The sequence below is a fragment of the Camelus bactrianus genome, chromosome 1 (assembly GCF_048773025.1).
Source record: "Camelus bactrianus isolate YW-2024 breed Bactrian camel chromosome 1, ASM4877302v1, whole genome shotgun sequence".
Taxonomy (NCBI): domain Eukaryota; kingdom Metazoa; phylum Chordata; class Mammalia; order Artiodactyla; family Camelidae; genus Camelus; species Camelus bactrianus.
This window is the reverse complement of record NC_133539.1, coordinates 132,599,033-132,720,928: the sequence shown is the minus strand read 5'-3', so window position 1 is coordinate 132,720,928 and position 121,896 is coordinate 132,599,033. Positions and strand designations below refer to the sequence as shown.

The following is a 121,896-nucleotide window of genomic DNA, read 5'->3' as shown; positions in this document are numbered from 1 at the left end:
TAGAAACACCTACTGCATCTGTCACCCCCATGGGCTGGCATCACAGGGAGCTCGTGCACAGACTTAGCAAAGGAATGACCCCACAGAGGGATGGCGGAGCGCAGAGAAGATGCCACACAGGCCTGGGTCTGCCCTGAGGTCTGGAGAAAGTCACTTTCCTTATTGCTTGCTTCCCAGCTCCCAGTCGTGCGACTAAATTTAAATACAACTCTGACGTCGTCAGCTCTGGCAAACAACCTCCTAGGTCTTTCTGTCATGTTGACATACAGGCCCAGTGTCTGATCTCGGCCTCTGTGGTGGACTGCCCCAGAATGTCTTCATACTTTTTGCCTTCAGTTCCCACGCCCTTTTGTGATCCCCACACCCTCCCCTGGAGGATGGATGGACTTTGAGACCAGGTTCTGACATGCAGACTGACTTGTGAAAATGTGCGTGAGTTCCACTCCTTCCCAGCTCCAGTTTTCCTTCTCTCTGTCTCTGTCTCTCAGTGCCTCTCTCTCTGTCTTTTCTCTCTGTTTCTCTGTCTCCCCTGCTTCTCTGTGTTTCAGTCTGTCTGTCTCTTTTCCGGTATGTATGTGTGTATATATTTATGTGTATATGTGTGTATTTATGTGTGTGTATTGTTCGGGCCCAGGGCAGGTCACTTCTGAAAATCCCTTGATGACATATTGATTATTTTGAATTCATGTTACTAAAGAAAAATTATCTTTGAAAATTGTGCAAGCACTTTGGTGGAATCTTCTCTAAGGACCAGCACTGCTAGGGAAGTGATGTTCCTGTGGCACTTTGGTGTATCCTGTACCTTGTTCTGCCGGAGAGGAGCGTCCATTTGCTCTTCCCTCCAGGGGACCTCCTGGGGCCTCTGCCTGCTCACGTTGTCACCAGGGCTGGTTGTCACCGGGCTAAAGACCTGCCAGTGTGATGGTGGCCAATGCTATCTCTGCAGTCTGTCCATCTGCCTATGTCCTCACCTTACAGGTCGAGCATCTCTAGCACACACTGGCCACCTGCACTGCCTCTCGTTGGAACTGCCTGTGTGTGTTTTGTTTCTTTTCAGAACACTGGGCTTCAAGAGGTTTTTGCACCACAGCGATGTGAAGCTTTTCTCCGACCTTGGGTCATGAGGAAAGCTTTTTCCAGGCTGTGGTTTTTCTTTCCAGCTGTCTTTCTTGGCCTTTGTTTTCTGCTTTAGTTTGGTTTTATTTTGCCACAAGAAGAGCTAAGCATCTCCCTTCTGGCTCTGGTTTCACACTTAGAACAGCAGTGCCTACCACGAGATTATGCACAGAGTTACCAAAAGGGCTTCATTTGGTACGTCTCATCTTTAATCCATCTGGATTTCCCTCTCAAAATACAAAAATGCTAATTCACGTGAAAACAAACAAACAAAAAATTCACCCGTCCCTACTTAAGATATGAGGGCAGCGAGAAAAAAAAGCCACCTTTTATATGATTTCATTGATAGGGAACATCCAGGATAGGTTAAGACAGAGAGAGAAAGGGGATTAGTGCTTCTCATTGGCTGGGGGTGGTAGGATGTGGGGTGCGCTTTGTATACAAGCTTTTAGTTTGAGGAAGGCAATTGTCTAAACCAGTGGTGTTGGTCTCACAACATTTTTAATGCACTTAATGCTCCTTAAAATTGCACAATTTAAAATGGGAAAAGGCTAAACTTTATTCTTGTAAACTTAAAACAAAAATAGAATATACTATAATAGAAAAGAAAAATATCTGACTCCATAGAAGATCTGTCCTTTTGGCTTTAACCCTGTGCCCTATTTTCTAGGCTTAATCTTACTAGCTCTGCACCTTTTGTAAAACAGTGTTGCCTTTAGCCTGAAATATACAGGAAAGCCTATTTTCAAGTCTTTGGTCTTTAAGGATATTAACACTTTTGCACTTATATAAAGACAGCAAGTTGCAGAATAGAAAATAACTTTTGCTTTGTTAGAGGTTTTACAGAGGCCCTATGACCTGGTCTACGTTGACAGCTGCAGACCAAGATAATGGCAGACTAATATCTTGGAGAACCATCTTCCCCAAGTCAGACTTCAGGCTCCTTTTCTAGTAAATAGGGGAGGGGCTGTGGTTGGTTGTTGCAAACTTCTTGGTGTCGGATTTCTTTGTCCTTTGAATCCTTTGCAGCTGTCCACGTGAATCAGATCACCGTGTTCCTGTAACACCTGCAACAAAACAGACTTTTTCTATTCTGCAACTTGTTATCTTTATAAGAGTGCAAAAGTGTTAATATCCTTAAAAGTCAGATTTTGAGAATAGGATCTTCTGTTTATTTCAGCCTAAAGGTAACATTGTTTTACAAAAGTTGCAGAGCTAGCAAGACTAAGCCTAGAAAACACGGCAGAGGGTTAAAGGAAAGGAAAAGATCCAATATGGAGTCAGATTTGTTCTTCTCTATTACAGTGCCTTTGGGTGAGAGCTAAGAGGATGAGTCCTGGGTGGGTCCTCTACAGTCCCAGGCTGCAGTTCAGGCAGGGTCCCTGCCAGATTCACCATGACTTTGGACCTGATCTCCCGCAGAGAAAGTGACAATTATTGGATTAAAATTACCTGTCAAAATCCCTTCAATTGCCTGTAAACTATACCACAGCAGGGGATGTCTCATTGGCCAGTTAACTGCCAGTCTCCCCTGATGCAAGGGACCAGCGTCACGGCGGGATCCATGGTGGCCTGGACAGTGCACATTCCTACTTTTCTCTCCAGCCTTGGCTTCCTAAAATTGATGCTTTGAAAGCTCCCGTCCCTCTTCCTTCTGGCCTGGTGTGAATGAACAAGATACCTGCACCCACCTGGGCTGAGGCCAGGCCACGCACACAGCCCCATGCACACAGCCCACCATCTGCTGTCTACCCCTGGGCTCAAGTGCACCCTCTGAACTCCCCCACCCCAAAGGTCCGCGTGCCTCCGCCCTAGGGGTCCAGATCACCATCAGGACCATCAACCACCCAAGGCCCACAGGCCATTGGCTGGCAGCCTGGGATCACCCTGACCCATCGGGTCAGATGAGACACAGGGTGCGGGGATCAGGGTGCCAGGGCGGGAATTGGAACCTCTTTCAGCCCAGCCTGCCTCACCCTGTAGCCTCAGACACTAACTATGAAGGTGCACACTAGGCTGGATCCCCCGCTGGTGGCAGTAGTCATCATTACTGGAGCTCAGATTTCCCCACCCCAACCACAGGGTTAGGGGTGAGGGAGTGAGCTTAGGGTAGGGGTGCACTCAGAGTGAAGGGGATCCCATGGTGAGGGGGTATAGGTTGAGGAGTGTGGGGCCGCTCAGATTGGAACTGACCTGGCTGAGAGGTGAGGAGTATAGTTTCAGGATTTTGGGGGTCCTTTGGTGAGGCATGAGTTTGTAGGGGCCATAGGTTAGGACCAAGCAGGACGGAGTGTCAGGGCACAGACCTCGGTGTGAGGAGAAGAAGCCCTGTCTTTAAGGTCTGGTGGGAGACTGGGCCTGGCCAGGGGTGGGAGGGTAGTAACAGGGAGGGGAAGGTGAGCAGGGGAAGTGGGGCTGGTGGGGTGTGGCCTGGCCCAGGGAAGTCGTGGTTCTAGTTCAGTGCCAGGACCCAGTCGGTGGCGGGGTGAAGGCTCTGGGGATGGAGACCCGGCGGGACGAGCAGGAGGGGCACCACCTGGCTCCTCCCGGCCCCAGTGGCCAGGTCTGGTAAAGCAGGAGACCCACCCGAGCAGTTTGCGCTGCAGGAGGGAGGAGGAGGAGGGGCGCGCACGCGCTGACGGACAGATGCGCGGACGCCGGAACCCGCCCAGAACGAGTGGAAGCTGGAGGCAGCCGGTTGCTCCTGGACCAGCTCCTGGAAGAGGAACACGGCCTGGGGTCTGGGCCGCCGCTTGCCCTTGGTTTGGCTGCCGCTCCCGGGCAGTTAAGGGGGCGCTGGTGGGGGCGTGCTGCTCGAAGCCGGCGGGTGACGCCTGTGCTGTGCGACTGAGGAGGCGCACAGGGAGGGGTGCGGAGGTGAGGTCACGGCCGCGCATCCGGTTAGGAACCTGAGGCGGTTCCCAGCCGCCGCTGTGGTTAGTGGTAACCCCGCTATTAGTAGTTCCTGAACACCGCGTTTTTGCCGCCGCTTATACCCGGGTTTAGGAGAGCAGGTACTGCCCCGGGAGGTGGGAGGGCACCGGACGGCTCCGAAGCATCTCTGACTGGCCCTCAGACCATGACCTGCTCCCGGGAGGCGGGTGCGGTGCGGTCGCGGGGCCTCGGATGCAATGGGGGCTGCCCCATGAGAGCCCCTGGATTTGCTCCCATCTTCCCCGCGGCCTGACCTTGGGGGCGGCCTCTAAATCCCCAGGTTCTTGTGACTCAGGTTACAGGTCAGGCTGCCCCTGGGAGGTGGGCGCAGTGTGATCAGTGTGCTGGGATGGCTGCAGCAACAGCGGGAAATGGTCGCAAACCCCGCGCTTTCACAGGGCAGCCCCAGTCCCGCCATCGCAGCCGCCGCCATTCCCTGACAGCACAGCACCTGCCTTCCAGGAGCAGGCTGGCCTGTAACCTGAGATCCACGAATCTGGGGCAGCAGAGGCCAATCTCAGGCCATGCGCTGGGGAGTTTGAAGCCAATCCACGGGCTCTCATGGGCAGACCCCATAACCCGCCACTGCCTTCGACCACACCGTGCCCTCCTTCCAGAAGCAGGCTGACCTGCGGACCGTGCCTGGAGCAGCAAAAGCCGAGCCCTGGACAGGCCGTGGGAGAGAAGGGGGCAAGTCGACCAGCCTGCCAGGTCGCTGCCCATCTCCCTGCCGCTGCCCCAGGTTCGTGGATCACTTGTTTTCAAGTCAGTGGGTTCCTGAGAGGCAGGAGCGGTGCAGTAAGGAGGCGGGGTTTGCGGGGAGGGGTGCTGCCCCAAGGGGATCAGGTGGACTTGCTCCCATCTCCCCCAGGGCCAGATCTGTGGACGGCCTCTGCTGCCCCAGGTTCACAGGACGCATGTCATGTCATTCTGTCCCTGGGAGGAGTGCTCAGTGCCCTCGGGGCAGCCTCAGTGGCTGACAATGATTTTGGAAGTGGGCTCTAGCCCAGCATAACTAACTCTCCTTTCTTCTCTTGCTTCCTCAGTTGGTGGCTGTATAGGCTTTTTCATTATAGGTTATTGCTGGATAATGAACATAGGTTTCTCTGCTATACAGAAGAAACTTTATTTAAAATCTATTTTTATATATAGTGGCTAACATCTGTAAATCTCAAACTCCCAAATATATCCCTTGCCATCCCCTTTCCCTGGTAACCTTAAGATTGTTGACTAAGTCTGCAAGTCTGTTTCTGTTTTGTAGATGAGTTCACAGTGTCTTTTTCTCTATTTTTTTAGATTGCACATATGAGTGATATCATTTGGTATTTTTCTGTTTCTGGCTGCTTTCACTTAGAATGACGATCTCTAGCTCCACCCATGTTGCTGCAAATGGTTTTATTTTGTCCTATTCATGGTAGAGTAATATTCCAGTCTATAAATATGCCACAACTTCTTTATCCAGTCATCTGTTGCTACATTTAGCTTGCCTCCATGTCTCGGCTACTGTATACAGTGATGCTATGAACACTGGGGTGCAGGTATCTTTTCACATTGGAGTTCTTTCCAGTTATATACCCAGATGTGGGATTTCTGGGTCATAGGGTAAGTATACTTTTAGTTTTTTGAGGGATTTCCATGCTTTCCATAATGACTACACCAAACTGGATTCCCACCAGCAGTGTAAGAGGGTACCCTTCCCTCTACAGCCTCTCTAGCATTTATCATTCATGAACTTCTGAGCGATGGCCATTCTGACTGGTGTGAGCTGATATCTCATTGTAGTTTTGATATGAATCTCTCTGTTTGTTAGTGATATCGAGCATTTTTTCATGTGCCTATTGGCCATTTGTGTCTTCATTGGAGAAATGCTTGTTTAGGTCTTCTGCCTATGTTTGGATTGAGTTGTTTTTTTTTTTGTTTTTAAGTTGTATGAGCTGTTTATATATTCTGAAAATTAAGGCTTTTTTGTTAGTCGTATCATTTGCAAATATTTTCTCCCATTCGTAGGTTGTTGTTTCCTTTTGTTTTACTTATGGTTGCCTATGCTGTGAAGAAATTTATGAGTTTAATTACGTCCCTTTTGTTTTTTTCTCTTATTTCCATTGCCTGGGTAGATTGCCCTAGGAGAACGTTGCTAAGATTTATGTCAGATAATGTTTTGCGTATGTTTTCTTTTAGGAGATTTATCATGTCTTGTCCATCTGCATCTTAAGCCTGTACTCTAGATCTGTGCTTCAGTTTTGAATTTTGAGCTTCTTAGAGAACACCTACTCTTAGCTCATATGTCAGATTCAACATGTCTAAAGCTGATTTCATAATCATTTTTCTTGCAGCGTATCCATTTATTCAGTGGCATAATCATTCTTCTAGTCTTGAATACCCAAAGGCTTGGAATGGTCTTTGATTTATATTTCTCTCACCACCCTCCACATATTCTTGGCTTCTGGAACTGTATGTTTTTGGTTTCAAATGTCTATTCTGATTGCTGATACTCTGATGAAGAGCGTTCATCCCTGATACAAGAATTTTTCCTTCTGCTGAATTCTTGGATATTCTCTCCCCTCCTTTCAGTCAACCTTCAGTTTTGACCCTCCAACATCTAGAGTCAAGTCAAAGACTTACCACAACCAGATCTCAGCCAGGTAGTCTCGACCCTTAATCACTTTGGCCTTACCTTATTTGTTCCAATCATTATGTGACTTAGCCTCCTAGGGTAACCTGTGCCTTATTAAAATCCAGGAGTCACCAGTCTTTTCCTATCCAGTCCTCAGTTAAAACAGCTTAGAATTGCCCTGAGAACTAGTTGGAGCCCCATCCCCTTCATTGATTCTTCCCTATTTACTCCAAATACTTCTAGCTCCTCTTTGTATTTCTGCACTGTTCATGATCGGTAGCCTGTAATCTAGTCTTTGAGTACTGACTTGGTACCATTGCCGGTTGGTTTCCAATGTGTCTCCTCACTTAGCTGGTAACTGGAGAAGACTCCCTTGTTCAGCCTCCTTTATACCTTCACCCTGCTTAGCATCGGGCAATAGCAGGCATCCAGGCAGTGCTAACCTACTTTATTCGCAGGGGTGGTGGTTTGGAGTATAGCTAATAACTATTAATTCAGTGTTGCAATTAAAAAAGAAAGCCAAGAAAATCCATAAAACTTTATCTCCATGTTCAGTTTAGCGCTTTACCTCAACAGTTTTCTTAACTCTGTGTTTACATTCACATAGTGTTCAGTGCTTTTACTGTTCCCTGAGGCAAGCAGGTGAGTTGACATTATGTTTGACTTTCACGTTACATTTCATATTGGATATATTTGTGCAATGACAAAACCTTCTTTTATAAGTAAACAGCTGGAAGCCCAGAGAGGCTAACAGCCTAAACCAGGGTCACCTGGTTAGTGTTTGGCACAGGCCAGGACCGCGGTTCACATCTTCCAGCTGCTCCTCTTCCAGTGCCTTTTCATTCCAGTGCTGGGAAATGTAGCCCCATCAGCCAAACGGCCAAGTCTCATTGCTGCCCCTTTACCTGCCAGTGATGGCAGTGCTACAAAACGTGGCAAAGGAAAGGTCAGAAATAGGAGTGATAAAAGACATGGAAGTGCTGGAAATGGATCCTCAGCCTCTTCCTCCCTATTTGAGCACCTCACAAGTGTCCCTCTCTGACACTGCTGTTCATTGATTATAACACAGTCTTTAAAATCAGTCTGATCTTTTGTAGGACATGCTTTTATCCTGGTCCCTTTCCTGCTAGTAGTCACCGTCATGGGCAGAAAGTGCCTGACTGTGCTCTGTTTGTCACTTAGGTGGGAGGGGAAGTGGGAGACAAAGCGGGTTGAACTGAAGCCGAGCTTTTTACAGCTCTGTTGTTCTAGGACCAGAGCAGTTCCACTCCTGCTTTCATCACCTCTCCACCTCTGAGTCCCAGCCACCCACTCCTGCCTGCTTCCCCACATGCCACGTCCTGGGGGAGGACAGTGTGGTTGGCAATGCCCCCTCCACCCTCCGCCTTCCGCCCTGGGAGGTGCAGGAGTCTGCTTCAACTTTTGAGCTGTTTTGGTAGTTGGGCTTTTCCAGCCTTTCTAGGCATCTGCTTTCCAGCTCTGGGAAATTGGAGATGTAATTTAACCATACAAGTTCTATACTAATGTATTCAGTGGCATTAATGTGATGTTGTCTTTAAGGTGTTCTGGGACTGGATAGGAGGTTTTTAACACAGGATGCTTCACATCCAATTCTAAAGGCCTACAGGATGCAGGTGTAATTCAAGTTCTTACATGGCTGTAAGGCAGACATGGACATTATTTTATAATATGACCATATGTTCATAGATTACGGTTAGTCCGCCGGCTCTGTATCTAATAAAAGTTTAAATTCCAAACGCTTGAATAAAATTTGTGGACCATGTCTTTTTGCCTGTAACTAGTTGCAAAAACTGAAATCAAGACTCTACCACAAGCCAGTGTTTCCCAGTAGAGAAACCCTCTACTTTTACAACCTCTAAGTAATTCAGTGGTTCTTTGGGTGAGATGAGGGATGCCAGAGTATTTTGTTGGGACACTAGAGTGGCATGACAAGTATTCTGGGACTGGTTACAGTTGAATCTCTGCTTCCTATATCCTGGACTGATTACAGAGTCAATGTTAGTGCGTTAACCAGCTTCTGAATGCAAGGGTAGCTAGGAAGACAACAGAGAAAATAGAAGGATATAAAGTAATGGAGAGACTTCAGAGCAGTACAAATGTTGACTTTGACACCACCAGCTGCTGACGTGAACTTGGCAGGAATTTGTGAGAAATGGTGGGTGTCACTGCAAGAAGGAGAGTCCTGCAGATTTTGGGGTGAACAGGCAAAGGGGAGAGCAGATATGGTGACCACTCGGGGGCTGATTATTTGTGTCCTGAATGTGAAAATGTCTGGTCTCCTGTTCAATTTTGCAGCCACAACTTCACGTGACTCAGGGCATTATTTCCACCAGATACCATAAAAACATAAACAACCTCTGTTTCCCAAAGTGTTTGTTCTCGATCTGAGATGATTGTCCTGTGGTGGGAGGTAAGTGGGCGGTGGGTCCTATTACATCACTCCCTTTCACTAAAAGTCTACCTCGCTGCTTTTCACCCTACTGCTAGGGGTGCTGCCATTCTGTTACACCTAGACCTATAAGACAGGCTTACCTGAATCCTCACGTGAAGAGGGATAGTTATGTGCAGTTTTAAATAATTGCTTGGGTCATGTGGTCCTTTGTTCCCTCCATTGGAAATCACTATTCCAGAGCAAATAGTATGAATCTATATAAACTATATTGTTTGTAAGATGTCTTCGGAAGTTTTGCAGTAGGTTTAAATATTTGCTTGGTGATGGCCTCTTGATTGTTTGAAGGAGGCAACCCTCACTAGGGGCTTTGTTGGCTCCCTTAGATTTCCCTTACTGGCAGTAGAGTGTTCGTAGGCAGAGTTAGAAAGTTAACTGGGCTGAGAAGCCGAATTTGCCCGCAGCTGGGAATTGGTAGAAGAGTCAGTTATGGAAGGAAGGATTTAGGATTATCTGGTAGCAGAGTTGTGGGATCCAAGCCCTGGGAAACCTCAGCTTTTGTAGAGTATATTCTGTAACAATAGGCTATTGGATAATTTTAACACTTGTTATGGGATGTAGAGTTGGGGAAAGACTTAAAAGTGAAAGAACCTTAAAAAAGAATCTCCAAATATTTTAAAGAAAACAGTACTCAGAATGAGAGCTTTCCTGGAAAAGACTAGTTCTTCACTTCACAGGGGAAGCAGGGAGAAAGTGTAACTGCACTTACGGTAACTTAAAAGGTAAACCTTACCCTCCCACTTAGCTGTTTCCTGGTGTAAGTTCATATTCCACATCTGTAGTTTTAGACATGATGTGTCATTTTCTGGTACTCCATTCTGCTTCTGAGTGAGAGACTGACGCAAAGTCACATAGCAATTGAAAAATTGCACAAAAGTCTTTATTGTTAAAAATGTAGATATGTGGCAGAGTGCTGCATTTGCAAATGACTTTCAGTACAGAGAACACTTAAAAGAATGCGGTGTTATTTCTTTTTTTATTCCTTTAAGCCTTTGAATAGAAGGTTTTCTTTGCAGAGTTTCTGGAGTACATCAGAACAAGCAGGAACTAAAAATAGCTTTAAGAAAGCACCAGTATAGATGTTGTTTATAGTATGGTATCTGTCTTAAAGTTAACTCTTTAAAGCAGGAAGTTGTAACTCTCAATTTCTTAAGCAAATAAAAAACATTCTTGACTCTTAATGACATACTTTGTGGGGTGAAGCCGCTTTTGCTTCCATTCTGAGCATTGAAAGGCCTTCAAGGATAATTCTACCAGTCCTCAATATTTTATTTTCCTTCTGTTGAGAACTTGTTATTAAACTTGAAGGAGATATAAATATCATTAACTTGCTACATATGTAGATATTTAGTGTTACATAGTCAGAAAATTTATGTACATCACACGTATCTACATAATTCCCCAGGTTCCAACTGTGTTCCTGATAAAAGAATGGTGGGAAATGGCATTATGGGGATATGTCTTACAGTACACAGTGTTTCCCCTGTTCCCTCTACCAGATCTGGATATTCTTTCATCTTTCGGCTTCTAGAATTTCTACCTCTTTTTCTTAAGACAGGTGTAACTCATCCCCCTGCTCACACAAATATGCGTACACACACACACACACACACACACACAATGTGCCATAGGGAGTAGCGTGCACCATCCCATTCTCTGACTACAGCTCTGATCCCACACACTGGAGGCAGTGTCTTGCACGAATTCATTTGTAAGTTCCTTTTTAAAACTCGGGTGGTCGGGAAATAGGACTGATATCCTCACCTAGTAGGCAAGCCCTCAAGGATAACTTCTATGGTTAATGCCAGGGTATCTTAATGTTTGAGTACCTGGGTTTCATGTCTTCCTGTACCACCTGTGTGACCCATGATTCCCACAGTTCTGTCTCCCGTTAGACTTTTTCTCTCAAACTCTGGACTCTTATAATATTCTGCTGATTTGGCATCTTCACTTGGAACTCTGATATCTTAAAACCAACATGTGTATAAACTGAGCTCTTGGTCCTCCTACCCCCCAAACTGGTTCTTTATGCAGCCTCCCCCATTCAGTTAGTGGAAACTTAATCCTTCCAGCTGCTTGGGTCAAAAATCTTGGAGTTATTCTGACTTTCACTGACATACCACATAAATTCTGTCAATAGATCTGGTTTGACACTGCCTTTAAAACATATCCAGAGCCCAGCCACTTCTCACCATGGCTCCTGCTTCCACTGCTGCTTCCCTGCCCTGAGCCACTGTCCTCTCCTCCTGCATAGCCCTTCTCAGTAGCTTCCCACCTTTCTTCTCTGACCCGTTTGCACTATTCTCACCCCGCAGTCAAGTGAGCCTTGAAAACCTAAGTTAGATTGTGTCGTCCTTCTGCAGTGCCTCCCCATTTCACTCCGGGTAAAAGCCACAGTCCTTACAATGTCCTCCAAGGCCATACAGGATCTGCACTGACCCTTCTCCGCAGCTCCAGCTGTGCCCCCATTCTGGAACATGCGAGGTCACGCTGGCCTTGGTGATGGTTATTCCGTCCTCCTGGGACTTCTCACCTCCTAGTCTTAATTCTAACCTCAGTTCACAGTGTGCCCTGCTCTGGTATTTAATACAACATCACCCTCATCCTATACCCTCAACTCTCTTTACTTTGCCCTTTTTACTTTTTTCCATGGTTCCTCTTTCCTAGCATGCCACCTCCTCTGCTGCTCTGTTGTGTGTATTGTCATCTCCACCCCCCACCCCAGCTAGACTCCAACCAAGCTCCGTGAGGACAGGACTTTTGTTTTGTTTATTGATCTATTCCAAGTGCCTAGAGTAGTCCTGGGTACATTGTAGGCCGTCAAAAATTATTTGCTGAATAAATTAAAAGGCTATTTTAAAAATGAATCATCCTTTCATTAACAGGTGAGGAAAGGAAGCTGCATGAAGGAAAATGGTGCAGTAAATAATGATATTTGCCTGTTGTACTATGTATGATATATATATATGTGTTTTAGTCTTAATTTGGTATCTCAGTTTCTTAATTTAATAGCTGTATTAAGGTGTAATTTACAGGCCATACAATTCACATATTATAATTGTACAAGTCAGCCATTTTAACTATTTCTAGAGTTGTGCAACTGTGTCCTCATAAAGTCCCATTGTGTCCATCCTTATGCAGTTCGCCCTCCCCTCAGTGGCACCCTGATTTTATTTGTTTTTGTTTTTTTGGCAATCACATCTGAAAAGAATAATTTACACAGCAGTACTAATATAGCTTTGCACTTTTAGAAATGACACACTTAAATATGAAATCAGGAGTCATTGCTGAATGTAGGCAGCAGTATCAGACATTGGTGAGAAGAATGGACTTGAGTGTCAGACTGGCTGCGATATTACCCAGCTCCACCATTTACCAAGTTACCCAAATTATTTTCTGTCTCAAGCTCTATGTCTGTTATATGGGTGTAATAATAGGAGCTTACAGAGTTGTGAGGATTAAGCAAACAGGGAAACAAAATTTAGTATAGTGGCCAGCTTATGTTATTACCTAAGAAATAGCCTTGCAGGTAGAGAGCAAAATTCAAATCAGTTTCTAAAGTATGTGTAAAATATGATCCAGTTCCTGCCTGGTTTGTAAACACGTATGCCTACTGCAGAATATAAAAGCAGGCTAATTTCCAACAGAAAAGATCATTTCTCAGCATTTCTTTCAAAGGTAGTTGCAAAATAATTTTTACTAAATTTTCTGTGCCCATCTCTGACAGAGCTTTGACACCAGGGAAGTAATTATCTACATTTTTGTTAAAATGATGCTGACCATCAGGAAGTGTTCCGAATTATATTTTAGCCTTTATGTTGGGAAATATTGTGAAACTTCTTCTAAATTAATGGGGGAGGGGCATTCATTGTAGCTCTTGTAGCCTGATAAGGCTTCTCTAAATTATCTTTTTTTAAATTTTAATTAAAGTAATTAATTAATTTTTTGCAGGGGGTGGTAATTATGTTTTTATTTATTTTATTTTTATAAGAAGTTCTGGGGATTGAACCCAGGCCCTTGTGCATGCTAAGAATATGATCTTTCACTTGAGCTATACCCCCCTAAATTATCTTTAATAAGGTCTTTTTCTCTGTTTTGTTATTTTCTTTTATGTACAGATGCACAAAGCAGGGTCATCAGAAGCCTCTCAATTCCAAAGATGATTATAGTGAAAAACATTGCACAGTGACAGTGAATCCTTGGAATATGAAGAAAGATTGTAAAGTCCTGAATGAATTAAGAAGGAATTGTTACATTAACTTACATGTAACCATGGCTCTCTTACCTTTATTTTTCACTTTATAATGAAGATATTCCTCACCCGTCAAGGTTGCTTTGTTAGATATAGGGAATATCTAAAGCCTTTTCTGGAAGTTTTTTAAATAAATAAGAGCAGGTAATTTATCAGAAGTGTGAATGGTGTAATCTGCTCTGTCTAGTATGGTAGCCACCAGCCACATGTGACTATTGTGAATTGAGATGTTCTATAAGTGGAAAATACATAATAGATTTTCAAGACTTCGTACAACAATAATAATGTAAAATATTTATTAAAAGTTTTCAAAGTGTTAATCACTTTTGAAATGATAGTATATTGGATATTTTGGGATAAATATAATTATTCCTGGAATTAAGTACACTTGTTCCTTTTTATTGTCTAAATGGGATTACTGGAAAATTGTGACTTGCACTATGTTTCTATTGACAGTGCTGGCTTCTAACTTATTGCAAATAATATGAAAAAAACTTTGATTAAGTATTTTATAATTGAGTAGTTGATTTCCATCATATTATTTTCAGGTGTACAACACAGAGGCTCAACATCTTTATATATTATATTCCATTTAATGTCACCATAAAATAATGGCTATATTTCCCTGTGCTGTATGATACAGCCCTATAACCTATCCATTTTATACATAGTACTTTTTACCTCTCAATCCCTTACCCCCTTCCTGCCTCCCTCTCCTCCTTCTCCCCATTGGTAACCACCAGTCTGTTCTGTGTACCTGTGAGTCTATTTCTGTTTTATTATAGTAATTAATTTGTTTTATTTTTTAGATATACATATAAGTTAATAAATAGAATATTTGTTTTTCTTTCTCTGACATATTTCACTTAGCATAATACCCTGTAGGTCCATCCATGTTATTGCAAAAGACATTATTTAATTTTTTAATGGCTGAGCAGTATTCCATTGTGTGTGTGTGTTCATGTGTATATATGTGTGTGTATATGCGTGTATATATGTAAATATACATATATATATAATATACCACAACTTCTTTATCCAGTCATCTGCCAGTGAACATTTGGGTTGTTTCAGTGTGTTGGCTATTGTAAATAGTGCTGCTGTGAACACTGGGGTGCATGTGTCTTTTTGAATTATATTTTTCTCCAGACATATACCCATGAATGGGATTGCTGGATCACACGGAAGTATATTTTCAGTTTTTTAAGGAAACTCTATACTGTCCTCCATGGTGGCTGCAACATTTACATTCCCACCAACCGAGTAGGAGGGTTCCTTTTTCTCTTAAAAGGTCAAAAATTCTCTACATTTATATACTTTCCTTACAGTTTAGGACACAATTTGGCAAAAGCCAGATAGAATTTAATAGGAGTAAATACAGTATTTTTTCAAATGTCCATGCATTATTGATAGATATGTTATTGATGAGTTGGTTCCCTATTTTTGTAGATGCAGAAGTTTTTATAGCTTCACAGACATTTCAGTCTTGCAGAAAGAAAAATGTCTTTGCATTTTGCTGAACTTGTCCGGGTGGCTTTATGGAATTTGGTCCAGGCCTGCAGAGGTGAATACACATCCAAACCTGAACCATTTGAATGTCTGCAAGATTTTAAGAGTCTAGAATGTCAGATCTGGACTATAACTCTGGTGAATGACATCAGTGAGTGGACTCAAGAAAACTCCATTTGAGTGCAAAGCCTTTCATAAGCCAAAAAAGGCTTTGAAATTGTGGCAAAGCCAGAGACTTTTGTGCACCACATATGGCCACAAACCCATGGGGACAACCACAGGCCTTCTGGAGTGCCAAGGGAATTCCATGTGAGGAGTCCAGCACTCACAGGAATCCAACAAGTCCCTGCCAGCCAGAGCACCTTCATTGCTACTGTGGTATTTTGAGCAAATGTCTTTTCTTCAGGTTCAAATTGGTTTGTTGTTTTTTTTTTAATAAAAGAAAATCAAACAACTTCTTGTTCCCGTGGTGAAAGTAAAAGTCTAACATTTTCTGATTTCTTTTGACAGAGAAAACTTGAGCCTATGAATCTAAACTCATCTGTGATGGTCTGCAGCTGGGAGCAAGCAGATCAGTGTCAGTCCCTTTGCAGCCGTTGGCTGGGAGCCTGCATGTTCCCTGGAATGATATTTGAAACATGTCACCCTAGCCGTGCCTTCGCTCTGGACTGGGAGGCGAGTCAGTCAGAATCTGCATTATGGAATGTATGTTTCAGATCCAAAGCTAGGAGATCTTTTTTAATAGCAAGAGAATGTAGTCATAAATATATCTATTAGTGTATTTATGCAAGAACAATTTTAAAGTTTTTTTATTATAAAAATTTCCCCCAAAATTGAAAATGAAAGAACATTGGAATTAAAATCCAATGGAATTAAAAACAGTGGAATTAAAAATCATCTGTACCTTAGTTATACATAAAGAATCTTAAAATCCTTCTAAACATTTTTTTGTTCAAATGTAGATATTTTTCCCTTCCAAAAATGAAAATTATTATTTCACATTTTTTTCTTTTTCCTTTTATTATATATTCCATATTAATAAATATAATTCTTTTAAATCCCTTTTAATGGCTGTTTAACATTATATTGAACAGATATGTAAATAGTCCTAGGTTTAAGAAATTTAAAAAATTGTCATTACAATGCCCCTGCAAAGAATTTTTTCGTGTTTCTATTTTTAGTTACTAATTTGGACTAAAAGTTAACAAGTTTACTTTTCTTCATCTAAAACATTGGTTATTTTATGAATGAATTGTAAGGATTTTAAATAACTTTTCAGTAATTTCAACAAAGAAATTAACTTTAAGGCAAAAATGTATGATGGTTTGCAAATCTATTTTCATTATATCTTCACTTTTACCAGTGTCATATCTGTGTGTGTTTGCACAAGTGCTTTAACTACCAGGAATGTAAGAAAAATCTGTGTACTAAAAATGTGAAAATAGTTTCCTGGTTTGTGTTTTCATTCTCCCAATATAGGTTTTGGATGACAAGCTTGTATTTGCAAATGTACACACCCTGTGGGAGGTGCTCTGTACATACGCTGAGATACTGTACATAAAATTGCCTCTGAATCCCAATCATCTGAAAACCGTGTCCTCAGCCTTTGATACCTTCAGCTGTTTTATGAAAGTCCTCCAAGTGGATGAAAGTATCAACAACCGGAACAAGAGTTTTTCATTGCCCTATTTGAGAAGAGCTGCGTGAACGACTTTTATATTCAGGATAGAGATACATTCATCAATCCAACCACCAGGAGCCTCACTGTAAGTCTAAACCGAGTTTAGCTGCTGTCTTGGGGGTGATTTAGAACCTGCTGTTGAATTATAAGTGATTTGGTTTTGTTGGTTTGGTTTGGTTTTTAAAAGCTGCCCATAAAAATGAAAAAAGAGAAAGAAAAGAAATATGCCTACAGATTCCTGTTAGGATAGTAAACAGTGGCTGGTTATTTACCCTGTATAAACCACACGCTTTCTTAGAATCTATTTAGGTTTACTTCATCCTTTCTCAGATCAAGTATCAAGTAAGGGACAGTTTTAAAAAAAAATTCAGGATTAACTGGCTTGTGAGCTCCGGGATCTGCAAGGCAGCTTTCCCTTCCCATGGTGTAAGTCAAATGGCAGAAATGAAATAAAGCACTTCATGTATCCTCCGGTGTTAACAGGAAAAGGTGAGTCTTCTTGACCTTGTTACTTCCTGGGTAAAATGAAGATAATATGTCAGGAGTCGACAAGCCCATTTAGGGCAGGAACCATGTTGTCTTGTTCACTGCTGAATCCCAGGCACCAGGAAGGCTGAGTTTAACAAGTGGGTGAATGAATGAACTGTAGTTCCCCCAGAGTTACCATGTGGGGCAGTGTGGATTAGCAGCTAAGAGCATAGACTCGAGAGGTGAGGGTACAGCTCAAGTGATGGGGCGCATGCTTAGCACGCATAAAGTCCTGGGTTCAGCCCCCAACACCTCCTCTAAAATAGACAAATAACCCTAATTACCTCCCCACCCCCCACCAGAATTACCTTATTATCTCCCTGCCACCAAAAAAAAAAAAAAAAAGGTAGAAGTGGCCAAGAGCATAGACTCAGGCTGGAACACTTGTGCTGGTTTCTCGCTGTCTACCTTGTAAAAGTCATTTAGCCTCTGTGTTTATCAAGTTCCTCATCAATAAAATGGGGATAATAATAGTACCCACCTCGTAGAGATGCTATGGGGATTAATGAATCTGTTTGAATTTTAGAACAGCCCTGGCTAATAGTAAGTACTATGCATTTGCCAGCTCTTTTCATAATTACTGACAGATGTTATTATCAACCAAAGAAGTATTAGTTCTTTGTAAGGGAAATGCATGTTAGACCATTTCATTTATCATTTTCTGTAATTCAGGCTTTTTCCCTCTGAAATACCATTTTCTGTCTGTGCACTAGTAAATCACAGGGCTTTCCAAATTTCATCTGTCTGAGTTCTTGTCATGATGACAATACTGCAGAGTTTTGACATTTTTTAGGGACTCCATCTGAGATGACAGCAACCCCTCAAATTCAGAAGCACTTCTCTAACTGACAACATCTCGCATGAAATGAAGTTTGTAAAATGTAAGAGCTTCAGACGCTAAATGATGCCATAAATGCAAAGATGTTATATCTAAGCTCTTTAAATAAATCCTGTCATTGAAATAAAGGAAATACTATATTATAGCGCTCTATGACTTTGTTACGTTGCTATCCGTTTATCTGACTCTCTAAGACAAAAGAAAGCAAAGACTGAGATTGATCATTACTACTGTGTGGTACACGTATTTGTGGATGAAGACCATACTGAAATGCACTGTCTAAGATACTAAAATGGACACTAAACAGCTGCTTGATGCACATGCATGAACAGAACAGGGAGCTGGTTGCAGGGAGCAGACACTGAGCTTCCTGGATCAGAGACTCAGCATAGCAGTCCAGCCCAGCAGTCCACATGTTTTATATTTATATCCCAGCAAAATTAGCAGTGAGAGTCTGAAATGAACTTTGGGGACACTTGCAAACAGCTGTCATGATTACTAATGTGGGACACCAGGATTCTACAGTGTTTAGTTGGCATCTGCACACAACCATTTCTTTTCCACTAAAGCCTGTTGTAATTGCTGGTTCCACATCCAGGCTGAGGAATCATCTCATGTGGTGTTTGGGAGGGAGGTAAGTGGAGTCAGGACCCATGCTAAGGCTGGGTGGGTAATAATCTGGTTCTAGTACAGGAGAAAGGAAAGTAGGTCAGGTGGGAAGGAGAATGACTGGATTTAAATTTTGTTTCTTGAGTAAGCTAAATATATAACATCATGTCAAGTTTCTTTATTGTTTATATTCCATGTGCTGTCACCGAATAACTACTGAATTGTGGGGACAAAAAAGCCTGGGTTTTAGAATTGACCCTGCCCCTAAACAGCCAGAGTCCAGGTTCCTCTGGGTGTCCAAGGAGGGGGCTGCTGCCTCCACTGAAGCAGTTTGGGCACTTGGGTGGCGTAGTTTTTTTTGCTGTGGAAGACTGGCCCGGTTGTAGGACATTAAGCATCTGCAAGGCCCTCACCAGGTACCCACGGTGGTCCCAGGACTGTAACATCCAAGTGTTCCTTTCCAGCCACGTTTGCAAATGACCCTCAAGGGGTTAGTATTAATCCTCGGTGAGAATTATGAAAAATTATATGGTACCTCCATCCCTTCTGGCAAAGGAGGGCCCCTTATTTACAAATGACCACAAAGTGTTAGCACCACATTTTATTAGCAGAACATGTGAACACGTGGTGACAGTGACGCTCACCTGTTTGCTTCTGCTTCCCAGTGCAACTTCAGCCTCCATCAGAGGACCTCAGCTGCCCCAGCGAACAGGGCCTTCTGTACAGGGAATGTGCTCCTCCTCGAAGCATAGACAAGAAGCAGCCCTTAGATCTCATCAGGTGAGCTGTTGTGGAGAGCACTCCAGTGGGAAGGGCTCAGGGTTGCCCTCATGGCTTCTGAGTGTGACAGTCCTCCAAGAGTGTTACCAACCAGGAAGCTCACAGGAGCTCTGAGCTTTGTTGCCCCAAGTTTTTACTGGAGACTTTATTACAAAGACATGATTTATTGGGTCACTACTGACATGGCTACCCCAAACACTAACTGTAAGTCAAAGCCCTAACATTTGAGCCCCTACCTCTCCTGATGGTCAGTCACTTGTCACAAAGCTCAAAGCCCCACTCCTCTAATCACATGGTTGGTGTCTCTGGCTGGCCAGTCCCCATCCTGAGTTATCTCATGAACACAAGCCATCCAAGGGTCCACCATGAATAGTAAAGACACTCCTATCTTGGGAAATTCAAGGCTTTAGGGGTTGCCGTCCAGGAACTGGGAACAAAGACCTACCAAATTCTTCATTAAACAGGAGTAAATGTTAGGTTTCACTTAAATTATAAAATAAGAGAAGTATTCTCACTGCTTAGCTCTATCTGCTGTTCGACACCGTTTCACTACACCACGTGACTGTAATGTCGCGCTCAGCATGTGTATTCTCAGAGCATCAGCGCCGGCTGCTCCCCGGGAGCTTATGCTGTTTTTGCAAGGCTGCTGGGAGGAGGGAGGCCAAGGACAACTGAGCAAACAAAAATAATCGGGCTAATAAGGAAACAATTTCAGATTGAAATGAAGGAAATAATACAGTGTTGAGATGGGAGACTTGGGGGAAATGGAGTCAAGAAAGCTATCTTTGAGAAGGTTACATGTGAGCTGAGATGGTGATAAGGAGGCTGGTCTTTGAGGATCTGGGATAAGTCACCCCAGGAATAGAGGCAGCTTGTCCATTGCCCCGAGGCACAAATGTGCTCAGCAGGTTTGAGGAGATACTGGAGCCAACGCTGGTGAGAGTGATGAGACGCGAGGTTTAGAAGGGCATCAGGAGCACGGAAAGTAGTGTAGACTCTAAGTGCAGTGAGAAGCAGTCATGATAGTTTAAGCACTAAGGTAATTTTCTCTCACAATTTGCAAAGATAATGTGGAGAATGAATTGCAGGGACCCAGGAAGCAGGGAGGCCTGGTCGGAGGCTCTTGGAGTGGGCCAGATGAGAGATGGTGGGAGCCAGGGAGAATGCGTTTGGGGAGTGGAGCTGACAGGATGCAGTTATGGGCTGGCTGTGGATGGTGAGGAGAAGAGAAGGGTCAAGGTAGCCCCAGGTCGGCCTGGAGCCAGGTGCCTGATCTTCCTAATCTCAGTGCCCCATTCAGATGCCCACCTACTTGGGCAAACCTCTTAACCTTCCAAGTGAGGGTTTTAAATCACTGAAGTCTTTTTGTTTGTTTCACATTTTATGGAAAGATTCAAACACGTACAGAAGTAGAGAGAACAGCACAGCCAGCCTGTCTGTATCAGTCACCCATCTCCAGAATTATCAACTCAGAGTCACTGTTGTTGCAACTTTCATCTCCACCTCTTCCCCTCCCCCACTTCGGGATCATTTTGAAGGCAATCCTACGTAGCTTAACCTTTCATTAGTGAAATGACAAGGTCTCTTTCAAATACAATTGGAATATTCATTTTTTTTAGGGTTACAAAATAATTCCCTGATTGTCACAAAAATACACTTTTAAGCAGTTTTGGGGTTGAAATCAGGATCCAGACTAAGTTCACACATTGCAGCTAGCATATCTCTCAAGTGGGTTCTAATCTATAATTTTCCTGTTTCTCATTTTCCTTGAAATTGCTGAGGGATTTCTCTATTTCCTGTTTGGTTGATTTCATTCTCCCCTGTGGTTAGACTTATTTCTCCATCCTATGTATTGGCTTTAGCTAAGTGATTTGATCCTCCCCTAAAAGCTTGATCTGAACGAGGTTCAAATTTGTGCAAGAATATTTGTTATATGAAGTTTTGTACTCCTGTCATAAGGTACATAATGTCCAGTTGACTCTCTTTTTTGTGATGACAGCAGCCAATAATGATTGTCACCCGGGATCATTATTTCATAAGGGATTTTATTTCATGTGGTCATACTCTAATTTCCTCCCACAATTATCAGCAGGATCACAGTCATGAAGAGGCACTTTCTCATTAACCCGGATTATCCTGTAGAACAGTTTTAAAAGAGGAAGTTTATATATTTGTAAATATTTAAAGTTGATACATTTTTCTATTGTTTCTAATGTTTTTTTTCTAATAGAGGTACTGAAGATTGAATCTAGGACCTTATGCTTGCTGAGCACACACTCTGCCACTGAGTGTACCCCATCCCCCTTGAGATTCATATTTATATGATATATTCCTTCTGTTATTTTTGTTTTATGTTATACAGAATTTGATGGCAGGGCAATGGGTTTGATGGCTATTTAATTATTCTTTATGGGATTTTGGGGTTGGTGTGTGTGTTTGTGTTTGTAAAGAAAACAATTTTCCCACTATTTTAAGTATGTTTTGTGAAGGAAATTATGTTGATCTGTTCCCTTCTCCTGGTCCATGTATTCCCTTGTTGCTTCCCACTAGTGGCCCCTTGAGCTCTGTGACAAGACTAGCATGTCGTTAATCCAGGTTGAAGGAGATCTGAAGAGATTTATTCAAGGAGATGAAATTTGTAGACAATGAATTGGAAAGTATTGAGAAAGTTATTCATTAGGAGAAGGTATGGGGTTGAATTGTTAAGCGCAGAGAAATCTAAGCTATGAACCACCAAGACAATTATTAACTCCAGGAAAAACAAAGTAGGGAATAAAAAAGTAAGCCTAGCAGACAACTTGCTACAGCTGTGAACAGTCTGTACAGAGTCCTAATAATGTAAAGCAAGGATACTGAGCTGATCAAAATTATAATGTATTTGTATCAAAAGGTTGGAAGAATGAAGGTTTGGATGTGTAGAGGAGATGTGGTTTGAAAGAGAGCTTAATATTCATTTTCCAAAATAGAAAGTTAAATAGGTGATACATAAAGCTGAAAAAGTCAGTAGGCTGTGTTACAAGGATATTAGTCAGAAATAGGGAGTTTTTATTCCAAGAGTCAGCAGTAGGAGCTGAACATTGTTGCTTCTGACCAGGAAATGGGGTGGTTGTTGGGAACTGCTCCTTTTTACAATCGGTGTTCGAGAACTGTTTGACTCTTTAATGAATGTATGGTATAAGTTTGATAAAAAGAAATCAAAGCTGAATTTTGAAAAATTGATGTTAAGAATTGGGGTGTTTTTGACAGAGAGAGATAACAATCAGACAAAACTACATTTGAAGGGATCCTCATTATTTCTAGCCTTTCAGCAAGGACTAGGGGGCAGACATCTGTTTAAGGTTCAAAAATTCTTTCTGACATTCTTGCCGACATGTAACCTTTGGAAGTAATGAACTCTCCGTCATTGTAAATATGCAGGCAGAGGCTGCCTGACCAGCTCTCTAACTGTAGCAGGGTGTGTTTACCATTGGCCAGTTGGAGCAAGCAACTTCTAACATTCTTTCAGTTTTGAATGTGGCATTTTCAGGATGGATAGTTGATAAGAATGTATTACAAAAAGCTTAACAAGAAAGAGTCCAAAACATCTCAAACCCATTGCCAGGGTTTTCTCTGCCAGACACCATCCTGAGCCTGCCATCTGTGAGCCAGGCCACAAAGACCAGTCACATGAGAATGAACACACTTTGTCCCTCCTATCTGATTTGGCATCGGGCTCAGCCATTTTCCCCATGGAATAGTCCACGCCCAGGTCTCTGACGATGGAGCTGGTCTCACAGCAGCCCTGTGAGCGCTGGTCCAGCCCTAGGGGTTCCTGCGTGAAGTTTCTCAGGACTCCAGGCTGTTCTCAGAGCTGAGTCCCCCCTAGGCTAAGCCCTCGGAGCTCATCTCAGCTCCAGACTGAGCCGGAAGCTTCCGAGAGAACTCAGAGCTGAGGAAAGTCACAGGTCTTACCCAGCACTGCCGCGTCAGCAGTGCTCCAGCTGAGGGAAGTAGCAGCAGCAGCAAACACACCTGAGCCGCCGCCTCACTTTTCCGCCTCATCCCTAAGCCCTCTGTGTCTGCCTGTCTGTGTCTGTCTCCCTTTCAGGACCAGCCTGGCACCGCTTCGTGCCCTGCCTCCTTTCTTCTAATCTTGCCTCCCTGGCCTGTTCCGTCTACTCCAGCTTAACTGAGTAACATTGAAGTGTTTTTGAAACCTAGGAACAGCCGACGTGCTAGATACAAAGAATACAGGGCAGTTCCTTACTCAGCCACATCCCTCCTGCCCTCTCCCATTCCTACATGAGTTTTATAAATATTTTGTCAGAGAGACATTGCACTCCCAGTTGTTATCATTATCAGCCATTTCCTCATTATCTGTGGTTTACGATGCATTTGTTCCAGGGAAGTTCCCGAGATAAGGCAGACTCAGATGACTGAGCCAGTAGTTGAAGTCCACTTGTGTCAAGCCTGTTAAGAATGATCTTTGGTGGGATTTGTTGAATGTGCCAGACTGTCCAGTGAGTGGTGATGATCCCCTGCATCTGCTCCGGAGTCGGCCTCGTCCCCTCCTTTGCTCTGTTCTCATTTATCTCTCTTCAGCAGGTGAACCAGTGATCTGTATTTCTATGATACGTAAAATACTTCTTATTTCACGGTAGAATTTGGGGGCTGCTGTGAAAACGCATATGTTTTAAGTGTGAATTGAGTCAGAGGTTTAAACTTAAAGCCCCCTTGATTTAGAATCAGAAATTAGTATGATGGAAGGAGGGTATAACTCAGTGGTAGAGTGAATGCCTAGCATGCATGAGGTACTGGGTTAAATCCCCAATGCCTCCATTTAAAAAACAAATAAATAAACCTATTTATGCCCCACCTTAAAAACAAAGAAAAAAGAAATTAACATGAGGATGAAGCTACAGAGTGAATATGTGTGTCTTCTGAAACTACCTTCTGTCTTTCTACAGGAAATTCTACGGAGAGAAGGTCGGAATCTACTTTGCTTGGGCTGGGCTATTACATTCAGATGCTCCTCCTGGCAGCAGTCGTGGGGGTGACTTGCTTTCTGTATGTATATTTTAATCAAAATAACTGTACTTAGAGGTAACTTCTCTTTATTCCTTGCTACGGTGCTTACTTAACTTAGAATGACATTCTCCAGGAGCATCCACGTTGCTGCAAATGGCCCTATATTGTCAGTTTTTATAGCCGAGTGGTTTTCCATTGTATAAATATACCACTTCTTTAGCCAGTCATCCGTTGATGGACATTTAGGCTATCTCCATGTCTTGGCTATTGTAAATAGTGCTGCTATGTATATTGGGGTGCAGCTGTCATCCTGAAGTAGGGTTCCTTCAGGATATATGCACAGGAGTGGGATTCCTGTGTCATATGGCAATTCTATTCCTAGTCTTTTGAGGAAACTCAATACTGTTTCCAAAGTGGCTGCACCAAACTGCATTCCCACCAGAAGTGTCGGAGGTTTCCCTTTGTCCACAGCCTCTCTAGCATATGTCATTTGTGGATTTTTGAATGATGGCCATTCTGACTGGTTTGAGGTGATACCTCATTGTACTTTTGATTTGCATTTCTCTGATAATTAGTGATATTGAGCATTTTTTCATGTGCCCATTGATCATTTGTATATCTTCCTTGGAGAATTGCTTGTTTTGGTCTTCTGCCCATGTTTGGATTGGGTTATTTGGTTGTTTCTTAGTAAGTCATATGAGCTGCTTATATATTCTGGAGATCAAGCCTTTGTTAGTTTCATTTGCAAAAATGTTCTCCCATTCTGTAGGTTGTCTTTTTGTTTTACTTAAGGTGTCCTTTGCTGTGCAGAAGCTTGTAAGTTTCATTAGGTCCCATTTGTTTATTCTTGCTTTTATTTCTATTGCTTGGGTAGACTGCCCTAGGGGAAGATTTCTGAGATGTATGTCAGATATTTTGCCTGTATTTTCTCCTAGGAGGTTTATTGTATCTTGTCTTATGTTTATCTTGCTGAAGAGACTATCTTTATTGCATTGTATATTCTTGCCTCCTTTGTTGAATATTAGTTGACCAAAAGTATTTGGGCTCATTTCTGGGCTCTCTATTCTGTTCCATTTGGCTGTATGTCTGTTTTTGTACTAATACCATGCTGTCTTGACGACTGTAACTCTATAGAATTGTCTCAAGTCTGGGACAGTTATTTTTCCAGCCTCTTTCTTTTTTTCTTAAGTTATTCCCTGGAAATTCTATGTCTTTGATGGTTCCATATAAATTTTATTGTGATTTGTTCTAGTTCTATGTAATATGTCCAGGATAATTTGGTAGGGATTGCATTAAATCTGTAGATTGCCTTGAGCAGTGTGACCATTTTAACAATATTGATTCTTGCAATCCAAGAGCTTGGGATACCTTTCCATTTTTTAAAGTCTTCTTTAATTTCCTTCACCAATGGTTTATAGTTTTCTGTGTATAATTCTGTCACGTCTGTGGTTAGATTTATTCCTAGATATTTTATTACTTTGGGTGCTATTTTAAAGGGGATTGTTTCTTTACTTTCTTTTTCTGTTGACTCATCATTTGTGTAAAGAAATGCAACTGATTTTTGAACATTAATCTTGTAACCTGCTACTTTGCTAAATTCTTCGATCAGCTCTAGTAGTTTTTGTGTGGACCTTTTATGGTTTTCTATATATATTGTCGTGTCATCTGCATATAGTGACACTTTTACCTCTTCTTTTCCAATTTAGACCCCTTTTACTTCTGTTACTTGCCTGATTGCTGTGGCCAGGACTTCCAAGACTATGTTGAATAGGAGTGGTGATAGTGGGCATCCTTGAGTTGTCCCAGATTTTAGTGGGAATCTTTTGAGGTTTTCATCGTTGAGTGCTATGCTGGCTGTAGGTTTGTCATCTATAGCTTTTATGATGTTGAGATATGTTCCCTCAATACCCACTTTGGTGAGAATTTTTATCATAAATGGGTGTTGAATTTTATCAAAAGTTTTCTGCATCTATTGAGATGATCATGTGGTTTTTGTCCTTTCTCTTGTTGATGTGAATTATTACATTGATTGATTTTCATATGTTGAGCCACCCTTGTGTCCCTTAGATGAACCCCACTTGAGCATGATGTATTATCTTTTTTATGTGCTGTTGGAATTTATTTACTAGTATTTTGGTAAGGACTTTTTTCATCTGTGTTCATCAGTGATATTGGTCTGTAATTCTCTTTTTTGGTGGTGTCTTTGCCTGGTTTTGGTATCAGGGTAATGGTGGCCTCATAGAATGAGTTTGGGAATATTCCTTCTTTTCAATCTTCTGGAAGAGTTTGAGAAGGACTGGTATGAGTTCTTCTTTGTATGTGTGGTAGAACTCCCCGGTGAAGCTGTCCAGTCCTGGACTTTTATTTGTAGGGAGGTTTTTTATTGTTAATTCAATTTCATTCCTAGTGATCCATTTGTTGAAGTGGATAGTTTCTTCTTGATTCAGTCTTAGTGGACTGTATGTTTCCAGAAACTTGTCCATCTCCACTAGGTTATCCATTTTTTTCCATGTAGTTTGTCATGATATTCTCATATGATATTCTGTATTTCTATGTTATTTGTTGTAATTTCTCCATTTTCCTTTCTTATTTTGCAAATTTGTTCTCTCTCTTTCTTCTTCTTTGTGAGTTTGGACAGAGGATTTTCGATTTTATTTATTCTTTCAAAAAACTAGCTTTTGGTTTGATTGATTATTTTCTCTATTTTTTTAATCTTTATTTTATTTATTTCCTCCATGATCTTTATTATTTCCTTTCTTCTGCTGACTTTTATGTGTTTTTGCTCTTCTGTTTCTAGTTCTTTCAGCTGGTGGGTTAGATTGTTTATTTGGTATTGTTCTTCTTTTTTGAGGAAGGCCTGCATTACCCTAAACTTTCCTCTTAGCACTGCTTTTGCTGTGTCCCATATGTTTTGTGTGGTTGTGTTTTCATTTTCATTTGTCTCAAGGTATTCTTTAATTTCAACTTTGATTACATCATTGACCCATTGGTTTTCTAATAGCATGTTGTTTAATCTCAATGCTTTCCTTTCTTTCTCCTTTGTTTCTCTGAAGTTGATTTCTAGTTTCCATGGCATTGTGGTCAGTAAAGATGCTTGAGATAATTTCTATCTTCTTAAAATTGTTGAGGCTTCTTTTGTGACTAAGTACATGATCAATCCTAGAAAATGTTCCACACACATTTTAAGAGATTATTTATTCTGTTATGGGGGATTGTAATGCTCTGAAAATATCCACTAAATCCAATTATTCTCTTGTATCATTTAATTTCTCTGTTGCCTTATTTATTTCCTGTCTGGAAGATCTGTCTAGTGATGTTAATGTGGTGTTAAAATTTCTGACAATGATTGTATTCCCATCAATTTCCCCCTTTATCTCTGTTAGTAGTTGTTTAATGTACTTAGGTGCTCATGTTGGGTGCATATATATTAATGATTGTAATATCTTCATCTTGTATTGATCCTTTAAGCATTATAAAATGTCTTTATTTATCTTTCTTTATGACCCTTGTTTTAAAGTCTATTTTGTCTGAAATCAATACTGCTACACCTGCTTTTATGGCATTTCCATTTGCATGGAATATCATTTTCCGTCCATTCACTCTCAATCTATATGTGTCCTTCTCCCTAAAGTGTGTCTCTTGTATGCAGTGTATTGAAGGTTCTTGCTTTATTATCCAGTCTGCTATTCTGTCTTTTGACTGGAGCATTTAGACCATTAACATTTACAGTAATTAATGATAGATGAGAGTTTATTGCTATTTTGAACTTATTTTTGCAGTTGATTTGGTATTTCTTCTTGGTTCCTTTCTTCTTCCTTTTGTGGTATGGTAATTTTCCTTTGTATTGTATTTAGTTTTTGTGACTCACTTGTAAGATTTTGGCTTGTGATTACACTTTTTTGTAAGTCTGTTAACCAATTACTGTAACTGTGTGTACTAAACAGATATTAATGTAATCTCAAACCCATCCTACTGAGAACAAGATTTAAAAAAAAAGAAGAAGAAAGGAATAATACTCTCACAGTCATGAATTCTCATTTCTGTAGCATCCTGCTTCTTTTCTATTTAGAGTAGACCTTTCAATATTTCTTTTAGCATGGGTTTAGTGTTGCTAAATTCTTTTAGTATTTGCTTCTCTGTGAAATTCTTTATCTCTCCTTCTATTCTAAAGGATAGCCTTGCTGGAGCAAGTATCCTAGGCTGCATCTTTTTTTTTTCATTCAGGACTTTGAATATATCTTGCCACTCCCTTCTGGCCTGTAGTGTTTCTGTAGAGAAATCAGCTGAGAGCCTTCTCTTGTAACTCACTCTTTGTTTTTCTCTTGCTGCCTTTAGGATCATTTCTTTATCCTTCAGTCTGGCCATCTTGATTTATGATATATCTTGGCGTGTTTCTCTTTGGGCTCTTCCTGTTTGGGACCCTCTGAGCCTCCTGTGCTTGGGTGTCTGATTCCTTCTTTAGGTTTGGGAAGTTTTCAGTCATGATTTCTTTAATTACCTTTTCCATCCCCTTTGTTCTTTCTTCCCCTTCTGGAACCCCTATTATGCATAGATTGGCATGCTTTATATTATCCCATAGGTTCCTTATATTGTTTTCATTGTTTTATATTTGTTTTTCTCTCAGCTGTTCTGATTGGGTTCTTTCTGTTGTCCTGTCTTCTAGGTCACTTATTCGTTCTGCTGCATTATCTAGCCTGCTTTGTACAGCCTTTAGGTCAGATCTCATTTCAGCCAATGAATTTACCAATTCTACTTGGCTCTTCTTTATAGCTTCTATTTTGTTTTTGATATATTTTATGTCTCTAAAGACTATCTCTTTTAGTTCCTTCAGTAATTTGATCACTTCTTTTTTGAAATCTTGATCTAGTAGGCCATCAATGTCTATTTTATTGATCGTTCTTTGAGGGGATTTCTCTTGCTATTTTAATTGGCAGGACTTCCTCTGCTTCTTCATTCTGCTCATATCTCTCTGGCCCTGTGGCTTTTGGAGTATCAGTTATCTATTGAGGTCCTTAAAGGAGTTTATTTATTTATCTATCTAAAGCCTATGTGGGAATAAAACTTAAAAGAGAGAGAGAGAGAATTTTAAAAGAATGGAGGAAAAGAAGGTTTGAAAACAGTGTATAATCAATAATAGAAGAGCAAGTTGAAGCAGAATAGGAATCGAGTTGAGATATCTTTTAAGAATCTTAATAAAAAGGAGAGAAAATTCAAAATACAATATTTGAAACCTGTGACTAATAAATAACAGATCAAAACCAAGAGAATATAAATGAAATGAGAATTGTAAACATATAGGACTGTTTAAAAATAAAGATTAAAAATGTAATAGGAATAAAACAGATATAAAAAGATTTTAAAAACAAAGATGTGTTCTCCTAGAGACTGTGTGCTCTTAATGGTTTTATTGAGAGGCCTTTGTGTCTTCGCCCTGTTTCACAAACTCACCTTGCTCTGTTTGCCCCCTTGTCTGTGCTGCTCACAGTGCCTTTCGGCAAGAAGATTGCACCCCTCCAACACTGGGTCAGGTGATCCTTTCCTTTGTGGTGGGTGGGTGGGTCACTCCCCCTCCAGATGCTGCAGTCAGTGCTGGGCCAGTTGCTCCATATGTGGGCTCAGCTTCAAAAGTAACAGCTTTATGGAGATATAATTCACATACCATAAAATGCAGCCTTTGAAATTGTGCATTAGGATTTTAAGTACATTTCAGGGTTTTGTAGCCATCACTCCCAAAAAGAACCAGTACCCTTTAGTAAGTCACTCCCTAAACTTCCTTTCCCTTAGACCCCAGCAGCCACCACTCTACTTTCTGTCTCTACGGATTTGCCTGTTCTGGGCATTTCATATAAGTAGAACCATACAGTATGCTGCCTTTTTTGATTGTCGTCTTTCATTTAGTGTGACGTTGTCAAGGCTCATCCATGGTGTAGCATATATCAGTACCCAAAGTCCTTTTTGTGTTCAAATAATATGCCATTGTTATAAATACACCACTTTGCTTATCCATCCATCAGTTGATGATGAATAATTCTGCTGTAAATGCTCATGGACAAGTTTTTGTGTGAACACATATTTTCAGTTCTTCTCAGGATATATCAAAAAATGGAATTGCTGGGATGTATTCTACTTTTAACATTTTGAGGAATTGCTAAAGTAGTTTTTAAAGTGACTGCACCATTTTATATTTCCAGTAGTAATGTATGAGGAGTCCAGTTTCTCCACATCCTCATCAACACTTTTTATTACCGAGTTTATAGATACATATTTATATATCATATATCATATATATTTGTCATCCTATTTGGTATGAAGTGGCATGTCATTGTGCTTTTGATTTCTGTTTCCCTAATGCCTACTGATGTTGAACATCTTTTTATGTGCTTATTTCCCATTCGTATGTCTTCTTTGGAGAAACATCTATTCAAATTCTTTGCCCATTTTAATTGTATTTGTCTTTGTATTTTCATGTTTTAAGTCTCCTTTGTCTATTCTGGATAAAAAGTCCCTTATCAGGGAAAATATTGGAAATATTTTCACCCATTCTGTGGATTGTCTTCTTACTTTCTTGATGAAGTCCTTTGAAGCACAGAAGTGTTTAATTTTACTGAAGTCCAGTTCACTTGATATATTTTCTTTTGTTGTTTGTGCTTTTGCTGTCATATCTTAGAAGTATTTGTACTTCAAAATCCTGAAGATTTTCTCATTGTTCATTTTCTAAAAGTTTTATAATTTCAGGTCTGTGATTTATTTTGAGTTAATTTTCATAAATGGTGTTAAGATAAAAGTTCAGTTTTCTTTCTTTCCAGGTGTATGTTCAGGTGTCCCAGCATCATTTTTGTAAAAATTACTTTTTCCCGTTGGATTGTCATGGAACCTTTACGAAAAATTAACTGGCTACATGTAAGAGTTTGTTTATGGACTCTCAGTTCTTTTCTCTCAATCTATTTGTGTGTCCTTTATGCAAGTACCACACTGTATGGATTACCATTTTGTTACTGAGTTTTGAATTTGGAAACTTCAAAACTTTGTTCTTTTTCAAGATTGTTTTGACTATTCTGGGTATCTTGCATTTCCATAGTTTTAGGAACAGTTTGCTCATTTCTCACAAAAAGCCAGATTTGCATTGAATCTATAGGTCATTTTGAGGACAAATGCCATCCTAACAATGATAAGGCTTCTGATCCATGAACACAGAAGAGCTTTCCATTTATTTTAGGTCATTTTTAACTTCTATCAGTAGTATTTTAGTTTTCAATATACAAGTTTCAGACATTTTCCTCAGTATTCCACATATTTTTCTTAATATTCCTAAGTATTTTATTCTTTTTGATGCTATTGTAAATGAAAATGTTTCCTACATTTTATTTTTAGATTATTCACTGCTGTTGTATAGAAATATAATTACTTTTTTATATATCGATTTGTGTCTTACAATTTTGGTCAAACTATGTTGTTAATTCTAATAGTTTTTTTTTTCTCTCTCTCTCTCTCTTTTTTCTTTGTGGATTCCTTGTGATTTCAATGTATAATATCATGTCATCTGGAATTGAAATAGTTTTATTTCTTTCTTTCTAATCTAGAGGCTTTATTTTCTTTGTCTGTTTGCTTTGACTAGAACCTCTAGTACAATGTTGATTTTGGGAGGAAATAATTCAGTCTTTCACCATTATGCATGATCTTTGCTCCAGGTTTTTCATAGATGTTCTCTGTCAAGTTGAGGAAGTTCTCTTCTATTCCTAGTTTTTATCTATTATTCTATTAATATTGCATATTACATGAATTGACTTGTATGTTGAAGTGCCTTTGCATACCTGGATACATCCCACTGAATTGTGGTCTATTTTATATGTTAATGGATTGGATTTGCTTTTATTCTGTTGAGGACTTTTGCATTTATATCCATAAGAGATAGTCTTTAGTTTTCTTGTGATGCCTTTGTCTGGTTTTGGTATCAGTGTGATACTCGTGTCATTGAATGAATTGGGAAGTGTGCCCACCTCTTTATTTTTAGAAGAGTTTGTGAAGCATTTTTTGTTTGTTTGTTTTTTGTTTTTGTTTTTTCTTTAAGTAGTTGATGGAATTCACCAGCAAAGCCATACTGGCCTAGCATTTCCTTGTGGGAATGTTTTGGATTACTGTTTCAGTCACTACTTATTGTAGGATTATTTGAGTTTTCTATCTCTCCTTGAATTAGATTTAGTCACATATCCTTCTAGGAATTTATCCATTTCATCTAGATTATCTCATTTATTGGCTATACAAGTATTCATGGTATTCCCTTATATTCCTTGTTATTTTTGTTAGGGCAGTAGTGACATCCTTCCTTTCATTTCTCATCTTAGTAATTTGAACCTTCTCCCTTTTTTTCTTCAGTACTAGCTAAAAATTTGTCAATTTTCTTGATCTTTTCAAAGAACCAACTTTTCTTTTTGTTGATTTTTCTCTGTTATTCATCTATTCTCTATTCCATTTATTTCTGCCTTTACTATTTTGATTAGAATATTTAATTCATTTACATTAATGTAATTTCTTATCAGGTTGAAGTTACATCTGCTATCTGCTTTCTATATGACTTTTTATTTCCCCAATGCTCTATTACTACACTTTTTTGTACAAAGTAGGCATTTTCAAGTGTGCCATTTTAATTTGTTGTTTATTTTATCTTTTTCTTCTCCTCCTCCTCCTCCTCCTCTTCCTCCTCCTCCTTCTCCTCCATTGCCCTGGAGATTATTATTAACATACTGTTTTAAAGCAATCTAGTTCACATGAATGCCAACTTAATTTCAATAGTACACAAAAACTTTGCTTTGATATCAATCTTTTCCCTCCCCCTCCTCATGCTGTCACTGTCATACAAGTTACACCTTTATGCATTTATAAGTGCATCTACACTGTTTCATAAGTATTGTTTTATGTAGTTGTCTTTTACATCAAATAGAAGAAAACACGTACATGTAATACTGTATTTATACTGTTTTATTTTCTTACTCATGTAGTAGTGCTCTTTATTTTTCAGGTGAGTGTCTTTTCATTTACACCTGCTGGACTATCCTTAGTATTTCTTGTAGGGCAGGCCTGCTAGCAATTGATCCTTTCAGATTTTGTAGGAGTGTGTTAATTTCTTCTTTTTTTTTTTTTGAAGAATCATTTTGTTGGCTATAAAATACTTGGTGACAGTATTTTCCTTTTATCACTTTGACGATACCATCCCACTGCCTTCTGGTCTCCATGGTTTTTGATGAGAAATCAACTGTCTTACTGAGGAGCCTTTGAATATGTTGAGCCTCTTTTCTCTTTCTGCTGTCAAGATTCTTTGTTCTTCTCTTTTGACACACTTAGTCTGATGTGCCTATTTTCGATGTCTCTACGTTCATACCACGTGGAGTTTGTTGAGCTGCTGGGATGTACAAATTAATGTTTTCATCAAATTTGGGAAGTTTTCAGCCATTATTTCTTTATATACTTTTTCTACCGCTTTTTTTCTCTCCTTCCTTCTGGCGCTCACATTATATGTGTATTGGTATTGTTGATGGTGTCCAACCTATCTCTGACACAGTGTTCATTTTTTTTCATTCCTTTTTCTTTCTGTTCCACAGACTGGATAATCTCAGTAGTTTTAAATTAACTGACTTTTTCTTCAACAAGTTCATATCTACAGAGAAATCTCTTATTGAATTTTTCATTTTAGTCAATATATTTGTATCTCTAGAATGTCCAGTTGGTTTTTAATGTAAATTTTATCTATTGACATTCTCTGTACAATGAGATGTTCACATACTTAAATTCTTTAGGCATGGTTTCGGTTAGCTCTTTGATCATATGTGTAATTCCTTATTTATGTCTTTGTCTAGTAAGTCCAGTGTCTGGGTTTCCTCAGGGAGTTTCTATTGACTACTTTCTCCCCTGTGTTATGGCCAAACTTTTCTGTTTCTTTGTACATCTTGTAAATTTCTGTTGAAAACTGGACATTTAAAATATTACAATATGGCAGATCTGAAAGCCAGATTTTCCTCATCTCCAGGGTTTATCATTGTTTCCATTGTCATTGCTGCTGCAGATATTTATTTAGTTACTTTCCTGAACAAATTCTGTAAAGTCTGTATTCTTTATCATGCATGGCCATGAGATCTGTATGTGTGCAGAAAGCCTAGTTGTCATCACTGTAATAATGATTGGACAGTGAATTCTTTCAATGCCTGGAGCCAATCGTTTGAGCTGTTGCCAGGTGGCTGTGTGCCTGCGTGCTGAGGGATGCCCTCAGCACCGGCAGGCAGTCTGCAGCTATTCTGTAGCCTTTAGTTCTTGCTTATGCAGAACCTCAAGTTCAGCCAGAGTTGAAGGCTTAAGATTTTCTCAGATCTTTCCTTGCCATATGCCACACATGTGTACGGACTTCTACAATTCTAAGAATTTTTTGGAGCTATTTAACCCTACCTCCACCCCCAGAAAGTCTCAATACTCAATTTTGCCTTCTAAGTTTCCTAGTCAGCATCTAATTAGCCTGTACTGGTACCACTGCCTCATGCAGTTGTAAAGTTACTCACTGCTGATTGTTTTCCACAAACACTCTGGGGACAGGCTGTTTGCACAGCATGAGTTTGAGATAGGTGAATAAGTGACAGCTCTCTGGGGGCGGATTTTTTGGGTAACTTCAAATCACTTCTGCCCCTTCCTTGATTGTGAGACTGTTGCTTTTAAAGGCCACCATTTAGGTGAGGATACGGGGATGGGGGTAGTTCAAGTTACGATATGACAAAACTGACTATCTTTATGGAGATTTAGCTGTTATTTTTTCTCAAATAAACATTCCCCTTATTGCTGGAAGCCTTGGTTAAATTTCCAGAGTTCTGCAGAGGTTAATTTTAACAAATTTTCCCATTGTCATTGCTTAACAGAGGAGTAAGTTTTCCAAGATTTTTACTCAGATATTGTAGAAGTGTATCCCATTTGCATTTGTTTTTAACTGAGTTACTTGCAAGAGTAACTAATTCTACAGCTCCAGCCCCATTCAAATAAGAGTCCATCTGCATGGCTTCTCCTACAGGGAGAAGTGTGCAACCTGTTGTCCGTTTGTTGTTTTACTTATTAAAGTGTAGGGGTTTTTAAGAATATGCTCATGAATAGCCCTTTGTCATTTTTACACGTTACAAATCTTCCACTAGACTGTGGCTATTTTTTTCCCTTTCTTTTAGTTGTTTTAATGAAGTTCTCAGTTTTAAGGATTTTCAGTATAGCAATATGTGGATGCTGATTACACGGGTGAGGCATTTAACTACTGTCTAAACCTCAGTCTTTGCTCTGATTCACTGTCTAGAACATCTGAACATATCTACTGAACCCCATATACCAATGGACAGTGACAGTCCTAATTAAAAAAATGCTTTTTAAGTAAAGCAAAAAATATTATCTTTGACACTGGAAAAGACAAATTTCAAATTTACTAGCTGATCTTGTTTTCTGTGATCATTAGCTACATCATGTTTATAGAGCCGAGAGGCATATTGAGCTACTGATTTTATTTCATCGGATTTTAGAATGTAGAACACATTTCAGGCCCACTTATAGCACCATATGTGTATCTTTAAGGATATGTACATATGATGATGTCTTTATTAAAGTACCTTATTTTATTTTAAGTACCAACTGCTGTGAACCTCATTAAGGAAACCTTGGAACTGCGGGACTAAAATTTTTCACACCACCACCATCCCGTAGCATCTCTTTTGCACTTAGATGTTGTGTGGCAGATTATTTTTCTGCTCCCTAGGAATGATCAATGTTGAAGGGGGAAAAAAATCCCTCCTCTAATTAATAAAGTCCAAGTCACATATTTATCTGAACAATGGCCACCATTTTAGTCCACACCAATCCATCTACTCATACTGACTCAGAGTCCTTAACACAGACAATCCACAACTGTAGTCAGGGTCCTCAGCCCACGTTGTATCCCCTCCCCATTCTTTGTTGATTCTGACCTACTTTTGTCCAACACGTCCTGCCAGCCTCTTCGCTACCTTACTGCAGTTTTTAATTTTTACCTTTGAGTCCCAGGCTGTGCCTAGTGATTTCCAGAGAAACGCCAGACACCTGGCTCATCAGGAGGGGTGGGGAGGATTTCAGGAAGCTATTACCAAAACTCACTTGCAGATCAGTAAGTGGCTGTTGTGAGCATTCCTTCTAGATCTCTGCCAGGCCCGCTGCATCCACCCCAGCAAAATAACGTAGCTCCTCCACCCACCTTTGCCTCCAATCATCTGGGTTTCTGCTTTAAGTGACACTCAGAAGCTGCTGATGGGCATTATATATATATATATATTTTTTTTTATTTGAAGTATAGTCAGTTACAATGTGTCAATTTCTGATGTACAGCACAATGTTCCAGTCATTCATATACACATATATATGTATGAATTCCTTTCCATATTATTTTTCATTAAAAGTTATTACAAGATATTAAATATAGTTCCCTGTGCTATACAGAAGAAATTTAGTTTTTTTAGCTATTTTTATATATAGTAGTTAATATTTGTAAATCTCAATCTCTGATGGGCATTTTTAAAGCCACATCTGGAACCCTTGCTGCAGAAGAGTCTGAGAAATATATTTTCAACCTCATAGCATTTTGGTTAGGAAGTTGGAATAAAGGCTGAGCTGGCTCACCTAACTTTTCTGCCTTTGTGAGTAAAGAGGTCTGGAGATTCAAGGCCCAATGGAATGTCCCAGCCCTTCAGTAGCAAACTCTTAAAGCAACCAAAATGCTCCCATTTGCCAGAGCATGACTTGTCCTTAGATACTGCTGGCCATAACCACCAACGCTGTCTAATGCATCGTCTTCATCTGGTGCACACTTTCTTTAGATGTCTAATATCCTGATTAAGAGGACAAGCTGGTTTGGATTCCCAAGGTCACAGGCAGCCTTCTGCCTGACTTTGATGTATATATGTTCATTGAAGAGTCCTCTCTCAGATCAGCTAGAGCTGCCTGGTGTGTGGTTTGCCAGAGAATGTGGGTATATTGCTCCCCACCAGAGTCCTACCAGTTGTTTTATTGCAGGAAGAGAGAGAGCAAAAGAGACAGAACAGAAAGTTCTTGTCCAGCCTCAAGCACAGTCACCCCTGCCCAGGACTCTTGCTCTGGGACACGAAGAAGTACAGGTCAGCATCGACGTGGCCCTGGTGTACTCCAAAACATGGTGTGGTTTTACTGGGCTATCTGTGTCTTTCATGGACCCTGCAAAATTCTCCCCATTTGTGAAATGGGGTACTAAGGAACTCCCACCCATGCCTGTAGCTCCCAGGGTTTCCACCCTTATGGGTTTTGAGGATTTGCTGGCAATTCATTCTTTTACACCAGGTCATTTCTCAGTTACACGGCAGTCCTGTGACTTCCTCATCAGAACTACTCCTTAAGTTCGGGATTCAGTGAAAGATGCCATTCATGTTCAGGGAGGAGGAGGAAGACAGCACAGATCAGAATTTCTGTTTTGCTTTTTTTGTTGTTGTTGTTTTCATAAGCCGTCTCCAGTTGTCGAATAGACCCTGAGCAAATGAATGACTGTTACACTCCCATTTGAAGGATGAGGAAAATGACACTCAGGAAGAGGAGGCAAATATCCTGAGGTTCCAAAGACAAAAAGGGATGAGCACAGAATAAGATCCCTGCAAATTTCTTGGCTGTCATCAGCCTTTAGGTCAGTGACAGAGTGCCGTGTGTAGTAGTAAAGTTGTAGCGTGCATTTAGAAGGGTGCAGATATTCTTGTTTTAGTTGATACAATCACACTGTTTTGTCTGGGACTCTGAAAAAGAGTAATGGGTTAGAAAATGTTGGTTTCTCATCCTTGGTCCTTCCTCACCCTCACCCGTCTCATGAGATCAGTACTCATTCATTTCATCCCTGCCCACCTGTAGGTGATAAAGCATAGCATGATTTTCATGTCCTGCTTCACTGATTCTTGTGAAATTAGGTGTTTGAAGATAGGAAGTCATGAAAGGAAGCTGCTTTTTTTAAATAAAGTGCAGTAATTTTCTTAGCAGTGTAGGAAATTGAGGATTTTCTTCATTGAAAATCAATAGAGATTTCAAGAATATCTGTATTTCTGATGTGTAGATTAAAATGACAAAATCTAGAGGGATTACAGAAACACAAGGATGATACAAAAAGTATCTTTAAAGAGCTTTCCTAAGACTGGGCTTGTAAAGAGACTGTTAGTTGACAGAGACCCTCTTCTCACCCATAGTCCCTCTCCTTAGGTTGCAAAGGGCCAGCGTTTCCCCTGTGTGCAGTCCTGGTGCTTCAAGTGAGTTGTGGGGTAGGGCGGTGCACATGGTGCTGCCTTCAGTTGGTCCACCCTAAGTAACATCTAACAGTCAAGGGGCGAGTGTGTTGTAACGGCATGAACCATGCGCCATGCTCTCCGGGGTGTGTGCCCATCTCAGCTCATCCCAGCTCAGGTGATGGCAGAGCAGAGAGTGGTGGCAAGAGGTCAGCCATGAGTAGCATGGAGCACCTGTAGTCAGCTGGGACCCAAGAGGCTAGGAGTTCCAGGTGGAAATCCCAGGACTTCCCACAGCTCATTCATTCAGCTAATACTTCTCCAGCACCTGTGATGTGCTGGTGCTTCCTTTGTGAACAGAACCAAATCCTTGTCCTCCTGAAGTTGATGTTCTAGTGGAAATAAGAAATGATACACACAGGAGCAGATCCTGGTCAGGACACATGAGTGCTGTCTATTTTGGAGTGCACAAGGTGAGATCCTTTGGGAAGGAATGTATGATACAGGAAAATGTGGGGGAGAGGATGGCCATATCCCAGGTCGTATTTGGGTCCCTGGGATGCACCTCACCAAGTGTGGGTCCTTGGTTTGCCCAGCAACGAATTCGAGAGCCACAGTTCAGTAAAAGTAGATTTATTCAGAGAGATATATACACCATAGACAGAGTGGGCTGTTTCAGAAGGCAACAGAAAGGCCATGAGGCATGGGGGTTGGGTGCTCCAGTTTAAAGTAAAAGTAGATACACACTCCACAGACAGTGTGTGGGCTGTCTATCTCAGCAGAGAGAGCAACCACGAGGTGTGGGATTGTTAGATTTTATGCACTCAGTATCTTCATATGCTAATAAGTGGGAGGAATATTCCAACTGCTTTGGGAAAGGTGTTGGGATTCCCAGAAATTGGGCCACCACTCACCCTTAGACATTTTATGGTCAGCCTTGAACCTGTCCTGGGACCTGTGGGAGTGCCATTTAACATCCTGCTGTATTTCGGTGAGTGTGTATTGAAGCTCAAGATCTACTGGGAGTTGACTTTTCCACCATCTTGGTGCTAAAGGCTGTGCCATTCCTTTATTGGATTTGCCCGGCCCCTTCCTTCCTTTCTCATGAGGGAGCTCTGGACTGATTGCACAATTGCAGAGCAGGGGACACAGTGGAAAGAACTTCATAAGTGGAAGGTGGAAGGCAGTGTTTTCAGTAGAATTCTCAAGTCAATTACAAAGTAACGGTCTTCTTTTTGCTGGGGGTACATGGTGTCACATGAGGGAACTGTGAGCCTTGGATACTGTAGTGAGTGGGTGGCTCACTGTGTATACTGTGTTGCTTCTTAGGTGGCCCGAGGACAGTTGGCTTATAGGTGACCCATTCCCTCAAGCAGGGGTCTCTTTGGGGATTTTCTGCATGTGAGGGTAACATGGGTCACTTGGGGGGCAGGACCAGCCAGTCACAGCTTGGTCCACAGTCACCTAGTGCCCTCAAGGCTTTCACCCCATGGATGCGTCACCTCCCCCTGGATGGGGACAAGGGCACAAGTGGTGGGGCAGCTTCTCAGTGGTGGAGGCATTGCTCTCCAGACCCAACACTCAACAGCGTGGACCCCTGGTGTTGGCCACAGTCTTGGCTAGATGAGGCTGTTCGGTAGCTGAGCTCATGAGACGTGGGTGCCATGCTTCCATTCTCACCAAGAGCTCTAGTTTCGAAGGTTCTCGTCAGACAGCCACAAATACTCCATAGCCCATAAACAAAGAACAGTCTCCTTCAATCGGGGAAGGGCACACAGAAGGAGAACGGAAGATCCCGAGAGCAGGAGAGGACAAATCCGTCCTGCCATCAGGGATCTGACAGACGAGCCAGCTCAGTTCCTCTTACTAGTTGTTTACTTGGAGGATCTGGGGTATTTGGGTGACCTGCAAGTGTCAGGAAATAGTACACGAGGGCTTTGTAGATTTTCTGGTCCGGTATTTACTCACCCCATTGTAGCTGTCGTGTAAGGAAACAAAACTTGTTGGACAACAGGCCATGGCCTCTGCTCCCTGGTGGAGCCAGGAGATTACAATATTAAGTACGACTGCGGGGGCATCATTTCTATGTTGAGAGGCCAGATGGCCTTACATAACTCTCATGCTGGATGTCTAAGTTGCAGAGGGAAACTGGATTCCATCCAGCTCTCCAGCCAAGGAGGATACCAGAAGTGGCCTCCGCCACCAACTGTGAGCTATTTGCCTCCACTGACAGCAGCATCTATAGCAAAAAGCTGGGCTGCCACCTGCGTTTCCGTGTAAACATCCGAGTACCCACAGCAATGGCCTCGTGAGGGTTGGTGTGCCCAAGGAAGCGGTGTGTGAGATGGAGGGAGCAGTGCCGGGGTCAGACACCGGGCGGGCAGGCAGGCAGTGACGATATCTGTGCAGCGCAGGGCCCATGGAACTGAGCCAAAGGGAGGCGGGTTTTGGAGCAGGGAACCTGGGCAGTGCCGTGTTATTCATAAGAAGATCCTGGGCTCTGGATCCACGAAGTCATTGGCTTGATTCCAGACACTAACCTTCATCTTGGGCAAATGTTTGAAGCTTTCTGTGACTCTGTTTCTTGGTGTCCCAAATGGGGACAATAGTAGCAATTACCTCTGAGAGTCAGGAGTGCCTTTATAGTTGTCATTTCATTACGCTCACAGCAGCCCACGAGCACGGTTCTAGGTCCCCCAGTTTACACGTGGCAGACCAGTAACCTTTTAATCAGTAATCACGCAGCTAAGAATGGTCAGAACGAGCATTTGAATTTGATCCCTTTGTCCAGATTATTTCTATTCTCACCCAGTATTACTGGAAAATTAGTAAACTCAGAAGAAACACTGCTGGGAAGTGGGTGCTTGAAACATGTTTGTCATTGGGGAGTGTTGAGTTCACGTTCCTCACAGCCCATCCGAGGCTCCCTGCATCTCCGGCTGCCCTTGCTGGGGTCTGCAGGGCTCTGGGAAGCTTCTCCTTGATCTCTACCCCAAGGCTCTCTGCTCTCTACAGGTTGATTCTCAACCCTGACTGCTCAGTAGAGCTAATGTCTAAAAACAAAAAAATGGTGGGGAGGGTATGGCTCAGTGGCTGAGCACTTGCTTAGCATGCAAGAGGTCCTGGGTTCAATTCCAAGTACCTCCATTAAAATAAATAAATCTAACTACCCCCCCAAAAAAGGAAAGTATTTAAAAAACAATAAACAGTACAAAGGCCCCACACCAGGCTGGGGCGCACTATGTTTTAAAGGCTCCCAGATGATTCCCATGTGCAGGACGGTGAGAGCTACCCCTCTACATCTCTTCTCGTGAGCTTGTCCACTCACAACCATTAGCCTCTTGAAGCAGGAAAACTACTTGGCTCAGCCTAGAACTTTCTCCCGATTTCTAGACTTTTATTTGCCTATTGGACATCTCTCCTGGAGCCCACAGGCACCCAGCCAGAACTGAATCAGTTGTCTCCTCTCACGACTTGCTCCTCTTCCTGCCCTTCTTGTTTTAGGAAATGGCACTATAATTTAGGACACTGCCAAAGCCAGAAAGCTGGCCGGCATCTTTGACCTCTTCCTGCCCTTCCATCACATCTGTGGCCAATCCGTCCACCTGCTGAAATGTTTTCTTCTCTCTCCTCCTAGCGGGGCTTCAGCAGGCCTTCACATGAACCTGCCAATAGGTCTCCCTGCCTCTATCTTTTTTCTTTCTAGATCACTTTGCATGTCTCCTTTACCTTGGAGGCACACAGAGTCCTGTGTGATGTGCACCTGTGATCTCTCCACCTGGTTGCCTCACCTGCCTCCCACACCCTGTTCTCACTTCTAGACTATTTGCAGTTCCTGGAAGTGACCTGGCTCTCTTTGGCCTCCCTCCTTTGCATGTGCAGCTCCCCAGGGAGAAATGGCCTTAACATTATAACTTCACCTGATCACTTCTAGGGCATCTCAGAACTCACCACAGTGGTTTCCTCCTCTGGGAGAGCGTTGGCTACAGTTCCGGCTCTCTGCCCCGAGCACCCACTGCTGACTGTTATCCAAGACGTCTTAACACGCCTCCTCAGCCATCATTTCATGATGAGTCCTGTGCACCTAGGAGCTCCCGGAAGCAGGGACTGTGTCTTTTTTCTCTTTATTCTCAGAGCATGGTAGAGACTCAGGTATAATGGTGGAGGGAACAGTGGTTATTCTGGAATTTCTCTAGAGTTAGGGCCTAGGGGTAACAGTCTGGTTGGAAGAAGGGCTTAGGGGATTTAACCTGAAGCCACATTTTTCAATAAACATTTCATGTTGTTTTTGTCTACTATTTGAAGTTACGAGTCTTAAAACAGATTGACGATTTCTAAAAATTACTTTACCGAAGATTGAGGAAAATGGCAGTTTTCCATATTTAAGAATATTATTTTAATTTTGTGTGACTGGGGTGGTGGAAAATAGAAATGCAAGGGTTACTAAAGCATTGTTATCCCCTTCCCCACCCTCAGGTCCTTTGGACAGAAGAGACAGGGATGTGAGGAGAAGGCTTGGAGGGTGGACCGTGCACTGCTTTTAAATTGTGACAGTTAATTTTACTTTTTTTTAATTTTCTTTTTTAATGGAGGTACTAGGGTTGAACCCAGGACCTTGTACATGCTTAGCACGTGCTCTACCACTGAGCTATACCCATCCCTCTGATATTTGTGTTTTTAGTGGGCATAATGTGCTGGTAGCAGGTACTTTAGCATCAGACACAGTCACCTGCGTCTGACCATCACGTTAATAACTTTTTCTTGAGCTAGAGAGCTAGTCTGTTTCCAAAAGTTCAATAAATAATCTACATTTTCTTTTTTCTTAAAAAAAGGCATTAACTCATGTTTCTCTTTAGTATCGCCTATAAATAAATGTGATTTTATTAACCGTTTACCAAAGTGTTAACGGTAATAAATATTAAGTACTGGTTTCTGAAGCATCAGTCATCACTGAAGATCCACATTCTGCTGTTCTCTCTCTCTGTTAGTCACCTTACTTCTGGAGTTCTGGAAGCGGCGCCAGGCAGAACTTGAGTAAAAATGGGACACGTTTGAACAGGAAGAACAAGTCCAGCCAGAATAGGAGGCGCGGTGTCCCCACGTGGAGACAGATGAGATTACCCAGGAAAAGCGGGCGCTGTTTAGATGCACTTTAGTCTGTTTACTTCTGGGCTTGTCAGCCTTGGCTGCATGTTGGAATCACCAGGGGACCTTAAAAAATGTTGGTGCCTGGATTCCATCACTGCTAACTCGGATGGTACTTAGTGGCCTTTGGTGCATTCTGGCATAGGGAAGTTTTTAAAGCTCCTCTGGTTATTCTAATGTGCAGCCAAGTTGAAGGAGCACTGACTGGAATGGTGTACACAGAAGAGAAGTGTGGTCCTTCATTCATAGTAACAGTAAAAAGGGGGAAAAGAAAAAGTCTTGTATAAGTGTATAAGAAAAGAGGCATTGACTTTTATCCTTTCATAACACCAATAAATAAATGCAAAATATAAATTAGCTGCTATGACATAGATGTAGGAGGAAAGACACATTGGTTTTTATAGTTGACTCCCATTTTTTCACATGTGCCTTCATTATTGCCGCCTCCTTTTCATCGTAGACTAGGTGCCCATTTGTCTTTAACTAAGTCCCGGTCACTGCTCCCACTTCCGGTTGGGATGTGCACAAAGCAGCATGACTCTCATCCTAAAGTCAGAGAAAGGTTAGGAGAAGCAGGGAAACATTTGTTGAGATGCCATCAGTGTTTGAGCAGTGTTTGAGCTAGGCATTTTATATAATTGGAAATGTAAATTTATTGCTGCCACTCCTGCTGCAAAATTAAAAAATAATAATATATATCTTTGTATCAACGTTCCAGAGCTATGAAAAGATGATTTTTTGAGTCATCTGTATTATTGCTTCTTTCCATCAGCTGAGATAATTTAGAGCTGATGGTACTTGCAGTCAGCAGCAGCAGGACAGTATGTTGTGAACATGAATAACACTTGGAAAGAAAATGCTTTTACTAGGAGCATTTCAAAATGTCTCCAACTATAGATTTAATAAATTGAATCACAGATCTACAGAATGTTGGCACTGAAAAGTTCTGGAGGGAGCAGGTAAAACTCCTCTTTTTATAAATGGAAAAAAATGAGGTTCAGCTACCAATAGAAAGTGACATTTGTCTTTTACAATGTAATAAGCTTCTAATAATCCCCATTATGAATATTTCCCATTGTTTACAACTGAAGATGGGGGTCAAAGCATATGTTGGTAAAAGACTGTACATTCAGAGTTGAAAGCTGAAACTTAGACAAAATTAGATGTTCATAATGCTTTTTAGTCCTGAAAAACAAAAACGTATCATATTGGCAGCATACAAAAAATACTGAAGAAAAGTTTTTTGGTCATTTAAACTGCCAATTTTAAATTTAAAATTGCCAGCTAATAAGTTTAAATTTTCATTAGAACATGCTTGTTGAAAAATTGAAGATGAAAACTCATTTCACTTTATCGTACTTCCTTTTTTAAAAAATTGCCTAATATTTTTTTGTTTAGTTTTTTAATTGAAGCATTTTACTTTACTTGCGAAAGTATGCTCCATTGTTTAGAGAGGCCAGCGTTGTGGTAGTGAGAGCTTGGGAATGAAGTTGCCTAAATTCATATTTGAACACAGCAGCTTGCTTCCTGAGTGATCTTGGACAACTTAACTTCTCTGTGCCATAGTTTCCTATAAAATAAGAATAAGAGGGTTGCTTCTTCATGACTGTGGCAATGACGGGTCGAAGTAATGTACAGAATCTACTTGGAAGACTTCCTGGCACAGAGGAAGGGCCATGTACTTAGGGACAGCTATTATTATACTATATCTGTTTTTATAATCCAGGTAAACCTTGATTCTTACTGATTTCATCTCTTAAAAATATTCGAAATATAAACTCTAAAATGTAAACTCTAAAACTTCATAGTTGTAGCTAATTAACACATAAAGCTCAACCAAGAAACACACAGTGGAGACCAGTTAGCTGCCGACACCTGTGAAACATTCTGTCCTGCACGGACTCTATGCTGTCACTACCGTCACTTCTGAAATCTAAGGCAAGCTCAGGCCTCGTCAGGTACCCAGACCCCCAAGCTCAGACCATGGCAGGGAAATAGTTTACTGTTCACATATGCATTTTCAAAAAATAGTATTAAAATGAACACTGTACGTATTTTGTTGTTTGTTTGACATCGTTAACGGAAAAGAAAAGAACAAAAAAAAGGAAAAAACCAATGCAATTACAAATAATGAGGCTATGTCTGAAAATTATTTTTTTTAAATTATGTTTAGGATTTATTGACCAATTAGGAGAAAAGTCATTTCATTGGTGTAATCCCTTGATTGACTTAACTTGTTTTTTTAATTAGGAAGAAGAGAGTTTTCCATTTACCACCTGGGGAAAGTTTATACATATAACCCTTTGTGCAAGTGCTCTTTTTCTGGGTAAGAACCTGCCACAGACTTTTTAAAATCTAATGTGAAATCCTGAGAAAACTGAAAATCAAGCTGGGAACTATGAAGTCTCATAGAGGAAACTTTTTCCAGAGAACATCTGAGCCAATGCAGGGCGCCACTCTGGAGGTTCCACAGTCTCTTCTGCTCACAGTGCTTCCCCCTATTCTTTTCACCTCATTTGTTCAAATCAGATCAGTGGTTTAGGATTCTCCAGGGTCTGATTAAGAGACCAGATGGAGGCATTAAGATTTCTAAAATTTTCCAAGAGTAACAACCAAGGTAAAATGTCTAAGAATAACCTAAGAAAAGGATAGTAGGAACTATCAAAAAATAAAAGTAAAAACTACTGAAAGATATAAAAGATGCTTTAATCACATGATTCTAGATTAAAAGATCATATCTCCAAAATATCAGAAGTTATAAAATTGATTTGGGGTTTATTGTGAATAAAATCATATTAGTAATATAATAATTAATAAGATAATGAGACTTTTAGTAGTTCAAGAATAGCCAGATTAGAAAATAGGACAGGAAGTCCAGATATGGGCTCTGATATCAATAATAATTTAATATAAGAGATGGAAGGCATTACAAATCAGGGAGATAAATAAAGGTTATTCAGTGAATGGAACACTCGTTAGCTACTTGGGGGGAAAAGAAAAGATTGAAATCATACAGTGAACCATATATTGTGATAAATTCCAGAAACATTTAAAAAGTAACACAATTAGAAAAAAACTAGAAATAAATATGGATGTTTACACAAACTCTAGATGAACAGTAAGTTTCTGAGGAAAGTATACAAAGATTTCCATGCATCAGAAGCATCCTAATTTTAAACAAAACACCAGAGGATGTTATTTGTTTACAAATCCAACAAGGGGCTAATTCCTTCAATACATAGAGAGTTCAGATCACTTCAAAGGTAACATCAAAAAATCTCAGGAGCATAGAAGGCAGAGAAAAGGAACACACATTCACAAAGAAAAATAGATGTCACACTCCAATGGTAATTCACTCAGTTCACATCAAAATGAAGTAGTTTTCCACCTCTCAAGTGACACAGCTCTGTTTATGAGGATGAAATGCCAGTGATCACCAATCCCTTGCCTAGGTTACTGGATATTTTTTGTGAAGTATGGTTGATTTACAATGCTGTGTTAATTTCTAGTGTACTCCTCAAGCTTTCTTAGAAAGCAGTCTGGCAGTTGATATCAAGAGTCAAAAATATTCCTATGTTTTAATCAACTAATTTAGCTTTGAAAAACTTTTAATCAGGAAGTATTTCAAAATGGCAGGGAAAAGTCAGTACGGATGAAAGTCACAGACATATTTTTATATGTATATATATATAAAATCTCAGCCAAAATATTCTTCCAAACGTTCACAAAGTAGAATAGTTTGCAGCCATGAAAAAGTGTGTCCATGAAAATATTTTATGACATGTCAAAGTGTTACACTTACGATAGGCTTGAGAATAAAATTAATATATAAAATGATTTGTAATATACAAACAATGTACCCTTCTGAAGGAATTATGTCTATAGGTAGAAGCATTTTCCTTATTTTATTTTTTATTCATTTTCAGAGTTGGAGTCCTTTCATTGTAGGTGACAAAATCAATTTCCAATGTGTTTAAACAACACCCAAAATTGGGGATGCATGGGATTTATTGGTTCCTGTAAATGAAAACCTCAGATCTGAGGTCTGGCTTCAGTCAAGGAGAGATACTGTAGCCCAGATGATGTCAAGGGCTGGTCTTGTCCTGTCTTCATTCTGTGTCCAATGATGTCTCAGCATGCTGCTTCTAGGCACTCAGCATCCCAGATCATCCATCCAAACCAAGAGAGGTCTCTTTGGCAGCTTCCTCTCTTGATAGAGGAAGCTTATCATTCACATGGGCACAAGCACGTATCTCCTCACATAATAGTGGCTCTTACTGGGTTATTTGCCAATTCTCCAATCATGTGTGAGGCCAATAAAATGAGGGGTATTATTTGTCTTAAACCAACTGAGATCTACCTCTGGTGCTTCAGAATGAGTTGGTTAATTGAGCTTAAATCACAGGACTAAAAACAAAAGGGAGGTTATTTATCCTAAAGCAAATTCTGGGCCCTCTTCTAAGACTGGGGACAGATCCAGGACAACAGTTCTGTCCAGTACTGAGTACTTTCAAATTATCTTTAATGAGCAAATGTTAAAATTATGATCAGAAAAGATGATAAATAAGAAGAAACTTGAGGAAGGGGAATGGAAAGCTTTCCTGTTTCATAAGAAATATTGAACCCATTAAGTGCTTGGAAGAAAAATGGAAATGTGTCAAGTTTGTAAAAGTTCTGAAATGAATTACAATTGATTTCACAGACCATGTAGTAGACAGTGCTCTACAGTTAGTGTGTCTTTGGGCTCTTTGAGTATTTCAGTTCTTTCACTTAATAGTTGCTTCATTTGGGGCAAATTGCATCATCTCCATGTGGCTCTATTTCCTCATCTGTAAAAGAGATATAATATTACCTTCCCAACAGGGTGATTGTGAGGATTTAGAAAAATAGATGTGTGCTGAAGCAATAGTAAGCATTTAAAGAATCTTAACTATTAAGTTTACTTAATACATAATTAAAAAATTATTATGCAGACTTTTTAAAAATGCATAGTATTTAAATAGCCTATATGTGCTGTACAAGAGAGGAAGGCTTAATATACCTTGTATAATACATTTTTCACAGCCTTAACTAATTTTCACATTTAATCACACACACACCAAAAAGTTATTCCTTTCACAATCATGAAGACTTACTGTGAAGAAAAGGATGATGAAAGAGAGTAGAGGAGAAAATAAAATGCTTTCTCTACAAAGTGATGGCTTAAAAACTAAGAAAAACACCTTTTTAAGACTTTGGTCACCATATTCATAGCTAATACTTAGGTATAGTTTTTCACATGCCTGTGGTTAATGTTCTAATTGTTTTCACAATTAGTAAATCATTGACTCATCACAATAGTCCTATAAATTGCTATTATTATCCCCCCATTATATGGGTGAGGAGATTGAAGCCCCTAGAAGTTAAGAAATTTGCACAAGGCCCCACAGGTAGCATCGGAGCTGGGATCCAGATGCAGGAGTGTGGCTCCAGGAGGGGCTTGTAAACACTCCATCTGCTCTCCCCTGCAGGTGCAAGCCAGCCTCCCGCTGTTACTGTAAATAACATGATGTGGTTCACCTAGTCTTGAAATTCACATTCTTTGTAGCTTTCTCTCTGGGGCAGCCATCAGGAGCAGCCAGGGACCCTGAGTACATGCTTCTGGACTATGACCAAGAAGGTAGATGGAAGGAAAACAGTTTAAAAATGGTACCTTTAATGTGCATTCTTCAGTGGGCAGAAAAATACCTGCCTAGTGAGGAACTGAAGCCTTACCAGCCACGTGCAAATTATGCTTCAGACACTCCCGTTGCCCTTGAGTCCACACAGTCAGAACTACAATGGATCAGGGACATGAATCTTGTGCAAATGCAGGGAGTAGGAGTACCTGCCATTTTAAGATCTCAAGGAGTATGAAAAGCATGTGAAGCTTTCATCAGCAGAGACCTGCAGTCACTTCCACTATTTCCCTCAGGGCATGTCCACAGCTTCACTGGTCCTATTCAGAATGAAGATGACAGCTAGCACCTGCTGACCCCTGAATCAGTGATAGGTTCTCCCTTGAAAGGAAGCATATCCCCTTCATGGGTTACAACTAGTTCATAACCTAAATAATTCTATAGATGTAGAAGGGATACTTTCATTGGTTCTGCTATCACAGACTTGTCTCCAAAAGAACATGCCACCAGTTACTCCATTTTCAGCCATTTAAAGATATACTTAACAGGCTTCCTTCTTTAGTGCAGTTTTAGGTTTACAGAAAAATTCACAGAAAGTGGAGTTCCCATATATTCCTTATGCCCTGCACACAGCTGCTCCTGCTGTCAGCATGTTACATTAGTGGATGTACTCATTCTTTTTGACATCCTTCATTCCTCCTCCCCTAAAATTTAACATGCCGGATATTCACGTCTCTTGTGGCATTTACATGCGATTTACATCACTTCTCAGGTTTATGTGAGGTTTACAGCACGTGCATGTTGTCTGTTTAAGCGTAGATTGGGGGCAAGTTTTCTGTGTAAAAATATGATCATTAGTGAGCCTTATGCTGCTGGGCTTTTGGGTTGTCAGGTCCTGTTGACCATTGCTTCAGTTATTGGGATCATTGTCTACGGACTTTCAGTGTTCATTGTATTTTCAGCAGAACTTCCCAAGAACCTGAATGGAAGAGACCCAATCCAGAAGTACCTGACTGTGCAGGTGGGCCACGCCCATCACTGCTTCCCTCATCAGTTTTAACATCATCGTGACCCTGAACGCCATATATGAGAAAGTGGCAATCAAGATGACTGAGTCTGTTAAGCTCCTTCTGCAGCTGAGGTCATTTCTACACCAGTTTTAGAACCAGGTCAAAACAGAGACTTTATCTTTTAGGCACTTCAATTCCAGTACATTACAGTCTTTAGAAAACTTCAAGTGTAAACGTATTTTCTCTAGCCTATATGAGAAGTGAATTAGCTGCAGCTATGCATTAGTAAAAGGGACAAAGAAAGCTTTAGAATGTCCAAGCTCTGTGTAAATATGTCAGTGCTTAATAATAATTTCAATTACATTAGATCATGTACCCTATTGTTGAAAGTAAATAGTCTCTCTATTGCAAATAAGTGGAAGAGGGTCGTGGTTCCAGTGGCAGATTTGCTTGTGCGTTACGGAGAGGACAAGTAATCACACTGTTATGTGTCCTCCCCCCATGCTGTTCCTGTTAGTGTAGCTCCATTCTAATCAGCTGTGGCTTCTATAACAAATGTTTCTTCTCTCTGGCTTGTATCCCAGCCAGCGGCTTAGCGGCCCTAGTTAACTGCTTCCCACACACTGCATGTGGCTGGGTCGTTCTCCCAGTTGTCTGCTCAGTGGTCATCTTCTGAAAACACTAAGACCAATTCAAATTTTGAACTAGCAGGATGTTTTATGTTCCCCAAATGCTTCTAGCAAGTTGCCCCGTGTTTTGTTTGTTTTCTTCAATAGTCCTACCTTCCTGCCGTTCAGGGAGACAAGAGAATTTCACTTAGCAGGATGTGTAGAAGTAGCTTTCTTTCAACTTACACCTGACAGAGGACAGTTCTTGCCCATTGGATACTGTTGTGCTTATAAATTTTAAGGAACGGGTGACTTTGTTTTTTTTTGCCTTGTGTGATATTGCATTCATAGTGGGAGAAACTCTTACAACAGTGTGTACAGTTGGAATTAACATAGTAGTTATTTTAAGGAATTCAAAACAGCTTATATGAAAAAAGTGTGAATTGTGTATATATATATATATATATATACATATTTAGCTTGTTAACTCATGTGTCCGTGGCTTTGATTATGGTCTCAAAGCTGTTCACAGTTTTACAGACTTAACTTTTCTTTATTCTAGCTGCAGAGATCCCAAGGACCAGACTGACTGTGGGAACAACCTAGCCATGAAGGTGTTCTTCTTCCAGTTTGTCAAATACTACTCCTCGTGTTTCTACATCACATTCTTTAATGGCAGATTTGTGACTTATCCTGGAGATCTGGTGTATTGGCTGTGAAAATACAGAAATGAAGACGTGTGAATACAGCTTTGTTTTCGGACAGTCTAACCTGATTCATGTTTTCTCTTAGTTGCCCAATGAAGAGTGTCTTTACTCTCTGTTCCTTAGATTTTTTTAGGCATAAAATAATGACTTTATTTCATGTTAGAGCTATCTAAAATTTAAATGAGATTTTCTTTCTAATATTCCAGTGTGACCCAGGTGGCTGTCTCCTTGAACTGATGATGCAGCTGACAATAATCATGGGAGGACAGTCCATCTGGAATAACATACAAGAGGTGTTACTTCCGTGAGTACTAAGTCATGTGATCTTGGGGTGAGAACGGCCCACCCATCCAAGTAATTTTCCTGCATGCCCATCTCTAAAACAGGGGAGACTCTCTGCTTATTAAAGCTCTCCAGATAAGATGATCCAGCCAACAGTGTAAACATACCTCCTGTTTAATAATTATGTTTAAATTCCTTCCTTTTTATGTTTAAATTAAATCCTCAAGTGCTATAGTTTCTGCTTATTAGCCCATCACTGGGGACTGACTGATCAGAGCCCGTTGAGAGATGGCCCTTTTTGGGGCCATGAACTAAGTTTTCCCACAACTTCCCGCAACTTTCTCCTCCTTTTATACATGCATTTAAAAATCCATAACAGGAATTTGTTGAGTGCCTAGTATGTGTTAGTCACTGTATTAAATGTTGTACATATATGTGTGTGTGTGTGTACAATTTAATCACCCAAACAATCCTTATTCTTATCTTCCTTTTCAAATGAAGATCCTGTGGCTTAAAGAGGGTAAATGATTTGCCCAAGTTCTCATTGCCAATAAGAGACCACTGTGGGACTCAGATGTAAGACCCTATCTCATGGAATTCATGTTCTTCTAAGAACAGAGACTCTCTTGGTGTCCTGAGGCACAGGGCTACATAATGTTTTAAGAGACACTTGTCTAAAATAATAACTACAGAGGTTTTGACTTACTGTTCTCTTCCTAAAAATGAGAAAAGCAGATGTTAGCAAAGGTCACACTGTCCTTTGGATTTTCACATAAGCCCTATCCCATATCAAAGTGGACATTCCAGTGTTATCTGCAATTTCTGAACATTTCAAGGAGCTTAGTGTATTCACTTTCTTTTGTAACAAGTATCCCCAAATGACATGGTAGTAGGAAGAAAAAAGAAATAGTCTCCACTAAACAACACAAATTTAACCTCGTAGGGTTCTTGAACGCAGGAGCCTGCTGAAGTCAAAATATTGGCACGGCTGTTTCTGAAGGCCTCAGGGGAAACTGTATCTTTGACTTTTCTGGCTTCCAGAGGCCACCTACGTCTCTTGGCCTGTGACCACTTTTCCTTCTCTCAAGGTCAGCATGGTTGTGTGCCTCTGACTCTGATCCTGTGGTCAAATCTCCTCTCCTCTCTCCCCTCTTCTGTCTCCCTCTTCCTACTTTAATGACCCTGGTGATTACAATGGGCTCACCTCTATAATCCAGCTCGTCTCTCTTAGAGAATGCTGGTTAGCAACGTTAACCGCATCTGAAATCATAGACCCCCTTTGCAAGGGAAACTGACCTCTTCCTATTTTCTGGTGATAAGGGCATAGACATATTGGGGGGGAACATTTTTCTGCCCACCACACTAAGCTTTTTAAGATAATTTCTGGCTTTGAGTTTCTGTCCTCATGAAACTGTTGATCTCTCTTCTGTCTTGCCTTCAACAAAATCATTCTGCTCCTGGCCAACCTAACTGCATTGCTCACCACTCTCTGTGGTGTCCCCCAAAACCAATTACACAAGCAATTCTTACTGTTGTTTGGAGCATGGAGGAGAAACTCAAACAACTTGAATTTTGAAATAAAAACCTCCATCATTTTAAAATCTTCCATGCCACTATAAAAAAATTATTTTTTAACTTCATTTTTTAATTTTTAAACTATTTTAAACTTTGTAACTTTTTTAAACTTTACTTTTTTTCTTATCATCCTTCATTGTAAGCTCCAGAAACCTGCTACTCTGCCCACCGCATCCAAGTTCCCTTTCACTGTTTCTCCTCCCTTCCCTAACTTTCCTTCACTCTCCCTTATTACCAATTTTCTGTCCATTCTCTTTATAGGGCAGTTAAATTATTTTTTCTTTCCTTCTTTCTGTTTTTGCAGAGTGAACACATTTGTGTGTCAGTGTGTCCTTCCACATTTCTTCACAAGGTCTTCATCTTTCAGCTTCAGGATGGATTACTGTGGTCTGTCTCTAAACAAAGGCATTTCCCTTGTCCCCCAGCTCACCATGCCCCTCAAAAAAAAGATTCTGATCTTTGCTGTGAAATGAATCTTTTTTTTCCCTACTGTGCAGTAGACAACTCTTACCCTGAGCTCACAGTCAGATTTCTCCAGAGGAGTAAAAGTAGCTCATGTGCAAATAATACTACTTTTCTCTGTGAAAAGAAATAGATCAGATAGAGGAAATACTTAACTCAGATTACTCAAAAGCATTTCCTGAAGGAAATAGGTTAATTATTTAACACTAAATTTTGTTGAATCTGGTTATCAGTGAGCTATTTTTACCAATCAAGAAGGATATATTTCCTAAATTGGTACTGAGCAATTCATGTGAAATGAAACTTGCTCACATTAACTAGTTTAAAGTAAAGGATGCATTATAGTATCTGTGGTCTGTTTATACCTTCGCTTAAGTAAGCACATTGTTGTAGGTTCCAGTGAGCTGAACTTTGCCTACATGTATTTCTAATCTGGGCTAAAATATTTAGGGAAAATATTTTGAATTATGTTTCCCTTTTTTGAATACCAGAAATTCTGAATGGTAGCCAAGTTTGAGGGTGGCTTGTGTTTTCCTCACTGCCTCTTCTCTTTGTATAAGGTGCCAGTTTCCTTCTTAATTTTTCATATAAAATCCTAACATACTATAGATCTATCAATTACTCTTGCTGCCCCAAAACTATACCCATCCTCAAAAATACATAGGAAGGGAAAAGAAAACTTATCAAAGTTAGTGACTATTTTCATGCTATTTAAATATGTCTAAAGGAACATAATGAAATGAATTTTACCATATCTCACCTGCCTCCACCCCCCAATCCCATGTGGGTTTGTTGAGTAGGATTCTGGGAGCAAATGAAGAAGGACAGTGATGCCGTGATCCAGGCTCTCTCTGGGGTCTCCCCAGCACTTGGATCGGCATTTGGTATAAAGTAGGTCTCAGTCCGAGCCAGCTGAGTGAGTGAGTGACTCACAGGCATCGAATGAGTAACATCAGTGAATTAACAGCATTCTTTGTAGGACTCAGAGAATAAGCTGAGTGCCCTATGGCCTTCCCAGCCTCACGTACTATTTTGATGTTGGGGTCATTTCTGGGAATGTTATTCTGTACTTGACAAAAGTCTAGTACAATTCCAGGGTTAAGTAACTTGCCCTAGGGAAATTTTATGATAAAATATTATGAAAAATGGGTAAATGCCCAACATGACATAGCACTGTCCTTTGGTGTTTAGATAATGTATGGCTGTAATTTTCTTACTTTATATGCTTTCTACATTTTCCACCGTGTGTACGCACTACTATATAGTAAGAAAATGCAAATATTTAAAAGAGAAAATCTCTCTTCTCCAGATATGATTTGGTTAGAGGATGAGTCAGATAGATATATTAAGAGAATCTTAAATACATGTGTCCATAATTCACTCTTTAAATCCAGGAACAGGAAACTCAGGAATGAAATAGATTAAGAGAATCAAAGATACTTGTATTCAAGATTAGCAAGTAGGAGTGTCCTCAAAAGAAAAGGTGATTATCTATAATTCAGGGATTAAATGTGATAATGAACGTACAAAGACAACATGAAGTAGAAAATGCCACGTGGGAAGCACTGAGTAAAGGGCAATTTACCATGATTATGCCAATATGTGTGGTCAATTCACAAGCAAATTATTGTGTAACCCCTGCTAGAGGGAGAAAGCTTCCAGCCTTGGCTGAAGAGTGGGGAGGATCCAGTGTCTGTATTTTTTAAAATGTCTACAGGTGTTTCTCATGTGCAAATTGGTATCCCTGCATGAGAACCATAAACCAACAGAAAACCCAAAAGACCGAGGACAATGATGGGTTGCCGACAGCCCAAGCTTTTCTGCCACAGAAGAGTGGTTCCAGTCAGGAAGACTGAGCAAGAGGCTCAGAGTCTTAGCTAAGGACAAGCAAGTCGGGACTTCTAATACGACCTAATGTCATCGACGGGGTAGGGCAGTTCAGCACAAGAAGCGAGCACCAGGTGAGTTAACATGGAAGTTACATCCTGGATCCAAACCGTGATGGATTTGGGTCCCGGAGGGTTAAAGCCCTGCTTCCGTTGGGCATGGACCGCATTCCACAAGAGGCTGAGACAGGAATTATGAGGCAGAGAAAAATTCCCCCAGGGGACTCCCGAGTCTGGGTGCCTGGAAGGGTGATGGACGAGCGCGGTCCCAGCTCCACCCGCACCGCAGGGCTCCGAGTGGCTGTGGAGCTGTGCGCTCCCGGCCGGACCTCAGACCTGACTGCAGTGCTCCGGGCTGCGGCCTGGGGAGCGGCGTCAGGAGCAGGCTGTCCCCGTCATTCTCGTAGGTGCTGCAGTGACCCCCACCCCGGTGGCCACGGCGTTCCCAAGCCAAGGGTCTAAGTGACTTCAACCTTATTTACAGGTGACCACAGCTGGTTAGCCTGTGCTGCTCAAAAAGAAGATCCCATATGGGGTTTTGATGTGTTAGGGGGTTTGCTAATACCTGGCCTGCTTTGAATCGTTTCATCTTGACAGCAGCCTGGGCAGTCGAAGTTTCACCTCCCAATTTTATTTCAACATTTTTTGTTGAAAGTATAGTTGGTGTAAAATATTGTGTTAATTCTTGGTATACAGCATAGTGATTCACATATACATACATATATATATATATATATATATTCCTTGTCATATACTTTTCCACTATAGGCTATTAAAAGTTATTGAATGTAGTTCCCTGTGCTATACAGTAGGATCTTGTTTGAAACAAAAATTACTAAACAAAGTAACAAAGGAAGCAGACTAAACCTATCCATGTATACGGCACAGTTGAGTTTATCTCAGGATTTAAATGTGGTTTTGAGCTCCAGGATCTCTTTATCAACTTATCATATGTAAAGTGCCTGTGGAACACTTCTCAGAAAAATGTTTAAAAATCATAAGATTTAGAGAATAAAGAAGGAAGATAATTATACTGAAAAGCAGGTATCAAAATATAGAAATGGGCATTTGTGATACAGTAATATCTGAATTATTGGAAGGACGTGTTGAATAAGAGGATCCAGTGGTGGGTCTACTGACAGCAACATTCTGCCACAGCAGTGAGTGTAAATCAACTTCTGAGATCTGCAACAATTGCATTTTGAATGTAAATAAAGTTAAATAACAAATAAGCCATGAAGTGTGGATTCAGATTCAGGGGTATCTCGAGTCCATATCCCCACCCCCTCACAGAGCTCCCTGCTCTTCCCCTAATGTCATTGAAAGAATTGGGGAAAGTTTGTGAAGCGAAGGGCATGTTCCATTGCAAAGAATTCTCGTAGCAACCCTGGGAGCATGGCCAGGGAAAGGTTAACGCTGAGATCAGAGGCAGTGGGAAACCTAGCAGGGGCAGCTCTTTACAAGTCACATCATATACTCTGTGTGTGTCCACGTGTGTGTGCATACAGACGTGTGGGCATGTATGATGTATACACCTGCCTTTCGTGTGAAGCCGCCTCACTGTCCAAATTTGAAATCCATCCAAACGTGCAGTGCAGTCAGCCGAAGCTCCGCCAGATGCTAAGTTGTCTGTTGTTGCTCTGTCTCTTCTGCTGAACTCCACGAGTAAACCACGCGCCAGCTGTTGCTTTCAGGAAAAACAGCTCTGTAGTCTACAGGTCCATGCCTTGTTTCACTGCCAACTCCGAATTCCTTTCATGACAAATTGCCATTTGAAAAAGGGGGAAGCATTCAGTTGTCCCACAAGCCTCTGAGTGAGGAAAAAATTTAACCTTAGAGACATCTCTGTGGGACAACATCCAGAAGGGTGCAGAGCACTGGGCTGCGAGTCGAGGCTGTTTCTTTCAAGCTCTGCACTGAATTTGAGGTGGCATGTCACTTCTTTGGCCCTTGATTTGTTCAGCTTAAATTAGGGTCTTGGACCTGTTCGATCCAACGTTAGAGTATCACTTTTCTGCTCAGTGATCCTCCATTGTTCCACAATTCCTTCAGAGGGAAAAATGCCCACATCCTCACGGCAGCCTCTAAGGCTCCACCCCCCAAAACCACCACTTATTTCCTATTCACTCTGGCCCAAACCAGCCTCCATGCTGTCTGTCCAGCGTGAGGGACCTCAAGGACTGTGATCACTGTTCCCTCTGCCCACCCCTTTGCCTCCGTCTTTGCCTTATTCAAAGGTCACTTGCCCCATCCACACTCCTCCCTACCACACATTCCTCGCCCTCCTTTATTTTCCTCTGCAGCACTTATCACCAGCTCACCGACCCTTTATTTCTTTTTTACTTATTTTCTCTGACAATTTACAGACTGAAAATGCCATGGTGGATAATAGCAGAGAAATGGGGGAAAAAACAAATGAGGGTAGGTATCTTCTAAAAGCTAAAGTGCCCACCTGAAAAGGAGGTAGGAGATAAAGTAGTAGTAGTCGTTACAATTTTGGTAAACCCAAGGTACGTAGTCAGGACTAGTTTTCACAATACTTGAGGGTAGGGAGGCAGCAATAAAAAGAAATTTATCTTGAGAACAAGAAATTAAATTCTTGGGAAGATGATGTGTTCAGCTTGAAATGTCAGTAATACTTTTATGACCTTGGTCTGATAATATCTTGCCTTATAATTTGATCTGTTTGACAGCTGGGTCATGAATCTAATGATGCCACAGTTTCGGGAGCAGAACAGACCACCCCACGATGGGAATGGGACAACCATCTGTATCCAACGGGCAAACTGGGGTTATTTTATGAATACCCTGAAATGAGTAAGTCATCAGTGGGGATTTCTGTGCTGTCGGTTATACTAGAATATGCTTTGGGTCTCAGAAGCATCGGTTACCGAGCCAAACAAAGACCTAGCATACCGAAACGGAGCCCGCTTTTCTCAATTAGATGCAATTATGCAGTCAGGCTTTCAAATAGGTTGCCTGTGTATATCTTTGTCAATATTTATGTTGTACAAAGCTGAAGGTTTACTGCCATGGAATAAAATGGAATACTCATTCAGGTAATTCTCCATCATTGATTCTCAGATCCTTCTGGTCATGTCGTCTAAGGATGAACTCAGAACCGTTACTAGATGTGACTCAGCACGGGCTGCAGCCCGTGTGGCACAGCTGTTGGCTGATATCCTTCTAAACAGAGTCATGTGAGCCTGCCAGCCTGTGCAGAAAGCCCGCAAGAGCATCCTGCCTCATGGCAGCAAGGGTCACAGGGTCACCCCTTCCACACCTCACACCTGCCTTTGACATTTTTCCTATTACTTCTGGCCGATGGTTTCAGCCTGGTTCCTTGAGTGACCTCATGGCACATCACTGGCTTGAATTCAGGATGAATTTGCTGATCTGGAGTATTGGTAGAACACAGATCCCCTCCTTCTCCAATGTCTTTGTCCATTTCTGTACATTTGCTTGGCCTTTGTTTCTCTTTGTTTGAACTTGGTTTTGAGCTCTCGGTTGCCTTTAAATTGTTGCATCTCAAAATAGATTTCCATAGGAAACTTCATCTTTTCTATTATGCATGGCGCACTTTTATCTACTAGAAGGCTGATGATGTGCACGTTTTGTATCTGAGACCTTTGAGCTCACCACTGCCTTGAATTACTTTTTTTTTTTTAAGCTTAGGAGACAGGAAAGTATTTTTGTCAATAGGCTTTGCATTTATGCATGCGGGTTCATGTCTGCAAGACACCCCATTGGGCTTCCTGTTTATAAGTCTACAGAAAGAGGGAGTTTTCTTTTTCCTAAATTACATGCTATATATATAATAATTGCTTTTAAAATATATAATATACATAGAAACGCATCTGATTCCCTAGGTGAATGAAAGGTCATTTTGTGGCACCTTCAGTCAGCTATGCTTTGTGGCCTGGTGTCTGATTTGAGTTTCATCTTTGCTTTTGTTGTGCTTAGTGACCAGGTTCGATTAAGGGTGCAGCTCCTGTCCCTGGTGTAGAAATTATGTTCGTTTTTTTTTGCTTATTTTCAAAAGGACTTTAATCCAATGACCTGTTATTCCAAAATGAGTCATAATTGTAAATATTTCTTATTGGGGCTATTATCAGCATTAATAATAACAACAACATTCTGAGGGCAGCATATCATTTGGTATTTTAACACACACGAAAAAAGCCTTGGAAAATAGTTATTGTTCTAGTTAAGTCAAATAAAGGTCATTGAAAGGAAAAGTTGTACGCTTTTGGGAGAAATTGATAGGACTTTTACAACTTTATAGTCTCATTAAAATACTAATTAAATAATTCAGCCTAACTCTACCCTACATAACAGGATGGAGTAACAGCTATTCTAGAGAGATTGTTCAGATTTATTCGTTTTCCTATTCTCTAAATAATCCCTAACGAATTAGAAATTTCAATCCATTTTTGAGAGTAGGCAGTCTGTTATTCTGTATTCAACGCTGGAGTGAAACTTATTTTGTGTTCTTTTCGTTCATGGGAGATAGGATTTTCAAGTGCTTTTTGAATTATTTTTGTTCCTCTCAAATAAAGTGCCTTTGGTGGTGATCTCCTGACCTCAGTTTTCTCCTCCCAGTTTTCCCCATGATCATTAATGACACCCCACCTGCCTTTTTAGTTAGGCCTCTTAGCTGCTGAAGGGGAACAGCTCCTGACAGATGACCCTGGAGCCCTCCACCCTTGCTTCTTTAGGCCTCGCACCCTGCCACCATCCCTAGACTCCTTCGCCAGAAGTATCTTTCTCTGCTTTTCTGCCTGGAAGGGCTCTTGCCAAGCCTTGGCAGCAAACCCTCAACTTTTTAGAGATTTTCTGCTCTCCTCTCTAAGCATGAATTGCAGTTGATTCTTGTCTTGATGGTGCTTGATCATGTCTGTGTCCATTGCTCTCCCCGGCTGGACTGATCCTGTCGGAGGCAATAGTCAGGCTTTTCATCTTCCCGTGCATGTCTGAAGCACCACAGCCTGGACCCTGGTTCTCATATGTGTTTAAGTGACTTGAGCTTGGAGTTTTAATGCGCTCACATACAACTGTTAGATGAGTTGGCGGTAACATTGCCCCCAAGGCCCCCACAAGGTTCTATAGGGCATATGTTTTTTTCTGAGTGAAATTTCTCTTTTATTTGTTCTAGTGATTTCCCCACTGTCCTTTGAGATTATTGGAGTAACCCTTAGTTATTAACCACAATAACTCACCCCCAGAAGCAAAAGATCATGCTGTTTGAGAACTCAGACACGGGACATAAGAGAAATAATCTATCAGTCTTAAAATCTGGAAGCCATAAGATACCGTTTTGTACTTAGAGCACCCACAGCACAAACACCAGTCTCTCAAGAACTTGGCGCTGCCTTCCCAGAGGGCGGGTGCCGTAAGTGAAATGCAGTGAGTGATGAAGTGAGAGCTCTTCGTCTCTGGTACTGCCTTTTCCACCCTTGCTGTGTTAACTTGATCTTCCCTTCATATATTATGTTCTCCATTTAATTTACTGCAGTTAATATCAGTTGTTCTTCAACATCTCCTTGCATGCGCCCACTCCATTCCCTCTCTCTCCATTGTTATCCCACCCACGCCTCTCCTGCGCTCTCCAGGACCAGGCCTTTCTCCCCCACGCCCTCACCTCTGTTCTGTCTGCCCACCACCTGCACTGACATTTCCTTAACTCCAGAGAATGAACTTTCCAAAATGGCAGCTGAGTAACTGGGGGGGATTGTAGACCTCTCATCTCTTTACTGATTCATTCATTTATCTATCCAACAAACACTGAGCACCTGCTATGCTAAACACTGTATCAACTGCTGGGGAGAACAAGACAGGTAAGATTTGGTGTCTGCACTCGGCAGGGCAGGCGAGACTTGGCGAGTAGTTGATGGATTGCTAAGCAGGTGAACACACATTGGACTTCATAGAGCTGGGAATATTTGAACTGAATTTTGAAAGGTGAAAGGAAGTTAGCTCTCTAATTTGTGGTAGAGGGAGTGGACACTTCATGCAGAGAGGTAGAGACATATAAGAGTACACGGCATGAAGCGGCTTGGCCAGACTGAAGAACAACAAGTAGGGTTAGAACAAAGTATCCACAGGTGGAAATATCAGGTGCACAAGGCCACTGTCACAATGGGTCTTGTGTGATTAGACTTGAATGTATCCTTAAAGAAACAGGGCTATATTGGAATATATGTAAGCAAGAGAATTGCATAATGATTATGTTAAAGTAGATCTGGTTATACTGGCAGCAGAATGGATAATAACATTTTTGGGGGGAGGCCCATATTTTGGGGGGAAAGGATATTTCGGGGGCCACCCCAGGTAATCCAGACAAGTGGCACACGCCTGCAGAGAGGCCCTGGGCAGAGGGAGAGAGTCGTGGGTGGCAGAAGTGGTGACTGCTGCAGAGGGGACTACAGGGCCGGGGCGGCGGGCTGCAGAGCTGCTGAGGTGACTTTCCAGTGACCCATCTGGAGAGTGGATCTGCAGTGGGAGTGTAAGGGGAGGAGATGCTTTCGAGGAGATGGTTCTGTGTGTGGCATTTTGATTGCAAAGTGTCTATGGGACATCTGAGGAGTGATGCCCGTTGTTAAGCTGGATTCAACAGTCAGGAGCTCAGAGGAGCTGTGGGTGAGGCCGTGGGGGCGATTCATTCCTGCCAAGTGGAGGATTGAGGACGAGGCCCTGGGGAAAATGGCCATGTACATGGCACATGGGAGAAAAGAAATCCACCAAGAGAAAGAAGAATAGCAGAGCTGTTGGGAGAAACTAGTTGAGGCAACACAGAGAAGGCTGTAACCTGGCTTAAGAGGGATTTGAACACTGACTAAAAGGAGCATAGTGAGAAGGGGGGGTGTGGGGCAATAAAGCAAGAGCTAAAGCCCACCTTTAATTGCCAAGCCTGGGGAAAAGGAGGAGGAGGTCTATACTTAGGTAGACTTTAAAAAACAGATCTGTGTGTATCTGTGTGTGTGCATATGTGCACACAAACTTTTCTGTCTGGGCTTTTTAAGTTTATTTAATAAAACAAAAATTAAGGGGGGAAAACATCCCCCTGAGAGGAAAATATTTGTCCACAGCAAAAGCTAACTGGTAATCAAATAAACACGAGCTGAAAATGCTGACTAGTTTGAAACACGCAGCCACCGGCAGTACAACTCCTGTCTAAGTGCTGCGATGAGGGCCGTGGGGGATGCAGGGCTCTGAGCACTGAGGAGTCTTCAGCGCAGGTACTTCTCCAAGAAACTGGACTTTAAAGGGAAGAAGAAAGTGTAGAACATATCAGAGAGCAATACAGGGCCGTGAGAGAGGGTTGGGCTAGGGTTCGTTTTGTTTTACAGTGGGCGTTTCTGGCCTTGCTGAGTTGCTAGGCCTTTGCTCTTTTTGGTCTTTGTTCCAAAAGCTTTTTAGAAAGTTCTTCTCGCTTGAAAATCTGAACAGATTTAATCATGTTGGGTTATTTCTGGTGTTTTATTTTTTAATTAAAAAATTATCTGGAATTTATTTTAATGTCATAAATGAGGACAGTCTACCAGGCCTTCCAATGATTTAGCTAATTACTGCAGAACTTGAATCCACTGATTTGAAGTGTCAGTTTTATAATATTACTAAAATCTCATAAATATCCACGTCTATTCTTGAAATGTAATGTATTTCATTCATACTCTCAGTGCACTATTTCTATACTGTTTCCATGAACATAGATTAATACCTCCTAGAGTTGGTCCTGTTTTATCCTTTTCCAGAATATCCCTAATACTACAAATTCAAACATCCCTCCTCATTACTTTATTTGTATATATAGGTATATTTCTGGAATACATTTAGGATCACCTTTCAGAATTTTTTCTTAAATCCATTTGGGAATATTAACTAAATTTGCATTCAGATACTAAATTTATTTTGGAGAAAAAATGTTCTATGTCCCCCAAATTTGAGTCTGCCCACTGAAGAGGGCGGTGCATTGTACTGTTCATTCAATCATCTTTTTTTTTTCTTTTTTAAAATCATTTATCAGAATCTTCTTAATATTTTTCATTAATTTATTTCTGAATAGTCTGTGCCTGCTTTGTCATTATAAAATGATATCTTTTCTGGGTTTTGATCTGGGTTGATTGCTAATAAACTCTTAATTTCTGGCTTCTCTTGAATAAGAAGGAGATCTGACACTGTGAGGCCCTATTTCCAATATGGTGATGGTGAGCATTGCGTTTCCTTAGGATGTCCACTTGCCAATTTGCCAGTGGCTGCACCCACTCCAAGCATTTCTGCTACTTACCTGCCCCCGTAGGCAGATGAGCTCATGTAGGGTTAGGTGGGTTATGGACACAGATACTGACATCAATGCTGCCACGCTGCTGACCCTGTGGCGTCACTAACTCTGGTTCTTGCTCTCTGACCTCCCTGAATATGACAGCTCCTTTTGGGCTGTGGACCTACTGCATCTTTCCAGCACTGTCGGCTTTTCTGCAACACACGCCTGCCTCTCAGGTCAGAAGCAAATGTCAGCTCCTCCTACCCATCCACCCCATTCACGGTCTTGCCGTTCCTGGCCAGAGTGGTCCCTACCCCTTGACTGAGCAGTAACACTAAAGGGACTATAAATTTGCCTCTCATCCACTGTCTTAGTTACATACCTGTGCTAGTTTACTTTAAAAGTCTGCCAGTTAGGAGGGGAGGGTCTAAAAGTCTTTTAGATCTCTGACCTTATCATTTCTAACCGCTCCCCCACCCTATGGAACAGCTTACCACAGATCTCTGCTGCCCCATCTGTAGCATTGCCCTGTAAATTACACACAGAGAGAAAAAAACTTCTAAGCCACCACCATAACTTTGATTTCCTGTGACCACACAGACCATAGAAATATCAAGATAAAAATTCCTGAAGAAGAATATTTTGCTTAGGAAGACACTTTAATTGCATACCTTTCTGTGACTTGTAATAACTTCATAGACTCTCTGAATATGCTGCACTCACTTTCCCAGACTCAAGGGAGCTTGCTCACTTGCCTATATTCAGTGTATTTCCTCCAACATTCTCTATGCATAGCTTTCCCAAAGGTACATTTCTTATTTCTATTTAAATTGTTAGATACATCCACAATATTCTTTTTTTAATCCTCAAATACAAATCATCTTCCAAGATTGTATTATTTCAACACTGAGAGTGAATAATATGCTTCAAGATTCCCAAGTTTATTATGAGCAAATAATTATGGTTGGTTGAAGATTTTTAAGTATGTTATTCCTACTAAGGGTATATATGTGAAAGAAACAGGTTGTAATGAGTCTTCTTCCCAGAGATTTTATATTTGCCTTTTGTTTGGATTCTTTCACTGTTGAACATTATTATTACCATGAACGTCTTTTCTCTTTGGGATTTAGTTCACCATTTTCCCCTCTCTCTTTACAGGAGTAAAAGAATTTATGTTGTCCTTCCATCCATCCACCACTCCATGTTTTGTGTCCATTCCTTCAACAGGTATTCAGTTTGGGTTCACCACAGTATATGTGGCCTCTTTCCAGTGGCCCCTCTGTTGGCTCTGGAGAACAATATATTGGAAATCAGAGTGGGTACGTGGAACCTTGACTACCCAGTATAGACGCATTGTGCCAGAAAAAGCCCAGAACATCGCAGCATGGCAGCCCACCATGCAAGGAACAGCAATTCTGGCTTTGGTGGACCAATGTGAATAAAAAGGCTTCATTGGGTGAAGACTTAGAAAAGTCCAAAAATGCATTGGCGTTGTTTCCTAAGGAATCTAGTGTTGAGTACTGTTTAATATGAGAGGGAGATGCTAACACTATCATCGTTATAAACAACATAGTTGTTGTAACTGTAATTGTTATTATTTTTAATATATTTTCTTTATAATTATTATTTGTGACTTACAAGACCCTTACAGAGGCAGTTGTTAAGGAGCGTGGCCGTTATAGTGTTGCTGAAGTGTTAATTCAGTAGAAGCATGGTAATAGCATTAATAAGTACTCACTCTTTTGATCCTCACATTGACTATAAAGGTCACCCAGCAGTGCTTGTATAATGGAGATAGAAATCTATCCGTTTAAGTGTTTGTAGAACTTAAAATAAGAGCAGACATTCCACCGCATTTGACCATATATTCCAGACTATCAGTTTAAAATAGGAACTACCTGATGAGGCCATAGAAACCCTTTGTGCATCCCCAATCATTCACTACCTTCCTGGTCCCCTGGGGCAGCGGTTCTTCAAGAAGGTGGCCCCATCTCTCCTCCCCACCCCACTCTTGGCCTTTGATACCAACTGTTGGTCATTAGCTAAGCATCCTCATGTCCTGCATGTGTCTGAGCTGTGAGGGAACAGAACTCAGCTGTTTACAAACTGTATTGACTATGACAAGTATGAACAGCCTCTCTCCTTCCCTGCCCACAACCCCACAGTGCAACACGGGGCTCACAACCACAGCGATTCCCATGCCAGCCCATCAGGGAACCTTCTTCCCTAGAAATATTCTTACAACCAGAGATGTTTCCTCCCTTACTTCACTGCCAGTTTCACTCCCAGGTTACAGTCCCCATCAAAAGGCTATCCCAGTTTGAATTTCTTAATCAAGTCGCATTGACCCTGAGTACCTGGCTTTTTCCTATGAGCACTCATAGAAATAGAACAGGGCCAGGCAGTGGCTGTGGGCCAGGTTCCCGGGTGAGGGGACTTGCTGGGAGCTTCAGGTTCTGTAGCCTGGCCCGAGCTTAGCTCCCAACACGGCGTCTTCCCATCTGCATTATTTCGGGCCAGGCTTCAACAGTTCAGAGTTTCATTTTATCATCTGCAAACAGAATAATCCCCTGCTGCATATTTTAAGACTGTTATGTACCACAAAGGGTGCTTAGGGAATTCAGTGAGTCAATGCATGGAAGTCACACAACCTGGTCCTCAGGGAATGTTAGTTATCTTCATTATGCACCATCGATAAAATTGGCTCACAGACTTGGCCAGGTATCAAAGCTACAGGCACAAGAATTTGACAGTGTGTTACTGTCTGGATCATAGTCACAATTTTACACAGTAAAACAAGCTACCTGGGACCACCCAGCTGTCAGCCGACCTGACTCCCCACCCCAGGATCCCTCAATTTATCAGATTTGCTTGCTACCCCTACTTTTTGGAGAAAGTTGGCAAATCACACACAGTCAATGACTGCTAGGTTATGTCCATTCCCATTCACTCAAATTGCCCCATTTTCAGTATCCACTGTGCTGCAAAACATAGACTAATGTTCAGAAATATGACAGCAAGGCCTTTCCCGTTCCACAGTCAGAGAACTAAGAATCTTTCATGTTTAATATGCCATGTGACACTAAGCAAAGCAGGAAAACAGGCTTCTGTGCTTTAAGAAAGTTTTTAACAATGACGTTTGAAACTAAAAGTGTTTTTGTTTGGCCTTCAGCTAACCAGAAAATTCAATTGACTCCTATTACCCATTACTCAGGTGTCCTGGTTTGATTGTATTAGGCACTTTTTCCTCATCTCCCCAGCATGGCTTTGCTCCATCAGCACAGATGGAGTGTCTCCAAGGCTGCTCCGTGTGCATAGGCGTGTGTATGCACACATGTGCACCCACTGATTGGTGCCACTGATTCATATCCAGGAGATGTTCTGTCTTATAACTCAAGCACTGCTTTATTATATCCTAGAAAACTGCTTTTAGATCATTGATTGAACTATAGACCATCCTTTTGCCCACATTAGAAAGTGACATCTTCCAAGACACAGGTCCTGTGTGCTTGTATTTATGTATAAGTAAGAATTAAATATGTATGTCATCCCCTCACATATTTAATTTGTGCCTTCCCAATTGAATGTGCACAGTAAAGGCTAACTTCCCATAACAGGAGAACTTTTAGGAAGTAAGAAGAAGGAATTAGCCACCATGGAGAAGACAGGATATCAAGCAGGAGTTTGGTATAAAGTCATTTATTCTAAAGTTGCTCTGGCTCAATAAATAAGTGGAATTGACATTGTTGTATCATGCCAGAGCATCTGCTATTGAAGACTGATTTTAATTTACTTTGATATAAGTGGAAAATTGTGTCAGAACAGCATGGGAAATGAAGAACACTGCATCTATCTGTACTCCTGAAGTGTGTTTCAGAGCTGCTCAATTTTGAGGAAAATTATCTTGTCTGGAGACAATAGAATTATTTTCATTGTTGGAATTTTTGTAGCTCCCAGAAGCACATCTGCAGGTGATTCTGTAAAAGTCTAGAGTTGACTTAAATAGCAGTAAATTTTAGCCTATTGAAATCAGGAGATGTGAAATATTTTTGCCTACCACCACCACCGCCACCACCACCACCAGGCAAGCACTTGTACACCCAGAGAGATTTCACATCAGAGGGAATGACAAAGCTGGTTCTGTTACTGAGGCCAAACTTGTTCTGCTCACTGCACAACAGTGATAAATAAATAAATCAGGAGACAAGGTTTTGGGGCAAGGAATAGTAACTTTATTCAGAAAGCTGGCAGACCAAGAAGATGGGGGACTAATGTCCTGGAGAATCATCTTTCCCAAGTCAGAATTAAGGCTCCTTTTGAACTAAAAAGGGGAGGGGGTGTGGTTGGTTGTGCAAACTTCTTGCTGCCGGGATTCTTTGTTCTTGCAGCCATCCATGTGGCTCAGGCTATTGTGTCCCTGTAAGCCTCCAACAAAACAAAGGTTATTCTCTATTTTGCAACATGCCATCTCTGCATAAGTGCAGAAGTGCTAACATCCTTAAAGGTCAGAGCCCCGAGAATAGGCTTTCCTGTAGGTTTTAGGCTAAAGGCAACGTTGTTTTACAAAAGGTGCAAAGCCAGCAAGATTAAGCCTGGAAAACAGGGCACAGTGCTTCAAACTGAAGGAACAGATCCAATATGGCGTCAGATTTGTTCTCAATTACAGTTTTAGTTAGGGGAAATTTTGCAGCAGAAAATCCCCTCAGTTGTTTTTCTTGCTTTGCCTGAGATCTTGTTTGCTGGCTTGTGGTCTCATGGTGTCAAAACCGTATGTTCAGATGAATACTATTAAAATCATATGGTGCACAAAACATACCTATTCTGCTTCAAAAAAATGACTGAAACATTTAGCTTTGTTTATTCCCATAGAATTTGGATTGAATCTATTCTCGACTTTCTTCTTCTTCAAACCAGTTTTTTACTGGAGGATTTAAAGCCCAAATTAAAGAATTTTGGAGAAGACTCATGTAATTTATAAGACGTTTACATCCGAATTTAAGACTGACTCATATTTGTACTTTTAATCAAGGAACACAATAAACTTTGTTAGTCAATCATTTATGACGTTTTAAACTTTGTCCATGTAATCTTTTGGAAGTTGAGAGGCTTAGACAATTGATATAACAAAACAGGTATCATTGCTTAACTGTGTGAATGAAAGAATCCCAGTATAGTTTCCTGAAAGTATATTTTATTAAAAATAATAATGAATTCTTGCTCTCTAATAAAGCAACAGACAGAAGCACATACTGAGTGTTTAAAATAAATAATACTGCGGGAAAAATTATCTAAGCAACTCAAGATAGTATAGAGAAAAAAGGATGAACTTGAAGGAAAATACATATTGTGCAATTAATATCTTATTTTTAAGAAGCAAATGATAAAAAAAACCAATTTTTAAATGAGTTATCGAAAAAGGATTTATATAAAGCCAACTTATTTTCATAAGTATTACATAAAACAGGGCTATCTAAATCTATAATATTAAAGAATAAAATATATGAAATATATCTCCAAGGTTAATTGATTTTCATAATATTATAATTTTTGAAAATATAACTTACATATACATATTCAAGAAGCTCTTCAGATAAACACAGTAACCTAGTATACAGTTATACCTATTCCACATAAAAAATGAAAAGGCAAGGATAATGCCCTTGCTTACGAACTGCCACTGGACTTCTGGATATTCCTTTAGGTTAAAGACCAAAAGCAAAGTAACTAGTCTACTTTGAAGCGGTCGCTCAAGATTTTAAGATATTCACTATCTATATCCAGTTACAGGAAAGACTTAAGTTTTCTGAAGTTTAAAAAAAAGAAATCAACTGCTGAAAACGAAATTCTGTAATGTCTCATGGCCATAACTATAAAGGCTCTAAATTAATGCTCCCTTAACTGTTTTTTTACAAGCACAGGTCATGATCATCACTTTCAAATTCCATTTATGCTAGATGAACGAACGTCTCCCCACATGCTCAATTCTGAGAGTTAAGTCTGTGTGAAAGCCGTCAGTCACCTACCTTATTGAGAAAACACAGTTTCATTTAAGTGGGAAACAACACTACATACATACATATGAGGAGGAACAAGTTCCAACTGGGAATTAAAGTGAAAACTGCAGGAACTTAAAATCGGCAGAGGAAACATACTGAGAATCCAGAGTAAGTGTTTTAACTGCAAACCATTTCCCTTAAGCTAGATGAACGAATGTCTTTCCACATGATCAATTCTGAGATATAAGTGTGAGTGAAAAAGTCAATCACGTAGCTTGTTGGGAACACAGCTTCTTTTCAGTGGGAAACTACACTACATACATATATATGGGGAGGTTCTAGCTCCAAATCTGTTTTACAGTAAAAACTGCATGAACTTTCAATACGCACTAGGAAACATACTGAAACCAGAGTAAGTGATTCTACTGAAACTCACTACATTTGAGCTAGATGAACGAATATCTCTCCACATGCTATGGTCTGAGATATAAGTGTGAGTGAAAGAAGACATTCACTTAGCTCGTTAGGAAAACAAATTTCTTTTCAGTTGGATTCTACACTACATAAATATATATTTATTGTTACTACCTCGAACTCGGGTTTACAGTGAAAACTGCATGAATTAAAACCCGGCATTTCGAAACAGAATGAGAAACCAGAGTATGTGATCCTACAGCATCCAATTCCGTTTGTGCTACATGAAAGAACATCTCTCCAAATGCTCAGTTCTCAGGTATACGTGTGTGTGTGGCCGTCAATCATCTAGCTTGTTGGGAACATAAAGTTTCTCTAATTTGGAAGCAACACGACATACATATATATGGGGAGGTATAAGCTCCAACTCGGTTTTACACTGAAAATTGCATGAACTTCAAAACGGTACTAGGAAAAATACTGAGAAACCAGAGTAAGTGTTTTTACAGCAACCCATTTCCTTTGTGCTAGATGAACGAACGTCTCGCCACATGATCAGTTCTCAGAGATAAATGTGTGTGAAAGACGACATTCACATAGTTGGATGGAAAAAAAGGTTATTTTCAGTTGGAAAAAACAGAAAATATATATATGTGGGGAGGTACAAGCTCCAACAGGGTTTTAAGGTGAAAACTGAATTAATTCCAAACCAGCACTAGGAAACATACTGAGAAACCACAGTAAGTGTTTCTACGGCAACCCCTTCCGTTTCTGCTAAATTATAGAACGTCTCTCCACAGGCTCAGTTCCGTAAGATAAATTTGTGTGAAAGCCTAACTTCACCTAGACTATAGGGAACATACAGCACCTTTTATGTTGGAAATTACACTCCATACATATATATGGGGAGTTTCTAGCTCCAACACGGTATTACAGTGAAAAATTTAAAGTTCAAACCGGAAATAGGAAAAAGACTGACTAACCAGAGTAAGTGTCTCACCTTCAAGCCGTTCCCTCTGTGCTAGATGAACGAACGTCTCTAAACAAGCTCAGTTCTGAGAGATAAGTGTGTGTGAAAGCCGAACTTCACATAGATTGTTGGGAACACAAAGTTTCCTTTCACTTAGAAACAACACAGCATGGATATATATAGGGAGGTACTAGCTCCAAGTAGGTTTTACAGTGAAAAATACAGGAATATCAAACCGGCACTAGGAAAGAGACAGAAAAACAGAGTAATTGTTTCACCTGCAACCCGTTCCCATTGTGCTAGATGAAAGAAAGTCTCTCAACATACTCAGTTCTGAGAGATAATTGTGTGGGGAAGCCGACTATCACCTAGCTTGTTGAGAACACAAAGTTTCTTTTTAGTTGGAAATTACACTGCATAAATATATACGGGGAGGTACAAACTCCAACTCGGTTTTTCATTGAAAACTGCAGGAATTTCTTACCAGCACTAGGAAACAGACGGAGAAAAGAGAGTAATTGTTTACTTTTCAAACAGTTCCCTTTCTACTACATGAGCGAACATCTCTCCACATGCTCAGTTCTGAGAGATAAGTGTCTGTGAAAGCTATGCTTCACCTAGCTTGTTGGGAACACAAAGTTTCTTATCAGTTGGAAACAACACGACATACATATTTATGGGGAGATACTAACTCCTAGTCGATTTTACAGTGAAAACGGCATGAATTTGAAAACGGCACTACGAAAAAGACTGAGAAACCAGAGTTAGTGTTCTACATCAACAAATTCCTTTTGCGCTAGATGAACGAACGTCTCTCCACATGCTCAGTTCTGAGAGATAATTGTGTGTGAAAGCCTTCCTTCAACTATCTTGTTGGGAACATAAAGTTTATTTCAGGAAGAAACTACATAATATACATATATATGTTGCGGTATTAGCTCCAACACGGGTTTACAGTGAAAATTGCAGGAACATCAAACCGGCAGTAGGAAACAGACTGAGAAACCAGTATAAGAGTTTCCCCTGCAACCCGTTCCTTTTGTGCTGGATGAACGAACGTCTCTACACATGCTCAGTTCTGAGAGATAATTGTGTGTGAAAGCCGTACTTCACCTAGCTTGTTGGGAACATAAAGTTTCTTTTCACTTAGAAATTACACTATATACATATATCTGGGGTGTTACTATCTCCCGCTTGCTTTTACAGTGAAATCGGCAGGAATTTGAAACAGGAACTAAGAAGCAGAGTGAGAAAAAAGAGTAAGTGTTTCTCCTGAAAACTTAATTTTTGTGCTAGATGAACAAACGTCTCTCAACATGCTCAGATCTGAGATATATGTGTGTGTGAAAGCCGTCCTTCACCTAGCGTGCTGGGTACACAAAGTTTCTTTTAATTTGGAAACTGCAATATATACATATATATGGGGAGGTACAAGCGCCAATACGGTTTTTCAGTGAAAACAGCAGGGACTTCAAACAGAACCTAGGAAACAGACTGAGAAAACAGAGAAAAATATTTTCCCTTCAACCCGTTCCCTTTCTAATAGGTGAACGAACGACTCTCAACATGCTGAATACTGAGGGATACTTTTGTGTGGAAACCGTCCTTCAACAAGCTTGTTGGGAACACAAGATTCTTTTCAGTTGGAAACTACACTACATACATATATATGGGGAGTCACTAGCTCCAACTCGTCTTTACAGTGAAAACGGCAGGAATATGAAACCGGTACTAGGAAAAAGCATGAGAAACCAGAGTAAGTGTTCTCCTGCAAACCGTTCCTTTTGTGCTAAATAAACGAACGTCTCTCCACACGCTCACTTCTGAGAGTTAAGTGTGTGTGAAAGCCGTCCTTCACCTAGCTTGTTGGGAACACTAAGTTTCTTTTAATTTGGTATATACACTTCATACATATATATGGCTAGGTACTAAATCCAACTCAGGTTTACTGTGAAAAGGGCAGGAATTTAAAACTGGCACTAGGAAACAGAATGAGAAACCAGACTATGTGTTTCTCCTGCAAACTTTTCCCTTCGTGGTAGATGAACGAACGTCTCTCCACATGGTCTTTTCGGAGAGAGAAGTGCGTGTGAAAGCAGCCCTTCACATATCTTGTTGGCAACACAAATTTTCTTTTCATTTTGAAACTACACTACTTACACATATATGGGGAGGTACAAGTTCCAGCTCGGTTTTACACTGAAAACTGTAGGAACTTCAAACCGACAGAAAGAAAAACACTTTGAAAGCAAAATGTTTCTCCTTTATCACGTTCCCTTCGTGCTAGAGGAACGAATATCTCTCAAAATGCCCAGTCTGAGAGATACGTATGTGTGAAATGCGTACTTTACCTTAATTGTTGGGAAGACAAAGATTCTTTACAGTTAGAAATTTTACTACATACATATATATTTGGGGAGGTTCTAGCTCCAACTCTGTTTTCAGTGAAAATTGCAGGAACTTGAAACGGGAACTGGGAAACTGACTGAAAATCCAGTGTAACTGTTTCTACTATTACACGTTCCCTTAGAGCTTGATGAACGAAATTCCTCCACTTGCTCAGTTCTGAGAGCTACGTGTGTGGGAAAGCCACCCTTCACCTAGCTGTTTGGGAACACAAGGTTTATATTTAGTTCAAATTACACTGCATAAATGTATAAAGGGAGGTAGAAACTCCCAATCATTTTTTCATTGAAAACTGCAGGAATTTCTAACCGGAACTAGGAAACAGACTGAGAAAACAAAGTAAATGTTTCTCCTACAACCAGTTCCCTTTGGACTACATGAAGGAACGTCTCTCCACATGCTCAGTTGAGAGAAAATTTTTTGTGAAAGCCGTCCTTCAACTAGCTTGCTGGGAACATAAAATTTTTTATCAGTTAGAAAGTACACTATATGGATATATATATTGAGGTACTAGCTCCAATAAAGTTTTACAGTGAAAACTGCTGGAACATCAAACGGGCACTAGGAAACAACCTGAGAAAGCAGAAAAAAGTTTCCACTGCAAACCGTTTCCTTTGTGCTAGATGAACGAACGTCTGTCAACATGCTGTGTTCTAAGAGATGTTTCTTAGAAAGCCTTCTTTCATATATATTGTTGAGAACACAAATTTTTTTCAGATGAAAACACATTATCTAGATATATATGGGGAGGTAGAAGTTCCAACACGTTTTAAGTTTGAAAACTTCATAAACTTCACACAGGCACAAGGAAACAGACTAAGAAACAAGAGAAAGTATTTTCCCTGCAACCCGTTCCCTTTGTGCTGGATGAACGAACGTCTATCCACATGCTCAGTTCTGAGAGATAATTTTTGTGGAAGCCGCCTTCACCAAGCTTGTTGGGAACGCAAAGATTCATTTACTTTGGAAACTACACTATATACATGTATATGTAGATGTACTAGTTCCAAGTATTCATTACTGTGACAACTGCAGGAGCTTCAAATCGGCACTAGCAAACAGACTGAGAAAACAGAGTAAGTGTTTCTCCTGCAACCCGTTCTCTTTGTGCAAGTTGAACGAACTTCTCTCCACTTACTCAGTTCTGAGGGCTATCTGTGTGTGAATCCGTCCTTCAGCAAACTTTTTGTGAAAGCAAAGTTTGTTTTCATTTGGAAACTACACTTCATACATATATATGGGGTGGTACTAGCTCCAACTCTGTTATAGAGGGAAAACTGCATGAACTTTAAACAAGCCCTAGGAAACAGAGTGATAGAACAGAGTAAATGTTTCCCCTGAAAACCGTTCCCTTTTTGCTAGATGAACGAACGTCTATCCACATGCTCATTTCGGAGTAATAAGTGTGTGTGAATGCCGTCCTGCAGCTAGCTTGATGGGAACACAAAGTTTCTTTTCAGTTGGAATCTACACTACAAACATATATATGAGGAGATACTAGCTCCAACTCGATTTTACAGTGAAAACTGCAGGCACTTCAAACAGACACAAGGAAACAGACTGAGAAATCACTGTAATTGTTTCCCAGCAACCCGTTCCCTTTGTTCTAGATGAACGAAAGTAGATCCACATGCTCATTTCTGAGAGATAATTGTGTGTGGAATCAGTCCTTCAACAAACTTTCGGGAACACAAATTTCTTTCCCTTTGGAAACTACCAAACATAAATATATACAGGGAGGCACAAGTTCCAACGCAGTTTGACAAGGAAAAAGGCAGGATATTGAAACCTGCACTAGGAAACAGACTGAGAAACGAGAGTAATTGTTTATCCTGCAAAAACTTCCCCTTGTGCTAGATGAACGAATGTCTCTCCACATGCTCTGTTATGACAGATTAGTGTGTGTGAAAGCCGTCCTTCAGATTGCATGTTGGGAACGCAAATATCTTTTCAGTTGGAATCTACTCTTCATACATATATATTGGTGGGTTCAAGCTCCAACTCGGTTTTACAGGGAAAACTGCAGCCATTTCAAACAGGCACTAGGAACACTATGAGAAAACAGAGTAAGTGATTTCCCTGCAACCCGTTCCCTTTGTGCTAAATGAACGAACGTCTCTCCACGTGCTTTTTTCGGAGAGATAAGTATGTGTAAAAACCTTCCTTCACCTAGCTTGTTAGGAACATAAAGTTTCTTTACATTTGGATACTGCACTTCTTACATATATTTGGGGAGATAATAGCTCCATTACGGTTTTAAAGTGAAAACTGCAGGAACTTCAAACCGGCACTAGGGAACAGACTGAGAACCCAGATTAAGTGTTTTCCCTGCGGCCTTTCCCTTTGTGCTAGTTGAACGACCGTCTCTCCACAAGCTCAGTTCTGAGAGATAATTGTGTGTGAAAACCGAACTTCACAAGGTTTGTTGGGACCACAAATAATCTGTTCAGTTTGAAACTACAGTACATACGTATATATAGGGAGGTACTATCTTCAACTCGGTTTTAGATTGAATACTGCAGGCACTTCAAGCAGACACAAGGAAACAGAGTGCGAAAACTGAGTAAGTGATCTTCTTGCAAACGTTCCCTGTGTGCTAAATGAACGAACGTCTCTCCACATGCTCAGATCTGAGAGATAAGTGTGTGTGAAAGCCGTTCTTCACCTAGCTTGTCGGTAACACAAAGGTTCTTTTCAGTTGGAAACTACACTACATACCTCTATAAGGGTATTTAATAGCTCAAACTCGGATTTACAGTGAAATCTGCAGGAACTTCAATCCGGCACTAGGAACAGTCTGAGAAACCAGAGTAGGTGTTTCTCCTGCAATTCGTCCCCTTTTTTCTAGATGAAAAACCTCTCTCCACATGCTCACTTCTCAGATAATGGTGTATGAAAGCAGTCCTTCCCCTAGCTTGTTGGAAACACAAAGATTGTTTTCAGTTGGAAAGTATACTCGATACATATATATGGGGAGGTACTAGCCCGAACTCGATTTTACATTGAACACCGCATGAACTTCAAACAGGCACTAGGAGACAGACTGAGAAACCAGAATATTTCTTTTACTAGAAACCACTCCCTTTAAGCTAAATGAACGAACGTCTGTCTATATGTTTAATCCTGAGTGTTAAGTGTGTGGGAATTCTTCTATCTTCTATCTTGTTTGGAACACATTTTCTTTTCAGTGGGTAACTACACTGCATACATATATATGTGGAATTACTAGCTCCAACTCGACTTTACAGAGTAAACTTCATGAATGTCTAAAGGGCACTAGGCAAAGATTCTGAGAAACCAGTGAAATTTTTTCTACCTCAATCAGTTCCATTTTTGCTAGATGAAACATCGTCTCACCACATGCTCTATTCTGAGAGATAAATGATTTTGCAAGCCATCCTAAACCTTACTTGTTTGAAACACATTTTGTTTTCAGTGGGTAACTACACTACATGAATACATGTGTGGAGGTATAGCTCCAACTCCGTTTTACAGTGAAAACTGCATTAATTTCCAAGCGGCACTAGGAAACATACTGTGTGTCCAGGGTAAGTGTTTCTATTTCAACCCTTTACCTTTGTGTAGATGAACGAATGTCTCTCCACTTGCTCAATTCTGAGAGTTAAGTGTGTGGGAAACCTTCAATCACCTAGCTTGTTGGGATCACACAGCTTCGTTAGAGCCGGGAAATTAACTGCTTACATATATAATGGGAAGTACTATCTCCAATTCGGTGTTACAGTGAAAACTTCATGAACTTCAATCTGGCACGATGAAAACATACTGAAAACCCAGTAGAAGTCTTTCTAGTAGAAACCATTCCATTTAAGCTAGATGAACGAACTTCTCTCCACATGCTCATTTATGAGATTTAATTGTGAAACCATCAATCTCCTTGCTTGTTGGGAACACACAGTTTCTTTTATGTGGGGACTACACTTCTTATATATGTATATGGATGTACTAGCTCAAACTCGGTTTTATCGTGAAAACATCATGAACATCAAACCGGCAGTAGAAAACATACTGAGAAACCCGAGTACGTGTTTCTACAAACCCGAGTACGTGTTTCTACAAACCCATTCCCTTTAAGCTAGATTATCGAACGTCTCTTCACATTTTCGATTCTGACTTTTAAATGAGTATGAAAGCCGTCAATCACGTAGCTTGTTGGGAACACACAGTTTCTTTTGTGTGGAAAATTAAGCTAAATAAATATATTTTGGGAGGTACAAGCTCCAACTCGGTTTTTCAGTGAGAACTGCATGAATCTCCAACCGGCACTAGGAAAACATACTGAGAAACCAGAGCAAGTGTTTCGACTGCAACCCATTATTTCATGCTAGATGAATGAACGTCTCTCCACTTGCACAATTCTGAGAGTTAAGTTGTGTGAAAGTCTTCAATCAGCTAGCTTGTTGGGAACACACAGTTTCTTATGAGTGGGTAAATTCACTACAGTTGTGTAAATGTGAAGGTACTAGTTCCAACTGGGATTTACAATGAAAACTGCATGAAATTCAAACCAGCACTAGGAAGCTTACTGAGAATCCAGTGTAGGTGTTTCTACTGCAAACCATTCCCTTTATTATAGACAAACGAATGTCTCTCCACATTCTCAATATTCAGAACTGAATGAGTGTTGAAGCCATCCTTCACCTACCTTGTTGGAAACCCAGAGTTTCAGTCCAATGGAAACTACCCTTCTTTCATATATATGGGGACTTTCTAGCACGGACTCGGTTTTACACTGCAAACCGCTTTTATTTGAAACCGGCTTTGAGAAACATGCTGACAACTCAGAAAATGTGTTTCTGTATATCACTTAACCTTCAATGCTGGATGAAAAAACGCCTCTCCACAGGCTTACGTCTGACATCTGAATTTGTTTTGGAGACGTCCTACACCTATCTTTTTGGAAAACCAGATTTTCTGGTATAGGGGAACTACGCAACTTACATATCTAAGGGGAGGCACTTGCTCCAACGTGGTTTTCCACACTAAATCGCTTTTACATTGAAAACGGTGTTAGGAAACATGCTGAAATTTTAGAGAATGTGTGTCTATAATACCTCTGCATTTTATGCTGCATGAAGGAACTCCTTTCAACATGCTCAATTTTCATAACTGTATGAGTGTGGAAACCGTATTTCACCCAGCTTGTTGGAAGCCCAGAGTTCCAGTCCAAAGTAAACTACGTTCCTTCCATATATATCGGGACGTACTAGTACGAACTCGATTTTACAGTGCAAACCGCCTTTACTTGAAACCGGCTATGAGAAACATGCATAGAAATCAGAGTATTTCTTTCTGTATGTCCCTTAACCTTCAATGCTGGAGGAAGGAACGCCACTCCACAAGCTCATCTCGGATATCTGAATGTGTCTTGGAGCCATTCTTCAACTAACTTGTTGGAAACGCAGAGTTTGTGGTATAGAGGAATTAAGCTGCTTACATATCTAAGGGGAGGCACATGCTCCAACTTGGTTTTCCACAGCAAACCGGTTTTACATTGAAAACGGAGGTAGGAAACCTGCTGAGATAACAGTGTGTGTGAAGAATACCTCTGCATTTTATGCTGCATAAAAGAACGTCTCTCCACATGCTCAATTTTCAGAGCTGTATGAGTATGGAAGCCGTACTTCACCTAGCTTGTTGGAAACCCAGAGTTTCAGTCCAAGGTAAACTACGCTGCTTTAATATATATGGGGACGTACTGGCACCAACAAGGTTTTTCACAGTAAACCACTTTTATTTCAAACCGACTTTGAGGAACATGCTGAGAAATCAGAGTAATTATTTCTGTCACATAACCTTCCATGCTGGATGAAAGAAAGCCTCCCCACAAGCTCACTTCTGACATCTGAGTTTGTGTTGGAGCCGTCCTTCAGCTAACTTGTTGGAAACCCAGAGTTTCTGGTATAGGGGAACTACGCCACTTACATATCTAAGGGGAGGCACTCGCTCCTAAGTGGTTTTCCACAGCAAACTGGATTTACATTGAAAAAGGCGTTAGGAATCATGTTTAGAAATCAGAGAATTTGTGTCTCGAATGCCTCTGCCTTTTATGCTGCATGAAGGAACGCGTCTCAACATAATCAATTATCAGATCTGTATGAGTGTGAAAGCCGTTCTTCACCTAGCTTTTTGGAAACTCAGTGTTTCAGTCCAAGGTAAACTACGCTGCTTTCCAATATATGGGGATGTACTAGCACGAACTCGATTTTTTTCACTGCAAACCGCTTTTACTTGAAAACGGCTTTGAGAAACATGCTGAGAAATCAGAGTACTTGTTTCTGCATGTAACTTAACCTTCAAGGCTGGATGAAAGAAACCTCTCCACAAGCTCACTTTTGACATCTGAATTTCTCTTCGAGCCGTCCTTCACCTAACTTGTTGGAACCCCAGAGTTTCTTGTATAGAGGGACTATGCAACTTACATATGTAAGGGGGGGCTCTCGCTCCAACTTCGTTTTCCAGATCAAACCACTTTTACATTGAAACCGGCGTAAGAAACACGGTCAGAAATCAGAGAATGTGTGTCTAGAAGTCCCTCTGCCTTTTATGCTGAAGGAACGCCTCTCCACATGCTCAATTTTCAGGAATGTAGGAGTGAGGAAGCCGCATTTCACCTAGCTTGTTGGAAACCCAGACTTTCAGTCCAATGTAAACTTCGCTGCTTTCATATATATGGGGATGTACTAGCACGAACTCAGCTTTTCACTGCAAACCGCTTTTACTTGAAACCGGGTTTAAGAAACATACTGAGAAATCAGAGAACGTGTTTGTACATCTCACTCTGACTTTTATGTTTACTGTGAAATGCTGGTTTCAAAAAAATTACTTTGCTTTGGTAAACTGTTTTGAATCGTGTTCCTCTGCTTTGATATGTAAATTGGGTAGTTCCCGTATTCTAGAAAATCTGGTTTTCCAACATGTTAGAAGGACGTCTCCAACACAAATTCAAATGTCAGAAGTGATCTTGTGGAGAGGCGTACTTTCATCCAGCATTGAAGGTTAAGTGACATACAGAAATACTTATTCTGAATTCTCAGCATGTTTCCTAATGCCAGTTTCTAAGGAAGAGTGGTTTGCTGTGGAAAACCGCTTTGGAGCGAGAGCCTCTGCTTAGATATGTAAGCAGCGTAGTTCCCCTAGACCAGAAACCCTTGTTCTCGAAGAAGTAATGTGAAGAATGGCTTCAACTCACATTTAGATGTCAGAAGTGAGCATGTTGGGAGGCGTTCCTTCTTCCACCATTGAAGGTTAAGTGACATACTGAAACACTCACTCTGATTTCTTAACATGTTTCTGAAATCCGTTTCAAGTAAAAACGTTTTGCAGTGGAAATGCGAGTTGGTGCTAGGACGTCCCCAAATATAAGAAAGCAGCGTAGTTCCCCTAGTCCTGAAACTATGGTTCCCAAAAAGTTAGGTGAAAGAAGGCTTCCGTACATATACAGATTTGAAAATAGAGCATGTGGAGTGGCGTTCTTTCATCCATCATAAAAGGCAGAGTGACATGTAGAAACACATTCTCTGATTTCTCAGCGTGTTTACTAACGCTGGTTTCAAAGTAAAAGTGGTTTGCTTAGGAAAACCGCGTTGGAGCGAGTGCCTCCGGTTAGGTATGTAAGTAGCGTAGTTCCCCTAGACCAGAAACTCTGGGTTTCCAACAAGTTAGGTGAAGGACAGCTCCAACACACATTCAAATGTCAGAAGTTATCATGTGGAGAGGCGTTCTTTCATCCAGCATTGAAGGTTAAGTGACATACTGAAACACTTACACTGATTTCTCAGTATGTTTTTCAGAGCCGGTTGCAAGTAAACGCGGTTTGCAGTGTAAAACCTTTTTGGTACTAGTGCATCCCCATAGATATGTATGTAGCGTAGTTTCCCTATCCCAGAAACTGTGGGTTCCCAATTAGCTAGTTGAAGGATGGCTTCCAAACTCATACATATCTAAAAATTGAGCATGTTTTGTGGAGTTCTTTCATACAGCATAAAAGATGGAGTGACATATAGAAACACTAACTCTGATTTCTCAGCATGATTCTGAAAGCCGGTTTCAAGTGAAAGCTCTTTGGAATGGAAAAGCCTCCTGGAGATTGTGCCTCCCCTTATATATGTAAGTACCGTAATTCCCCGAGGCCAGAAACTCTGGGTTCTCAAAAACCTAGGTGAAGGTTGGCTTCTACTCACATATGTTTCCAAAATGGAACAAGTGTAGAAGCATTCCTTTATCTTACCTAAACAGCAAGTCTTCATCTCAAGCACTTACCATGATTTCTCTGCATGTTTACTTGAGTAGATTTAAAGCTAAAAGCATTTTTCGCTCAGAAACCTAGTTAGAGCTTATTCCTGCTGTTATATATATCGGTCGGGCAGTGCCCCAACACCACAGTTCTGTGCTTCCAGCAGTGTTGGTGAAGGATGGCTTCCACACACTTTCGGTTTTCTCTCCTCCTCACTCTTCTGCTTAGACATCAATGCAGGTTGTGTATTGTGGAAGCCAAGGATTTTTTTTTCATTTAGGATCAGCCTCGGAGAAAACTGAGACCTGCTTCTGCTTCTTTTCCCTGCTAGATTTCCCCTTGGTGCATTTCAAATCCTCAAGAGTGAGTTCCTTTAACCAAGTAATTATTTCAAAAAAATGAGCAGGTTTCCATAGGGCCATTTCTTCTTTTATATTCTTGCTTTTTAGTACCTCTCTTCCATCTCTTTATCTCCAGTTGTCTTATTTCTATGTCCTTTGGTTTGGGCTGATGGCTAATCAGCATTAGTGTAGAAATTGTTGCTTGATATTACTGATCTATATTCTTTCCATGGATATTTGATTTATCATTGGATTTTAGGGAAGATAGTTTCTTTAAAAAAATTCTGGTAAGTAACTTGTGGGGGATACTGATTCTCTTGGCCTAGAATTATAATGCTTAATTTCTGAATAAGTGATACTTTCATAGAGCTCAAAATTCCAAAGGTTTGAGTGCCACCACTGTCCCAAAGCCTTTTATACTTTTCTTTGGGGGCACTCAGAACTGAGTGTGTGTGTGTGTGTGTGAGTGTGTCCTTCTGAACTTAGTTTAGCCTGAAATGAGCAAAGACAAGTACCCCCCATTTTACACAGATGACTTTCACAAATTGATACCTTTTAAAAATATATGAACTGTAATGTTGTAGAATTTTACAAGAGGCAGTGACCTTCAGGGCTGTCAGCAATGGAGGCAGAACAGTTGGAGGGACAGCAGGTGCTCGTGCTCAGTGGCTGAAGTCACACAACATCCACGGCCACCTCTGGTTAATCTTATAGAGTTGGTGCTGTCTGCAGGCATTCAGGGCTGTGCCCCCCTCCCCACCAAACATATATATTAGGAAAAGTGTTGAGACTCAGTATAAGAAACAATAAAGAATTAGTAAGGGGAATTGAGTTTATTGTTTTTAAAAAGAAAAATTAGCATCCAGGTAGTTTAATTTCAGCTCCTAATAGACTGATGTGTTGACATTCACAAGGATGCATAAACACCTGCAAGATCTTGGGTCAGCACCGGAGACTCTGAAGCAGCAATCACCACACACAAAGTTCACTGCTGCCCTTGACAGCCTTATAGAATTACTTGATTAAGAAAAGGCCATAGATGTTAAATATCATCATTTTGAGAAACCAGTTCTTTTGAAATCTTATATACAAATGTAACTGAATTGGATAAAGAAATGCTAAATGTATAATAAAGTATCCAAAGAGGTAATGATTACTGAAAACACCACAAATTGAAGAGGACCACAGCATAATGTGCATATATATTTTAAAGATCTGGAAGAATCAGCTCAGCAGTATATTCAAGACATCTAGAGATGATGTCAAAAGGGGGTGTCTTTGGATAGCTTTTTGTGAATGTTAGAGTGAAGTCAGGGTCAGGTACACAAATTAGGTTTAAAAGCAAAAGGTGAAACAGATTTCTTTTCAAAAATCTATTGTGTCTGTTTAGAAATCATCAAATCCATGGGTCAAGGTAAGAAAAGGAAAAAATATCTAGTGACCACGTGACTGTTTCAGGAGCTGGTAATAAAATGACAGTTGACAATTGTGTAAATTAGATATGTTCTTGGTGCTCAACTGACCCAAAGATTTTTAGTCCATGTGCCAAAAATATATCAAGGAATAAATAGTGATCTATGTTTTGTCAGATCTTTTATCCCCCCTTCAAGCCTGCATTGTGATTGGGAAACTAAGAACTTCTACTGCAGGGAGGGGGATTTTCAGAAATGGAATGTCCCCCAACTGAGAAAATAAAGAAAATGTAGCCGTACACTGTAGAGACACAGGGAGATCTGTTGAGCCAGATGACACTTGCTTTACTGTCAACTAGTAGGAGGTGCAGGTTTTGATGAATTGGGTACCATGTTGCTGCCTTTCTCAAGGTATTGCCCAAGGCTCTTGAGAAGCGATGAATTGGGGCCAAGGAATTAGCCTCCGATTGCCCTTTGCCATGGATGTTGTCTGTATTCTCCAATTTTAAGCTTTAGCTTAGACAAGTTGTAGCATCTTGCCAAGTGAGCTACAGACAGGAAGTGAGTCTTGAAGCATACGGCTCTTTCTTCCTCACTGCAGCAGAGAACCACTGCATTGGAGCATCCTGAGATGTCATCGATGGTCATTTTTCATGTTAGGAATCAGTAAGGATGCTATGTCCACATGGATGAGGAGGGTAAGATTTCAGTCTCTAAAGTGGTAATGATGGGTTGACCTTTTCACTTAAAGAGTCTCACATCAACAATTGCGTGTCTGTTCTGGATGAAGAAGAAGCAAGTGTTTGAAAAAGAATAGCTTGAAAGGTCAGTGGGACATGTCAGGCATCTTCTTCATGTCTTCAAGTTCGGGTATCAAAAATGCTTTTCCTATCCTGAGTGATACTGACAATTTGCCGTGTTCTGTGCCTCATGAATACCAAAGGCTTTCCTAAATAATATATCTAGAAATGGTAACATTCTTGATATGTGTTAAACCGGGGGAGATGAAGGAATTAAAATTAGTTCCAAATACTGATTTTTTTAAGGACATCAATTTTATAGAAACTTTTGAAGAATTAAAGTGACAGAAAATTTCAAAGCACTTTTCCTTCTGGTAAGAAAGGGTTCTGTATTCCTTTACTGATGAATGTAACATAGAATCAGTACTAATATTGTTTGTATTGTACTTAGTGTTTACAGAGTGATTCACAGATATTCTCCTATTTCATCTGTGCAATGACCTCTGGAAGGTAAGATTTCCTAGTTATGCTTTTTAATGTCTATTTTTAGCTCTGTCTAAAAGCAGATTGATTGAGCTCCATTTGCTCAGTTTAGAAGGCTGGACTGATTAATTGTGTCAGAACATTCCAGGAGGCAGAGGAAAGGAAGATACATGGGTTCTACATGATGGAAACTGCTCCTGAAATGATTTGACCAGCAGCCTTATCCATTTTTCCCAAGGCTGGAAACAGAACACAACCCAAGACATGGAAAACAGGGAGCCCATGTGACCACAGCCTTGGCATGTATAGTCACGGCTGTACTCCTGTGCCTTAGAGAGGAGGATGCTTTTGGTCTCTGTTCTACAAACTCTGTTTTGCTTCATCTCCACAGTGTCTTGTTTTATTGGCATATGCTGAAACTTGATTTACATTTCATAGCATTAAAACAAAAATCAAGATCTCTTTATCATTTATTAACTATTTGGTAAATAGTTTTTGGTGAATATTGAACTTTATTATTAGGTCTTACCATGGCAATGTACAACACCTAGTTCCCCAGATAACAGCAGTGGCTTAAACATGCTAAAATTGTATTTCCCTCTTACATAAAGAAGTCAAGCAATCGGTAGCCCAGGGCTGGTTTGCATGATGGCCACTGGGTCAGAGAACAAGATGCCTGTTATCTTCAGCCCATCAACATGATGGCCCAAATTGGCTGCCTGAGGGTCAACCATCAGGTCCACATTCCAGGAGCAGAAAGGAGGGAAGAAATATGCTTCAGTTCCCTTTTGGGATGGTTCTGTAAAGTCCCTTGTAGCTTTCCTGCTTTTATTTTGCTTTAGACAGAGGGCTGAGAGACAGCTTTCTATGAGGTAAGCTCAATTCAGGACCAGCCATCTCCCTGGAGGGGAGGGGAGGGAGTGGGCTGGAAGGAACCGATCATCCTGCACATGGTGTAATACACCACGATGAGCCGCCGGGGTCATCTGCAGTCCGTCCATTGCTTCGGGCTGCACTGAGCAGTTGGTAACGGTTGAGATTTTCACATAGAGGTGCGAGTATGCTGGACCAATTGCTCGGTTCATTTAAACTAGTGGCGACCAGAGCACGTTGGAAAACACATTTGTTCTCACCTTCTAGCCAGTGACCCTCCCGCCAGGTTTCTGTCCTGCTGTTCATTTCCACGTTATTTTCCAAGACTTCCAAAGGAAATGTAAGCAGCCTGATGCTCAAATGCTTTTCTGTGTGATTCCCCCCTTGTTCTTTGCAGGAACAATAAATTGCCTAGAGAAGAGTGGACGAAATTCCAACCCTCCATTTCTCTAAAGCTCTGAGATTTGGTGTTAGGAAATAGAAGAAAATTCCAGAAACACCCTTAAGAAACATTATTATTTCAAATGTGATTTGGAACAGCAAAGGACAATATATTTTATAGAACAATTTTTAAGACAACTGAATTGGCAGTAAGTTGACATAATGAAACTTCCAACAATTCTTTATATTTCTCCTGGAAATTCCTTGGTTCTTGGTGTAAATTATTAGTAATTAATATCAGCTTTCTATTCTTTCTCTTCCTGTAGTTGTAGAGTTCACATGAAAATAGCACCTTGTGTCACTGAGAAAGCCTCCTGGTCAGCCTTCTAGTTAAACAGCTTGTGTGCGTTTCGGTGGCAGGTGTGCCAAATAGTAGTTTTCAGGCACTTGGGGGATGCCCATCACACCAGCACTGTGGGAGCCTATTTCTCACCCACGACCAGGTGAGACCCTCCTTTCCTCCGCTGCCTCGCCCAGCCCCCCGCATTCTGGTTCTTTCTCACCACCCATTTTCATCAGGTTCAGCCCTGCACAAGCAGAGCAAGTCTTGGTTTCTCAAAGACCAGGATCTTAGTTCTAGTCTTTCTGTTAAAGGGCAGTGTATAAAATCAGGCAAATTTATGTGTCTTTTGAGGCCTCGGGATCTCTGCAATTAAAACAAGAACTTGAGTTACAATACTATTCTTTTCCACTTCTGAATTTCTATAACTCCACACAATAGCTTTTTTATGAATTAGCTAAAAATGTTTCCAGAATATATTTTCCTAAGATTCACAAATATCTGTTACTTTATATTTAAAGGTGCTATATTTAAGAAATGGAATAATTATTTACTTTTAAAAAGTAATTTAAGTCAAGAAATGTTTGATAGTGAATGTTTACTATGAGTTCAAGTATGTAAGCTTAATTTTTGTGGTACTGTCGATAAACCACACAACGTGAGAGTTGTGGGTTAAGTTTTATCTGGGGCAAAATGAGGACCAGAGCCCAGGTGTCAGCATCTCAGAGAGCTCGGAGGAACTGCTCTGAATTTGAGGGGGAGTTCAGCATTATATGAGATTTCATTGAATGGGGACGTGCAGTCAAGTATACGTTAAGTCAGAGGCTGCTGCTAGTCGAGGAACAGGTGTCTCTGTTAATGATTTTAGTGCTTTTCTAGATAGGAGGAGATGCAAGAACTTGGGCTCATAAAATTTCCTGAAAATGTCTATCTGAAAGATTTTCTGCCCATTTTCCCAGAACACAGAGCACCCCATTCCTGATCTCCACCCTGAACTACTTTCAGAGGGTGTTCAAGGACAGCAGCTGCAGCGGCTCATGACTTAATCAAATCAGAGGCAGATGACAAGTGCCAATTTTTAGTTGACAATATGTATATATTGTAGGAAAAATGTTACTTTCCAACCCTACCCCTGTTTTACTTTTAGTTAGAGCTCAAATGATAGCTGTTAGATGACTTAAGTCAGATGAGGGGTGAAGGAGTCATCTCGTGAGCTGGCCAGTGCTCTATGTCAGCCTCCTTGATCACATTCAATTTTCTTTCTGTTCAAACAGCATGCATCTGATTTTATGAAGTTTGGAGCCTGTCCTGAGCACATGGGGTCTGGAGGTGGCCCTGTTCCTGTGGTCTTTGTTTATTCTGTGAATTATGGTGTGAATCTTTATGTGCCCAAGATTCATCATAATTTCAAACTTTAAAGATTTAAATATGGGAGCTGGATGCCAAGTTCTGGGAATAGATTTTCAGGATAACAGCCAGGATTGGTAAAAAGTAGGGAGAATGGATACAGCCTTTAAAAAAGAAAAGTTATTTTACAATTTCTGGCAGATAAATTAAAGTCCTTGTTGGGATTCTATCAGGAATGTTTAATTGGGAGACCTACGTCCCATTTTCATGAAATAAGATAATTTTATTATTTGTTTAGTGCCTACTGTCTAACAAATAATTATCCCCTTTGCATATAGTTTTATCGTTTAATCTCTACAAAGATTCCCTGGAGAACACACGTGTCACAGGTGAGGGAACCAAGATCATCCAGGGTAAGTGGCTGGAAGGCAGATGGGTTGGAGGGCTTACTCTCCTTCAGGCTGAGACAGAGACACCAAGGTTTATTGACAAGCATGTAGCTGAAGTGGTTTATTTAATACTTTGCTTCCTTGATGAATTGGATCTCTTGAAATTGTTTATGTCTGGCTTATCTTCCCCTCTCTCCTCTGCCTCAGGACTTCTCCTCGTAAGTAGTATGAATTCAGCCTGAGCTGATTCAGGAAAATCAGAAAATAAAAAATTAGCCCACACAAAGGACTGCTTAGTCCTTGTAATTCAGTACTTCCTAAAACTCTCAGAAACGCAAGGAAGGTGTGTTACCTCGGGGACTGAGTGCATTTGAAGAGTGAGAAATGTTAAGTGTGATCTGGTAAAGGTGCAGGATCTATAGACAAAGATCCGGGTTTGGATCCTGGCTCCATCAAGTACTGGAAACATGACCACCTAGAGCCTCAGTTTCTTCATGTGTTAAATGGGCTGATGGGGCTCACCTCCAAGTGGTCAGGTCAAAATTAGATGGTACGAGTGACTCTCAGGCAGAATGCTTGGCAAAGTGCTAGTTGCTCTTGCTGCTTTATAGTGTCCTCTTAGGTAATTCCGTTGTCCATTGGCTTGAGAATACCTCCTCATTTGATTTAAGAAAAATAGCATGCCTTAAGAATTTTAAAAATAAGGAATGAAGATTTACTGATTAATGCTGGGTATATTTTTATAGGTCATTTATTAAAAAAAAGTAGGAGTTCTCTAAACAGAATGTATTCAGTGTGCCTAGAATATGATTCAGTTAAAAATGATTTTCCTTTAAATACTTTCCAGAATTTTTCTGTGGTATTTTTCTTGAAAAGTACTTGAAGATTTCTGAGGATGTTTTACATTTAGAAAAGTTTATTCTTGTAACAATTGACACATTAAATAAATGATTCAAACCCTGGACATCATAAAGCCCTGGCTTTTTTTTTTTTTAATATATATAATTTTGGTGGTTAGTTCTATGACATTTTATTGGGTAGAATTATCTCCCATTTCCATTTTACAGGCAGAGAAGATGAGTCATACGATACTCACTATACAAGAGAAGCAGTGGCTGATTAATTTGGGCAGAAGAGTAAAACGGTGTGGAGAAAAAAATCCTTGACTCGCAAACTGGACGCATTCTGTGGTGCTGTGCAGCTGAAACGGATTTGATTTTGCTTCTGGGTTGTCCTACGTTTCGGCGCATGTGCCTGGAAATGTCTCTCGGGCAAAGATGCTTATTTAAGAAGGTTGTCATTGTAAATGTTCTTAAGAGGATTAAACAAATTCCACAGCAAATAAATGAACATGTTTGGAAGGTTTTCCACCCTCATGTAATTTCCAGAAAACAGACATGATTCACTTGCTAAACCAAACACACAGGTACAATAATGAGCCTGGTTCACATGACTGGACAGCACGGAGGGAGCCTCATCTATTGCCGTGGGTTACGCTGCAGTAACTGCACCTGAAATTTAATTAGAATTTATTTACAGCGAGTGCTGCTTCCGCGTTTTTCTCCCCAAAGTAAGGAAGCGCCCTCCTTGCCCGGCCATTAGTCTGCAGATCCCCGCGGCTCACACACTCCCCTGCTCATCAGGAGGCTGATGGAGCCAGTTTGCTTAGACACACTTAGCTACACTCGCAGCGGGGATCATCAGTCTCTTCTGTGTGTTGATCTCCACGTGCAGGGGAGAAAATCGACTTTTGCTGCCGACAAACGCTAATTGACTACCAGTTGTTTCAGAGGGACTGTGATGTTGAAAACTGGTGTCCCATTCATTTTTATATGTTGGATGCTGACAAATTTCACGGCAACAACTGCACGGTAAGTACACCCACCAGGGAGGGTGTCGGAGTTTGAATCTGTGTGTTTTAGTATTCAGATCCTGGCACTGGTCAGTTTACAGTGTTCTCGCTGGGTTTGGGAGACTGTTTCTGGAGCGATTTCTTTGGCTTCCAATAAATTTGCAAAGCCGTCTCCTTCAGTCGATTTCTGATGAGTTGAGTTGGGAGGGGCATGTGAAATTGGGGCGGGCAGAGAGGTGCAATGAAAACTAGCCACCATCTGGTTACCTTTCATTTTTTGTGGGCCAAAAATGCTTGTCTTCTTTTCTTTCCTCCTCCATCCATCCCTTCAGGTCAGGGAGTCGTCTTCAAGAATTTCTTCCTAAAATGTAAAGTAATGATGAAGGCAGTGTGTTTCTGTGGTTGATTTCATTTGATTTGCTTTCATTGTTAAAGATTTTCTGGTGAGGTTCTTATGAGCTCTTAAAAGCTGGAAGAGCAGCAATACCAAGGAGAGAAAGTCAGAGAAACGAGTCAGCGGCCCCTGTGAGGTCTGCAGGATGAAGGCAGGAGGTGGGGCGGAGGCAGCATCGTGGCCTCCCCTGCAGCCATGAGGGCAACGTGCGCATGTAAAGCCAGCGTCTCTTGTCACCATGTGTTCTAACAGGACTCCCACTAAAGGAATGCTAGGAGATTTGGGGAGGCCTTACCTTTTACCCTCTTGCCAAACATCTTTAATGCTGACTGTATTTATTCAAGATGACACAGAGATCACCTGCAGAGTGTGAGGAAGCGGTGCTTGCTTCCTGACTTGCCCGCCCCAGGCTCACTCATCAGACACCTGATTCTTGCAGGCACTGCAGTGCCCGTGGGGGGCGCTCTGCTCCTGGGGGTCTCTGCTCCTGTGGGGGGAGCTCTGCTCCTCGGGGAGCTGGGCACGGGAGTGCGCACATTGGAGCCGGTCGCACCATCGCTGATCCCACTCCAAATGGTGAGATGAGCCCTTTGTGTAAGTAGTAGAGGTGGGATCCAGAGTCTTCCTGTGTCTAAGGAGTTCTGCAGTAAAGCCAACTTGGAGGAAAGAAAGAAAATGCCTACTGTCCCATGACTGTGTCCTAAGGGTTTAAAGCTCACTGTGGAGCACACGTGAGATCTCCTTCAGTAAATACTCTGGGGTCTTGATTCTGACTTGTCTTGAATTTGGCATTCTCATGTTATTTCTCTTAAAATATGTCTAAGCAATCATTTTTGTGTGATTTTTATGTGTGCGTAAGGGTCCTGAAGAAACTGTTGTGGATGGAAGTGTGGGCATCAGTGGTACCAGAAGGCCTGGTGGCCCTGGGGGCTGCCCGAGCTCCACACCATTTGTTACCAGCAGTCTTTCAGATTGCATCTTATTCCAGAGCTCATCGGGGCTCCCATCTCTCACTACGTGTCTTGAGAGAATATTTGTTCAGAGGGGAGGGGATGGGGTGCTTCCAAGTTTGGGTTCTGGGATTCCCTGTCTAAAGGTGGCACTGGCACAAATCATTTATTCATGGAGTAATGAAGCCCCCCAGTCTCGTGGCTAATTGGGACTCCCTGTCCTTCTTCATGTTAGGAGCTGGAGGGCATGGGTTAGGCCCCCAAAGCTGTTTTTTGGTGAGATTTCAGCCCTATCACACCACCTGGGTTGTCCCGTTTCAGTCACATGACTTTGATTTTTGCAGGTAGGTGTGAATCCTGTATAGTGCCTGGGACTTCCAGGTTTCCCCTACAGTAGGGACACTGAAGAAAGTTCACCCCATAAGGTGTGTTCGGGGGCCTCGAGGACAAGTAGGGACCCACAGACAGATGTCTGGATGGGTGGCGATCAGGCCCGAGTCTTGGAAGAACAGAGATTCCATTACTGTTTTAACAGTGAAATTAAAGGAGTAATTCTGGAAGGTCTGATGCAACTGAGATTAAAATTATTATATGGTTTTTATTGTTAGCAGGAGTGGTTTTTAACCCTTAGACCCACTCCCCCCTATTTATAATAAATATTTTGTAACCTTTCTTTTCTGGTGCCCGGAAGTGAACGTCATAGAAAATGTAACCTAACTATAAATATGATAAACAAATAGACAGGTTGATGGAAAGATGTGGTGTCTAAATTCTTATATTATGGGGTATTTTATATTCTATGCTAATTAGTGACCTCTCAGGACAAAAGGAACAAACAAAGGGAGTCACTTCTAATAAACTATTTTTCCAAGCCTTACCTAACTGGGAAACAAGTGGCTTCAGAATGTTAGAGCACCTCCCATGTCCCCGGGGATATCTCCTTGTCAGAGTTACACTTGCTGATGGTGTCCTGTGCTAAGTGCAAGCAAATGCGGTTCGGAAGCTGCCCAGGGGCTGACTCCGGGGATTCCTTCTCCGTCGCAGCTGTGAGGGAGCCTTGTCTTTCCTGACCACAACCACAGAGGCGATTTTGAATCTCTTAAAACTGCCATACCAGTGTATATCACAACCCTCACAAGATACGTTGAATAAAGTAGAAAACTTTAAGTGTCTCCTTTAGGACAGAAATAGGGTATAAAAGAAATAAATTAAAAAATTCTAGTGCCCGAAAAAGTGCTACATTACACTGGCTGCATTATAAGGTTAGAAAACTTCATTACCGTTTTACACACCACATCTTGTAGTTAGATTTTATTTATCTTTTTTTCCCTAAAGAAAAAACAATCATTTGATGAGTTCTTGTGTCAGAGGTGACGAGCAGAGAGCGAGTGTAAAACCGGGAATCGTGGTGCTGGTTAGTCTAAGACCATCTCTGTCACTGCGCAGATCATCTTTACTCATTTTACTGCACTTTTTGGAATCACCTTCTCACTTGGAAAAACCCCTGTGACAGTTGGATTTGCTAGTAAAACAATTATTTTCTTACCTAGAACATCAGTGATGTTTTCAAGATGATAAAAAAAATTTGCCCATGGCATTTAAACAGTTGCTTGTTGTCGTAACTCATGGCTCACGGTCTCGTATTTGTCACAATTGGAGAACTGTGTTTTCTTTGTGCAAATTCTCATTGCTTTGGTGACGCAGGGACACTTGTCCTTACTGGATGGAGTATGATAGTAGTTTTTTGCATTCTCTCCCTAAATCTGGAGTCCTGTGTTATGTTTCCTGTTAACTTAAAAAATAGGAATATTGTTATTTACCTAAATATCTAACCTCACACCAGTGGTGCATATCAAATTGGTCCAAATAGGAATTCCAATGTTAAATGAAACAGTAATTTCACAACCCACTTTTCCAAAAATTTGGATTGATGGTTCAATTATACCAGGGACATTAGCTGTTTTAATTGAATCAATCATTGCTTTCTTCAATAAAATTTTCCATTCTATCTGCTCTTTTGGTTTATTGTTCTTCAGTGTTTCATTTGCTTTCTTTCCCAAAAATATATGATTTTGGCTTTTGTCATTGAAAACCCTTACTGGTTTTGCTACCTCATGCTGGAGAGGAAGGCTTGTGACTGTTTTATTGTCACTGGTTTCATGGTTGTATGAGTGCTTAATGCCACGTTGCAGGGGTGTGGAGACCTAATGAATTGTGTACATAAAAGGCTTAGTCTACACTGAGTGCAGGGTTAGTGTTCGCAGTCCATGTCATCAGTATCATAATTAATCCATTACAATCATCGTCTATTAATCAGTGTTTTCCTTCTAACGTCTCCAGGAGAGGAAATGTAGTAGTCTAAATGCAAATCTTTGCCAAACTTTCAGTCAATTCAACACCTTTAAAGCTTTGCTGTAATAGGACTGTGTGCCTTCTATCCCTAATTCTGCACCTCCTGACCCAGGACGCGGTCTCAAAGGCTGATCATCCACGAGACAATGGATTCTTGATCCCATGGCTCTGTATGTTCTGGGACATCTGGGGACTTCAGCACTGTTTTAGGGGCTTTGGGTCCCACCTCTTCATAGCATTGCTGAGATGAGATCTGTGGGTTCACCCTCATTCTTGAGTGTATTGTGCATTTTTTCTAGAACCAACACACGCCACCGTGGCAGCACTGCTTTGACCACGTGCTGGGGCAGCGTGTGCTTGTCAGTTCTTGGGTTTAAATTTTCTGTTCAAATTTCTAAAATGGGGTATATTGACAGATACACTCCATGTAAACAGAAGCTCTGTGGGGTTTTCAGCAACTTCTAAGAGCATAAATATTCCTGAAGCAGCTAATCTTCCTCCCAACAAGTGAGGAGCAAGCCGGCAAGTCCTGGGCGCCTGTGGCGGCCAAGCTGTGCAGCCCAGGCTGCTCACCGAGGAGCAAGGAGAAAATCTTAAAAACCTACTTCCATGCCGTCTTTCACAGAATCTCAGAAATGAACGTTTTAATATCTAAAGAGGGGTGATTTTTTAAAATAAATTTTTTATTTTTTTCCTTTTTCAGTTTTATCAGGTAGAATTTTTACAGTTCAACGTCACATACACATATTGCATGTAAATACATGTATAGAGCATACTGCATTTTTTAGTTTACATATATGTACTAATTATTGTTTCTAAGAACAGATTAGAGCTTTAGATTTTTAAAATTAGTTACCAGAGGAATAAGGACATCTACAAAAGAATAAACAGAATATGGTAATCCAATCACAAAGGACAGTCAGATGTGCTTGCATATATTCAAGAAATCAAAATAGTATTTAGTTCATTTGTGGTCTTATTATTATTGCTCTTAATTTTAGATTCCCCATAAATGAAGTCATATGGCATTTTTCTTTCTCTTTCCACCCCACTTCACTTAGAATGATAGTCTTCAGGTCCATCCATGTTGCTGCAAATGGCATCTTTTATGGCTGAGTAGTATTCCATTGTATATATGTATCACCTCGTCTTTATCCAGTCATGTGCTGATGGACATTTGTGCTGTTTACATGTTCTTTGTTCTATGTCCCTTCTGGCAACAATTACGGATTTTAAATATTTTCCACCTTAAAATCCTTCCTGAAGGAGATGTGGTAACTGGAATCAAAAACAGTTACAGCACAGGGTTGTTTGTGATGGGCCCTGGGGGCTTGGTAGAAAGGTTGGCAGAAAGGATTTCAGATTCTGATCAAATGAGTCCTCCTCTTGTAGCCCTGCTGACCGCCTCTCTCACGGCCTGCCCTGCAAGTCTGACCAGTCCCTTTTGTGAATCCTACTGTATTGTGCACAAATTTTGTCCAACTGGTGTCATCCACTAGGGACATTAAGTGAGGCACCCAAACTCCTGTGTTGGTTTCTTCCATCAGCCCTTAACTTCCTTGGGAGCCAGGACTGTCTCATTGCCCCAAGGATCCCTAATGCCTAGTGAGATGCCTGATAAAGCTGGTACTTAACGAGCACATGGGTCAAATGGAAAAACCTGATCAAAAAAAGGCCCTCATTTTTTAGACATGCCTACTTGAGCACATAGGGTAAAATGACATGTCTTCTTGGATTTGCTGTCAAATACTTCAACAAAGGACAAATAAAGGAACAAAGGTCTGAATAAAGGAAATATGGAAAAGTTTGTGAATTCCTTTATCTGGGTGATGGGCTGATTGTACTATACTTACTGATGTATACTTAAGTTAGTTTATAATTTTACTGTCATTAGCTGAATAGCAAGTATTAAAACGTATTAATTGAAAACCTTAGAACTGAACAAACTTACCCCACACAAAATCCTTAATATCCTAGTAGTTTGTCTTTCAGAAATCTTTTCCCACAAAGACAAGAAAAAAGGGAAAGGCAGATCCGTGCAGTATTTCCACGTTGTCAAAGACCAAAGGCCGATACAAAAGAAGAGATTGTAAAAAAGATAAAGAGGCTGAAATCAATGTCCGGGAAACCTAGCTAACAATCCTAAATGGCCCAACTTAACTAACCTCAGCACTGCTGCATCAAGAATGGGGCAAATAGCACCTAGTGGATTTTTTTTTTTAATAAATAAATAATAATCCAGTTCCTACCACAGGCAATTATGAGAAGACTGATTATAATTTCTAACACCAACTATTGTACAAATCATAATTTCTACTTGATTCAAACTGCTTCTTCTATAAAATTTGAATCTTTTTATTCTTAAGACAAATTTGTGGCCTATGACCTAGTGATAAAATTTTCAACTCGCTTGTATTCAAAAAGTTCACCATAGTGAGAGTTTATTACATCAAGTATTCCTTTTTGGGAAACCCATGTGCCTTGTCACTCTCTTTCATAAGATTTCCTGTGGAAAATTCAATCCTTCATTCAGGAAAAGTCTGAGCAATATATCTCATGGAAAACCTTCATAAAATGCAACACAAGAAAATGAAAATGACAGTGAGCAGCCCGTGAAGCCGGCAGACACACAGTGCATGGCTGTGTTCCCGCCTCGACTTTCTGTAACCAGCAGGGAAAATGTGCATTTCAAGAAATAGACATAAACACTTTTCAGGACCTGAGCACACAATTTCCCTTTCAGGGTTTAGTGGGCTTCCATTTAATTCTATGAGAAATGTTTAAAACAACAGAACAACAGCTGAGATAGGGTTTAAAGTAACTTTCATGTCTTAGTGAAAATAAAGCCAACTGATAGTTATTATTTTTACTTTATTTGATCTCACTCTCTTACTTTACCTCCCCAACCTCCTCCAGAAAATGATTGTGAACATCCCCTCCTGTGTCAGAAGGCTAAGTAGAAAGTACCAATGAAATGGAGGTTTGCTTTGTTGTTTTATTTTTCAAAACAAACATGTTTCATTCATGTGATTTAATAATTAACATCAGAAACAAAGTCTACTCAATAAATGGTAGCCAAAATATGTCATCATAGCTGCTCATCAGGTTTAGCCCCACGTTACACACTTTTACATGGACATGTGCCATGTGCTGTCATGGGAAACGGTGAGTGGGGACAGGGCCTCAGTTCTCACAGGGAACACGGCCTGGTGGGGGAGGTGTTGTTCAATCATTGCCCTTTTTTTTTAATGTACTTAGAAATTATGGGAAATGCTATTTAAAAAGAACAAAATGAGTCAATGAAAGTGAAAAATACAAGGACAGCTTTTAGGCTGAGGGAAGACAGGAAACCTCTTTGAAGAGCTGACACTCCACTGAGACCCAAAGGACAACTCCGGTGCTGCAGGTGAAGGGCAGGGACACATTGATAAAGGGCTGATATCCAGAATATACCAAAATCTCTTTAAACTCAAAAAGAAGGATGAACAACCTGATTAAAAAATGAGCAAAATGCCTGAACACAGACCTCATCGAAGAAGAAATCTAGATGCCAAAGAAGTCTATGGAAAGATGCTCCACAGCATCTGTCATCAAGGGGCTGCAGACTGAAACAGCGAGGTACCACTGCACACCTGTCAGAACTGCCAAAACGCAGAACACTGACAGCACCGAATGCTGGTGAGGATGTGGAGCGTCAGGAAGTCTCATGCATTGCTGGTGGGAATGTAAAAGGGCCCAGATACTTTGGAAGACGGTCTGGCAATTTTTTACAAAACTAAACGTACTCCTAACATATGATCCGGCTACTGTGCTCCTTGGTGTTTACTCGACGAAATCGAAACTTAAGTCCACACACAAAACTGCATACAGATGTTAATAGCAGCTTTATTCATAATCACCAGAACTCAGAAGCAACTAAGCTGTTCTTCAGTAGGTGAATGGATAAACTGTGATCCAGCCAGAAAATGGACTATTATTTGGTGCTAAAATGAAATGAGTTATCAAGGCATGGAAAGACATGGAGGAACCTTAAATGCTTATTACTAAGTGAAAGAAGCCAATCTGGGAAGGTTCCGCAACTGTCTGATTCCAACTATATGGTGTTCTGGGAAAGGGAAAACCACAGAGACTAAAAGATCAGTTGCTCTCAGAGGCTAGAGGGGAAGGAGCAATGAATGAGGTGCAGCACGGAGCATTTTAAGGTCACTAAGACAGACTACTCTGTATGATGCTGTGACGGTGGATACATGTCATTGCACATCTGTCCAAACCCACAGAGTGCACACCACCAAGTGTAAATCCTAGTGTCAAGTCTGGGCTCTGGGTGATGATGACGTGTCAGTGCAGGTTCACCCATTGTCACAAATGCACGCTCTGGTGCAGGCGTCAATAGTGAGGAGGCTGTGGGGACAAACTGCAGTTCATACACCGAATCCAGCCCCAGCCACCACTGTTAATAATGCTCTGTGGGTGTGTGGAATGTCCGGCTGCTCTGGCGTCTGAACAGCAGAGCTGAGCAGCTGCACCAGAGATCAGGAGGTTTGCAGACCCTGAAATACTTACTCCCAAGCCCTTGACAGAAAAAGTCTGCTGAGCCCTGTTCTAAACGAATCAGAATTCACCCTGATGAGACAGGAAAGCAGGGCCCAAACCAGGCATGGTTAATGGGACTGAAGCAATGTTTTAGTTCCAACACCTTTGCTGAAGTCCTGCAGATCCAGCGACAGACTGTAGCCAGGAAGCATCTGCAGAAGGAGTCGGTAGCAGGCCTTCCCACCAGGCTCTGGGATGCCGGGGGCCGCGCGCTGAATGGGGGCCACCTGCTTGAAGAAGGCGGACTTGCGTTGGAAGCCGATCAAATCATAGAGCTCGGAGAGGATGCTGCACTGCTGAATTCTCTCCTAGGAATGCTGAAGCACAGGGAGAAAAGCAACAAGCATCTGAACGAAACATGTAATTGAAAAAAGACCCGTAAAAAATTTTCCCTTATAACAGAGACCCAACGACACAGGAAGGAAGAGGAAGGCTGACTTCATGCACTGATGGGACCGGATGCAGAAATGCAGGGACGCAGCGCTGTGCAGACGCTCCAGACCCACTCTGGGCCCCACCTTTCCGAGTTCCGCCTCTCCTTTTACTAGAAAGATCCGTATTCCCTGAAACAGAGGAATCTGCTACCTAAACATGGGACACAGAGATGGGAAAGAGGAAAAGGAAGGGAAAGTAAAGGAACAACAGTTCATCTAGACCCTAGGGTTTGGGCGGGACTTTTACCAAACACACAACCTCTCAAAGCACAGAGCACACAGTGAGAGGCTGACAGAGTGTCTGCGACTTCTGCTCCTTAAACACCAGCTACCTGCCAGCACACGCTGTGCCCGTTACTGAATCATTACAATCATTTCAGAAACTATTACTACCCCGGCTCACAGGCAAGGAAATCTGAAATTCGGGGAGGAATTATTATCATCCTGGACAAATTCCCACGGCCCAGAAGTGTCAGAGCCTCCGGCAGACCCTGGACTAAAATGCTCCTCATCACCACGGGCCCTGAGCCTCAGGCTGAGGCCACGTCATGTCTGCACGGGCCCAGAGCACGAGTCTGTGTGACAGGGAGTGGTCCCATTTGAAGTGCCAGGCCAAGGCCCTCAGGAACATATGTAATGAAACCAAATACCCAAACTCATTTCCAACGCACTTCCCTGTCCGGTAGGACTGCTCGGTACATCTGGCTTATCACCTGTGCACAGGCTTTGAAGGGGCCCAGACAGTGACGTGACGACCCAATGGAAGTGGCTCGGAGACCGCTTCATCACAGGACAGACTCTCCCGGCTTCCAACGTTAACTCTCCATTCCATTTCCAACTGGAAAGTAACTTTAGACTTGTTTTCCTCTCCAGAAACAAAGACAGTGGTAACATCAGCGGGAAACTCAAGACTGAGGAAGAGTCTCCTGGCCATTTGGAAGGATAGGCTGGGGAGGGAACAGAGACAGGGATCAGAAAGACCCGTGTTCCAGTCCAAAGTCTGCACATCACTCGCTTTGACAGTTTCCTTATTAATACAGGTGATAAAATCTAATTATGATTGTTGGGAAAACTAAATGAAATAACGTATGCCACTAGCATAGGTGTAAAATCCTCCATGAGTGTTCCAGAAATGGACGTGACCATGGTTAGATACTGTCTGCCAAGTCTTGTGTGCTAAGTTCACATCAGCCAGCCAGAGATGTGCCAGAGAATGCCTCAACAGCCAGCAGCCTTCTCCAACTTGGAAACTCACAGTGTCCGAAGTACAGGCAGCGGTGGATGCTTTGGGACACTCTGGAGGTAACACTCCAGTGATGACTTTAAAAAGCTGGGGAGAATTTAGGGGACCATACAGTTCAAATACAGAAAACTCATTCCATGTCTACAAATATTCATCTCGAGCCATGATGATTCAGAGAGGAAATACATATTCAAACGTTCATCATTTTCCCACATAAGTGCATCAAAACAATTTGGAAAGAATGTAACTTTCTTTTCTAGATCACACAGTGGTTATTACAAGGTTTGTACTGAAAGCCCTCCGTGTAAATCATCTGCAAACATAACTGGGTCCATTATCAGTCATCATCATTTGAAGGGAAGGATGGAAAAGAACAAAGCCAAGCTAATACGCTCCGGTATTTTGTTGCGTTATGATGTCACAGAGGAGACGGACAGGTCATCAAGGAACCACTCTGCCGTGATCACGGAGCCGGAGAGCGGGATGGGCGGCAAGATGTATGGCGCAGCCATAGCTGTGCCCGTGCTTCTAGGCAGGTACCCCGTCACTTCGACAAGGTGTCAAAAGTGTATGCCCACGTCCTCATCACCTGTCATGCATTAAAGAGAAATGGAAACCTATAAACGGCCAATAACCTCGGTGGGTACACCGTCCAAAGAGCAAAGTCACAGTTTGACAACTGGTCATCCCGGTTCCCTGGGATTCATTATTGGAGAACCTTAAAAACCACTCCTCTGTCCTCAAGAAGTGCTGCCTACTTGTCCTATCTTTGGCTCAGGGATACAGCACGTTCACGTGGACTTTAATGTCTGCACAGATTTGAGTGTCTTTCTCCAGGTTCACTTGTCCATTCTGAAGAGGTCTGAGTTAAGTCCAAATTCCATAAGATCAATTCCCTCCAGTGACAACTCAACGAGTCTGCAATTACAAACCAACTGAACAGGACTGTCCTCAGCTAAAAATGTCACCCACCCTTCACTGATTTCTTAATCTCCTCTCCTGGCTAATTGCAACAGACTAACACCACCCTCCACCAAGTTCCCCAACTATGTCAAATAGAAAGTAAGGTCCATAAAAGATGAGACAACTCCATAGTCACATCTGAATTCCTAGCATATATTAATGTCAATAAATAGAACTATGATTATGGCTTCTTTCCTTTAAAACCTTTCTGGTTATTTAAATGAGACCATGGAAGGGAGGTGTTTGGGTCCAGTATCTTGATCCAGAAGACTCTGGAGACCTTTTTCGGAATGGCTGCCCACTGATTCATTCAAAACACAACTTCTCTTTCCGGGAGGAGCTGTGATTTTCTGCCAGGAGTTTGTTGTCACTCTCATGCCAGAACAGATTTAAACTAAATACTTACATTGGATATGTTATTTTCCCCCGCTTCCAAAAAAATTGACTTTCCTTACTTCCTTGCCTTGAGGAATGCTTTTTTACTTTTCTTTCTAATTCACCCTTTTATACAGCAGGATTTAGTATGTGCTTGGCCTTACATAAGAACAGCCATCCAACTCCCAGTGTGAGAGGCCTGGGGCTCACCTCCTGCCCTCCTGTCAAGGCAATTGAAACTCAGTTCAGGAGCCAACTGGCCCCCCAGGGCTTCTAAGGCTCGCGTATCTCCCAGAATCCTTGCTTTCTGGTTTGACTTGGCTTCTGAGGATTTCCCCTCAGTTTCTTGACAATTAGTTGTGCAGCTTGAAAGATGAGGAAGGAAGGTCTTATTTCTTAATCAGCATTTTAAGGAACTTATGTAATGAAGGTTTTCAAGAGTTTTTGAACCCTCCATTGCAGAGACAGAAAACACACTAGATATTTTCTAAATCTAGCTATCATGTGCATTTTTTTCTTTGCTTTTGTTTTCTTAACTGCTAACAGACATTTTTAATTAAAAAATAAAATAAGGCCCCAAATAGGATAGAACATTGAAGAGGAAACAAAATTAAAGGGCAAAGACAGAAAAATTATAATTACTCTACAAAGTTAATAGAAAACATACACTATGGATCAGATCAGCAATTCTCAGTAACAGCTAATTGAAACCTGACCATGAGGTAAAATGTCTCTCCTGTCAGGAGACGGCCAACAGAAAACAGAATTAAATCAACAAACTAAAATTCTAAGTCTGGCGAGGTAGAGAAGTCTACCAGCTAAATGTGTTTTCTTCTGGAAAAGAGGGAGACACACAAGATCTTTTCTGTGGAGCCTGAGCCCAGGTGAGGACGGTGAAGTGAGCTCTGTACGTACCCAATTAGCAAAGTGAGTGATGAATAAAGAGACGTGAGCTTTGATGACAGAGATGATGCTACTATTCACTTGTCCTGTAAGTATGTCTTCACGTTCAATGATCAATACCTCGGCATCCTCAGGGATTGAGATTATAGGAAAATGCACAGCTCGGGCCTAGAACTCCTCTATGATTGGGGCACTGCACTTAGATGATTCAAGGGCGCCTCCAACTCCACCTGCAAATAGCTGATTTCACGGTGCTCCTCCCATAGCCGTCCTGCCCAGGGCCCCTTGTCGGGGTCAAGGTCTCTCTGCCTCTCCCAGCTCAGTCCCATCACTCATAGATGTGACTGGGCCCCTCCTTCAGGGCCCAATTTCCTCAGTCAACGAGTCCCACCACCAGCACCTCACCTACCAGACTCTCACTGGCACTCCCTCAGCACTAACTCTGTGCTGGGGACCACACTGCACATTGCGCACACGTTATCTCACTGGATCTCCACAGAAGTCCTGGGAAGTCGGTATATCACTGCTTCAAGTAATAAGATAAATTGTTTCACTTCCTTGAGTGTGTCATCCAAAGTGACACGGCTACTGAGCCACAAACCTGGGACTGAAAATCACTTGAAAATTGAACACTGCTACACCTCGCAGCCACCCTACTCTGACTTATCACATCACCTCCTGCCGAGCCTTCTAAATGTTTCTAAGCATTCTACAAGACAAAAGTGATCTACGAGAGCACCCCTCTCCCCTAATTAAAATCTGACAATGACGTTCCACTTCCCTTAGGAGAAAGCCACACCGGGCCTGAGCACAGCCCAATGGCCCGGCATCCGCGTACCCTGCGCGGCCGCGCTGCCTCACCCATCACGCAGCGCTACATGTGCCGTGTCCAGGACAGGGATGCTGACTCCGTACAACCCGGGGCTCGTCTCACTCAAACAATGATCACCCTCTTCAGTGCTGACTCTCAGAAAATTGTTTTCTCTGGATGAATCAATATCTTTTTCCTTACAACTTCCCATCATTGATAATGAGCTCCCCCCAAAAGAGAGAAGAGCTAATCCTCAGACTCCTTATCTGTAAAGTGTGAATAACAAGGAAATATGAGAGGTGTTAAGCGAAATAATATTCATGTGAAGCTAAAGGACAATTCCCAACATACAGTAAGCAGTCAATATGTGCTTACTTAATATTAATAAGTATATAATGCATTCCAGCAACCTTAAATCAATGCTTTATGGCTTTGTCCAAAAGACTACTGACAAACTATTGGACGAACACCTTTGAGCAGATCCGCCCAGCGTACTGGGATAGGTAAGCCTTGACTCCAATTACAGCTGCAGCCAACCAGCACTACGGGGCGGGGGCAGTTTGCTCAAACTCGTACATGTTGCTTGAGCATTTAATTGTCACTAATGAATAAAGACAGGTGTTCTTTAGTCAAAACTCCTGAAACATAAATCTTCAAAGATTGATGCAAATTAGTTTCAAGTACAACACTCTCACTAGAAATTATTTGAAAATTATAGTCTTAGCTCCTCCACACATCGAAAGGGCATTTTCTTAATGTATCTGACTATATACACTGAGAGGATTGTTTAAAAGAAATTAAGATGAAGCCATAATGAATAAGCTTTCAGTATAATCTGCACAAAGCCCCACCCAAGGGTCTCACTTCTCACTTCCACATAGGTGTTCAGGTAGCTTAACCTGGGTCTTGATTTCTTATGACACGGGGGTGGGAAGAATTGTGGATAGATTTATGAAGCAAATATAAATCTAGGGTATTTGATGTGTAGGAATGCTAGAAATAAATAAATTGATATATAGTCCCACCCTTAGGAAGCTCAGCCTTTCCAATTACAACAGCACTAAAAATAAAATGAGAGATACATTTATCAAAATTTTACAAGATTTGCACATTGAACATTTTGAAGTATCACCAAAAAAAATTAAAAGATCTACATATATGGAAGGCATCCCATGTTCATGGAATGGTAGACAATATTGTTAAAAATGTTAAGACTCCCCAAAATGATCTACAAATTTAATGGAATCCCTATCAAAATTCCAGCTGACTTCTTTGCAATAATTGAAAAACTGATGCCAAAATTCATATGGAAGTACAAGGGAACCAGGTCAGCCAAAACAATCTTGAAAAAGAAGAGCAAAGTTGGAGGACTCACTCAAATGTTACTACAAATCTATAGTACTCAAGTCATTATGGTACTGACATAAGTTTGGATGCATAAATCTATGAGACACAATAAAAAATCCAGGGGGGAAAGTTACATTTACAGTCATTTTTCCAGAAATGTGCCAACAACACTCCATTGAAAGAATAGTCTATTCAACAAATGGTGCAGAGACACCTGGGTATCTGAAGGCAAAAGAATGAATCTGGAATCTGGACCCCCGTATTTTATTTAACAAATAAAATATTAATTCAAAATGGATCACAGAAGGAAATGTAAAAACTAAATGTATAAACTTTCTAAAAGAAGACATAGTTTAAATCTTTGTGGTCCTAGGATAGGCTATGGCTTCCTAGATACAATACCAAGAGCACAAGTGAAAAAAAAGAAAGATAAAATGGACTTCATCAAAATTAAAACCATTTGTTACAAAGGACATCATCAAGAAAGTGAAATGAAAGGGGAAGGGATAGCTCAAGTGATAGAGTGCGTACTTAGCAAGAAAAATAAAATGAATAAATCTAATTACCTCCCCTAGAAAGAAATTGTTTTAATGTTTTAAAAAAGTAAAGTGAAACGACAATCTGCAGAATAGGAGAAAAATTTTGCAAAGCATATATCTAATAAGAGACTAGTATCCAGGATATAAAACAAATGCTTACAACTGACCAATACAAAGAAAATCGACCCAATTTTTAAATATGCCAAGTATTTAAATAGATACACAATTGGCCAATAAGCATATGAAAAGATGCTCAGCATCACTAGCGAAATCAACATCAAAATGAGATCTGATTTTACACTCACTAGGATGGTTATAATCAAAACATGGACAATAACAAGTGTCGGTCAGGAGGCAGAGAAATGGGAACCCTCAATACGCAGCCGTTGGAAAGGGGCAATGGTAGAGCTTCTTTGGAAAAGCCTGGTGTTTCCTCAAAAGGTTAGAATTATATGGCACAGCAATTCAACTCCTACATATAGAGTCATACCTCAGTATCCTCGGGATTTCGTTTCAGGAAACCCCCACCCTGGATACCATAATCCAAGGATGTTCGAGTCCCTTTACAATCAGACATCTGGATCCATGAAGTGGAAACTACAGATATGGTGGGCCAACTGTACAGCCAACAGAATGAAAATATATTCTCACAAAACTTGCACATCAATATTCATGGCAGTATCATTCAGAGTAGACAAAGGTTACAAACAATATCCATCCATCAATGAACGGATAAACAAAATTACCAAGAATAGTCCCACAAACTTTTGGTCATTGAATCTTTGACAAAGGAGGTGAGAACATACAATGGAGTAAAGACAGCCTCTTCAGAAAATGGTGTAGGGAAAACTGGACAGCTGCATGTAAATCAATGAAGTTAGGCTACTCCCTCACAGCATACACAAAAATAAATTCAAAATGGCTTAAAGACTTAAACATGTAGACAAGACACTATAAACCTCTTAGAAGAAAACATAGGCAAAACATCTGACATACATCTCAACAATGTTTTCCTAGAGCAGTCTACTCAAGCAATAGAAATACAAGCAAAATAATACAAGTGGGATCTAATTAAACTTACAAGCTTTTGCACAGAAAAGGAAACAAAAAGCAAAACAAAAAGACAATATATGGAATGGGAGAAAACAGTTGCAATAAATGAAACTGACAAGGGCTTAATTCCCAGAATATGTAAACAGCTTTTACACTTAATAAGAAAGAAAAACAAACAATTCAATTCAAAAATGGGCAGAAGTCCTAAAGAAACATTTCTCCAATGAAGACATACAAATGGCCAATAGGCACATGAAAAAAATGCTCAATATCATTATCAGAGAAATGCAAATCAAAACTGCAATCAAGTCTCACCTCTCACCAGTCCGAATAGCCATCATTCAGAAGTTCACAGATAAATGCTGGAGAGGCTGCGGAGAATTGGGAAGCCTCCTACACTGTGGTGGGAATGCAGTTTGGTGGAGCCATTGTGGAATACTGTATAGAGGTTCCTCAAAAGACAAAAAATGGACCTCCTATATGACCCAGCAATCCCAATCCTGGACATATATCCAGAAGGAACCCTAACTCAAAAAGACACTTTCACCCCAATGTTCACAGCAGCACTATTTACAATAGCAAGACATGGAAGCAACCTAAATATCCACTGAAAGATGACTGGATAAAGAGACTGTAGTATATTTCTCCAATAGACTACTGTTCAGCCCTAAAATAATAACAAAATAATGCCATTTGCAGCAACATGAATGGACCTGGAGAATGTCATTCTAAGAAAAGTAAGCCAGAAAGAGAAAGAAAAATACCATATGAGATCGCACACATGAGGAATCTTAAAAAAAAAAAAAATCAATAAACAAAGACACAAAAAGATAAACTTATCTACAGAACAGAAACAGACACAGAGACATAGAAACCAAACTATGGTTACCAGAGGGGAGAGGGTGTGGGAAGGAATATATTGGGAGTTCAAGATCTTCAGATACTGAGTATGTATAGAATAAACCGCAAGTTTATACTGTATAGCACAGGAGAATATATTTAATATCTTATAGTAACTTATGTTTAAAAAGAATATGAAAATGAATACAGTTATGTTCCTATTTAACTGAATTGTTGTGCTGTACACAAGAAACTGACACAACATTATAAACTGACTAGACTTCAATGAAAATATTTTTAAATAGACCAAAAACGAAAAAAAAGAAAAAGGATATTATGAAACCAAAAGAATAATGTACTGACTCAGGCTACAATATGGATGAACCTTGAAACTTTAAGCTAAATTAAGCCAGACACAAAAGGACAAATAGTGCCCATTAAGGTGAACTGTTTCTAAGCGTTTACTGTACTACTTCTGTAAATTTTCCGGAGATTTGAAGTCTATCAATATCAAAATAAAATGTACTATTCATTAAAATCATAAAACGCTTCCTCACAGGAGGGCTTTAATTATTAAATGCAGAAATGCATGTAAAGCTCCTGGAAAAACACTTTGCACGTCCACACACAGACACTGCTGTCACTGCCTCTCAGAGGGTGGTGCCAGCGCTGATGAAGGCTGCCTCCACTCGCTGCCCTGCAGACAGGAGTGAGGGCCTGGGCTCTGACAGGCAGGGTGAGCGTGACCCTGGGTCAGACACAGCCATGCCCCAGACTCTGCGTTACCCAACTTTCTTATACAAACTGCAACATGTAATGTAAACACGCTACAGGGATGTATCTTACAACACAGGGAATACAGCCAATGTTTACAGTAACTATAAAAGGAGCATCTATTGTACACCTGAAAAATATCATTTTAAATCAGCTATATCTTTGTAAAAAATTAAAAAATAATTTAAAAATGTTATCACTTTAATATTCAATTCGGTTTTTAAGTAACTACTAAACAGCTTAGAATGTATAAAAGCATTTAAGTGTGCTGTTTGTTTACATATTTATTTACTTTCAGCCTCCTGCTAAAAGAGAAATTAAACAATTTTTTTAAACACACCTAAACAACCATAACAACAAAAAGGCAAAATTGAGAGTGAAGAGAAATTGGAGATTCAATACTTAAATGAAACCAGGAGGAGGTAAAGTCATAAAAATGGATTCCCTGGAGTCAGGGCAAGTGTTAAAGCCCGACTAGAAATTCAGCTCTAAGATTCTTGGCAGCTACAGCAAAAAGAAAAGATCATGGGGGGGTGGTAGAGTGTGTGCTTAGCGTGCACGGGGTCCCAGGTTCAAGCCCCAGGGCCTCCACTAACAGATAAATACACCTAATTACCTACCCCCCCAAAAGAGTCCCAAAGAAAAGAAAAAGAGAGATTTCTTTCCAAAAAAACCTGATATTAAATTTGGATTAAATACTTAAAAAAAAAAAAAAATATAGAAAAGATGAGTGACACTGTGAAGGAAAAGCCCAGCTGGGCTAACGAGCTAAGTCACAAATCTAAGTGTGATAAGTGTCGGTTTACTGATCTAACTATTGCTGGGCTAACTCGTAAATCTGAAGTTTAGTGTCACTTTACTGGGCTAATAACCTAACTCGTAAATCCAAGGTCAACAATTGTCAGTAACGTGATCTGTTCCAAAATCATAAGCTTCAGTGTACTGATTCCTTGCTTTTTGTTGTTTGAGCCTTATTGGCTAATACACCCTTACTTGTAATTAACCCTATAGAACCTCATGTGCAGGTCTTGGAGGTGCTCAGAGCTTCGGAACAGGAGCCCCTCTGAGCCCGCCAGCATAATAAATCTCAGTGCTTGTTTCTTGGCTGGCCTGTTTTTTCCGTAACAACACAAGCGATAATGCCCTTGAGATAAATATGTGATGGCTGCTGGCAGGTCCCCATGTCTCAAGTGGCAAAATCTGAAACATCCTTCTCACCACTCAGAGTCATCATAAGCTCACTCCACACTTCCCGCTGTTAAATGCAGGAGCACAGGCAGGGCCCGGCCTTTGCTCTCTCTGTGTCATCACAGTGAGACAGGATGGAAGGGGACAGAGCACAGCCATTCAAGGAAGGCCACAGCAATTAACATCAAAATGGTGAAGGATTCAAACCCCAGTAGGCCTTGAGGCTCAGGATGAAGAGATTTAACTTCTAGCAGAGCTTGAGCTTCATTATACACCCATTGTAATAGTAACATGGTGAATAACATGCCCCAAGGTACCATGGCATTCCCAAGGCTAGCCACAAAATGTCAAAGGGTGGGAAATGGCCAACTCCCCGGGAATCCCAGCCCCTTGCCCTTAGGCTGTTCCTTCTACATATTAGCAAATGAAACCACCAAGCCCAAGAAAACGAGCAACACAGCGCCACCTCGCGGTCACCCCTCTCTCTCCCTCTTCAGAGAAAGCCCACACTCTGTGGAGTGTGTACCTACTTTTAATCTGAGCACCCAAATCCCACACCTCGTGGACTTTCTGTTGCCTTTCAATGTGTCTCTGTGAATAAATCTACATTTTCTCAACACTGGCTTGCTCTTGAATACTTTACTGCACGAAGCCAAGGAACAAAATCTGGTGGGACACATCCCAGGGGCTCAACCAAAGACTGGGACACAGCCCTTCTCATGCCCCACATCTGTTTTCTTGTATCAACAGGACTGGGTTGTGAAGGGAGCTCTGAGGCCCCAGCTAAGGGACAGAAGCCACCCCCACGGCTCGAATTGGCTGGCAGCCTCTTCCCCAGCAGGGGCCTTGGGGTCTGCCCGGTTCTCTGTGTTTCTCTGTTGTGCTGACTCCCCAGCCACAGAGCGTTCTCCCTAGGCCTGTCCCCACAAAACCCTTCTCTCCAAAATACAAGCACATCATGTCACAATCCTCTTGTTCAACCAGGAAATGCTTAACCCACTTTTTCCCTCCACAGTAAAGTACCTAACTGTCCTCCCTCCCATCCCAACACTTCTTTCTTTGTGAGAACTCTGCACTCCCCACACACCATCCTGAACGCAGGTGCCTTGCTGGCTGGGACCGAGATGTTTCAGTCTCACACAGCGGGCATCCTTTCACTTTCCCCTTGTTACCATAAAAAAGCCTTTCCTGAGTCACCCACAAATCTGATTCTGAACTTCATAAAGTGCTGAGATTGCAGTCACTGTGTGCATACCTCCCAGGTTTTGACTAAGTTTCCTTCACGAGATCTTCATTAAGGAGCTGCATCAAGAAGTCGAAAGAGGATATTCTTACATCTGAGCGGAGGAGCCTGCAAGAAATTTAAATGGCTTTCAAGAGAGAGTTAACCAGGGACAGACAGGTCGCAGGTCCTAGTCAACAGTGTCATGAGGCAAAATGTTCTTCAAAGACTCAGAGTGGCTTCTGAACATGGAGTCGGCAGGGAGGAGGTGACACGCAGTGAGTGGGGTGAGTGACAAAGGGTACGCTCCCCCAGCTGGGGAAGAATTGGATTTTGTTCTAGTTTTCCAAACAATTTCTTAATACCTTTTTCTCCTATTGTCACATACCATTTCCTATGATTTAAGAATATCAATGTCAGTCATTTGGGCCGCTTGGGAGAGGCAACATGATGCCATTCACAGGGCTGGGACATGACAGCCACACCAGTCTAGGTTGAAAGACCAGTGGGGGTATTTCCATGGTGATCACGGGCATGCAGCAAACTCCCCAGCTTCAATGACTTCATCTCAAAGGTGGGGCAATAAAACTACCAAGAAAAGTGCGTGATGATTATGGAAGACATCTGTTTACTAGGTAAGTGCCCGTGACAGCTGCAGCTTAATGGGGAATGAGTATGATTAACAAGGCCCTGTCTACCTGGCCACACGCTCCCTGCCTTCCTGCCTTGGTGCAGCAGCAGAGATTGTTTAGCTGAGATGAACGCCCCCAGAGCAGCCCCGACGGGAAAGCTCGCAGCTCTGCATTGTGAGGCGTGTTCCTTTCCTTCTCAGTGCTGATCACAGTTTGCTGTCATCTGTTTTTATGTTTATCCCTTTTGTAACTTCCTCTCCTCCAGAGTTTTTGCTCAAGCAGCGCAGAGCCAGGTGTGTCTTGCGGCCTGCCCGATATTCTGGGCTGGGAAACAGCCGACCACACATCTGGCTCTGGTGCTGAACGGAGAGGGCAGAAGGCCCTGGGGCCCATGCTGAACCGAGGCCCATGCACCCAAAATTATGGTCTGACTTTGGGCAAATTACACAGTCTTCTTTACCCTGAGATTCCTCATCTGTCCATGAAAATAACTGGCCATGGCACACAGAGTTACCAAGATTAAAGGAAATCACCAAATTCACAACATATTCAAGGGGCTACCAGTGCATCCTCAACAGAAAAATGCTGCCTTTACGGCTCTGACACATGCCAAGCGGGGCGGCCACACACAGTGAACACTGCTAAGTGCTTCATGTGTGCTACAATACTCTTTAGAACTTACAACAATCCCAGGAAGAAACGAATATTATCATGCCCATTTCACAGATTCACCAACAGGTTAAGAGAGGTTACATTCTACTCCAAGGCCGTATGGTGAGGAAATGGCGATTTATACTGGAATCTGGGCCCAGGCTTAGGCTCCATCTCTCTCCCATCCACCTGACCACTTGCCTATGAATTCCACCTGTCCAATACACAAGTTTGCAGCCGGCCAGCTCTTAAATGCAATGTGTGCCACCATTTGTCAATGTTGGTTAATTACCATAAACTGTTCCCAGAAACCACTACAGAAAAGAAACGTGGACTTAAGGAATTCTGCATTGCGTTCTCCTGTAATGTGCAGAAACCCTTCACTACACGACCAAATCCAAATGTATGCTTCCTCCATGTTTATGTTTGCACACGGCTTATTAAAGTAGAATGTACCTGCAGTAATTTCATCTCGGTTGCTTTCCAAGGTTGCAGATTATCCATAATCAGTCCGTGAATGAAAATACTACAATGTGAATGAAAATACTGCAACCATATTCAGTAAACAAAGAATGCTGAAACCAAGTCATCAGCGGCTGCTGCCACCCCCCAGGGAGGGCATGCCTGCAGCCCAGCCTCTCAGCCACTCACAGTGGTGCCCTCTGAGTGGACTCAGAGTAAGAAAGGACAGGATACTGGCCCTAGATACCTAGGTACCTGCCAAAGGGATGAATTCAATGACACAAATATTTGCTTCCTCCCATACATAGAAAAGCACTAAATACTTGATCTTGAGATATCTGGTTTTCTTTAGATAACAAGCAATATTTTATTGTTCCAACTACTTGGTCTTTCTTGTAAAACTTCTATATATCCTAGCTCCTCCCCTACCTCTTGGGAGCAGTCCCTCAGAGTGATCTGAGAGGTTGCCATCCCGGATCGAGTCCTCCAGCCAAATAAAACATAACTCTTAACATTTAGGCTGAACGTTTATTTCAATGAAGTCCCGGAATAGACAGAACTCATCAATTCTGTAATGGAACACACTGGATCAGGAAACAAAAGCGTGTTTTAGTCTGGAAAAACTACGGTTTCCTCTTTCTTCCAGTCATTATACAATCCCACCAGAACTCATTAATTTGCTGTCTGCTCATCTGGCAACCAAACTCAGAGAAGAGTCAACTCAGCAGAGTGCTCTACTCGGGAGAACACCCCGCAGCAGCACTGCAGGCTACCTGTCCTCCCGCACGCTCTGCTGACCCTTGGTGCCCTCCGTGACGACCAGGACAACGGAGCTGTTCCCAACAGCTGCGAAGTCCCACACGTTAAATAAATCATTTTATTTTATACGATATTTTACGTATATACCCATCTCTGAAAACAGCTTTGCTAGAAGCCCAAATCTTCAGCATCAATCTGCAAAGGCAAATCCGGTCCGCAAGGGAAAACAAGACTTAAGACGAAGCTAAGGCGTCCAAAGTACTCTCAACAACCTAAGGCCTCCAAAGTCCCCTGCAGGACCTTCAACCAAACTGCCTGCAGGCCTGCAGCTGCAGGCGGCAACATGTCTGCTTTTAAAGCAACCCCTTCCTGCCCTCGGGCACTACAATGTCCCTCTACGCCCTCCCATCTCAGGGTAACAGCAGCCGCTGCAGAACCTCACAGGGCAGCACTGACAGGACTGGACAAAGAGGATCAGAGCTAAACTAAGCCTTCTGATGACACGAGCTTGTCACTCTGTCACTTTACAGATGAAGATATATATAGAGAGAGGTGGGGTGATCTTGCTCAAAGTCACACAGCTAATAAGTGGCAAAGTCTATAACTCTGCTCCTCCCTCCGGTGTGACGCCCCAGCTGGGACGCCCACAGGGTTCTCTCCTGCCTGCCGGACCAGTCCTTTACTGTCACTCATAAAACACCACAGGGTCTGACCCTAGCCTAATTTTCAGCATCTTTTCCCTGCAGTCTCGCAGGAACAAGGCGGTTCGGGCCATTGTATGACTTCTGGCTCCCAGAAGCCTCCGTGCTCAGGCTGGTCTTGCCTGTGCATCCAGCACCCTGCTCAGAGGCTCTTCCTCCCCGGCAGGAGGACGTTTCCACTCTCCACATGACACCCCCTCAGGAAAGCCCTCTTCTCGCCCTCAGCTCAGCAGGTGTCCCAGGCCACATCCCGAGCTGCCCCATTAGGACTGCGGGTGCCCAGGTTTGCTAGTCAGACCAGCAGCCTCAGAGCCAGGGTTTATGCCCGGGTCACCCTGCAAACCTACTGCCCTCCTCACATCCCCCAGCCAGCAGGTCACCTGAAAGTCGCAGCAAGTGCCCCACCCAATCCCGAAGTCTCTTCATTTGCCAGCACCGCTGATGACTGGTCTCCAAACTTTGGTCAGTTTTGCACAAAACAGCAGCTTCCACTGTGAAGCAGGGGGTTTTCTCTTCTGCTCCCCATCCTTACTGGAAACGTCTAGGGAAATGAAAAGGCCTTTTCTCAACCCTTTTCTGATGACACCCACCCACCCACAATACTCACATGCTCAAGAGCTTTGGGTAAACCTGATTTTGTTTCACTTACGCTAAGGGGCTCAAAACACTGAGGGATTCTTTCTCTTTTGAGGGTATTTTTACTCAGTATATCGGCTTTAATCTGTTTTTGTCTCTCTCTTCAATATCCCTAGAAGTTGCCACTTCTTATTCCCTTCAGCAGCCTCCCTCCCAACATCTAGTCTAGGAAATCAGCTGTGATGAGGGGCCCGGGGTCAGTCACAGAAGACGCAACTAAGGCACAGAGAGGTGACATAATTTGCCCGAGAAGATCAGCTTCAAGCCCCAACACTGTGTGTCACGTCCCTCTGTTTAACACTTATGGTAAGCAAGCGAACTTTTTGTAGATTATGGTTATAAACAGATGAGGTATGAAAATACATACATGGACACACATCAACTCTAAGATGTTCATTAACTCCACTATTTTGTTTCTATTTATTTTATTTCTATTAAAAAAAATTAAGAACCTCTGCAGTCAATATAGCAAAATGTTACTGGGCTTTAAATACAGAATATAGAGGTTTTAAGTGTGTCATTACTCATCCTTATTTGTATGTTCACAACACAAACTGATTTGAAAGTCTCTCTCCCCTCCCCCTACTCTACTGGCTCTCACCTGAGCTCCAAAACCACACATCTAACAGCCTTTCATTTTACACACAGCTGAACTTATCAGTTATCCCCCAGAACTCCCTCAACAGATTTCCCTCCTCAGAGCACAGCAGGACCATCATTTACCTCATTAATCCACCCAGAAACCTGTTGCTTACTCCATCCTACCTTCACAGACATCATTCATCCTTTCCTTTTTACCATCTAAACATGCCTTCAATCTGTTCGCTTTTACCCGCTGACCATCCAACCGCTCAAGTGGAAGCCACCAACACTGCCCACCTGGACTCACGAGTCTCCCAAGTGGCCCCAAAGCCACTCTCCCCTACTTGAGACAAATGGGATTGTGTCACTCCCACGCTTTTAGGACTGTTTTCAAACCCACTGTTCTTAGAAGAAACTCCAAGTTCTTCACCTGATGAATGTCTTTGCCATCAAATTGTCAGCTCAGGGAGGGGAGGACACGCCCTCTCCCCTAGGACCTGCCCTCTGCCAGAGCATCAGCTTGGGAGGACCTGCTGAGCTACACCAGCCTGTATTCTAACCCTGGTCTTGAGTTCTTAGCAAACTGCTTCAACTATCCATACAAATCCAAGGTAGATTAGAAAGATTTTAGTTGTTGAGCTAGACTATTGATTTGGGGATTTTGCACTAGCAACCTGCAAGTACATGTTCTAATGATTCTGTCTTCTTAAAACCACACCCAGAGTTAAGTAGTATTTGTGGAATGTCTTCGGAGTAAAAGGGACTGTACTTTTGCAGACTTTATGTTTTATACCATGAACAACCCGGACAGGGTCACAAATGGAACCCCCTCACAAGTGACAGAAGACAGGTGACAGGCATATAGCAACAGGTCACAAAGATGGTAAGAGCAAAGTTGTTTCTCCAACCCCCCAAAAAATTTTTGAAAGAACTGAAAACTCTGAATTTTGAAAGTAAAATACTATCATATAAAGAAATAAAATAATCCTCTTCATCAGTGTTTCAAGATCTGACTCCAGAAATTTTAGCATGCCATATTGAATCCTAGCACAGAAAAATCAGATGGACTAGTGGTGAGTAAGTTCCAGGAAAACTGCAGTAATTCCTCCACTTGTAAAAGGACATAAACTCACCTGTCGAAGATGAATGTAAACCGCATTCTGGAGAAATTCGGAAGCTCCCAGGCTCTGCTTCTGGATGGCAAGGACACGGACAGCTTTGAAGCATGCTTCTAACTCAGTCACCAGCATTCTTACACTGCAGGGGGAAACGGAGGCCCTCAGTCAAGAGCAGAGGTGTTCCTGTCGTGTCTCGCAGGCCGTACCACGGGGACTCAGTGCCCTGCAGCAGCCCGGCCCCAGGCGAGGACCCGCAGCATGGCCCACCCAAGCAGGAGGTGCACTGGGCTTGAGAAAGCCCATCCCCGATGGGGGCAAGAGTGGCTGGTGGGTTTGAGTGAACCTATAAATGCCCGTAGAAATATGCCTGCATTCATTCAAGTGATACAAGCAACAGTAGCAGGCTATTTAACAAAATTTCAACTGTCAGTGGAAATTTACCATTCCTTTCTGCTTGTCCCCTGCACTCTGAGACAGGCTTAGGCTCTCTCACACCGGCAGCTCTGATGCAATAGTTGTGAAGTCGTTTTACTTTGCTGCAAGTGTCCTCGCTCCCCGTGTGGCTGTGACTGTCATCTCTTAACACAGTCAGATGTCTTCCTGGATCTCTCCCTGCGTTCCTTGCTCCTGCTTCTCAGATCCTAAGATAAAGGGCAAGTGAAGACACATGACCAGAAAAGGCACCGTGGACTTGAACTAAGTCCTCAGTGATCCCCTAGGTGAGTGCTGCCCACCCCTTACCTTCGATTCTCAAGGTTCTGCCCAGGGTGACATCCAGACAGGAGAGCGTCCTGGGCCAATTAAAAGCTGTGTGACTTGGGCCCTGGGACAGGTGCAGGAGCTGGTTCCAGAGCCGTGCCCCTCCCCACCTCTGCTCCCCTCTCTCCCAAGGACCCACTGCCAAGCCCCCAGGTTCCCTGATATTCTGTCCTTCTCTTGTAATCTAATCCAAGCCCTTTTCCTCTTCCTTTATTCCCTAATTATCACCAGCTGAAGTGGTTTTTCAGTCACATCTGAAAAAATTTCCGGCAGCTGAAAAATAGGTCTCCAGAGATCAATGCCCATATGCTGGTTCCTGAAGAGAGCCCCTGGTTATGGGGTCCCTCACCAACACCCACGGGGCATCAGACATGTTGCAGAGTCGACCACCCCCAACAAGAGTTTGCTGTGACCCCAATGCCCGCACAGCATCCCTGCTCTCATAAATTTATTTGGCCCACTTATCCGTTACTAAGAAGCAAAAGTAAAAAAATTGCTCATGTTTCTTACTAAAATTATTTATGAGGTGGAAAAAGAAATTGTAATAGAAAAGAATAAATTTGACTGCATGTTAGATCTGTTCCTTTGGCTTTAAACCTTTGCTGTTTTCTAGGCTCAGACTTGGTAGCTCTGTACCTTTTGTAAAAGAAATTTGCCTTTAGGCTGAAATATCCAGGAGAGCCTATTCTCCGGGCTCTGATCTTTCACTATGTTAACTCTTCTGCACTTATATAGAGATGGCAAGTTGCAAAATAGAGAATCAACTTTGATTTTTTTTTGGAGGTATTAGAGGGGCACCATGATTTGACCCACGTGGACAGCTGCAAGAACAAAGATTTCCAAGGAGAAACAATTCGTACCGCAAGAAGTTTGCAACAACCAACCACATCCCCGCCCCTTTTTAGTATAGAAGCGGACTGATTTCTGACTTGGGGGAGACGGTTCTCCAGCATGTCATTCTGCCATCTTCTGGGTCTGCCAGCTTTTCAAATAAAGTCACTATTCCTTGCTCCAACACCTCAATCTCCCGATTTATTGGCCTGTCATGCAGCAAGCAGTACGAGTTTCGAATTGGTAACAAGATGACTGCATTGGAGGTAGTATGTCTCCTCTCTTTCCTCGTTTCCAATATGTAACATGCACATCATTTATGATCTAGTGCAAATAATTCATCAAAGACTACCACAAAAAGAAACTACACTCACCTAGCTATCAACACTATCAAGTCACAACCTATCAATTTTATATGCTGTTTAACAACACAACTAAAAAACCTAACATAGGGAATTGATTCCACAGAAATAAAATTATTTCTACTCCTTCAAAACCTTTTTTTCTTTTCTATTTTATTTTCTTTTGCATATTGAAAAGAAAAAAAAGACAAATCATTTTATTTCACGTATTTTGTTATAGCTACATAATTTAAATACTACAAAGAGATTTAAATTGCAATAAAAAATTGTTCATATATTGTACAAAGATATATACAGAATCAATGTGGATAAAGAAAGGAATGGACATTTACTAAAAATCCACTGCACATCCAGTCTTTTACAAGCATATCCTGGAATATAAGCTCTATGATCCAGGGGTCACCCACCTGCATTCTCACTGCTGAGTCCCTTAGTAATCTTCTACCAAGGCACCAGCATAGAACCACGCGATCAGTATTTTCGGTATAAATGAGTGAATTAGCTCATTCAATTCTAAAACAAAAACCCTAAAGTAAATACTGAACTTATTTACAGATAAAGAAAATTGGGCACAAACAAGTAGAGTTCCTTCCCCAAGTTCACAAAGCTAATAACTGGTAAAGGCAAGATTTGAACTCATCTGTCTGATTCTAAAAACTAAGGTGGAAATCCCTTATGACTGGGGAGGGTCCAGCAGCACAGCCTATCACCCTATCTTTGTTCAGATCTAGCCTTAGACAGCCTGAGACAGCACCCCATTCCTATGGAACTTGAGGGCAAATGATAACAATAAGGATTTTATATCCAGTAGTTTCTTAGGTATCATTTATATAAACTGTCAGCAGGACAGCAGAAAAACTCTGGGAAATATGAGTGGGTCCAGGGCTTTTTGCTGATTAGAAACTCAGTCTATCAAGACAGAGTGACCTTCCCATGAGAGGCCACACGGACCTAAACTAAAGGCAGCTGAGCAATGAAAACTAGCAAGACCCTGGAACTCAAGCAAGAAGGATCCCTGCCATCTCCCGCCCTGTTGCCTCTTCATCCACGTGGACACGAAGACAGAAGACCTAGGTTCTTGTCCAAGTTACACTATCATGAATTCTCACCCATAAAAAGTTACGACTCTATGCTGTCCTAAGTACTTTCCAACTCAAATATGTTGACACCAATATCTCAGCAGAATGTCTATGTCTCCACATCCTCTCTTCTATAAGGAGAATAGTTCTATGGCCACAAAGCAGAAATCCAATTAAAAACACCATGCACTAATCAAGGTGAAAATCTGCGTAAGAGACTTTTCTCTCACGCTCAGTGAATGAAAACTCAGAAAAATTGGTCCTTCTCCCTCAGCAAGTGGGAGGTAGGCTGATTGTGTGTGTGGGTGGGTGTGCGTGTGTGTGTGTAAATCAAATACAATGACGTCTGGTATCTGTACAGATTTTTTTTAAGTTACTATCATTTCATGAGGATGAGACACCCTTTAAAGTAATTTGAATCTAGTGTTCTGAGAGAGTCTCAGGATCTTTTGGTGGAGGAGGGGAAAGGAAAGGAGGAAAGAAGTAAATGAAGCAAAGGAGTAATAATACTGCAAGGGAAAGGCAAGACATTAATTTTGTTCCTACTTGCATCACAAACAAATTACGGACTGGCTTTGCCCCGATGTCCTGTCGAGCACTGAGTTGCAGATGAAGAGGTGACAGCACATTTCTCACTGAGATTGTGACTGTACGTGGCATCTTATAGAAACAAATCATTTATCCTGATCAAACACTCTAGCAGCAGGCCGTAATTCTCCTATTTTGAGAGACAAGAAAATAGGAGTTCAAAGAGGGTAGATAACTTGACAAAAGTCAGAGGACCAGTAAACAAGAGAGGATGAATTCAAACTCAGATCTGAATGCAGAGTCTGATCTTCCCACTCCCAGGACTGGAAAATCCTTAACACACAGACTCCCCAGCTCCCCTGCAGTGTTCCTGGCACCAAGCATTTCCCATGGTGATGGACTCCAGTTCTCACAGACACAGTGCTCTGTGCAGCCAATGACCTTGATCAGACCTTGATCATCTACCTGCCATGCCCAACAGGCTTCACCATAAAGGTAGGAAAGCTGGCTTTCAAGTGTATACAAAGCCACCCCTGGTCTAACGTGGGCTCTTCTGGGGCTTCTCCAGCCTAAATGCAGCCATAAAAGTGCTCAGAGTTTGTACATGAGACACACTACCTCTCTCCATCTGTCTCCACACCTATACTTCTTAGCTATGACCATTTTGATAATATTGGAAACAAATTTTTAAAAACACAAAAGAAAGGATCCTCGAACAATTACTTAATACTTACAATTTTAAATGATTTGTTACAAAGTGAGTATTTACAAACCGAATCTGCCTTCCTAGGTGTCAGTTTAAACAGTTAAAAAATATAATAGCAAAAAATTCTCCCTTACAAAATTAACAAAAACATCAACAATAATCTGGAATAAACTCACAATTAATGCCCATGTTGTACATGGAGAAAACTACAGGACTGTAGTGAGGGGTAAATAAGAGGTGTGAATGTAGAGACATCAACATATTGCATGGAGGAAAACAGTTTTGTAAATATGGAAGTTCTCCAAAAAATAATTCAAAACTTAATAAAAATCCCATGAATACTCTTATCTGATTTTTTTTTAACTTGAACAATATATTTTAGAATTCTTCAGGAATAATAAAGTCATAATAATAGCCAAGAAAGTTTGGGATGGAAGAAAAGAACAAAAAAAAAATATCGCACTGTCAGATAATAATTAATTTTTACAATATGTAAGATATAGCGCTGGAGTAAGGAAGTAAGATTGACAGAAATAAAGCATGAGCTCAAAAAGAGACTCTAGTGTACATAAGTATTTTATACATGTGGGATTTCAAATCAAAGAGCAAAGTATGAATTCAATAATTGTCCTGGGACAATCAGAGAATCACCTGGAAAGAACAAATTCTATTCCTGTCATAATGACCACAAAAATAATTACAGATAGTGATGTAAATATTAAAATACTAATAACAGCAAATACAACTCTTTGCTCACATTAATTCAACTTCTCCTCACTATAACAAGTACTATTATCATCTCCATCTTAGACATTAAATAAACCTACATAAGAGATTTATACCATTATAAGAAAGTATTTCTAAGAATAATAACAAAGATAAAACACAAAAGGAAGACATTTACTATCTTAAGAATATTTTGAGCCACAACAAAAATAAACCTACTGAACAAAATGAAACGAAAGAAATGACAAGGAAAAACTCTGTGATAGATGTTGATGAAGACAAGGGATTAATGTTCATAACATACAAAGAGCTGTCACAAAGCTAAAAGAAGCTTCCTCACTTAAATTTGTGCAAAGGACAAAATGGATCATTCACTTTTCAAAAGTCAGATGGCTAATCAGTGAAAAATGCTCAATACTTCACTGGTCATCAAATGCAAACTAAAACAATGAAAAAGCACTTTTGCTCATCTTATTGGTAAATATTTTTAAAAGAAATTGTAGCTAGTGTCCATCTGTGGGAGAAAAAACTGTGAGCGACCTTTTTGGAGGATGACATGTCAATGGATATGTAAACTCTGAAAAACGTGTGTACACACTGATTCAACCCCACTTCTAGGAATCGTTTCGTTTAGAAAAATAATCAGTTCAAATAGATATACTGTTTACACTGGTGGGAAGAAAAGCTGAAGTGAAATCATATCCAGCGATAGAGAATTGGTTACGTAAGTAATTCTACATTTCTCATTCCACACTGGAGAAGGAATTTCTAGTCACTTGAAAGTAGCCTGTGATGAAAGTAAATGTCACATCCAGGGACTAAGTTTCCAGAAGACTTAACTAAAGGCATGCTCATACAAGATCACAGGAATGTCTGTTAAAGAAAGATGCCAGTCAAACATCCTTTCTGACAGTGGAAAATGGAGAAAAGTTAAGTGTCCACCATCAAGAAAATGATGCGGTAAATCACGGTGAGCTGT

The 121,896-nt window shown here is 41.3% G+C and overlaps 1 protein-coding gene and 1 long non-coding RNA gene across 56 annotated transcripts in view; one reads left to right on the top strand and one right to left on the bottom strand.

Moving 5' to 3' along the window:
* The first annotated feature begins 3,806 nt into the window (after positions 1-3,806).
* Positions 3,807-69,305, top strand: LOC141579028 (uncharacterized). Of its 6 annotated transcripts, none has more exons than XR_012509937.1 (9): positions 3,807-3,993; positions 15,406-15,600; positions 16,375-16,661; positions 19,217-19,331; positions 24,278-24,377; positions 51,945-52,042; positions 55,775-56,018; positions 58,637-58,760; positions 65,365-69,305. It is a non-coding gene; the product is annotated as an uncharacterized LOC141579028 (long non-coding RNA). The 6 variants fall into 6 exon arrangements; XR_012509929.1 differs by lacking the exon at positions 3,807-3,993 and adding an exon at positions 12,458-13,400 and having other exon boundaries at positions 65,365-69,304; XR_012509924.1 differs by lacking the exon at positions 3,807-3,993 and adding an exon at positions 12,459-13,530 and having other exon boundaries at positions 65,365-69,304.
* A 27,776-nt stretch (positions 69,306-97,081) lies between these two features.
* LOC141578987 (uncharacterized) overlaps positions 97,082-121,896 on the bottom strand; it is a 196,294-nt gene continuing 171,479 nt past the window's right edge. For 43 of the 50 annotated variants that reach the window (XM_074373133.1, XM_074373137.1, XM_074373213.1 and 40 more), the window contains 6 exons: positions 116,368-116,567; positions 115,942-116,065; positions 113,971-114,131; positions 110,419-110,514; positions 99,841-100,074; positions 97,082-99,010 (listed from right to left, as the gene is read on the bottom strand). The gene's annotated coding sequence lies outside the window, so the exon portion shown is untranslated. Of the gene's footprint in view, positions 99,011-99,840; positions 100,960-110,418; positions 110,515-113,970; positions 114,132-115,941; positions 116,066-116,367; positions 116,568-119,503; positions 119,676-121,896 lie in introns of all 50 variants that reach the window. The other 7 variants (XM_074373110.1, XM_074373077.1, XM_074373108.1 and 4 more) reach the window with 7 other exon arrangements.